The sequence below is a fragment of the Pelophylax lessonae genome (assembly GCF_965119305.1).
Source record: "Pelophylax lessonae genome assembly, chromosome: 6".
In the NCBI taxonomy this organism is placed as follows: Eukaryota; Metazoa; Chordata; class Amphibia; order Anura; family Ranidae; genus Pelophylax; species Pelophylax lessonae.
This window is the reverse complement of record NC_138773.1, coordinates 60,759,472-60,903,650: the sequence shown is the minus strand read 5'-3', so window position 1 is coordinate 60,903,650 and position 144,179 is coordinate 60,759,472. Positions and strand designations below refer to the sequence as shown.

Sequence of the window (144,179 nt, the reverse complement as noted above, 5' to 3'; positions counted from 1 at the left end):
AGTCATCGTTCACACCCAGGTGAGGTGACACTAAAGACAAAAATTCGGGGCATCAGTAAAATAGTACAGAACACAGCCATGTGTACTTATCCTCATGAACATCATCATGAAGTCCAGGGTAGCTATGGTAACACAGGCAAAAAGCTGGAGGGATCCCAGGCCCAAGGAAACGGGCGAGGGTCATCTCGCTGGAGCTGCAGTACTTGCATAGCAATGAGGTAGAGGGTTCCCACATTAACACTAGCCACTCACATGATGATGGAAGTCAGAAAGCTTATATTGGTAACTCCGCTGGGCTGCAAGGTCACTACTGGTGTGAAAAATGGCCCCCAGGAGCCATCCCGGGAATCCGAAGAGGAACTGCTGTGGTGTGTCTGAAAACGCTGAGATGCTCCCAAAGGCGTTGTGCAGTTTCCGGTTCCTGGCCACTTCCTGTCTGACAATTGTGGTCCACGCTGCTCTCCCTCCAGAGCTTCCGGCCCACATCCATCACACGGCGACACCACAGCAGTTCCTCCTTGGACTCCCGGGACAGCTCCTGGTGGCCATTGATCGCACCAGTATTGACCTTGCAGCCCAGTGGACTTACTGATATGAGCTTTCTGACTTCCATCATCATGTAAGTGGCTAGTGTTAGCCTGCTTTTAAAAAAATATGTTTTTTGGTACTGCACTTAGAGGTGCTCTTCTCTTTCTATTTTTCCTCATTGACTACAGAGCCAGCTTCTCACTCTGGGAAACAGCTGCCATTAGTGGAGTATCTCCTCCTGCTCAAAATGGACCTTATTATCATGGACTTTTAACTGCGTACACATTCTGTCTTTTGACACATACTCTATTTTTAATTTCAGGCTTCCAACATTAGCTGGTTCTTTTTTAGAAGCTGTATGCTATTAAGCTTTGGCTTGGCTGCCTGTGTGCAGGTTCTGAATATAAAGAATCTCCCACCTGGCTGCCCAGCTATTAAAGGTTTCCTTTAAAATATATGCAGGGGACACAACCTAGGGGTCCAGCCATGGTCATAGGTCAAGTGGGTATGGGCACAGAATTACTTTTATGCCTTTTTAGAATTTTCTTTGAATAAATCGATTGTCTTCTATTTGAAACATCCGAATCGATAAATTTTGAATTGATTGAATTGAAAAGGTTTTTTTTTATTATTCGAATGTGTCAAAGTGAGCAAACAAATGAAAAATTTTCACCAAATCATTACAATGATTCTTTAAATCACCTTTAGCTTAAAAATAGCATTATTTTGAAATGATACTCTAATAACACACAGGCTTTGATTTCCGAAATATGTTTACAGTTCGAATTCGAATGGAATTCGATGTAAAATTTGATTTGAATTTCAATTCGAACTTCTGAAATTCGGACAAATTGTATTTAGTTATTCGGTGCATTTGGTAAACTTTGTTTAAACTGTAATTCAGGTATTTGAATATATCCGAATCTCTGAATAACGGAAAGTTTGTCCAAATATTTATTCGTAATGAAACAAACTGCACATGTCTACCTAGTACAAAATCATAAAATAGCTTCCTAGAAACCCATGTGAGAGTTTGTTTAATCTGTCTGCAATGGGTTCTGTAAGATTGGATGATAAACTGTCGGGAACTTTAGCACAGCTACAGAGTGTTCTAAATAGCAGAAGCTGTTACCTGATTGGTTTAAAGTGTTGCCAGAAAATGCTCTGTAATTCTGCCTAGCTGGCGATCTCTCTTTCCCCTCCATGCAGATGAAGCTCCTTCCCATGCGACAAAAAAAGGCCCATGTGATGGAGATCCAGGTTAATGGTGGCACAGTGGCGGAGAAGGTGGACTGGGCGCATGAGAAGCTGGAGAAACAGATCCCAGTGAACACCGTCTTCGCTCAGGATGAAATGATTGATGTTATTGGAGTCACCAAGGGAAGAGGAATGAAAGGTGACAGTCTTGTAAACAGTGCAATGCCAGACTTAGCATTCCCCTTGGGGCACTTACTCTACTGTAGCTTTATAATGTTTGCTTTATTTGGAAATAAAATGGTTTTGAGTCAAAACTGATAGGCAGGAGGAACCTGATTTTTGATTTAGAGGATTTGAGGAGTCTAATTCTTTATCATTCAACATACAGGCGGTAAAGATTCTCTATATTATTCTTGTGACAGGTGTAACGTCACGCTGGCGCACTAAGAAGTTACCGCGTAAAACTCACAAGGGGCTTCGCAAGGTGGCTTGTATTGGAGCCTGGCATCCAGCTAGAGTGGCATATACTATAGCCAGGGCTGGGCAAAAGGGCTATCACCACCGTACTGAGATCAACAAGAAGGTAACTGAGATCTCTGTCTCTTTCCTCTCTCTATATTCCTTCCCCTCTATCTTCTCTCTGTCTGTCTGTCTGCCTGTCTTTCTATCTTTTCCTCCATCTCTCTCCCCCTCCCATCACTGTCTTCCTCTCTTCTCATTTTTTTCTTCCCTGTGCTTTCTTTTACTTTTTTGCTTTTGCCTCACATCTCCTTCCCTCTCTTTTCGTCTTCTCCCTTCTCTTATTCTGTCATTTTCTCTTCTCTTTATTATCCTTTTTCCTCTGCACTTCCATCTTCTTCTCTCATTTTTCCTCGCTCTCTCTTTTCTTATCACCTCTCCTCCCCCTCCTCTCCTCCCCTGCCTCTTCTCTCCTCTCCTTCCTCTCCTCTCCTTCCCCTCCTCTCCTCCCCTGCCTCTTCTCTTCGCTCCTTGCCTCCTTGCCTCGCCTCTCCTCCTCTCCTTGCCTCTCCTCTTCTCCTCGCCTCTCCTCCCCCTCCTCTCCCCTTCTCTCCTCTCCTCTCTCTCCTCTCCTCTCCTCCCCCTCCTCTCCTTTCCTCTCCCCTTCTCTCCTCCCTCTCCTCCCCCTCCTCTCCTCTCTTCTCCTCCTTCTCCTCTTTTCTCTTCTCCTCCCTCTCCTCTTTTCTCTTCTCCCCCCTCTCCTCTCCCCTCGTCTCCTCTCCTCTCCTCTCCCCTCCTCTCCATTCCTCTTCATTTACAGTATCTCATCTTCCCTTTTTTATTTTACTCTCTCCTCCTGTATTCTTGTCTCATTCTGTTCTCCTTTCCCCTACTTTCTACTCTCCTTGCTTTTACTCTTCTTCTCTCATCTCTTACATTCTCCTCTCCACCCTTCTCTTTTTCAATATTTTTAGAGAAAGTGTATAAAACATTGCAGGATTGACATATAAGTACAATACATTTTTAATTTCTTCTTCTTTCTCCCCTTCTTTCCACACTTTTTTTTTTTTACTCCTTTCCTTTCTCCTCTCCACACTAAACTTTTTTTCTCTCATCTCTGTTCTCCATTTCTTCCCTTTCATATGCTCATATCTCCTCACTATTCTCTTTTCCTTTTCTCTTTTCTCTCCTCTGCCCAATTTTCCTACCCTCTCCTCCTTTCTCACATCATTTTTCCTTTTCACACTTTTTATTTTTCTTCCCCTCTTTTGCTGTCTTCTCTTATTTTCCCCTCTGTATTTTCTTCACACCTCTAATCTCCCTTCCTTTTCTATTTTCTCTACTCCTCCCTTGTCCCCCTTTCCCTTTTTCTTTTCTTTCCCCCTTCTACTCTTTTCTTTTCCTCCCCACTTATCTTCTCTGTTTTATTCTTTATTATCCTGTATCCTCTTCTCCCCTCATCCCATTTCTTTTCTCACTTCCACTACTTTCTATTCTCTTTCCCTTTACTCTGTTCTTTTCTCATGTCCTCTCATCTCCCCTCCTCTTTTTCTTCTCTCATCTCTCCTCACCACCATTCTTCTTTTCCACTTTTCTTCATTTTATCTCCACACATTTTTTTTTTTTTTTTTTACGTCTTCCCTTTCTCCTCCCTGCCCTATTTTTTTCTTCTCTCATCTTTTTCCTTTCCTTCCTTTTCCAGTTTTCACATCTCCTCTGCTTTCTCCTTTCCTTTCCCCTTCCCTTGTTTCCTCTACTTTTTCCTTTCCCTTCCTCATTTCTCTCCTCTGCTCACCTCTTCTCCTTTCTCCTCTCTTCTTCACACGTTTCTTCTCTCATTTCCATTCTCCTTTTTACACTTTTCTTCCTCTCTCTTTTGCTTTCTTTATTTCGTGTTGAATTGACATGAAAGGCCATAAATCGTTTGCATCTATACTGTCTGTTGCTACTAATGCATTTGTTCTTGCCCATGACATCAGGCTACTGTTTTTTTTTTGCATACCACTAAATAAAGAATTTTAAAAAAAGTCATAAATCAGCTAGATCCTCTCACTGACAAGTAGAATGACTAGAATCAACATTATATAATGTACATGATATTGCCAAAAGTATTGGGACGCCTGCCTTTACACGCACATGAACTTTAATGACATCCCAGTCTTAGTCCGTGGGGTTCAATATTGAGTTGGCCCACACTTTGCAGCTATAACAGCTTCAACTCTTCTGGGAAGGCTGTCCACAAGGTTTAGGAGTGTGTCTATGGGAATGTTTGACCATTCTTCCAGAAGCGCTTTTTTGAGGTCAGACACTGATATTGGACGAGAAGGCCTGGCTTGAAGTCTCCGCTCTAATTCATCCTGAAGGTGTTCTATCGGGTTGAGGTGCAGGCCAGTCAAGTTCATTTACCCCAAATTCGCTCATCAATGCCTTTATGAGCCTTGCTTTGTTCATTGGTCCGAATAATTTGGTGGAGGGGGGCTTATGATGAGGGGGGTTGTTTTTCAGGGGTTGGGCTTGGCCCCTTAGTTCCAGTGAAGGGAACTCTTAAGGCGTCAGCATACCAAGATATTTTGGACAATTTCATGCTCCCAATTTTTTGGGAACAGTTTGGGGATGGCCCCTTCCTGTTCCAAGAAGAAATAACAAAAGTCCTCAAGCGTTGAACCAGATATAGATCAATCAATGGGGCAGGATGGTCAGGCAGTCATGTGGAATATCCAAAACCAGTGCAGCTGTTCAATAACATGTGGGGAATGTGAGATAATAAAAACAAACTGGGAGAACAGCGCTCAATGGATTGGATAATGGGATGGAAAACCACAACAGTCCAAAATGCCACGGGATAGAAAATGTAGATTATTATTAAAAAGACCAGTTAATAGAAATAAAAGAGTTATGTAAAAATAAGCCACAATACCACACTGAATCCTCATGGGCATGGAGGGGTAAACACCAATAGGCCAACTAGATGGAGGGGTATGGAGGGCGCCAAGACCATGCTAAGTGATGAAGACCTGGTGCAAGGGAAGGAGAGAGACTCCTGAAAGTTCGGGGCCGGACCGCACCGCCGTGCCACTGTCGTCCACGTGGAGATGACGTATGGGGGGACTGAGCTAGGAGACCAGGGCTGGAAAACCTGATGTGGCTGTGCAAATGATTGTTAGCCATATTGTGCGATGCGGCCAACTGGAAAGCCGAGCTGGCAGATCAGCGCGCCTGGATGACGTATGGCGCCAACGGTAGGGTGTGGAGAGGGATGGAAGCCCATGATTCAGATGGAACGCAAGCTCCTCTGTTGCCATGATGACACGTTTTGCGCACATGCGCCTTGTCACAGTCACGAAAGGAATGGCAAACAGGAGAATATATACTAATTGGCCAATGTGTGAGGGCAGGGAGTGGGCACATCTATTAAAATCAAAAACTCATATGTTAACCCCTCAATGCCCATATATAATATAAAAAAAACACACATTCAAAAAAACTTAAAATATAAAACCATGATGTTAAATGGGCAGTTGGAAATTAAAAACTAGGGTAGGAACTAATGCTATTCTACTAAAGGGCCAGTAAAACAACTGTATACATAATGAAAATGGACAAAAAAAAAAACAATAATAAACAGGAATTAGTAAGAACATCAAGATGGAAATATTCATAATAAAAATAATAATAAAACTAAATGATTAATTACAGAAGAAAATAATAATAATAATGATAATACTAATAATAATAAACTGAAGAAAAATATGACAAAATAAATTAACCTACAGATCTTTTTTGAGGATTAGACTATACTACGTATTTCTGGTTCTTCATTGAGGCCATGAGGTGATTAAGAACCAAACATGTAGATCCAGAAGATTTCCCTACTACATAGGAGGGAAGACCTTTCATCCTCAGTAAGTGAGCCCTTAGGGATAGATTTGATTGCTGGCACTTCTAGGCACTTAATGTCTTTATTGTTTGTCTGTTTAAAATGAGGCGGGACACAGTGTTCATCACATCCCTTTTTAATGAATCTACGGCGCTCAGCCAGCCGTGCACGTGGCACACTTATGGTGCGACCTACGTACAGTAGGTTACATAGGCACTGCAGAACATAGATGACAAATTCAGTGGAACAAGTAATGAATTGTTTAATTTGAAACACCCTACCACTGATATTAGAAATACTGGAACGACCATGTATTATAAACTAACAGGTTAGGCATCCTCTTTTCTTACACTGGAAGATGCCCATCCTGTTGTCAAAATATGATCTAATAGCCATTATTGGCCTTTTATTTTGAACTTGTAACCTACTCGGAGCCAGGATATTTTTGATTGTTCGCGCCTTCCTTTCTATGTAATCCTGTTTCAACATGACCAGTGCACAAAGCAAGGTCCCTAAAGACATGGATGAGCGAGTTTGGGGTGGAGAAACTTGACTGTCCTGAACTCAATAGAACACCTTTGGTATGAATAAGAGCAGGGACTGCGAGCCAGGCCTTCTTATCCAACATCAGTGCCTGACCTCACAAATGCACTTTGAAGAATGGCCAAACATTCCCATAGACACACTCCTAAACCTTGTGGACAGCCTTCCCAGAAGAGTTGAAGCTGTTATAGCTGCAAAGAGTAGACCAACTCAATATTGAAGCCTACAGACTAAGACTGGGATGCCATTGAAGTTCATGTGCGTGTAAAGGCAGGTGTCCCAATACTTTTGATAATATAGTGTATCTGTACATTGGCAAGTAGAAATATAAAACTGTAAGAAAAAATGACCTAGTATCATTTTCAAATGATCTCCTTATATAAAATTATATTACATAGGGTGGCATCTTTATGTAGGCATTGCCATCATTACTGAGCTACTGTGATTTACAGTATCACATTGCTATAATGCATGCCAAGTACCTCACACACCCACTAGAGGTCAGTCTCTGCTCTCTGGAGACCAGCGCAGACAGCACCACAAGCTGTGCCCAATCTATTGTAACAATGTTTGCTGTTCTCTCCAAAGATTTATCGCATTGGCCGGGGAATACATCTGCAGGATGGAAAAGTCGTGAAGAACAATGCAGCAACGCAGTATGACATCACAGACAAGTCCATTACACCATTGGTATGAATTGTACAACCTGGATTAATCTGTTCCTTTTCGCTTTATTTGCACTTATTTATTTAAATGTTGTTTTACCCACTTTCCCTCCGGAAGATTTACCCCGCTTTATGACCAGGCCTATGAGCTATAAACAAAAAAAGATCGACAATTTCGAGAAAAAAAAAATATATATATATATATATTTTTTACTTTCTGCTATAAAACTTAACCAATAAAAAAAATGTAAAAATTGAATTTCTGCATCAATTTAGGCCAATATATATTCTGCTACATCTTTTTGATAAAAAAAAATCCCAATAAGCATATATTGATTGGTTTGTGCAAAAGGTATAGCGTGTACAAACTGAGATATCTGTATTTATTTTATTTTTTATTTTTACACTAGTAATGGCCGTGATCAGTGACTTAGAGCGGGACTGCGATATTACAGCAGACAAATCAGACATTACTGACACTTTTGACACTTTTAGGGGACCAGTGACACTAATACAGTGATCTGTGCTAAATAATATGCACTCTCACTGTACTAATGACACTGGCTGGGAAGGGGTTAACATCAGAGGCAATCAAAGGGTTAAATGTGTTCCTAGCTAGTGCTTGTGTACTGGGTGGGAGATGCTTTTACTAAGGGAAGGCATAGATCCGTGTCCCTGCTTTGCAGGAACACAGGATGAATGCCTTCCCTACTGACAGAACGGTGATCTGTCTTGTTTACGTATGCAGATTGGCATTCTGCCTGTGTACTGAACAACCAGCGGGTGCTGGCGGGCATTGAGTCAATGGTACCAGCTGCTGGGCTCACAATGTGCATGATCACAGTGGGAGCGAGCCACCCGCGGCGTGCATGCGTGCTCAAAACCCGGTAGTGTTGGATCTCATACTAAGTACGTGATACGGTACAGCCGTGCCACTTTGCTGCCATATATCTAAGTTATACAGTCAGCAAGTGGTTAAATATGCAGAACATTTATCTGTCTCAGTTTATCCAGGGAAATACCCATTCTCCATAGGGATGTGGTCTTGCCCAAGTGCTTGTGGTTTCATTGAAACATGGGTGTGGGTTAAGAATCGCATTTGGAGAAAGGGTTTGATGGACTGGGAGAGGAGTTTTTTGGCGGGGGATGTTCACCCTCTAAAAAAAACTATCCTTTTTGTAGAAGTGGATAGGATTTGTTGACCTAAAGCAGTAGTCACCAAACTGCAGCCCAGGGGCCAGATGCAGCCCTTTGCTTGTCTTTATTTTTCCCTTGGGGCACTATTCCTTCCACTAAAACGAGACACTATTCTGTCAACTGACATCAACAATGGGGCACTATTCCTCCCAATGATGGGGCACTATTCCTCCCAATGATACCAATTATGGGGCACTATTCCTCCCAATGATACCAATGATGGGACACTATTCCTCCCAATTATACAAATGATGGGGCACTATTCCTCACAATGATACCAATGATGGGGCACTATTCCTCCCACTGATACCAATGATGGGACACTATTCCTCCCAATGATGGGGCACTATTCCTCCCAATGATACCAATGATGGGACACCATTTCTCCCAATGATACCAATGATGGGACACTATTCCTCCCAATGATACCAATGCTGGGACACTATTCCTCCCATTGATACCAACAATGGGACACCATTTCTCTCAATGATACCAATGATGGGCACTTTTACTCCCAATGATACCAATGATGGGGCACCATTCCTCCCAATGATACCAATGAATGGACACTATTCCTCCCAATGATACCAACAATAGGGAACTATTCCTCCCAATGATACCAATGATGGGGCACTATTCCTCCCAATGATACCAATGATGGGACACTATTCCTCCCAATGATACCAATGATGGGGCACTATTCCTCCCAATGATACCAATGATGGGGCACTATTCCTCCCAATGATACCAATGATGGGACACTAGTCCTCCCAATGATACCAATGATGGGGCACTATTCCTCCCAATGATACCAACGATGGGGCACTATTCCTCCCAATGATACCAATGATGGGACACTAGTCCTCCCAATGATACCAATGATGGGGCACTATTCCTCCCAATGATACCAATGATGGGACACTATTCCTCCCAATGATACCAATGATGGGGCACTATTCCTCCCAATGATACCAATGATGGGGCACTATTCCTCCCAATGATACCAATGATGGGACACTAGTCCTCCCAATGATACCAATGATGGGGCACTATTCCTCCCAATGATACCAACGATGGGGCACTATTCCTCCCAATGATACCAATTATGGGGCACCATTCCTCCCAATGATACCAATGATGGGACACTATTCCTCCCAATGATACCAACAATGGGGCACTATTCCTCCCAATGATACCAATGATGGGGCACTATTCCTCCCAATGATACCAACAATGGGACACCATTTCTCCCAATGAAACCAATGATGGGACACTATTCCTCCCCCTTACTTTAAATAACAAAAATCATTTATTTTTAAATTGTACCTATTTTAGTTTGGATATAGAGTGGAAGGGTTAGACCCTCTGTCAAATTATTATTGCTGTCTCCCCATTGGGGAGATTCACAGATCTACTTGTACTGACTGTTGTCACCACGAAAGAAAGTGAGTGGAAATCCAAAAATTTGGAGTTCTCCCTGGAACAAAAGGTAAATAGAAATCGTCCAATGGGAACCCCGGTGCAAGGGAAAACTGTCTAAAAGGCAAACTCCGCTCACTTTGGGAGATTTCAACATACTTTCTGTTGTATTTCTGGGACAGGAAATAAGGTAAATTTCCCCAATGGTACACAGGCAGCAAAAACTAACTGGACAAAGGTTTCAACCCTTCTTTTATTTATTGAAAACAAAAAAAGTTTTGGCTGTCCATGCACTTTAAAGATACCCATGTGAATATAAAATGTTTCCATTTGTATTGGTTTATTAAAAATATTAAAATTGAATATGTAACAACTTCTGGACCTGAAGGATTTGCCCCCTTAACCTCCTTAGCGGTAATCCCGAGCGTGACTCGGGGTTGGTTTTTCATATCAGGAGCGGTAACCCCGAGTCACGCTCGGGGTGGATTGCAGAGAGCGCAGCGGTGTTCTCTTACCTTATCCTGGCGATCCAGCGATGATCTCTCATTGCTGTGACCGCCAGCCAAAAGTCCCGCCGCTCCTCCGTCGGTCTCCGTCGCTCTGATCACTTCCTAGTTCCGTTCCCTGCAGCAGCAATGCTGCATGGGAGCGGAACTAGGGAGGGAAATTCAAAAAAAAAAAAAAAAAAAAAACGTTGCACAAAACACATTTTATATTATATATATATATATATATATATATATATATATATATATATATGCATATATATATATATATATATATATATATATATATATATATATATATGCATATATATATATATATATATATATATATATGCATATATATATATATATATATATATATATATGCATATATATATATATATATGCATATATATATATATATATGTATATATGCATATATATATATATATATGTATGTATATATATATATATATATATATATATATGCATGTACATATATATATATATATATATATATAAATATATATATATGCGCATATATATATATATACACCGGTGTATATATATATATACATATATATATATATGCATATATATATATATATATATATATATATATATATATATATATATATGCATATATATGTATATGTATATATATATATATATATATATATATATATATATATGCACACACACATATATATATATATAATATATAATGCATGAATTATAATCTAATCAATAATATAATTTTATTATATATATTATATATTAAATAATAAAATAATATTATTGATTCGATTATAATTCACGTGTTTGTGTTTCAAATTTATCATCTGGGATGTCTACTAGACTCTTGTTTTGGTCAGGTTTAAGTCAGTAATTACTAAGAATTGTAAGCCTATAATACATAACGCCAAATTTCCATGAAAAGAATTGTACCGCTTTTGGAACAGAATTCCTGACATAATCATACCGCCAGGGAGGTTAATGACCAGGCCATTTTTTGTGATTCGGCACTGCGTTACTTTAACTGACAATTGTGCGGTCGTGCAACGCTGTACCTAAAATAAAATTGATGTCTTTTTTTTTCCCCAGAAATAGAACTTTCTTTTGGTGGTATATGATTTTGTGCTATAAACAAAAAAAGAGCGACATTTCTGAAAAAAAAACAAACAAACAATATTTTGCACATTCTGCTATATAACATTCCCAAAAGAAAAAATTAAAAAATCTAAATTTATTGGTAAAAAAAATTGCAATAAGCGTATTTTGATTGGTTTGTGCAAAAGTTATGGCGTCTACAAATTAGGGGAACGATTTATGTCATTTTTATTTATTTTTTACTAGTAATGGCGGCGATCTTCAATTTTTAGCAGGACTGTGACATTGCGGCGGACAGATCGGACCCCTAACTGACATTTTTGACACTTTTGGGGGGACCAGTAGCATTATTACAGTAATCAGTGCTAAAAATACGCACTGTTACTGTAATAATGACAGTGGCACGGAAGGGGTTAACCTAGGGGTGATCAAAGGGTTAAGTGTGAGCCTAGGGGAGTGTTTACTAACTGTATGTAGTATGGGCTGGTGAAATTATCAGAGACCTGTGATCCTATATAGCAGGATAACAGGCGCTCTGTGATCATTTCAGATCACAACAACAGCTGACCGTTCTTCTCTCTTAGCGTGGAGGGATTGCGGGTCCCCGGCCCCGCGCTTCGACCTCCCCGCTGCCTAGTGGGGCAGGAGCGCGCCGCCGGAGGCGTTCCCCCCCCACCCCAGCACCAGGCGTGTGATCGATGTAGGGCTACGTCGGTTCACGCAGGAGAGGCAGCCTGCCTCAGTAAATGTGCAGCGGGCGGGCTTTTTTTTGCTTTTTTATTTTTGTGCAGGTTTCCTTCTAATATTTTCAAATGCTATCACAATGCCACAGAAAATACAACACAGCACAGCTCACTTGAAAGGTAGCGCCGTTTCAACCTTTTGCACTTATTTCACTCTTTTAACCCTCAGGTCCGGTTCACACTGATGCGATGCGGGAAGGCTGCGAATTCGCAGCCTGTTCCCGCATCGCACACGCACCCCCGGCAGTTCACACTGCCATATGCGATACGCTGGGGGTGTCAATGTAATCTTAACGACACCCCCAGTTTGATCGCATATCGCAGTGCGATCGTGCAGTTCGCACAGGATCGGATCGCACAAGTGTGAACCGCTGTGCGATCCGATCCTGATGCGGCAGCAAAAATGCCTCCTGTGCGTGTTTGCTGCGGGTGCGATGCGAATTTAGCCATACAAACTGTATGGCTAAACTCGCACCGCACAGCTGATCGCATGTCATGTCGGAGCAGTGCGCTCCGACATGACATGCGAACCCCGCACACGCAGTAGTGTGAACCGGGGCTTACGGGTTGGTTGTTGGCAGCTTACACCTTTTATAAAAATATAATGTATATTCATCACAATCTCCATAGCGCTGGTCACTTTTGTTTATCTTAAGTCAGCAATGGCAGCTCTCATATTCCTGCCCAACAAGTTCCTTTTAAAACCGGTTTAAAAAAACATATGAACAATCCACTTGAGTGTGTTTAGCAATTGACTTGTCCATTTTAATGGCCGCTAAAATGTTATTTGCGCAGTAAAAAGTTGTCTTAAAAGTGTTTTGTGGTTTTTAAGCTGCATTATCACACTTTCAGAGTCAACCGATAGGATAAAATGGCTGCCTGCACTTTATGTGGCTAATATAGGCACTTCTAACATGTCTCACTTTTTTCCCTAGGGAGGTTTCCCACATTACGGCCAAGTCAATAATGACTTTTTAATGCTGAAAGGTTGTGTGGTGGGGAGCAAGAAGAGAGTGCTCACTCTTAGGAAGGTGAGTTAATCCCAATATGCTTCTGTGATTGTGCACGGTATACTAAATTCATATATATATATACACACACACACCTATATACATTGTATATATACTGTATATATGTATATGTGTATATATATATATATATATATATATATATATATATATATACACTCACCGGGCCACTTTATGAGGTGCACCTGTTCAATTGCTTGGTAACACAAATTGTTAATCAGCCAATCGTATGGCAGCAACTCAATGCATTTAGGCATCTAGACGTGTTGAAGACGACTTGCTGAAGTTCAAACCGAGCATCAGACTAGGGAAGAAAGGGGATGGAAGTGACTTTAATAGTGCCATGGTTTTTGGTGCCGGACGGCCTGGTCTGAGTATTTCAAAAACTGCTGATCTACTGATATTATCACACACAACCATCTCTAGGATTTACAGAGAATGGACTGGAAAAGAGAAAATATGCAGTGAGCGGCAGTTGTGTGGCGGAAAATGCCTTGTTAATGTCAGAGGTCAGAGGAGAAGATAGAAAGGCAACAGTACCTCAAATAACCACTAGTTACAACCAAGGTATGCAGAATCTCTGAATGCACAACACATCAAACCTTAAAGCAGATGAAGACCGGGTGCCACTCTGGTCAGCTAAGAACAGGAAACTGAGGCTAGAAGTCGCACAGGCTCACCAAAATTGGACAATAGAATATTGGAAAAATGTTACTTGGTCTGATGAGTCTCAAATTCAGCTGCAACATTCAGATGTTAGGGACAGAATTTGGCGTAAAAACCAACATTAAAGCGTGGATCCATCCTGCTTTGTATCAACAGTTCAGGCTGGTGGTGGAAGGGTGGGGGGGATATTTTCTTGGCACACTTTGGGTCCCTTAGTACCAACTGAGCATTGTTTAAACGTCATAGCCTACCTGAGTATTGTTGCTGACCATGTCCATCCATTTATGACTACAGTGTCCCCATCTTCTGATGGCTCCTTACAGCAGGATAATGCACCATGTCACAAACTCCAATCATCTCACCACTGGTTTCACTGTACCCCAATGGCCTCCACAGTCACCAGATCTCATCCAATAGAACACCTTTGGGATGTGGTGGAACAGGAGAGTCGCATCATGGATGTGCAGCTGACAAATCTGCAGCAACTGTGTGATGCCATCATGTCAATATGGACCAAAATCTCTGAGGAATGTTTCCAACACCTTGAATCTATGCCACAAAGATTACAGGCAGTTCTTAAGGCAAAAGGGGATCCAACCCGGTACTAGCATGGTGTACCTAATTAGGTGGCTGGTGAGCGTGCGTATATATATATATATATATATATATATATATATATACACACCCACAGTGTCTCACAAAAGTTAGTACATCCCTCACATTTTTGTAAATATTTTATTATATCTTTTCATGTGACAACACTGAAGAAATGTACAGCTTGTATAACAGTGTAAATTTGCTGTCCCCTCAAAATAACTCAACACACAGCCATAAATGTCTAAACCGCTGGCAACAAAAGTGAGTACACCCCTAAGTGAAAATGTCCAAATTTGGCCCAAAGTGTCAACCACCATTATTTTCCAGCACTGCCTTAACCCACTTGGGCACGGAGTTCACCAGAGCTTCACAGGTTGCCACTGGGGTCCTCTTCAACTCCTTCATGATGACATCACAGAGCTGGTGGATGTTAGAGACCTTGCGCTCCTTCATCTTCCATATGAGAATGCCTGACAGAAGCTGATTGGGTTTAGGTCTGGAGACATGCTTGGTCAGTCCATCACCTTTACTCTCAGCTTCTTTAGCAAGCCAGTGGTCCTCTTGTAGGTGTGTTTGGGGTCCTTATCATGTTGGAATACTGCCCTGCAGTCCAGTTTCCGAAGGGAGGGGATTATGCTCTGCTTCAGTATGTCAGTACATGTTGGCATTCAAGGTTCACTTAATGAACTGTAGCTCCTCAGTACTCATGCACTCATGCAGCCCCAGACCATGACGCTCCCACCACCATGCTTGACTGTAGGCAAGACACACTTGTCTTTGTACTCCTCACCTGGTTGCCACCACACACACGTGTCACAATCTGAACCAAATAAATGTATCTTGGTCTCATCAGGCCACAGGACATGGTTCCAGTAATCCATGTCCTTAGTCTGCTTGTCTTCCGCAAACTGTTTGCAGGCTTTTTATTGCATCATCTTTAGAGCCATCTACCATGGCGAGGCCTGTTCTGAGTGGTACCTTTCCTGTTAAACTACTGTATGGTCTTGGCCACCGTGCTGCAGCTCAGTTTCAGGGTCTTGGCAATCTTCTTATAGCCTAGGCCATCTTTATGTAGAGCAACAATTATTTTTTCAGATCCTCAGAGAGTTCTTTGCCATGAGGTGCCATGTTGAACTTCCAGTGACCCAGTATGAGAGAGTGAGAGCGATAAAACCAAATTGAACACACCTTCTCCCCATTCACACCTGAGACCTTGTAACACTAATGAGTCACATGACACCGGGGAGGGGAAATGGCTAATTGGGCCCAATTTAGACATTTCCACTTAGGGGTGTACTTACTTTTGTTGCCAGCGGTTTAGACATTAATGTCTGTGTGCTGAGTTTTTTTGAGGGGACAGCAAATTTACCCTGTTATACAATCTGTACACTCACTACTTTACATTGTAGCAAAGTGTAATTTCTTCAGTGTTGTCACATGAAAAGGTATAATAAAATATTTACAAAAATGTGAGGGGTGTACTCACTTTTGTTGCCAGCGGTTTAGACATTAATGGCTGTGTGCTGAGTTTTTTTGAGGGGACAGCAAATTTACACTGTTATACAAGCTGTACACTCACTACTTTACATTGTAGCAAAGTGTAATTTCTTAAGGCCCTGTTCACATTGGGGCGATCCAACTTCCCCAGGCGACCACACAGGTCGCGGCGCGCTGCTCGCACTGCGACCTCGGAGCGGCCAGCACGGACTTCATAACATTGCAGGTCGCTCCGGGTCGCCCCAAAGAAGCTCCGGACCCTTTTTCTAAGTCGGAGCGACTTGTGTCGCTCCTATTAGAACGGGTCCATAGCTTCTGTATGGCAGGCGACCTACGGCGACCTGTCAGGCGACCAGGTCGCCCCAGTGTGAACGGGGGCTCAGTGTTGTCACATGAAAAGGTATAATAAAATATTTACAAAAATGTGAGGGGTGTACTCACTTTTGTGAGATGCTGTATGTATTAAAAAAGATAAGTTTAGGTGTTTCCAGTGAAGGACATTTGTTAATTCTACAGTATATAAGGACATTTTAAACAATTGTACACTTCCAGCCTTTTGGCAACAGTTTGGGGAAGGCCCTTTTCTGTTCCAACATGACTGTGCCCCTGTGTCTAAAGCCAGCTCTAAAAATACATGGTTTAATGAGTTTGATTTGGAGGAACTCGAGTGGCCTACGCAAAGCCCTGACCTCAACCCCAATGAACCTTTGGGATGAATTGGAACTTCAATTGCCAGCCAAGTGCTTTTTTGGCTGAATGGGTACAAATTCCCACAGACACACTCCAAAATCCAGTATAAAACCTTCCCAGAAGAGTGGAAACTGTTCTAGCTGAAGAGAGGAAGCCAAATGGTCGTGGTTTTGGAATGGGAAGTCCAAGAAACTCAAATTGTTGTGATGGACAGGTATCCACACATTTTTACCCATATGGTACAATCTTATTTCAGTTTAGTTGCAGGCACTGTATATATATATATATATATATATATATATATATATATATATATATATATATATATATATATATATATGTACATGGAGATAGTCATATTTTCTCATTGCAGTTGCTGGCTCTGCCTCCTGATGGTGCCTGGCTGATCTTATTATTGTACTGCATGTAAGGAATCCACAATGCTTCTGGTAGCCAGAGACCATGTGATTTAGTTGCCTCGGCTTACTTGGGCTAACTTAGGAACATTAAATGTTTATTTGTGGGAATAAAGAGGTGCTTTTTGCCTAAAATAATTTGGTTTTGTAATATTGGCATGTGTCTTTATCATTGGAATTTGAATGAATTTAGGGAAAGCTAAAGGAAAGTACTTTTTGTTTAGCAATTAGGAATGCATACAAGCCTTTATGTCTATAACTCTCTCTCTTTCTCTGGGATAGTCTCTATTGGTTCATACCAGTCGTCGTGACCTGGAGCCTATTGAGCTGAAATTCATTGATACTACATCGAAATTTGGCCATGGATGCTTCCAGACAGACCAGGAGAAGAGAGCTTTCATGGTATGTTCAGTGCTGTTGTAACAGATATATAAACACCAGTCCCAAACGTCCCAGGAGTTTATGACTTTTTTCAAGTCCTAAGATCTATTTTAGATCCCTGAACACAGATGGGGTGCCTTCATTTTCATGCTACAGATGCAGTTAGAAGGTCTATGTGTGGTGCTGGGCTTTCTAATAGAAAGCCTAGCTTGCTCTTAAAGGTCTTCTAGGTCGGGTTCACATATGTCCTGCTGTGGTTCCTGACATGAGGTCCGGTGCGCCTCTGTTTACCAGTTCAGGTGAAAATCAGGTTCGATTTTTTTAGACTGTGGCCACCCTGGACCTCTCCATTGAGAGCTTGTCACACTCGCTTGTCATGCAGATTGGATGCAGGGAAACCCGCCTCTAATTTGCAAATGTGTGAACCCTGCCTGAAAAACCCCCTGTCATTAGTTTATTTGTAAAAAATTGATGATAAACATCTAACTGTAAGGTCAGGACCCCACTAGTGTGAGTTGGGAATTGGTGCAAAATCATACACTTACCCAACCCACAGAGAAACACACTAATCTTTAGCAGACGCACAAGGGTGCCATTCATTATTGACACCCCCTTACATTGGCACCAGCACACGTTTGCGATTGCATCCAACTGCATGGTGCATCAGCACCATGTGGATCCATATGGAACAATTTAAAAACAAAAGGATCAGGGACTGCTTTCCCTGCATTTCTCGATGATAGGGCAGCCTATTGAAATGAATTAGCTGCCCTACAGGCTACGTGTGCATGCAAACTTTCACACATAGGCCTGAACTAGGCCTAACGGTTTATTTACTTGCAAACTTAAAGCGTATCTCTACCCAACCTCCCCCCTCCCATTCCTTTTCTCTTACTACCGCTTACCAGGAGGTGGGATATGCACGTTTCAGATACTCACCCATCCAGTGGATCCAGAGTTGTCCTGTTGAGATCCTCTCATGGCTGGCCACAGCTCTGTCCTGCCATGTTGTTTCTGATGTCATCGAGAGGCCTGCCGGCTCTTACGGGTTCAGCGGATGGGCCTCCCGATGCCCAGATGCACAGTACTAGGTGAATGACATGTATTGGAGGCGGGACCAAACCCTTTTTCTAAAGGAAAAAAAAATGGTGCTATACAGGTAGCTGAGCAGTGGTGGGGTGGACAGGAGGCACTTTCAAAATATGGATGGAGATCCGCTTTAAAACAAATGTAAATAATGCTGATAAAAACTTTACTGTTCCATTGAAAAGCAGATAACAGTTATAATATTGCTTATCCTCAGGGAACTGTTTGTAATATGTCGTTTATACTACGCAGAAGAAGATGCCAGAACAGCCACAGTGGTGCTGGTGGGACATTTTCAGTGCTTTTTTTATTGCCCACAAAATGTTAAAAAGAAATAGTCATCATTGGGTTTCTGTAATAATCTTAATTTTCACACTTGAATTCCTAAAACTGTGCAACCATAACTCTTTATCAGCCATAAACTCCCTTAGAAGGCAGGTAATCCTTTGGAAACAGAGAAAATACAAGTGTAAAATAGAACACACAGCAGGCTGGGAGGCACTGCTGTACAATACCACAATCTAAAGCTCATAATTGCACATTGCAACCTAGCCATGCAATCTTTTTCCAATCCACTAAAGATTTTTTTACATTTGACAAACCTATGTACAGTGGGTATAGAAAAGAATCAGCCCCTCTTTAAAACATTCTTCATTTTGTTGCTTTGCAGCCTGAAATGAAGACAGACACTGTTTTTGTTTTTATCCAGCTGTATTTACTCTACCACCAACCATAAGGCCCCGTTCACACTGGGGCGACGCTACTTCCCGAGGCGACCTCACAGGTCGCGGTGCGCTGCTCGCACTGCGACCTCGGAGCGGCCGGCACGGACTTCATAACATTGAAGTCAATGCAGGTCGCTCCAGGTCGCCCCAAAGAAGCTCCGGACCCTTTTTCTAAGTCGGAGCGACTTGTGTCGCTCCTATTAGAACGGGTCCACAGCTTCTCTATGCCAGGCGACCTGTCAGGCGACCAGGTCGCCCCAGTGTGAACGGGGGCTTACACCAACATGTCAGAAAAAAAATCAAAAACAGAATCACTGAGTTAGAAAAAGGATCATCCCCCCCCCCTCCTAAAAATGACTTGTAAACTCAAGCAGGTGTAGCTGATCACCTTCTCAATGGCTCACAGAGCCAATTGCCTTTTAACTGTGATCAGCTGTGGTCAATTTGATTAACTCAGCATGAAAAGAGCTTTCCTGGAGCATTTCATTCCCTGGTAAGGTAACTGAAGCAAACAATCAACTATGAGTGGCAATGCAATTTCAAAAGATCTCCAATATAAAGTTGTGGACAGGCACAAGTCAGGAGATGGATATAAAAAACGGCAAAGGCTCTATCAATGCCTAGAAGCACAGTGGAGTCTATTATTAAGAAGTGGAAGGCATTTGGTACAACACAGACCCTCCCTGGATTAGGACGTCATTCTAAACTGGATGAAAGAGCCAGGAGGAAACTGGTCAGAGAGGCTACCAAGAGGCCTACAGCAACTCTGAAGCAGTTGCAGGAATTTATGACAAAGAGTAGTCAATGTGTGCATGTGACAACAATATCACAAATCCTCCACTAATGCGGCTTGTATGAGATGGTTGCAAGAAAAAAGTCACTCCTCAAGAAAGGCCACATGTAGTCACAACTGAGCTTTGCCGAAACGCACCATGAAGATTCTGTGACCACATGGAAAAAGATGCTCTGGTCAGATGAGACTAAATTTGAATTATTTGGCCTCAACACAAAATTATAGAAATCCTGTACAGCTCGCCATCCACATAACATAATTTCCACAGTAAAGCATGGAGGTGGTAATATCCTGTTATAGGGGTGTTTCTCTGCAGCAGGGACTGGAGCACTTGTCAGGATAGAAGGAAAAACGGATGGGGCAAAATACTGTAAAATTCTTGAGGAAAATCTGCTGCCCTCTGCCAGAAAGTTGTCAAAGGGGAGAAGGTTTACCTTCCAACATGACAACGACCCAAAGCACACAGCAAAAATGACTACACAGTGGTTGGAAGAGAAAAAGGTAAATTTTCTTGCATGGCCAAGTCAGAGCCCAGATTTAAACCCCATTAAAAATCTGTGGAATGACTTAAAGACTGCAGTTCACACACGGTCACCATCGAATTTCACTGAACTTGAGCAGTTCTGCAAAGAAGAGTGGGCAAATATTGCAAAGTCTAGATGTGCAAAGTTAGTAGAGACATATCCCAACAGTCTAAAGGCTGGAATTAAAGCAAATTTTGGGCCAACAAAATACTGACAGAAGGGGGTAATACTTTTTCCAACTCAGTTGATTCTGTGAATTTTTTTACATTTTTTTTTCTGACATGTTGGTGTTATATCTTTCACTTGGATGTTATAAGTTATAAATACAGCTGGATAAAACAAAAAAAAGTTTATCTGTCTTCATTTCAGTCTGCAAAGCAAAAAAATGTGATTATTTTAAAGGGGATGATTCTCTTATTTACCCACTGTAATAGGAGAAGCTAAATAATTTGTCCAATCAGTCAGACCCTTGCATGACATAGTTGATGGTAGATCTAAAGTAAGTTGTGCAGTGAGATTGTGTAATCTGAGTGTATCTGAAGGAGAAATCCTTTTTTAAAGTTTTGAATAGAGTTGGAGAAGAGTTAGACACCCTGTCGAGGTTTTATTGCTGTCTGATTCCCTTTTGGGAAGATGGACCCCTGTATTTGTTCTGGAGACCACTGTCACTGAAACAGAAAGCGGGGGGAATCCAAAATGTTAGAGTTTCCCCCAGAACAAAATGTAAAATAAAGTTTTTAATTGGGGAAACTTTTTAGGGGACAACGATCTAAGAGGAGAAATCCCCCTATTGTGGAAAATTTCCACTAACTTCCTGTTTCATCTCTGGGGCAGGAAGTGAAGGGAAATGGTGCACAGATAGCAAAAAATAACCTGGCAGGAGTTTTAACCTGACCATACTCCATCCAAAGCTAAAAAAGAGTTCTGGCTATTGATAGATAAATATTAAGGATATTTATACACTTTGAGGAATTTTGCCATGTACCTTGTAAGGGGATTTGGTTTTTTAAAAAAGCCCATTTCTGACTGGCCCTCTTTAAGGCTGATCTGTTACTTCAAAAAAACCTTATTCATCAAGGGAGTGGATTCGAGTGTTGAATTTTCTTTATTTTCCAAAAAGGGATTTTCTTTAAAATCCCCTAAACAGTTATTATCTAAGCTTTCTCACAATTTATCTACTTCTTCTATAACATATTTAGGTGTGTTCATGTCCTTGATTTTGGCTTTTGGACTTCAGCCCTAATGTACAAAGGTTCTACACCACACAGCACCCAATGCAGACACCTTCCTCTAATACGGGTCTGTGGGACTAGTGGATAACAAGGAGATCTCCTGATATAGTGACCACCTGGATTTATCTGGGGTTACTATTCCTTAAAGTTTTTGGAAAAACATATAATATATTCTTTATTTCTTACAGGGACCTCAGAAGAAACATCTTATTATAGGCAAACCGGAGGTTACTGAAGATCTTTAAATATTGTGGCTACTCATCTGTTTATGATTTGAGATGGGACAATAAAATGAAAAATGCTTATTAGAATGATGTCTTTATTGCAGTATTATTTTGCCTGATTTTATTAACCTATATGACAAATGTTTAAGTTGCAATGACTGAACTATGTTCTTTAATGGGAGAGATCGTTCCTCGGCAGTATCATTTTCTGTAAATGGCTTTACTGGTGGATAGTTATAAGAGTGGCAGGCTTGGTGCCTTAGTACCCATACTAACTATAGCCACCCATACTAACTATAGCCATGGGCCACCAATTACTGTCACACATGTATTTTCATTTATAACACAGGATGATGGTCTCCAACTGCTATCCACTTTAAGTATTGCATAACCATTTTTTTTTTAGTTTTGGATAGAGAATGGAAGGGATATAATGTGTCAAGTTTTTATTGCTGCACCATGCAGAGGATCCTCCAGGGCTTGTATTTGTCCAGTTTTTGCCTTGCTTTGCTCAGCTCATTATATAAACAATTTGCTGCGCTTGATTTCACCTATATCAATGTCCGACTCCTTACTATAGTATAAAGCAGCCAACACATATTCTCAAATAAAAAAGATCAACATAAAGCAACATACCAGCAACATACCAGATTGCTGTCTGTGATCCTTGTGATGAGGATCATGGATATCTGGTAAGGGTCAGTGTGATCATACCTGGTAATGGCTCTTTATTTTCACCAATAAAAGATTGATCATCTGTGAGCGGACACTTCTTCTGTGGTTTCCTTCTCTGCGGATGTGGACTTGGTGCTCTTAAATTATATCTATTAGCGCTACACCTTTATTTTATTGGTTTTTTTTTGCTCAGCTCATGTTCAGGCCTCTCTAGGCCAATCTATCTGTCCTTAAAGTACCTTTTGGTACAAGTTGTCCTTGAAGGCATGCCCCCCTTCCTGATCCCATACTTCCCTCGGTGCCCATTAATGTGATTTTCACTGTCCATCCCTACCAGGATGCTTTAATCCTTCACATGTGCATCATGGCCCCATTCATTGTTATGAGGAGTCATACCTATGTTGGCCTCCAGTAGTCTTGCAAAGTATTGTTCTCCCTATAGGAATAATTAGGGCCATGGATGGAGAAAACCTGTTGGGGATGCTTTTGGAAAAAAGGCTGTACAGCTCTGGACAAGGCCACACAAGAAGGATTGTTTAAAAAGGGACAGAGGTAAGTACGTTCGGATCAGGCGAGTTGCACTTTGGAGAGGGAGGGAGGGGTTATGACTTAAAAGACAAATTGTATCCAAAGTACCCTTTGACATCACCCAGATTACTAGAGAAGACCCTCCCAGACTTACGTTTCCACAATGTAACAGAAATATCCAGCCTCAACACTTATAGCAGGTGAAATGTAAATTCTCATGGATTCCCAGTGAACATCGTATTCATTCTTGTGCATACCTTAGAAAGTCTGTAGTCTTCTGATTGCCGATTGCCTTCTTCAAAATGGCTGCTGGACACTTTTGCAGACACTTACAGCAGCAGATCCACAGTTTTGGTGCAAACATTGGGGTGGAATTTTTTTACCATTGAGAGCAATTTCTTGTAGTAGAGACAATTTTCAACATTCAAGTTTATGCAATGCTCTGCTAAACTAGGTGTTCTTTTGTGAGACTTTGGTTCTACTTTAAAGCTCATCTCCAGAGAAATGCAAAGAAAAACCCTTCCCACTAGCCCACAACCAAATCTATATTTAAAAGAATTTAAAGCCTCAATTACTTAAAGGTCCAGTCATTTGACACTCTTCTCCATAGTGTAGAAGGGTCTGGTCTGCAGTGCCCACTGCGCTTCCTGGTAACGTGGGCACTGTTCTTCGGCTTCGGTAGGGCTCTAAGTGGCAGCCAGACCATTAAAGAAAATAGAGAGCAGCTTCAGACTACTGATCAACTCAAAGGTCATGTGACAGTGGATTCAAGTAGGTTTTTTATGGGATTTGAGGTCGGAGGAGAAAAAAAGTAGTTGACACAGACTAGAATATAGGGGCCAAAAATGTGAGGACAGCAAAAGAACAGCAGGGTTGACCTTCATCTTTCAGGAGCAGATCTAGTTAAGGGCAGCATTGACTTAAGGCCAACTCCAGACAAAAAAAGTTCCTATCTCCATAGACTTTTACAAGAATACCTTCTTTAATTCAAACAATTATGTCATGGGGTTGGAGGTCTGCAGACACTAAAGAACAGATGGAATTGTAGTGAAGGAAGTCATGGACATATTACACTCCCCTAAGGTGAGAGAAGAAAGACATTTCCTGGAGTCCTTCAAACAGGCATGAGGTTATAATCATAAAAATAGGAACATAGTGTGCAATCATTTGTCAATACATTCCCAGTTGTGCTTTGTGTTGTTGGATTTGACTCTTTGTGATGTTGGATTCGGTATGCAAGTCTAACCAACGGGTATATCTGCTTCTAAGCTCTACTATGCTTATATCTATTGCTTGCTATCCATCTTAACCACTTAAGCCCCGGAAGATTTTACCCCCTTCCTGACCAGGGTTTTTTTTTGCGATTTTTTTACTGCGTGACTTTAACGGACAATTGCGCGGTCGTGCGACGCTGTACCTAAACGAATTTGACGTCCTTTTTTTCCCACAAACAGTGGTATTTGATCACCTGTGCGATTTTTTGATCATGCGCTAGAAACAAAAAAAGAGCGTAAATTTTGCAAAAATAACAATATTTTTCACATTTTTTTATATGAAATTCCCCAAAAAAAAAAAATGTAAAAATCAAAATTTTTAAACATTTTCGGCCAATTTGTTTTATGCTACATATGTTTGGTGTTTTTTTTTTTTTAACGAGTAATGGCGGCGATCTGCGATTTTTTTTTGGGCGGGATTGCGACATTGCGGCGGACAGATCGGACATTAACTGACATTTTTGACACTTTTGGGGTTACCTGCAGTAATCAGTGCTATACATATGCACTGTTATTGTAAAAATGACACTGACAGGGAAGGGGTTAACTGTATTGGAGAGGGAGGGGATAAGTGTGTCCTAGGGGCGTGTTTCTAACTGTGATGGGACATGTCTCCTAGTGTAAAAACAGAGATCAACGGTTCTACATAGTAGAACCATCTGATCTCCATTTTTACACAGGGGAGAATGACAGGCGGCTTGCTTACATTAGCCGCCTGCCTTTCTCCCTCTCTACTGACGATCGCCAAGTGACCGGCGGACATCGGGTCCGCTGGTCACACGCACTGACTCCTTAGTGAACGAGCCGCGGCGGGCGTGCACCTCAGCGGGCGCGCGCTCGCCCGCTATTGGCTCACAAGCTGGTGACAGGCTAGTGACGTATATATACGTCACTTTGCCTGGCCGGGGCTGACCGCCGCAGTATATGTACTTGCGGCGGTCGGCAAGTGGTTAAAGGAAGCCTCATTGAGAAAAATACATACAGTATGCTGCCTTTACTGGCCCCCCTCTTCTGAAAATGCTAGTTGACTGGCTGATGCAGTGGCTCCAGTTCGGAGTAAGAACAAGTATTTGTTTTAGTAATGCTGATTTTACTGTCTGCATATTTGTTCCATGTCAGTGATCCAGAAAATATCAAAGCCATTTGAATTAGCACAGCAGCCAGAGAATTTGCATTTTCAGATGTGGGTTAGCAATGGAAACCTACATACATTTTTTCTGCCCAGACTTTCTTTACTCCTCGTCATATCCTTCTCTTTTGCTCGTTTGTGTTCTTACATTGCAACCAAAGTATTTGAGTTTTACATTTTGAGGGCACATTTATAAAGTATTGAATATGACCTTCATCAAACATTCACTACAGGAGAATTAATCTCTGTAATTTAGGGATCCACCTGCAGAACGTTTCACAAATGTTACAATGACTGCTTTATACTCCTTAAAGTCAGTCCAATGAACAATGAGTCTCACTTTTCATAATTAGCTTCAGTATTGGAGCGATCAGCCTTCCTTTATAAGTCCCAGTCCTGGAACCATGTTATATGAACAAGAGAGTAAATAGTCTATAGCAACCAGTTCTATCCCAGCAGTCAACTGTCCCATGTAGCAAAGCTAACATGTAATTGGTTGATTTACCAGCACCATTACTTTTCTTTTGCTTTAGTGTTGAATTGCTGTAACCTCAGAAATACTCAAGCAGGGAGGACTGGTAACCTTTGGCCTGAGGGGGCCAAACCCAACCTTCTGCTGCATGCTGTGATCCCAGGACTAAACATACAGCAGATATCTGTATAATGCTCGCCACCATGTGTCACTGACTGCGGATCCAAATCCAAACTGAGTGCTGAAGTTTCGCTTAGGGTCCCCAGCTCAATAAATCTTATTAGTACTACCCCAGGAGGCAAATGCCCCAGTTCATTATTTCCATTTAATAAAGTATTCTACCAATGGGGGGGGGGGGGCTCCTAGTATAACACTATAAATAATGTATCATTGTGCTGGAGATGCTATCTACAATGTTTCCCATAGTAATGAATCTGAAACCCTCTTTCCTTTTACATAAGAATATGAAAGAGTTCCTACAGGTCACACAGTGCTTGAGACAGCCATATTCCTAAAAACAAAAGTTATACAGGCAAAGTCACCATGGTAGTACAAAGTTTAAAGGCAATATCAAGTAATCTTACCTTAGTGATCTGACTACAGTAAACTGAGATCTGATCAGTTGCTCTGACCTTTACCTCTTTATTGACTAAGCACAACAGTATGTAGAGTGGTCCTGTGCATCAACTGGTATTGACCAATCACATGGTAGCTTTCCTTAGGTTTGCCACGTTATCTTACTGAAAGCTAAATACTGGTTGGCAGCCATAATCTCTGTTCTTTACACATAAGTGTCTACCTGTATGATGTAGTAAAAAAAAACTGAACTGCTATTTATATAAGAGAAGAGAGACACATAGGGGGAGATTTCCTTAAACTGGAGCACACAGATTCTGGTGCAGCTGTGCATGGTAGCCAATCAGCTTCTAAGCTTATTCAATTTATTCAATTTATTCAAATAAATCAGTGCTTTAAGTGGTATGCACTGGTACTCAGTACCGCCACTTCCAAATATGGCTCTTGAGCATACCACCACCTCTCTGTGCGCCTTAGCATACCAGTACGCTCATTTTGGACATCTGCGCCCTCAATTACCCCCCCCCCCCCCAAGAATATTTCCCACTCCAGAGCCAAACCAGTCACCACCAGTGAGTCCCCCTGCTCCAGAGTCCAAGCCCAGGCCGGGGGGGTGCGAAAAAAATTATAGGCTATAATAGAGTACCGGCACCTCTTTTGGGCCACTTAAAGCACTGCAATAAATTCTGGAAGCTGATTGTTTTATATGCAGAGCTGCACCATATTTTGCACGCACCAGTTTTAGCAAATCTTCCCCATATTGCCATTTTCATACTTACTGTATACCTCAGCTACCATGGTGGAAATATTAACAGAGATTCATTTGTCTGTGTTTTAATAACACTCCAAGGTCTAGAGGAAAAGATTTCTGGGTCTCTCCTAGTGGCTGATGAAATACTTAATTCTTGTCCTGCTCTAGAAATGGGAATCTGATTGACATGGGTAACACATTTACTTCCCCATTCTCTACATATTTGTACATAATTATCCCACAAGGAAAACCATAGCAGATATTTCTCGGTTCTTAGTGCCATGTTGTTGTAGCCTCTTCTGGAATATGGTCCTTTATAATGGTTTGTAATCATTTTCCTGGTCTGAAAGGACAATTTTTTCACCAATGGATCCATGGTTTAGTGCAGTAGGTGTCATTCATCCTTCTAAATTACTCTTAGACAGTTCAGAGTTCTCTGTGCATCTCAACCCTGTGCATTTACTGGATCAGGTGGCTCCTGATACAAGTTCATAGGAGTCCTGGCTTGGAGGGGTCATTTTGCGTTGGCCTGGTATTATCCACTGCAGAATGCATTATGGGAAAGTACAAGTCATCCATGTTTGGCATCACTAAGATTTTCTGCCATTGGGAAAAAAAAGGACAAGTATATTACTTTCCAAAAATACAATACTTATATCAAAAATTGGAATCGGTCATATCATCAATAATGGTTTAAAATTGCCCAAAGAACATTGACATTTTCACTGTATGAATGATAGATAATGGCCACGTGAGCCTGTTCATTTACTAGATGCAAACATACAAGAAATTTTTTTTTAATTAGTCAGGCAAATTTCCCTTAAAACCAGAGAAAATTGCTATCTTTTGCCAGAGCAAGCTAGAAGAAATTACTTCTTGCCTTATTAAAGTGTATTTTGCAAAAAAAAAAAAAAAACAGAGAGATTATATAAAGTCCTAGCATCAGACATATTTTTTCATGTTAAAGCCCATTTAAACATATAGTTTAAATTGGCTAAATATATTCAGTTGTATTAAAGCAATCTTACAGTTGGTTTCCTTTATAAAGTAGCCACAGGTTGCAGAGATCCAACACGCCCTTGCTGAGCCAGAGTTAGAATTCTCCAATCAGCAAAGCTCTTGCTCTCTACTGATTGTAGAGCTCTAGCCCTGACTCAGCAAGTGGCATGTCAGATCTTTGCATGGAGACCACTGCTTCCACACAGATAGCATTTTTTACAGACTGCTGGCAGAGGACAGACATTTCCACTCAAGCTCTCACTGCTTTCTAAAAAAGAACCAACTGTAAGACTTTGGGAAGCATCTGGAATGCAATTAGCTGGCCATACACTGTTTCAAATGGGGTCACGGCGTACTGACGTCATCGGATTGCGACCGGGGAGTGCGGACGAGCGGAGCCGTCCAGCCGGCGGCTACTTTCTTGGCTCTCTTATTCCTGGTCTATTGTAAGTTTTATTTGCATTTTTTAAATAAATTTAAAAAGTGGTTTTACGCTATGGGAGTCTCTCTCTCTTTATGGTGGTGAACACCCTGACTATCTCTGGAGATATCCGGGATATAACACACTGCAGGTCAAGTGTCGGTATCCAAGACGTCTGATTTATCTACAGGCTTGTTTAACAACTCAATGTGGTAAGAGGCGACCCCTACTGGTGTGAGCTGGCACTGGTTCTTAAGTGGTACACTGGATTGTGTTTGGTACACTTTGGCTTGCTCATTTATTTCACACGGTAAGAGACGAATTCAGCTGGTGGAGGTTCAGCACGCATCATCTACACCATTTTTTCCTTTTCACTTTGGCAATTAACCTATATCTGCTTGGTAAGAGGCGACTCCAGCTGGTGTAGGATATATTTTTTGTTATGGTGTCAACTTATTACACATTGGTAAGGGGTATATATCACATGTCTTTTGCATGGAATTTTAATTCATACATCTAACTTTTCAATCATTATTTGTGAGCATTCACATTGGTGGAGGCTATTCACCACTTTACATGCCTATCACTGAATGATCACTGTGGTGTCTTAGTCACTATAAATCGTTTGTGTTGGGTTTTACGCTATTGCGTTTTATATTTTATTTCATGATTCAACAACCATTGAGTTATCACGATTCCACTGGTCCGGATCTTCCATCAAGGTGACAAGATCTAATATAGAGAACCTGCATTTTATCTTACCTCTTTTGGTAAGCACACATCCTTAAGGGGTCTGGTCCGGAAATTGAGTTTATATTTATTGTTGGACTTTTATGGACTTTGCATCTCCATTGCTCATTATTAGCGCAACTTGATTTATAACTATAACCATACACTGTTACCATTCTGCCAACATGTCCCTTTGGCAGAAGTTGATTAAACAATTGACTTCATTCGAGCTGGGGAGCCCACACTGATCAAAATTAACAGTTAAGGTATAACTGAAGGCATAACTTTTTTTAGTTTAGGATAGAGGGTAGATGGATTAGAACACCTGTCACTTTTTATTGCTGTCTGTTCCCCGTTAGGGAGATTTACCCTCTCGATTTGTCCTATTTACCATTATCATTGAAAGTGAAAGTAAAAGAAAAATCTAAAATTTTGGATTATCCCCAGAAATGTAATAGAGGGGAAATCTTCCAATGGAGACACAAGTTCGGGTGACCTGGGAGTCCCCAAGAGATTCCCTTAATTTGCAAGGATTTCCTTTTACTTCCTGTTTGGCTATGGGATAGGAAGTGAAGGTAAATCTCCCCAATGGGACAGAGATGGCAAATATAAACCTTACAGAGGTTATAACCCTTCCTCACTCTATCCAAAATACAAAAAAAGTTTAGCCTATAGTTATACTTTAAAGGGATTGTTAAAGCAGAAGTTTTTTTTTTCTTTTTTTAATGCATTCTATGCATTAAGATATAAAAACCTTCTGTGTGCAGCGGCCCCCGTCAGCCCCCCTAATACTTACCTGAGCCCATCTTTTTCCAGGGATGTTGCAGGAGTTTCTCAGCTGCCTGGGACACCCCTTTTTATTGGCTGAGACAGCAGCTCAGCGCGATTGGCTCCCGCTGCTGTCAATCAAAGTCAGTCAGTCAGTGAATCAGGAGAGAGAGAGGCAGGGCCAGGACACGGCTCTATGTCTGAATGGACACAGGGAGCTGTGACTCGGCTCGGGTGCCCCTACAGCAAGCTGCTTGCTGTGGGGGCACTCAACAGAAGGGAGGGGCCAGGAGCAAAGAAGAGGGACCCGATAAGAAGAGAATCCGGGCTGCTCTCTGCAAAACCAACTACACAGAGGAGGTAAGTAGGTAAGTATAACATGTTTGTTTGTAAAGTTTCTTTAAAAAAAAAAAAAAAAAAACAATTACTTTAAGTTGGGCTTTAAATGCACCAGCAGATCTGCAGCCAAAAGCTTCTGTTATTATTTTACTTTACTTTTCACAAAGTTGCACCTATACTTTTATGCACTATTCATTTTTTAATTGACCATGGCACCATATAGGATTTCACCATGAAGTAAGTGTACATGCAGTTTTGGTAGACATGTTATATTTGAAGAAGAGTACCTGGAATTCATCTTGTAGTTTCTTCTCTATCCATTCAGTGACATGCATAAATGTGACTTCTCGCTCTCCAAGCTTTGGGACAACCTTCATCTCCACTTGTGGCGGTGATCGGAAGCTGTACCTAAAATGTATGCTAATGATTGTTACTTCAAATATGAGCTCTCGTCAACACAGCATGAAAACTTAGAAAGAAAGTCAAGTCTAAACTATTGGAAAAAAGTATGGAAGATAGCTAATTAACAGACAAGTCTGTATCCAGCATAATGCAGAATACTCATTTCTGGAACTTTAACTCTGATGTTAAAAACTTGTCAAAACTGACCAACAGCAAATTTACACATTGAGCTCTTACCATATACGGTCAGTGGGGGGAGGGGGTATATTGATGGCCAAGGTTCCTTCCAGCTCCTGGAGTTCCACAGTCAACAGCAGAGGAGTATTGGACATTTCCTCCATCTTCCTTTTGATGTACTCATTTTCTGTTGCCCTTTGGAAGCATCGTGACTTAGCGATCTTATCTACAAAGCGAAGAATCTTGCGGCTGGTACTGTTCCCACCTGTGAAGCTGCAAAAGGAGAGCCAGCTATGAAGAGAACCCAAATTAAAATGTAAATCTCCTGCACTTGGTCACTATGGTGAATAGTAGTTGTTAATATCCTCTGTTAGTTGGGGATATTTTCTGAAGGACCCTATGTCTGAGCTTAGGAAAAAGTAGGTGGTGTTCTCTGGTTAAAGCAGCAACCTCTTTCTGATCCCACATTACCATACCATAAGAGCAAGGCTTCACAGCAAAGAGTCATGTGACATGATGATACAGTCCCACCTGGAAGCCTTGTGAGTACTTTGCAGTGGAAGTTATGAAGGTCAGATAAAGGAAAATTGACAGGACCTCTGAATTTAGTTGTCATGTTTCCTGGACAAAATTCTCCATCCACTGCTTTATTTTAACCCATGTCTTTTTTTCCTGTGAAATGTTAAACTAATCTATCACAGGTAATGTGACCGCTGCTTTATAAATCTTTTCAGGCCCCCTTGCTTTTTGAAGTCCAGTTGTTGTTCCTTTCTGTTTGATGTAGTAATCAGATCTTGCTTCTGTAAAATATATCTTCCAACATTTAAAAAGCCAATGCAAAGAAGACCACATGTAGCAAGTAAATGAATAAACCTCCCAGTAATGCTATTACTAGGCTGCAGCTAAAGGAAGCTTTAATGATTTGTAATGGGACTTCAGGAGATTGAAAACCAACAATTTCACATTAAAATTGGAAAGCAAGTGAGCAACAGGGTTTTGTGCAGCCTCCCTGAATGCTGTCACTTTACTCTTATAGCCGCTTCCCTTCCCTGTTACCTTTGGTCACACCAATCCCGGACGAGCCCCCAAATGTTACAGGATTATCAGTGATCTAAATGCAAGGTATAACAAAGATGCAGCCTGCAGAATCTGTATCAAAGAGGAGACACAAAACACTGTTGCTCACTATCTTTCCAAGTTCAATGGGAACTTGTTAGTTTTCAGTCTCCTGAGGTCACACTACACATTATTAGAGCTCCCTCTAGCTGCAGCCTAGTAAAAGTATTACTGTGAGGTTTATTCATTTATTTGCTACATACACAACAATATTTTACCCAAACCTTAGCCTATCCTGAATATAATTTGCACAACCATATACATTTCACTAAGCCAAACCTCTTTACATGTCATAGTTAGGACTGATTATCCTGGTGGGATGTATAATAATTAATTATCTAGACCAGGGATCTCCAAACTACGGCCCTCCAGCTGTTGTGGAATTACACGTCCCATGAGGCATTGTAAAACTCTGACATTCACAGACATGACTAGGCATGATGGGAATTGTAGTTCCTTAACAACTGGAGGGCCATAGTTTGGAGACTTCTGATCTAGACAATAAGACCAACTTAACTGAAATAAGAACTATTTCTCCCATAAAGAAAGACCGAATTGTGATTTACTGTACCTGTCAGTATTATTTGGGTTGACTCTGTCTCCCAGAGTTCCCTGTATTTCTGCTGCTGGGATCTCTTCGTCTTCTGATGAGCCAGCGCTTGAGGACTCTTCATCACTATCAGTGAAAATCCTGGCTCTTGGCATCCTGACAATAAAGATGCATTTTTTTAAATTGATTAACTTTATTTCATATTTCTGGCTATGTTGGCTGCTGACCACGTGACCCAAATCCTGCATCAGAAGCCATTTGATTTCTGCTGAAGAGGCTCATGGGACTATGCTTCAGACAGAACCATCCAATCCTCTGATAGTCCACTTAAAAAAAAAATCTTATGACTAGTGCCCTGGGTTCTGGTCACATGACCAGGATGGGAGGGAGATTGGAGTACCCTCTTCAGCTGTGTTCATTTTACCTTCTATATATGTAACCACATAATGACCCTCCATACCTTCAAACTTTTTGAGGTAGGAATGAGGGACACCTATAAGCAAAAGTATGTAGGTATAGGACCTCCCCCACCATGCCCCATTCCTTTATACTGGCTTTTGAAATTTACAAATGCAGCAATTTAGAAATTGGATGAAAGGTTTAGCACTGGGAAACACTTTTTGAAAGAGAAATAGTGCATTTTATATACAATTATATATATAAGACCAAAATGAGAAACAAATGATGAAGAAAAAGGGACTTTGTTCCAAATCAGGGAAAGTCCCTTCGAAATCAGGGACAGTTGGGAGCTATGTCTTCTACAGTCTATAACAGGCTATCTCAACCCAGGTTCCGTGGGACCCTAGGGTTCCTCCAAAGGTTGCTAGGGGTTATTTGAGCAATGAGCAATTTCTGCTACTAAAACAAGTACCCACTAACACCAATTATCTTTTTAGCTATCTGTACGAGGACCATTCTTCCAACTGACCACCAATTTAGTGAGCATTTTTCCCACTGACCACAAATGTAAGGGGCATTCTTCACCCTTACCACCAATGTAAGGGGCATTCCTCCCACTGTCCTCCAATGGAAGGAGCATTCTTCCCACTGACAACAAATGTAATGGGCATTCCTTCCACTCAGGGCCGGCCTTTGGGGTGTGCGAGCTGTGCGGCCGCACAGGGCGCCATGGGCAACAGGGGCGCCGTGCGGCCATCACAGCTCGCAGATGATCAGGCCGCACAGCGGGAGGTAAGCGGCGATCGCGGCCTGGAAGTTCAGTGTGGGGGTCTCTGATGTAAGGGGGGGCTCTGTGTGGGGATTCTCTGATGTAAGGGGGCTCTGTGTGGGGAGTCTCTGATGTAAGGGGGGGGGCTCTGTGTGGGACTCTAATGTAAAGGGGTATTTGATGTAAGGGGGGCTCTGTGTGGGGATTCTCTGATGTAAGGGGGGCTCTGTGTGGGGATTCTCTGATGTAAGGGGGGCTCTGGGTGGGGAGTCTCTGATGTAAGGGGGGGGGGGGCTCTGTGTGGGACTCTAATGTAAGGGAGGTATTTGATGTAAGGGGGGCTCTGTGAGGGGTCTCTAATGTAAGGGGGGCTAAGTTATTAGTGATCATAAAAAAGAAAAGTCAAATAAAGTGTAACAAAGTGCAAGAAAATGTGCGGTGGGGGTCACGTGTGCGGTGGGGGGGGGGGGGGGGGCGCCACAGGATTAGCTCACACAGGGCGCCTGAACACCTAAGGCCGGCCCTGCTTCCACTCATCACCAATGTAAGAAGCTTTCCTCCCATTTATTGACCACCAGTAAAGGAAGCATTCTTCACACTGGCAACCAACATAAGGAGCATTCTACCCACTGACCACAAATGTAATGGGCATTCCTCCCTCTAACCACCTAATTAACCCCTTCCTCCTTGCCCTTATTTTTTTAGCAAGCTTTTTTCCATTTTATTATTACCATAGTTATGTAAACCATTGCAACGCATGTTGCAATATAAGGCGGCCCGATGTGACAGGTATGTCCTCCACCCCCCTCACTCTGTGCTGTGGGATGTACGCCTCCATCCAGCACTAATTATCCCTTTGCAGATGATGCAGGCATTGTTTTAGCCTGTGCATTGTTTCTGCCTGCCTGTTCACAGCCTCTGCTCTATTTCTATGTCAGCTCAGCAGTTTATAGAGAGCAAACAGAGCAGCTGACACTCCGGCCCCCTGAAATAGCAAAGATACACTAGATCATTCCTAAATATTGCACAAAATGCACCCAACAATAACAGTTAAAGTAGATCTAACTCAAATCAGTAAAATCTCATAAAAAGCTTTAAAATGTTAATGTCATAGTAAAAGTAATTTTCAATCTACATATATAAACCTGCAACTTTTAGGCTGGCAATACATTATGCAATTTTCTTGTACCATTTTTCCATTAGATTTACCAAAACCATATAATATGAGTTCACACCTAAACACTTTCAGTTTGTATGCAATCAGGCAGCCCCTTACACTACATAATTGAAGGTAAATCTAAAGGAATTTGAACAAGAAAATTGTATAATGTATGCAGGGGCAGACTGGCAACTTTCAGTCCAGGGGGCAAGTACAAACCAGAAGCCCATGGTTCAGTGACCCGGCCCCCACTCTCCCTCTTCCTGACCCCCATTCCAGGCTGAAGCCCTGCTCCAGGTACTCTCTACTTACTGGCTGAATCCGGGTTCCTGACCTGGCCAGCAGAGGTGTTTGGGGGGAGCTGGGACAGATCAGTTGGGGCTGGCCAGGGGGAGCAGAGTCTCCAGTGGGACATGGAACTGGCCTCTGCTCAGACACAGCTTGCACCATCAATGCTGGGGGGAGGTCTTCGCTCTGTCCTTGTCTTCAACCTGCGCTCAGTAGGTAAGTGAGAGGAACTTTTTCCATCTCTTCACCAGGAATCCTTTAGGCATGTCTGTGGCAGAAGCAGTGCAGCCTTTTTACGGGGCATCAGAGCGGCCCAGGGGGCAACTGCCCCCCTGCCCCCTGGCCCAGTCCTCCCCTGAATGTATGACAGCTTTAAATAATCTTTTAAAAATCTGGCAATCCTGCCATGAAATCCTTGTTCAGATCCATCCTGTTTTAGGGTAACTAACTGTGACCCTGCATTGTCATTCATTCACATATAATCCTGTTTGAGAATATAAACAGCAACACACATTGCGCAGGCATGGTCCACTATTGGGTCTAAAGTAACGATGTTCAGATAACACTGGAGTGTCAGTGCAAATATTAAGATCTGCATGAAAAATATATCTCTAAACCCATTAAATTTAAAATAAAATCATGTTGTTTGATTTTGTTCATGATAGTGTTACTTTAACTGTGCTTGGATCTCCACATCTGTGCATGTCACATGTTCTAATCAAAATGATACAGAGCAGAAGGTCTAATTAAGCCGTCTAGCACCATCTAATTAATTCCAGAAAATTAAATCTTATACAATCCAGTGTTTAATGTGTCTGCACAATCTAAAGACGCACTGCCAGGTCTTATTAAATTGTGCTCTAAAGGAATGCATGTCTACAATAAATAGAGAGAGAGAGAGAGAGAGAGAGAGAAAGAAAGAAAGAAAGAAAGAAAGAAAGAAAGAAAGAAAGAAAGAAAGAAAGAAAGAAAGAAAGAAAGAAAGAAAGAAAGAAAGAAAGAAAGAAAGAAAGAAAGAAAGAAAGAAAAAGAGAGGGGGGAAGAGAGTAGGGGGAGAGAGACAGAGAGGGAAAGAGAGAGGGAGAGAGTGGGGGGGGGGGCGAGAAGGAGAGAGAGGGAGAAAGAGAGAGGGGGGATAGAAAGAGAGAGAGTGGTGGGGGAGAGAGAGATAGAGGGGAGAGGGAGAGAGAGGAGAGAGAGGGAGGTAGAGAGGAAGAGAGAGAGGGAGGTAGAGGGAGGGAGAGAGAGGGGGGGAGGGAGAGAGAGAGACAGAGAGAGAGGGAGAGAGAGAGAGATAGGGGAGAGAGAGAGATAGGGAGGGGGAGACATAGGAAGGGAGGTAGAGAGAGAAGGAGATAGAAAGAGAGAGAGAGGTAGAGAGGAGATAAAAAGAGAAAGAGAGGGGGAGAAAGAGATGGGACAGAGAGAGAGGGGGAGAGATGGGAGCGATAGAAAGGGAGAGAGATGGGAGAGATATAAAGGGAGAGAGAGAAAGAGAGGGAGAGAGAGAAGGAGATAGAGAGAGGGAGAGAGAGAAGGAGATAGAGAGAGGGGGAGAGATGGAGTAGAAAGAGGGGGAGAGATAGATAGATAGATAGATAGATAGATAGATAGATAGATAGATAGATAGATAGATAGATAGATAGATAGATAGATAGATAGATAGATAGATAGAGGGGGGAGAGAGAGCAAGAAATAGAAAGAGAGAGAGGGAGGAAAAGAGAGCGATAGAAAGAGAGAGAGAGTAAGAGAGAGGGAGTGAAGGGAGGGGATGAGAGGGGGGAGAGAGAGAGAGAGGGGGAGAAAGAGAGAGGGGGAGAGAGAGAGGGAGAAAGAGAGAGGGGGAGAGAGAGGGAGAAAGAGAGAGATAGAAAGAGAGAGAGAGAGTAGGGTTGGGGAGAGGGGGAGATAGGAAGAGAAAGGGATAGAGAGAGGGAGGGGGAGAGGGGGGAGAGAGAGAGATAGAGGGAGAGCAAGAGAGAGAAAGAAAGAGGGAGAGGGAGAGAGATTGGGAAAGGGAGAGAGGAGAGAGAGTGGCAGGGGGGAGAGAGAGGGGGGGGGGTATAAAGAGAGGGAGGGAGAGAGAGAGAGAGAAGGGGAGAGGGAGAGACACCTTAAAGGGTAACTCCATTTCTGTGGGGGAAAAAATATAGTGTATACAATTGCAACTCAAGTCATATTGTAATTGAATTTTATTTAAAATGACCTTTTCTTTTCAAGCTACAGTTCTGTTATTTTCTGTAAAATGCAATAGGACTACCCAGAGAGGTTCTGTACAGAGAATGTGTACAGAACGCCCCCCAGAAACATAATTTCCTGCTTGTGTGATTGGCTCACTGATTTTCCCAGAAGTCTGCACTAGGATACAATTCAGATTTTTGGCATCTCCTGCAACAAAAATGTAATTTGTGGTGAGATACTCGGAATAGGAAATCATGTCTAAAGGCATGTGCAGCATCCCACTCAGGACACGTGGGAACTGCAAATGTATTATTTCTTTGTCATCGCTGTATTGCATGTCATTTTGCATTTGACATTTGTTAATCCCTGTTCATAGGCTGGTCAAGTGTGCTTCATACTTCCCACCACAAGATGGGGATAGCACCACTTTGGGATATCTATCCCAGCTCAGGTTTATCTGTGGTCAGTGTTCAGTTCAGGAAGTGAGTGTACAGAGAGAAGCTCCATGTAGAGGTTAGTGAAGGTCAGTCCAGAGAGGGACAAATTGGAACTGCTCAAATCAAAGGGTAAAAGCCACCAAATGGCAGCAAGACCTTTGAGAATAAAGGTGAAGGATTTCCTTAGCCACTGGCAATCTCACCAAATTTCACTGGATTCTAAAGGGACCAGGAACAAGTAAGCATTATACTGAACCACAGCCTGAGACAAGACCTACCAAAACCTATTAACAGTGGATCAGCAGAATTCCTCTATTTACCCAGAGACTGTATTCTATCTGGATGTTTGTACTGCAACCAAAACCAGTTACAGTAAAAGTTGTGAGTTGTATCCTACCACTGTCTACCTCATTCTTCACTATTGCTATTACAACTGGTTGTACCACCATTAACGGTACTGGCGTCACGACAAATACCATCAAGGGACCCAGCCACCACATGCACTCTAAACACCCCTGTCATCACGGGCACCTCAACCACCATCTTGGCTGGCGTTTCCCTATCACAGAGCGTGCCCCGGAGGATTTCGTGCTGTCTTCCTCTTCACTGTGCGACCAGCCCAGGGAGGCTTTCTGCTAACCGTGAGTAAACCGATGAACTGTATTATTGCTGTCTCTCATCGGCCCACCGTGCACCTCACGTGTCGCCCCTGTGGTTCTGGCTCGTCGCATAAAAATTTGGCGTCACGAACAGGATATTAACCCCTGTGCCTTATCTAAAAGACTGTCGCATCAGAATAAGCCCCTTTGCTTTATTGAGAGACTGTTTACTTATTGCACACTGTGTGGGGCCACAGAACTGTTTAAACTGTTTCAAAGTCGCATGAAAGTGTTATCCCAGTTATCAGCATAAAAATCGCAGCATCCAAAGTGAGAAAATCAGACATTTGTGTGTCAACAAAACTGCTTGCTGTATTTGAATTGACTGTTTCTATTCACTTAAAATGGCTGCCGTAGACCTTCTTGTTCAAAAATTTCTGCGCCATCACTGTGGATAAGTTAGTGACACCCCCTGAAGAGCGGGAAAGTTTGGTGCCACCCATTTATGCAAAATTGTCCGGCCAGCCCGCCTTACCTTTCCTGTGTCAATCCTGGGAGGAGAGTGTGACAAGCGCACGCCCCAGAAGTCGCGAGACTTCGCATGCGAGCAAAAGAAGAGAAAATAATCGCATTGCTTGCCATCCGAGCAGTAATCGCAACCTGTCAGCTGCCTCTACTATCTATAAGGAGCACTGATAGCCGGAACTTTGCCAGAAACCCAAAATCAACTTTGCTGCAGCATTGTATTCAGCCGGCATTCTTAAAGGGCCATACACCCGCAAGACAGCAGTTGCCCATAGCAACACCGCACAAAAAGTGTCTAAAAACGCATTTGACTTACCTAACTATAATTCACCTGCTGTCACCATGTCTGTGCAGGAAGATGAGGTGCAGCCTGACCTCAGCGGACCCCCTGCATCAGCCGCAGTAAGTCGCAGTGCAATACCAACCGCTGCAGCACCAAGCTTAATGCCTTTAACCATGCCTTATTATTTTGGGGCCCCCTGGTTCCCACGATATTCTGGAGAAATTCATACTTTAAGGGACTTTAAAGAAAAAATTCTTGCTGTGTTCAGATTGTACCATGTATCCTCAGAGCAACAGATGGAGATTCTTCTTGCGCAATTGGAAGGAGCTGCGCTCAGAGAAGTGAAATCTTGGCCGAGCTCAGAGAGAAAGACCATGGAGCAGATTTTTGAACGTCTCTACACCACCTTTGAACCCAGGACCGTGTCAGAGGTCAAGATGAGGTTCTTCAGCAAGAAACAGCAATCTGGTGAGTCACTCAGAGACTTTGCATTATCTTTGCAGGAATCCCTTAGAGCTGTTGTCCAAGTAGACCCCCGTGAGGCAGAGAATCAGGACAAAACCCTGAAAGAACAATTTATTGAAGGCGTCAATACAGACAATCTAAAGAGCCAACTAAGAATGTTAGCCGCCCAACATCCAAGAGCTACCTTCTTAGATTTCAAAGAATTAGCTATCAGCATACTGGGAAAAAACCCACCAACAGAACCTGTTAGATCTGTTGAAGTGCCTGTATCACAGCTGGTTACCCCTGTAAAGTCTTTACCTATAGTCAGTCAGGCAACCCAAGCTCTAGTTACTGACGCAGTTGCCGCCTTGACTGAGCAAGTCCATTTCCTGACTAAAAGTCTGGAGAAAGTCCACCAAAAGTTGGAACAATGGGAGAAACCATTAATGCTAGAGGATGAGAAACCTGTGTCCAGAAGACTCTTCCCCTCTAATTATGGAGAGACTTATTCCAGAAATTCTGGCGGACGCCCCCCTGACCGCACTAGTACCCCTAAGCGGCCAATCTGCACGTACTGTCACAAACCAGGCCATACAGAAGCAACCTGCTGGCAGTTAAACAGGGAAACCCCCGAGGCCAAGGACCACCCCTCGGGAGGTAAACCAATAGGTCCAGAAGATCCCCACTGGATGCCAAGATACGTTGGATCCCGTCCTGAAGTGGCACTTCAAATAAATGGAGTTCCTTTTGTTGCCCTAGTTGACACCGGATCCCAAGTCACCACTATCCAACAAGCAGCCTTTGAAAAATACTGGGATCAAAATCAGCTTACCCAGCCTCCAGAATCCTGGCTGAGTCTCATAGCCAGTAACGGCAAACCCATACCAGTCCATGGTTATTGGGAACCTACCATTCAAGTAGGAGGAACTACACTTCCTCGACAAGGCCTTATTGTGGTACGAGTCAGAGACAATAACCCTAACCCTCCAATAGTCCTAGGAATGAATGTCCTCAGGAACTGTTATGTTGAGATGCTAGAAGCCTTGCACCAGTTAGTGCCTACTGCCTCTCCTGATTCTAAGAAGGTGATCCAACAAACCATCCGTGTACTAAGTGCGCAACAGAGATTCACCAACGAAAAAGGAGAAATTTGCTGTGCCCGCATCCGGGATAAGCAACCTGTGATCCTCAAACCCAACACCGAAACTCTCTTGTGGTGCCGAGCTGTAGTCGGAATTCAAGGTCAAGACTACCAAGCCCTGGTAGAGCCTGTTGTTTTGGAAGACTATCCTCTAGTTAGAGCTGCAAGAAGCCTAGTAACCGTCTCTGAAGGTAAAGTGCCTATACGACTCCTAAACTTGAGTGATAGCAGTGTAACACTAACCAAACACCGTCCTATTGCACAGCTAATCCAAGTCACTTTTCAAGATATCATCAGTGTGGCTACAGCTACCACAGAGCAAATTACCAAGAGACAGAACCCACAGGACCAAAATGTAAACATATCCTGGTGGAAAGAACTTCATGTGGGAGATGCTTCCACACCAGCAAACCAAATTGAGGGAGTACTAAAAATTGTGAAGGAGCTTCACCATGCCTTCAGTAAGCATTCTACAGACTATGGAGAAGTGGATATCATCAAGCACTCCATCCCTACAGGTTCACACCCACCGATCAAGGAAAGATATCGGCCTATACCACCAACTATGTACCAATCCGTAAAGCAAATGATCCAAGAGATGAAGGACTCCAATGTCATTAGAGACAGCCATAGTCCATGGGCTGCACCTCTAGTCCTTGTCCGTAAAAAGGATGGTAACATCAGATTCTGTGTGGATTACAGAAAAATTAACCAAATCACCCACAAGGATGCTTACCCTTTACCACGAATAGAGGAATCTTTGACAGCTTTAGGATCTTCAGCCTACTTCTCTACCCTTGATTTAACCAGTGGATACTGGCAAGTACCAATGGCACCTGAAGATCGTGAGAAGACTGCATTTACCACCCCTATGGGCCTATTTGAGTTCAACTGCATGCCTTTCGGACTTTGCAATGCGCCCGGAACTTTTCAAAGATTAATGGAGCGTTGCTTAGGACACAAAAATTTTGAAACCGTCCTGTTGTACTTAGACGATGTCATCATCTACTCAAAATCTTATGAAGATCACTTGAAACATTTGGCCGAAGTTTTTCAAATCCTCATTAAACATGGACTCAAAGTCAATCCATCTAAGTGCTATCTACTGAAGTCAGAAGTCAAATACTTAGGGCATATTGTAAGCTCTGAAGGTGTTAAACCGGATCCAGAGAAGATAGCCGCAGTCCGAAATTGGCCTACTCCTACTACAGTGAAAGAAGTGAGGAGTTTTCTCAGTTTCGCAGGATACTACAGACGCTTTATTCCTCATTTTGCCCAAATTGCGGGGCCAATACTAGAACTTCTGAGAGGACATCCTAAGAGGTACCAAAAGTCTCCAATACCAGTTGAATGGAACACAGAAAGAGAAATTGCCTTCCAGCTCCTGAAGAAGAAGTTAACAGAACCACCAATCCTAGGCTATCCAGATTACCAGCAGCCATTTCATCTTTACACAGATGCTAGTAAGAAAGGTCTGGGAGCTGTCCTGTCGCAAGTACAAGAAGGAAAAGAAAGAGTTATTTCCTACGCTAGTAGATCTCTTAGAGGTACTGAAAGAAACGACCAAAATTATAGTTCTTTCAAATTGGAATTCCTCGCACTCGTGTGGGCTGTTACAGAAAAATTTAAAGATTACCTTGCCGCAACACCATTTGTGGCCTTCACAGATAACAACCCGCTAGCACATCTTAATACCGCCAAGTTGGGAGCATTGGAACAAAGATGGGCCTCACGCCTAGCCAACTTCGATTTCACCATAAAATACAGAACAGGAAAAGCAAATGAAAATGCGGATGCATTATCTCGTCTGCCTACCCAAGAAGACCCTACTACACAGGAAGATGTTTGGGAAGAGGTAGAAATGCCAGCTTTTTACAAAAATTTTGCCCAACAGGACATTATCACCATCAAAGGAAGAAAAGTTCTTAACCTTCAACAACAAGTGGATCCAAGATCCCAAGTGGACAAAGAAAGGTGGATCAAGCTGCAAAATGAAAGCAGAGTGTTGGGAGAACTGCAAGATTTCTTCACCAGTGGGAGAACACCTGAAAGAATTCGCAGAAGAAATGCTGATCCAGAATTGTCAAAACTATGGAGACACAGAAAACATCTTTTCCTACAGAAGGGCCTACTATTAAGAAGAACTTTAGACCCAATTACCTGGGATCGTCTATACCAAATCTTAATACCACGCCGAGATGCAAGAATCATTCTTGAAATGTATCACGACCAATCAGGACACTTTGGCGTGCAGAAGACAGAAGCTACCATCCGTAGAAGATTCTACTGGATTGGGATGAGAGGAGACATTGAAAAGTGGTGTCGAGAATGTTCCACCTGTGCTGTTGGAAGAAATGAAAAACATGACCAAAAAGCACCCTTACATCCCATTGTAAGCAGAACACCGCTAGAAATAGTTGCAATTGACCATGTGAAGCTGGAACCAAGTCGCTCAGGTTACACATACGCCATGACCATCATTGATCATTATACCAAATTTGTTGTAGCCGTACCTGTCAAGGACTTGACTGCTAAGACAACTGCAGATGCCTTCTGGAAACATTTCCTATTGCCATATGGATGCCCAGAAAAAATCCTTACAGATCAGGGATCTGCCTTTGAGTCGCAACTCTTCAAAGAACTGTGTACACTTCACAATTGCCAGAAAATCAGGACCACAGCCTACCACCCCCAAGGGAATGGACTTTGCGAGAAAATGAACCAAACTTTAATTGAGATGTTAAGAGCAGTACCACCTGCTACAAGAAGTGATTGGCCTACTCTATTGCCTCAATTGATGTACACCTACAATAACACCATTCACTGTTCTACTGGATATACACCTTACTATCTCATGTTTGGCCGACAAGGTAAACTACCTGCTGACCATACTTTGGGCGTACAAGTGCCTGATGCAATTAACCCTCTACCAAAGACTGATTGGGTGAGTGAGCACCAAAGACGTCTAATTGATGCACAAGAAATTGTTCAACATCGCATGGAACATGCTCATGAAAAGCAACAAAAAGATTATAACCAATCTGCCAAAGCAGAACCTCTCAAAATAGGTGACCATGTGTGGTTAAAAAACGACCATCGCACCAGCAAGTTAGATAGCAAATGGGAGAGAGAACCTTACACCATTACAGCTATTCTCAATCCAGAGACTCATACTTATGAGATCACCAAAGAAAACAAATCACGTGTAGTACATCGCAATCGCCTTAAGTTATGTCTCAAGGAAAGTACTCAAGAAGAAACTCTTCAAGAAGAAACTGTCCAAGAGGAAACTCAATCCATAGAACCAGAGCCTACAAAATCATCTGATTCAGAGAATCCACTACAGTCTTTTGGAAAAGCATTATTAGACTCTGATCCTTTACAATGGTTCCTTACACCATGGCTCAATATCTTAGTGCCTGTCAAGACCAATACAACCGCACTTCAACCAGAAGAGCTATCTCAAGAAGTGTCTACTACAGCTCAAGAGACACCAAGTTCCCTTGAAACAAGACCTGTAGAAACTCAGCCGCTACGAAGATCCGACAGGACTACAAGAGGACAACCACCTGTCCGTTTTAAGGATTTCCTACACCAGCAGCCATGAAGACAACTACCAACCCTGCCATCTCATCGTTGAATGCATCCTTACATCGTCTGAAGTTCCAAAGTGAGAAGAAGACATACTTGTGATGTCATGTTCATTTCCTTTAAAAGACTTTTTAAAAGGACTACTTACCTACTGTTTTGCAACGTTCAAGCCTGCACCCGGAGATAGACTTTCACATACCTGAGCCTCCGTGATATTCGTCTGTTGACATATTTTCCTGTGCCCAGGGAACGGACTCATACCCTGTGAGCCTCCTGAGATGTTATTTTTGTTTTGTTTTTCCTTTTTCCATCTCATCGTGGACTATTCTGGTTTTGCCATATATCACCAGTCTTCAGAGGAAAAACTACACCCCTTTTTGACACATTTCGTGGTTGCCTGAGATATGTTTGCCTAACCCATTTTACTTTCAGATACAAGAAGTACAAGAATGGGGTTATGTTGTTATTTCCTATGCATGCATGCCTTTCCCTTTCTCTTATATCTTACAGGAAGACACAACATCGAGTCAAAAATGTGTCGAGGTCGACACACGTTTTACCATGGGGGTATGCAGCATCCCACTCAGGACACGTGGGAACTGCAAATGTATTATTTCTTTGTCATCGCTGTATTGCATGTCATTTTGCATTTGACATTTGTTAATCCCTGTTCATAGGCTGGTCAAGTGTGCTTCATACTTCCCACCACAAGATGGGGATAGCACCACTTTGGGATATCTATCCCAGCTCAGGTTTATCTGTGGTCAGTGTTCAGTTCAGGAAGTGAGTGTACAGAGAGAAGCTCCATGTAGAGGTTAGTGAAGGTCAGTCCAGAGAGGGACAAATTGGAACTGCTCAAATCAAAGGGTAAAAGCCACCAAATGGCAGCAAGACCTTTGAGAATAAAGGTGAAGGATTTCCTTAGCCACTGGCAATCTCACCAAATTTCACTGGATTCTAAAGGGACCAGGAACAAGTAAGCATTATACTGAACCACAGCCTGAGACAAGACCTACCAAAACCTATTAACAGTGGATCAGCAGAATTCCTCTATTTACCCAGAGACTGTATTCTATCTGGATGTTTGTACTGCAACCAAAACCAGTTACAGTAAAAGTTGTGAGTTGTATCCTACCACTGTCTACCTCATTCTTCACTATTGCTATTACAACTGGTTGTACCACCATTAACGGTACTGGCGTCACGACAAATACCATCAAGGGACCCAGCCACCACATGCACTCTAAACACCCCTGTCATCACGGGCACCTCAACCACCATCTTGGCTGGCGTTTCCCTATCACAGAGCGTGCCCCGGAGGATTTCGTGCTGTCTTCCTCTTCACTGTGCGACCAGCCCAGGGAGGCTTTCTGCTAACCGTGAGTAAACCGATGAACTGTATTATTGCTGTCTCTCATCGGCCCACCGTGCACCTCACGTGTCGCCCCTGTGGTTCTGGCTCGTCGCACATGCATGCCCAGCAGCTTTCCTTATTAGAGCCCTGCAAGTGCAGCAGCTGGTTAATAATTATAAAAACACACAGCACAGAGGCACAGAGTAACAAACAATGATTTCTTCAGAATAACAAAAGGTAGGAATCTGCAATAAAGTTTGATAAGACACTTGCAATGTACAGAGATCACCCAGAGGGGAATGTTTCTTTCTCAACAAAAGTGGAGTTACTCTTTAAATAATTTTTTCTGACCACCTTGGACCAAAATAATTATTGACATACCAAAATGACCTGGCTGCTGCTTAGGCTTGTGCTAAGTACAATATCAGTGTTGTATTCCAGCTGCAGAATCAGTGGCTTCCCTGTGATGACATATGCCAGTCTCTCCACCTCAGCCAATCAGAGGAAGCCTTGTATTTACTGAGAAAATACAAGGCTTTTCCGGAATGGAGGAGATGCAGTACGACTGTCGCTATATCCGATCCGTCAGTAGAAGGAATGTTTCTGGTACTGCTGCTGGAACACAGCTGCTTACTGTATCCAGCACAAGCTACTACATTATATTATCAAAATACTTTCCTTTCCAGGCGCTAAAGCCATACACCCATGTGTATGGTAGAGCCCAGACTTGAACCCGACTGAACATCTCAGAGATCAGAAAATGGCTGTGTACCGATGTTCCCCATCCAACTTGATGGAACTTGACAGGTCCTGCAAAGAAGAATGGGAGAAACTGCCCGAAAATAGGTGTGCCAAGCTTGTAGCATCATACTCAAAAAGAATTGAGGCTGTAATTGGTGCCAAAGGTGCTTCAACAAAGTATCGAGCAAAGGCTGTGAGGACTTATAGTATGAACTTGGGATTTTTTTTTTATAATAAAATTGAAAACATTTCAAACAAACTTCTTTCACATTGTTATTATGGGGCAGTGATGGCGAACCTTGTCAACCCAGATGTTTTGGAACTACATTTCCCATGATGCACAACTACTCTGCAGTGTGCATGAGCATCATGGGAAATGTGGTTCCAAAATATCTGGGGTGCCAAGGTTCGCCATTACTGTTTGTAGAATTTTGAGGAAAATAATTAATTTAATCCATTTTGGAATAAGGCTGTAACATAGCAAAATGTGGAAAAAGTGAAGCGCTGTGAATATTTTCCCAGATGCAGTATACACAGAACTTAGGACCACTAATGGAAATTGTGTTAAACAACCTCTGTGTATGTGCTTTAGGAAACCTGAAATTCTATTTATAGTTCTTTCATCCATGAAGCTCGGCAATATATGTGAGTATTACCCAGGGGCGGTTTGCATGTCCTCCAGACTGATATCCACCCATCACGGCTTTTGAAATCAGCATAACTTCCCCCAAGAGCCAGTCCATTGTTTGCATCAGGGAAGAGGGTCTAACATATAACATATAATATGTATTGAAAATGAAAAGGTTTTAATTAAAAATGTCATTGGCATGTTGATGGGGAGGAAGAAAGGTATAGTTTATTGAAAAATAATCATTTACCCCTTTCTACGACTCTTGGGCTGTCCACCTTCCTCTACGACCGAGTCTTTCCCCAGCTTGGATAAATTCATCTTTGTTTCTAATGTCACTTGTAAAGATCCACTGTACGTAACTTCCATATCCATCCACAAACCTGAGGACACATTGACATAGAGAGAATGGGTACAGTAGTGAATAGCAATGAGAGGTTTGAAAGCTAAGAGACTCAGCAAATCTGCATAGTGCGACTTTTCTTCCATTCTTCTGAATATATGCAGGAAATTTGTCCAGGCTGCAGAGAATCATACAGTTCATGAATTACAAATGGCTTCATTCCGATAAATAGGGGATCTCTTTGGGTACTTAAGGGAAAATATATTGTTTCAAATGTATATAATATGTGTTGAATATTAGCTAAACTGAATTTATTCTCTCTTGAGAAGAGGAGATTAAGGGGGGATATGATCAACATGTATAAATACATAAGTGGTCTATATAGTGAACTTGGTGTAGAGTTATTCACTTTAAGGTCATCACAGATTACAAGGGGGCACTTTTTACATCTGAAGGAAAAGATATTAAATCTCCAAATACGGAAAGGCTTCTTCACAGTAAGAGCTGTGAAAATGTGGAATAGACTCCCTCAAGAGCTGGTTCTGGCCAGCTCAGTAGATTGTTTAAAAAAAGACCTGCATTCATTCCTAAATGCATATAATATAACTGGGTACTAATATTTATAGGTAAAGTTGATTCATGGAATATCCAATTGCCTCTTGGGGATCAGGAAGGAATTTCTTCTCCCCTGCTGGAGCAAATTGGACCATGCTTTATTGGGGATTTTTTTTTACCTTCCTCTGGATCAACTGTGGATACAGGATTTTATATATGGATATTTTTTATTTGTTGTGTGTGTGTATGTGTGTGGTTTTCTTTTTCTATGGTGGTTGAACTGGGCGGACTTGTGCCTTTATTCTACCAGATGTAACTATGTATATTATATACATACTATATACTGTATGTATTATACTGTATGTATATAATGTTTATGTAAATTCAGCTTTCAATAAAAATAAAACCTAGTGATGATCGCCCACGTTCAGGCATTTGCTTTGTCCCTTCTGGCCAATTGTGCTTCTGCATTGTCATATGGGCTTCCAATGGAGACTTAAAGTGGCCATTCCAACACACACTATATAAACACGGTATTCACTATCAGAGAACCCATTCTGAGAAATGCCATGCAGCTATTGCTGGAGTGGCTGTATTAGTTCTTTATTTATTACAGGTATTTATGAAGCCCCAGTAATGTATGCAGCACTTTACATACTGTACTTGCACATCAGTCTATGCCCTCAGGGAACTTACAATCAAAGGTCGCTATCTCACACATACATATATACACACAATAGGGCCAATTACCCTACCATAATGTCATTGGAGTGTGGGAGTAAACCAGACCACCCAGAGAAAACCTATACATGCATAGGGAGAGCATTGAGTCCCGGTTCACACTTATGCGATGTGGGAAACCCTGCAACTCAGTGCCAGTTCTCGCGTCACACCTGAATCGCACACTGGTTCACACTGACATCTGTAAACCGCTGGGGGCGTTATTGTAAAGTTATTGACACCCCCAGATGGGTTTGCAGATCGCAGTGCGAACTGTCAAATGGTACAGGAATAGGATTGCATAGATGTGAACACCCAAGCAATCCGATTCAAGTACGGACCAAAAAAGGGTCCTGCACTATTTCGGTGTAAATGCAATGCGATTTCAGCCATGCAGCTTGTAGGCTGAATTTGCATCGCACAGACATCGCATGTGATCTGCACAGGAATGCGGTACAAATCACATGTGATGTCTGTAATCGCACAAGTGTAAACCCAATATTAAACTCCATGCAGATACTGTCCTAGTTGGGATCCAAACTGAAGACCCCGGTGCTGCAAGGCAAACGTTTCAGGCCACTAAGCCACTGTGCTGCCTTTTATGTAGGCAGGAAGTTTCTGCAAAGAAGCTGCAGGAGTTTTAGCATCACTGGGACTCAATAAAGTGTAAAAATGGTGAGAACAAGTATCTTATTACAAAAAAAAAAACAGTGCAATTGTTTATGATACAAATTACATTAGCAATGTCAGGATTATTGGGGAGATTAAATAAAAGAAAAATGAAATTATATTTAAAAGCCAGGTATATTCAGTCCTATATAGAGATTTTGAATAGTACAGCATCCATTTTGTTAGGGGTGATGGAAAGTTCATATATCTTCTTTTGAACAAAATGTCTCTTACAATAGGGTCTTATAATTTCAGCAGATATTTCTGTTTGTCTTTTGGTAATAAATATAGGACTTTCTGACATTTCACCTGATAAAAGCCTAGCCAGGATGGCACCAGATGTTAAGGGGGGTGATGTCTTTTTGATTGTCTGTATTTTACAATGAACAATAGGTTCATTTAAACTATATTTTTAAAGATACTTTATATCGTGTGTAAGAAAATATTAGCAATAATTCTGTCATTATATTATGTAAAGCATATACATATGTAGGAATGTTTTGTATAACACATTTTTATTTTATATTTCTACACATAATAATCTTACTTAGGTGTAACTAATTACCTAATTTTAAAAATGTTTGTGTAGGTCTAGTTAAGGTTTTATGGTCATCATAAATACTATATCGTGACACAGAGTCTGACAGCATTTGACAGGATTTTGATAATTAATGGATTTTCACTGGCCAGCCAGGTCAAAGGTTATCAGTTAATAGTAGTGTAATTATATACTATATACTGAATCTAATAAGCAATACAATACTGCCCCCTTTGGAGACTATTACTAAATGCAGTCTCTGGGTAAATTAGTAATTTCCAATATAAATATACATATTGTATTAAAAATATATTCTTAATAAATGGCTTTACCAGATCCAATCCCTGCCAAGATACATGATGGAGATATTAGATGGACACGTGTGTATTATGAGAGTATGGACAGGTTTTTATGTTGTATTTATGATTATTCTTAAATATAAAGAAATGATCATTTAATTCTAACATCCAAAATACTGGATAATTAGTAGAGGCGTTGCCAATGACCTCATCAGTTAATGGATAAAATATCCCAACCAATGGGGATAAAGTTCCTCCTTCTGGATTCAGCTTATGGTAATTTTACTGGTCTTTTGTTCCAAACAATATAAAAAGGAAAACCCAGATGTGAGACACACACATTACGACAACATTCATTACACTTACAACACACACGCTACTCACATCCATACATATACTCATCTATACAGGCATACCCCGCTTTAAGTACACTCACTTTACATACACTCGCGAGTAAGGACACAGCTTGTTCAGCTTGGCATGACACTACTCCCGGTTTTTAACATTGGCGTCTATAGGAAATCTTGGTCAGCTTGACATGGCACTGCTCCCAAACCATAAGTGACAGGGATACCAAACTTAGGGAACACCGAGAGGGGACCCAAGGCTACAACATATAGCCAGCTTGCCTAGGTAATCTACCATGTCATAGTCCTGGATCCCCTTAACATGCTCCCCAAGCTTGGTGTCCTTATCACATGGTTTGGGAGCAATGCCATGTCAAGCTGACCAAGATTTCCTATGGAGCTAGTGTATTTACATGCATTGAGAAATTAAAAAAGGTATTGCTTCACTTTAAGTACATTTTCGTTTTACATACATGCTCTGGTCCCATTGTGTACTTAAAAGTGGGGTATGCCTGTACATACTCCATCTTGCTCCATCATTTATCTTGAACTTTGAAGGACGCCAAACAAAACTCCTCCCTAACTAGCCACCATTTTGGGAAGGCAGCCATCTTAAAGACTCTGGTAACGACCATTTTAAGCTAGCAGCCATCTTAAGTGTGGTAAATATACCTTGCTGTTTATTTGATTATTATTTACTATTGTTTATTTCCTTCCTTATATGTTTTATATTGCATATTCAAGGGTAATAAGATTACAATCCCAGCCGTATGAACCATAGAACCATAGTAGATGTTTCTCTAAAAGCTGATTTTTGTTTTTATACATTTTTATTAATATCAGATTTAGTGCATATTAGCGTATTAGTCTCCCGTTTTGCATAGCCTATTCTCACTCCATCTGCAGCGGAGTGACTGTTGACTGCGCAATTCGCAAACAATTGTGGTCTGATTATATAGAACACTTATATATGGTTTCTACTATTCCTGGGGAAAATGTAATCTTGCTTTATTTTTACTTTCATTATTGAGCTAAATATCACATTGCATTTATCGTTTTAAGTTTGTATTTTATGTAAAGTTATCTCTTTGTGTCATCTCAAGTCTAATCATTTATTGTGAATACATGTCTTGTGAATAAATATTCTTATATATTCCCTACTGTAGACTGTTTTCACTAGGATTAGTACATGCTGTTAAAAAGAAATTAATCGATTAAAAACAACTTGTTACAAATTGATTTGTGGAAATAAGTTGAGATTCTCCTACCTTACAGATCTTTGCTTATTTACATAAATAGAGACACTGTTATATTCAGAGCAGTATAAATTTTCTGACAGCAATCTATCTGTAACTCCTTTAGGGTTTACTTTTACCTGAATTGCTGAAGCACCAACTTTAGGGGTTCATTATAGGAGAAGTACTTTTATAAAAATGGATCTCTACCCTGATCTAAACCATGACACCTACAACCTAGATGATTACTTACTTCTGTCTGATAAAGGTGCTGGCCTCTGCCTTTGCTTTGCCCTCCTCTGTCCATATAGTACTTGGGCTCTAGCTGCACCTGCATGGTGAGTCCCCATAGACCTGAACGAGGCCTTACTTTTAGTATTTTGAGTGTACAGGATAGTTGTATTCAGGGGAAATTTACACCGTTGTTATCAGTGCCAATAGTTCCGAGCCACTGTGCTTGGCCTCTGGATACACAGACCTAACCTAATAATACAATATGGACAGGGATGGATTCTACATAAGAGGGAAGAAACTATAAATCTGACCACGTATTTGGCTTTATTAGATGAAGACTGACAAAGCTACAGTTCTGCTTCCTGCCTGCTTTTTGCACTACTGGAGAACATCAAGCCATTGGTATCAATATTGGTATCAACTCAATATGAACCCCCTCCTCCTTAAAAAACACTTGATGACCAGCGACGTACCGATATTGTTTTTTCTTGTAAAAGAAATCCTAGAGGCTAATTAGTTGTTGGATTGCTTTTACAAGGGGATGTCCCCCTGCTGCTTTCCGTGGCTTTCTCTGGGTCTCCCGTCTCAGCGGGCAACCTGAGAGTGCAGCTGGCATTTCCACTGGCTGACCATAGAGCTGATCGGAGACTGGAAAGCTCCGATCATCTTTATGGTCTAAGAAAACAGAAGCGATGGACTATTTAATCACTTTCACCTTTTGTAAACAAACCCTTAGTGGTGTGAAAAAAGCATCAGATCATACCTATCTTGGTTTGATCAAAAGCTTTTAAGGGCAGAGGAGATATCTGGGGTCCAATACCCAGATCTCCCAGTAAAGAGTACCTGTCACTGCCTATTGCTGTATTCCACAATTGGTGGTGTCAGCAGGGGATAGTGATATTTTTAAAAGACTCTTGGACGTGCATCTTAAAGAACACAATATACAGGGATACAGGGATATGGGAAATTATTATTGACACTAACTTACGTAAACCTACACAGGTTGAGCTGGATGGACTATTGTCTTTATTAAACCTTACCTACTATGTAACTACGGGCCTACTTCACTATAAGTTTGGAGTAGAGCTGTTCACTTCTCCAAAACTAACTCCAGCCTAAACTCATTAGCATTTTAATTAGGTGAAGTTGCTGGAGTTAAACCTTCAACTAGGTGCTATAGTAAATTCGGGTTTGGAGTTAACCAATAGTAAATTAGGGTTTATGTAACTATCACAGGGGATACTTATATTCCCTGGGATAACAATGAAAGTGATGAAAAAAAATAATTATAGGGGCAGCGTAAAAAACAAAAAACAAAAGTAAAGCGCCTCCGTGGTCACTCACGCGTAAAGCCGAACACACATGTTTCTTCCGCATGTTTACAAATTATGTAGTAGTAGTAGCAGCAGTTGCACGGGTGTGACATGTTTGGTATCTATTTACTCGCCGTAACATCAGCTTTTTACATTTTTCCAAAGAGTTGAGTATTATAACAATTGAGTATTATATTGTGCTTTTGTGCATTACATTTAAAAAAGTAACATAAAAACACTAAGATTTAGGCTGCAGCTGTCCCAGGAAGGGAATGGAAACCTTAAGATGAGTGGGAAAAAGTCTAAAAACAATTGAAGCCACCTTTCATTTATCTCTGCCTTCAATTGTTCTCAGACTAATTCCCACTCCTCCTTGTACTGTATATAAATAGGAGCTCCAGTCTGATCAAAGAAAATTTTATAGCTGTTAAAGAAAATACTGTAGCTGCTGACTTTTAATATAAGGGAACTTACCTGTCCAGGGATCCAGCAATGTCGAAAACCAGAGTCGATTTTTCAATCGACTTCGGGTTTAGGCGGAAAACCAGCCTTCAGGCTTCATAGCCGGTTCCCTACTGCGCATGCTCGAGTGGCTCTGCACATGCTGAATGGTCCCGCCGTCTTCTGGGAACTGTGTGTGTCCCAGAAGGCAGTGGGCGGAAGGAGGAGGTGCTGAACATACTCGGAGATTGTTGCCGCGAAGTGGGAGCGGATACCTGTCAAAACTAGGTACCCACTCAAAAAGTGTCAAATGTGGCAGTTGAGGGGGGGAGAGTGCGAACAAGCGGAGCTTCCCCTTTTGGGTGGAGCTCCGCTTTATGGCCACCTATGTACCTCCTTCTTCTCCCACCATCTGATTACTGAACACATTTTTCCTTTAAATACTTCAGCACCAAAAGATTTACCCCCCTTCATGTCAAGCCCATTTTTTACGATACGGCACTGCGTTACATTAACTGTCCTTTTTTCCCCACAAATAGAGTTTTCTTTTGGTGGTATTTGATCACCTCTGCGTTTTTTATTTTTTGTGTTATAAACAAAAAAAGAGCGACAATTTTGAAAAAAAAAACATATTTTTTACATTCTGCTATAAAACATTCCCAATAAAAAAATAAAAAAAAAAATCAAAGGTCTTCATCAATTTAGGCCAACATATATTCTGCTCTTACAAAGTCTCAATAAGCATGTATTCATTGGTTTGCGCAAGACTTATAGCATCTACAAACTATGTGATATCTATTTTAATACATTTTTTTTCATTAGCAATTAGCTACTTATAACGGGACTGCAATATTGTGGCGGACAAATTGGACACCTAACTGACACTTTTGACACTTTTTGGGGACCAGTGACACCAATAAAGTGATCACTGCGGGTCGCCAGTGGTGCGCTGTGCACCCCAGACCCGGAAGGGTCAGATCACGTACTAGGTATGCGATCTGGCACAGAGCGGCCGCCCTGCTGCAGTAGATGTTCGGTGGGCAGTTCCCAAACAGTTAAAGGCCTATTCTCAACTTTCAGCTGGCATGTGGCCAGCAAAGACAGATTTCAGGTAGATTCGGGTCAGATCTCAATAGCTGAATTGGAAAATTATTTTTTGGAGAGTGTAAATGTTTATTTTAAAGGGTATGCCCATGTATTACCCAAATTTACTCCCAGGCCTTTTCTCTCTCTAGGGCAGGGTTTCTCAACCAGGGTTCTTGTGGAACACTAGGGTTCCTCCTGAGGTTGCTAGGGGTTGCTAGGGGTTCCTTGAGCAATGGGCAATTTCTGCCTCTCAGATAAGTTTCCAATGACACCATTGTTCCTTTTAGCTATCTGTAAAGGGGTAATTCTTCCCAATGACGACAAGAGTAAGGAGCATTCTTCCCACTGACTGTCACACTAATGTGTCATGAGTTGTAGATTTTTCATTTTTAGCAGGGGTTCCCCGAGACCAGAAATTTATTTTAAGGGTTCCTCTATGTTGACAAAGTTGACAAAAGGCTGCTCTAGGGCATGTACCAGCATTATTTTTGTCTTTAGCCTTGTTTTTGTAGCAAGAAATGTCTTTTATAAACTCCCTGTGGCATCTTTATCAAGCTTGTCATCAGTGGCGGCCCGTGCATAGGGGGCGCCAGAGCGCCGCCCCCCCCCCCCCTATAAAAAAATAAAAAAAAATAGAAAAAAAAAATAACAAATAAAGTTTTGAAAAAAAAAAAAATCGTGTTCGCAGGCCTATGCGCTCGGCCTGGTGGCTATGGGGGGGGGGAGTGGGGTTTCCGACCCAGAAGAGGCGCCGATTGGCTGCCTTCTGGGGGCGTAACCTGGGCGCAGGAAAAAGCGCTGAGCCACCCCCACCTTCGTGATATCCTGGCTGTGATTGGTCCAGTCTCCAGCCTGGACCAATTATCATCCAGGACATCGCTGACTCGCAATGGGGGCGGTGCCGGTGCGTGCATCAGTCACGCACCGTCACCGCCCGATCTCCTTCCCGCCGCCCGGACCGGAAGACAGAAGACTGAAGAGGAGGACGTCCACGGCGCTGCTCGTCTCGGTTCCCGGAAGCCCGCCATCCCACCGCCGTCAGAAGGTAAGTGATTGAAGCCGACCTGTGCCCTCACCTGTACCATCACCTGTGCCATGCCTATGCCATCACCTGTGCCATCACCTGTGCCATGCCTATGCCATCACCTGTGCCATGCCTATGCCATCACCTGTGCCATCACCTGTGCCATGCCTATGTCATCACCTGTGCCATGCCTATGCCATCACCTGTGCCATCACCTATGCCATCACCTGTGCCATGTCTATGCCATCACCTGTGCCATCACCTGTGCCATGCCTATGCCATCACCTGTGCCATGCCTATGCCATCACCTGTGCCATCACCTGTGCCATCACCTGTGCCATGCCTATGCCATCACCTGTGCCATGCCTATGCCATCACCTGTGCCATCACCTGTGCCATGCCTATGCCATCACCTGTGCCATGCCTATGCCATCACTTGTGCCATCACCTGTGCCATGCCTATACCATCACTTGTGCCATGCCTATAACATCACCTGTGCCATGCCTGTACCATGACCTCAAAGTCACGCAATTTTTTTACCGCGTTTTTTGCCGCGAAGCAATACCTATTACATTTTTCTTTTTGCGCCCCCCCCCCCAAAATTTTGAGCACCAGCCGCCACTGCTTGTCATATTCTTGTAGGGTTAGCTGCTAGGAGGAGGCATCTGCAGGATGGATTAGGTCAGTTCCAATTGATGTAGGCATGCCACCCAGAGCTACATCTCCAAAGACTCTTTTACCTACACAATGTGTGGGCATGTCTTTGGGGGTACCAAGGAAGTAGCATTGTTTTTCTGGAAAATAAATGAATGTATGCGTATAAAGAGCAGAGATGCTGTGCTGTCAGCTTAACCAGGATGTCAGGAGATTACTGGATTATTGGCAGAACCATCAGGCATTTTCCTGTGCAGTAAATTTGAAGGGATTAAACATGGGGAAATGGGCATATCCTACAGAGATGTACTTATTTTTTTTTTGTTTATTGTGCCCAAACACAAACTGCTGGTTTCTCAAATTTTACTTTTGAAGGGTGGATATCTTATAGCATGCTTGCTGAGGGTTAAGAGAGATGGGGGGTTAATCTATGGATTAAGGCCTTGAGTGTAATTCGTGGTTTGGCCTGCAAAATAACCTCTTTTCTGGTAATGGTTTTGTTGCTGTTAACATGGAGCACATGGCGCTGCCCTCTGCCAGCAGCAGCAGCTGCTCCTGACTAAGCCCTGAGATAACACAACCATCCTGGAATTGGTGTTATTGCCGGGTGCTGATGCCACATCATACATAGAGGAACTTAAGTCAGCCAAGATACTGGATATCACCCTGGAGCAAGAAACATTTTGTGCTGGTGACATATAGCTGTAGATTAAAGGAGAACACTTTTTGCATATTTTCACACTGAATTTTATCAATTCGGGGGGAAAAAAATGTCAGGTAAATCTGAAATTCATTGCATGATTATTTATGATTTTCAAATTCTCTTCCAATGTTCCATTCCTCCTAAGAAAAACAAGGTTCCTCTGGATTTAGGGGAACAAATGGCTCACACCTCCATCAAATTGCAGTGGTTAATGTCCAAACTGAAATAAGCATTGCCTTGTGAGAGCAGGAAGGGTGTCCTTGGCATTGCATAGGCCCTAACTCTATTATGGACTGTACACAGAAATTATAAGAGCAGCGGAGGGGCCTGCTATATAGCAATAACAAACAAAATGGCCCCTGTCCCCACCTATAACTGGCCTTCACAGCAAGGAGCACATGGAAGGCCAACAGGGGTTTAGTTAGCACACATTTGCAAACGCATGCGTAAGCTGCAGGGCCACTTCCTGGCACCCTGTATTACCTGCAGTCCTAACTCCTGTAAATCTATGAGAGTCTCAACAGTGAGAGCACATGCATTCTAATAGATCGATAGGGGGGCAGGTGGGCCTGGAAGTGGCCCAACCCTCCTTAAAGGCACAGGGGCACAATGGACGCCTAGCACATAGCACAATGGAAACAAAGGCATCCAATATGTCCCCTCACCAATATCCATCAATAAAAAAAAAAATGGCCCCTGCCCCCACCTATAACTGGCCTTCACAGCAAGGAGCACATGGAAGGCCAACGCATGCAAGACAAACCCAGAAAAATTCCTAGCTCAACTCACCAACCAGTTTGCTTACTAACCGATATAACCTGTCTATTCAGTATGTGTTAAAAAGAGGGGTTTAGTTAGCACACATTTGCAAACGCGTGTGTAAGCTGCAGGGCCTCTCCATGGCACCCTCTGTTACCTGCAGTCCTAACTCCTGTAAATCTAAGAGACTCTCCACAGTGAGAGCACATGCATTCTATTGGATAGATAGGGGGCAGGTGGGCCTGGAGGTGGCCCAACCCTCCTATCTATCCATTAGAATGCATGTGCTCTCACTGTGGAGACTCTCTTAGATTTACAGGCGTTAGGACTGTAGGTAATGCAGGGTGCCATGGAGAGGCCCTGCAGCTTTACGCCTGTGTTTGCAAATGTGTGCTAACTAAACCCGTTTTTAACACATACTGTAAGGTTAATTTGGTTTGTAAGCAAATTGGTTGGTGTGTTGAGCTGGGAATTTTTCTAATTTTGTCCTGCTGCTATATAGCAAACCTGTTACTTTGTCCTGCATGAGTAAATGAGTGGCTAGCTTGAATTGTTTTGCTTAAAAAACACCACTTATTTGCAAAGCTCAGCAGCTCACGGAGCAACCCATCCCTCCTCCTGTCCTCCTTTCTTCTCTCTGCTCCCTCCATATCCTCTACAGAGTTTCAGTTGGAGAGAGATCGGCTCAAAGTTAAAATTCTCGTGTTTTTCAGAGGTGAAAACTATTTATAAATTATACACTAGATTTGGAGGACAACGATTTATATTAACATTTAAATATATGGAATAAAATATTGAAGCTGATATTACTTATAGCTTGGGTAATTCTAAACTTAAAGTGATATTAAAGGTTTGTTTTTTTACCACTTCCTGCCCAGGCCAATTTTCAGCTTTTAGCGCTGTCATGCAACACAATAAACATACAGCAAAATAAATATAGATTTATTTTGGAGGTATTTAATCACTGATGGTTTTTACATTTTTTGCAAAACAAATGGAAAAAAAAAAAAAAAAATTAAAAAAAAAAACACCTTTTTCTTTGTTTCTGTTATAAAATGTTGCAAATAAATATTCTTTCTTGAAAAATTTAGGTCAAATGCATACTGCTACATTTCTTTGGTGAAAATACCCCAAAGCAGTGTAGATTATTTAGTCTGTAGGAAAGTTATAGAGTCCACAAACTATGACATACAGTGGGAAAATAATTATTTGATCCCCTGCAGATTTTGTAAGTTTGCCCACTTACAAACAAATAAAGTGTCTATCATCTTTATCATAGGTGCATTTTAAATGATAGAGACAGAATATCAACCAAAAATCCAGAAAAAACACGATACAATTGTTTTAAATTATGTTGCAGTTCAGTGAGTAAAATAAGTATTTGATCCCCAAGCAAAACACAACTTAGTACTTGGTGGAGAAAACCCTTGTTGGCAAGCAGAGGTAAGACATTTCTTGTAGTTAGTGACCAGGTTTGCACACATCTCAGGAGGGATTTTGGTCCACTCTTCTTAACAGATCTAAATCCTTAAGGTTTCTTGGCTGTCGCTTGGAAACTCGAAGTTTCAGCTCCCTCCATACATTTTCTATAGGATTAAGGTCTGGAGACTGGCTATGCCACTCCATGACCGTAATGTGCTTCTTCTTGAGCCTCTCCTTTGTTGCCTTGGCGGTATGTTTTGGTTCAATTTCATGCTGGAAGACCCATCTTCAGTGTTCTGGCTGGGGGAAGAAGGTTCTCATCCAAGATTTTACAATACATGGTCCCATCTATTGGCCCCTCAATGTGGCAAAGTCAGTTTGTACCTTTAGCAGAGAAACAGCCCCAAAGCATAATGTTTCCACCTCCGTGCTTGACTGTAGGGGTGGTGTCCTTAGGGTCATAGTCAGCATTTTTTTTCCTGCAAACACAGAGAGTCTCCCTCCTCAAGAAGGCACATGTACAGTCATGCCAATGAACATCTAAATGATTCAGAGAAGGATTGGGAGAAAGTGCTGTGGTCAGATGATACCAAAATTAAGCTCTTTGACATTAACTCCAATAGCCGTGTTTGGAGGAAGGAAAATGCTGACTGTGACCCTAAGAACACCATCCCTACAGTCAAGTAGGGAGGTGGAAACATGATGCTTTGAGGCTGTTTCTCTGCTAAAGGTACAGGCCAAACTAACCGCATTGAGGGGCCAATGAACGGGGCCATGTATTGTAAAATTTTGGAAGAACCTTCTTTCCTCAACCAGAACACTTAAGATGGGACGTGGATGGGTCTTCAAGCATGACAATGACCCAAAACATACCGCAAGGCCACAAAAGTGTGTCTCAAGAAGAAGCACATTAAGGTCATGGGGTGGCCTAGCTACTAGTCTCCAGACCTTAATCCTATAGAAAATGTATGCAGGGAGCTGAAACTTAGAGTTGCCAAGAGACAGCCAAGAAACCTTAAAGTGGTTGTAAAGGCAGAAGGTTTTTTACCTAATGCATTCTATGCATTAAGAGACCTTCTGTGTGCAGCAGCCCCTCCCCCATCCTCAGCCCCCTAATACTTACCTGAGCCCCATCTCGTCTGCCTCAGGGACTCTCTCTCCTAATTGGCTGAGACACAGCAGCGCCACCATTGACTGCTGTCAACCATACTCAATTAGCCAATGAGGAGAGAGAGGGGGCAGAGCGGAACCACAGCTCCGTGTCTGAATGGACACAGGGAGCTGTGGCTTGGATCAGGTGCCCCCATAGCAAGCTGCTTGCTGTGGTGGCACTAAACAGGAGGGGCCAGGAGCTCCAGCGAGGGACCTGAGAAGAGGAGGATCAGGGCTGCTCTGTGCAAAACCACTTCACAGAGCAGAAAAGTATAACATGTTTGTTTTTTTAATAGAAAAAAAACAAGACTTTACAATAACTTTATGGATTTAGGATAAAGATCTGTAAAGTAGAATGGACCAAAATCCCTACTGAGATGTGTGCAAGCCTGTTTACCAACTACATGAAATGTCTTACCTCTGCGCTTGCCAACAAGTGCTTCTCCACCAAGCACTAAATCATGTTTTGCATGTGGATCAAATACTTATTATAAAACTGAACTGCAACTTAATTTATAGCATTCATTTATGTGTTTTTTTCTGGATTATTGGTTGATATTCTGTCTATCATTGAAAATACACCTATGGTAAAAATTATAAACTCTTCATGTCTTTTTAAGTGGGCAAACTTACAAAATCTGCAGAGGATCAAATAATTATTTACCCCACTGTAAACAGTATATCTGAAAATCGATTAATCCGGATGTGTTGAAAGCCTATCTCATTTCTTAAGGCCCAAAAATGCCAGGACAGTACAAATATCCCCCAAACTACCCTAATTTTTTTTTAAATTTGTGACATAATGTCACCAGTGTGGTACAGCGCGATCATATAGCTGGTGTGGCAGTGATCAGAGCATTGACTAGTGACAATATGTAACAAAAAAAAAAAATATATATATATATATATATATATATATATATCATTTTTTTCCAATTTTTGGATACAACTCAGTGTTACCACAGTAACACTGCACTACTCTGGGTAGGTGATCTGGATTTTTTTTTTTACACACTTTGATTGCTTATTACTTTGATTTGTCATTGGCCGTGTTTCTTTTCTTGTTGGCATTGCATCATTTGGAAAACACTAATAAAAAATGTATTTAAAAAAAAAATAAAAACTACTGTGTTCTCTCTTTGCACTATAAAACCATTCTCATGTATAGCCCTGGCTGGCGGCCCTTTAAAGGGTAACTCCACTTTTGTGGGAAAAAAATTAGCACTTAGCTAATTAGCACTATTAATATTGCGTACACAATTGCGAGACAAGTCATATTGTAATTGAATGTTATTAAAAACTACTTTTTTGTTTTCAGTCTGCATTGCTGTCAATTTCTGTAAAATACAATGCAATATGGCTACCTGGAGGTTTTCTGTATACAGACGGTGTACAGAAGCCCCCCCAGAAATGTCATTTCCTGCTTGTGTGATTGGCTTACTGTTTTCCAAGAAGTCTGCACTAAGATACAAGGCAGATTTTCAGCATCTCCTGCAACAAAAATGTAATTTTTGGTGAGATAATCCCAAAGGGAAATCACATCTAAAAGGGATGCAGATTCTGCAAGTTTCCTCATTAGAGCTCTGCAGGTGCAGCAGCTGGTTGATAATTATAAAACCTCTCACATACAGATAACTCTGCACATGGACACAGAAAAAACAAACAGCTATTAATTCAGAATATCAAAAGGTAGGAATCTGCAACAAAGTTTGTTAAAATTCTTGCAATGTACACAGATTATCAAGAGGGGAATGTTTTTTTCCTCTACATAAGTGGAGTTACCCTTTAACCACTTAAGCCCCGGAAGATTTTACCCCCATTCCGACCAGGGTTTTTTTTGCGATTCGGCACTGCGTGACTTTAACGGACAATTGCGCAGTCTTGCGACGCTGTACCTAAACAAATTTGATGTCCTTTTTTTCCCACAAACAGAGCTTTCTTTTGGTGGTATTTGATCACCTGTGTGATTTTTACTTTTTGCACTATAAACAAAAAAAGAGCATCAATTTTACAAAAATAACAATATTTTTCAAATTTTTTTAGATGAAATTCCCCAAAAAAAATTTAAAAATCAAATTTTTTTAACATTTGTGGCCAATTTGTTTTCTGCTACATATGTTTGGTAAAAAAAATTGCAACGATTGGTTTGCACAAATGTTATCGCGTTTACTAACAAAGGGAAAGATTTTTGTCATTTTTGTTGTTTTTTTTTTTAACGCGTAATGGCGGCGATCTGCGTTTTTTTTTGCAGTACTGCGACATTGCGGCAGACAGATCGGACCCTTGACTGACATTTTTGACACTTTTGGGGTTACCAGTGACATTTCTACAGTAATCAGTGCTATATATATGCACTGTTACTGTAAAATTACACTGGCAGTGAAGGGGTTAACTTTTTTGAGAGGGAGGGGCTGTGTGTGTCCCTAGGGGCGTGATTCTAACTGTGATTGGCTGTGGCTTGATGTGTAGGAACAATAATCCACGGTCCTACATAGTAGAACCGTATGATCACTGTTTCTACACCGGGTAGAATGACAGGCAGCTTGTTTACATTAGCCGCCTGCCTTTCTCCCGCTGTACCGCCAATCGCCAAGTGACCGGCGGACATCGGGTCCGCCGGTCACACGCGCGGGGGGGGGGGGGGGGGGTCCGTGACCCTCACAGGCTAGCAACGTAGACCTACGTCGCTCTGCCTGTGAGGGGCTGACCGCCGCAGTAAATAGTCGTGCGTTGGTCGGCAAGCGGTTAAGCAGCTTAGCAGGATGTTGCACCTTACTGCAGATTGTTGCTCCCTCCCTGTCAGTGACTGACAGTGCAGGGAGAGGAGAGCAGAAGGAGGACACAAATTTCATGCAGCCACAGCCTGGGACCATGTCCATTCACAGCAAGGGGCAGAAGGCTTCTAATTGCCAACCCAGGCTGGGATTGTAGCCCGACTCACAAGACTCAATGGACGGTAGATAATCAGTGGTACCAACCAGTGACCATGGACCACTGATGGTCCATGAGACAATTTTGGTGGTCCCCAAGGGTTCTGACGCAAATCAATATTTTTGCGGATGTATACTGCCCAATGTTGTTTCTAGCATTGTTCTCAATGAGCGCTGACAGTATTGACATTGATACCCAATACCTTCTTTGTAGTTCATGCTCCTGTGAACTCAGAGAGAGGCGTCGGTAGTAGAGCAGAGAGCGGGAGGTGAAGAAGGAGGGAACTTCCAATGGCTGCACTGATCACAGACTGTGGGAAGGAGCACAGAGCTCAAGCACATGGCTGGATAAGGAGGTGAGATGTAATTTCCAATGATGAGGGGAGGAGGGGGGGGGGCAGAGAGCATTGTGTGTATACGGCAGCAGTGTGGTCAAGGGGGATGAAGGCAGAGAGCCAGGGTAGTGTGTCTATAAGGCATATAAAATTCATGTTAGTGGTTGGCGGGATTCAAAATGGTCCATGAGATCTAAAAGGTTGGGGGACACTGAGCTAGAGAGAGCAAAGGGACTGGTTGTGGGAAGCACAGAGCCCTTGCTTTGGGGATAGAGAACCCTGGGACATGTGCCAGGTGCCCAAAGTCAGTGAGCAGGCTGAACTGTACCAGAAGTCCAAAGACTGTTGAGCAGCCTGGAAGTAGAGAGCAGTGAGGAATTTGCTTCTGGGGGTCTGCACATCAGGAAACAGAGGAAGCCACATGGGCTGAAGTACTCCTGGCCGCAGTGCCTATGAAAAGAAAGGACTGGGCTGCTGCTGTGCTGGGAACAGAGCTACTGTGGCAGAGAAATATGGGGCAGAGCCACAAGAAGTGATTTCTACATCCACTCAAGGATGTTGTGGCCTGTCTTCAATCCAATTCCATCCTGACCTGTCCGTAGAAGCAGCCATCAAAGAACAAACTGTGCCCAGAAGGCCATTTGTAGCACATTAGTGTGGTATGAGGCCTATGGGCCACCACCGTGGCAAATGCTTTCATGGACAACAAGCTCCCCACCGAGAGTTATAGAGCCCCAATGCCAGCAGACTGTAGCTAAGCCACCACTGGCTAGTGGCTTAATCAGGGACTGAGACTCATAGATAAGCCATTTGATTTGTTTGACTATTGTACTTCTATTTGACATTGCACATGCCAGTGTTTGATAGTGTGTTCATGCTGTCATATTTATTCTCTTTACCCCAAACTTCCTTTATAGGACTTTTCCAGTTTCAGTAAAGCCCATTCAACTGTTATTGGTGTGTTGGATAGTCAGGTCCAGGTAGAGGACTGGTCATCACTGGAGGTGGTAGCAGGAACCAAATAAATTCAGCGGGTCCTAAGGGGGTAGCGTTACACCTGTATTAATAATTTACTTGTAAAACACAGAATTTACATGTGAACTTGAAAAATGTATAAAGATTAAAATATATATTGATACATTTGATATACACCTAAAAATAGTGTACTCCCCCCAAAACAAACTTTTAACGTTTTTACCTTTAAGGCTCTAATTTACTCACAAAGTGGGTGCAATGACTTGGAGCGACGAATTAGACTTCAGTTTTAAGTTACTTGGACTGACCAGGTCAATGGAAGCTGATTTTTTTGTCTGGCTGCTGTGTATTCTACATGACACTGATTTTGATCTACATTATTAGGTAACCTCATCTTTCTGAAGCTACTCTGACAAGGTTTGGGACTGTCACAAACAGTAGAAGCAACCATGTAAGCTACTCCTACTCAATAAAAGAGTAATGCAGAAGCTGTCTCCCTGTAGTCTTAGTGGCAAACAGGATGGGCACCCTGCCCTACAAGCATATGATGTGGCTCCCTGTCTGAACTGCCCAGTCTGAGGTATGTAGTTGAAGTATGAGTATAATGTGGAGGGTGAGCCGGGGCCATTAGGACCAGTTTTTAGGGCCCTATATTTATCATATGGCCAGTAAAAACATGCATTTGCTGTGTATAAACTGTCACCTATTAGTATTGGGCAGTGTTCAGGGAGGGGGTACCATCACCCATCTGATCCACATCTAGTATAAATGGGCACCTAAGTCCTAGAGGGCCCTTGTGAATGAGTACAGTGGCACAAATGACATGCTCACCATTACCTCCTTGTTGATTTATTCTGCATAGCCAAAGTAGATCTTTATTTTAGAGGTTACAGTAGAAGAACACAAAAAAACGTGACTCTTCAGTTAGTTTAAAAACATATGTATATATGGTGGCAGCCATATTTGCTCATTACATAAACTGTCACTCCTTCCTGTTTAGTAGTACTATACTTTAATTAATCCTTTGATTATTCCCTATGTAGCGCCCTGCCCTAGTTAGGCTACACTCAGTTTTTGGCTTCATTATACTCAGTGGAGTGGAAATCAGTTTTTTTGGTCTGGTCAGGTTTTCCTAAGGTAAGTGGTTACATTTTTCTTTCTGCCTCTGGAAGAAGCTTAGAGAACATAGACTGGGAGGATCAACTACTGATTTATGAGTATTTATCAGAACCCAACCCCAAGGAAGAGGTGCCCAGGAGGTGGGATGCTGTCTGTATACTGGAGTTGAGGTGCTGTCTGTATACTGGAGTTGCTGTTTGGGCCTTAGAAAATGATGGACTGAGAGCCTAGAAAAGAAATGCTAAATAGATTTTTGATGGAGGGCATCCTCTTGGAGTCTGGTCTGGTCTGGGTCTTTGTCTTCCTCACTGAAGAGTGTCCCATGGAAGATGGGTGGCAGACAACTGTCCTAGGACATTGTAAGTAAGACCTGTTGTTGGACTCTCAGGTGTGCATGTACTAGAGGGAATTTAGTGCCAGAGGTTACTGGATGGACGGGGCTTGCTCTTATAGAGACCTAGAATTACTGCCCATTCCCTATTACCTCCAGTGAAGGCTGTCTGAAGATTTTGTAAGAAGTTTGTCCTCCTTTTAATTTCTGCTATCGTTTTGGAGTAAAACCTTAAATTCTCTCCTGTTCAAGTTTCTGCAAATAAAATCCGCAACCGCAAAAGGCCTCCTTCATGGGTGATCATGGCTCTCAAGGTTTTGGTCTGTACTTTTGAGGGCCTTTGGTTGGAGGATACATGTTGACTGCCATTATATGTTATCCCCATTATGATCTGTGTACATTGCATTCTGTATTGTAGTCAAAGGGTCATGACATTGTTTCTACACCAACTGTATTTTGTTAGCATTGACTAGGGGTCTTCAAACTATGGCCCTCCAGTTGTTTAGGAACTACATTTCCCATCATGCCTAGTCATGTCTGTGAGTGTCAGAGTTTAACAATGCCTCATGGGATGTGTAGTCTCGCAACAGCTGGAGGGCCGTAGTTTGAGGATCCATGGGCCATAGACCATGCTACCGGGAGAGGTATTTCCCTATCTTATCTTGTTAATGATTTTTTTATGTATTGCTTCTGTTACAGTTGTGTACTATCTTCTTACAAAAGACAATAAATATATTGAAAGTAAACTCCACAAAAATACATCTCCCAGACTAAGCTTGTGTTGTTGGTGTCCTTTGATCTGTGTCTGTGGCAGGCAGCCTCTGTAGTGTATTAACACAAGCCAGGCTGTACAGGTTGCTTCTTTATTCACTGAACACCACGCATGAACTGAACTTCAGCCACACCCAGCTCCCAGACATATACATAGTATTGTAACATTTTGCAGACAGCAACTTAACCCGTTGCTTACCATACTACATTCCCTCCTCTCTTTGAATAAAACATAACACGCACAACGGATTAATAAGATTAACAAAATGCATGGATGAACAACTAAAATTTAAACTATAAACTCCTGACTATACACATAGTTCTTAAGGTAGGCCGGTGGATTAGTTGCTCGTTTTTCTCGTAGCCATTCCGATGTGGATGGTTGTGGATTGAAGTCTGGATCACTGGCAGTACCATCGCTACTCTTTGCCTGTTCGCCGTCTTCCAATACTTGACCTTCTGGCTCAATAAATTTCTTCACAAATGAGAAATTACGCACTTTTGTGTGTCCATCTAAATCCTCTAAAACCACTTGAGTACCTCTTTTCTCCTTTACAACATAAGGCTCAGGTTCAAAGGACGGAGCCCGTTTGTTAAACCGATCATTTTGAAGCAACACCTTATCACCCTGTTGAAGGCCACTGGGTTGACAATGGCGGCGGTGGTTTGCATACTGTTCAGCCCGGGTCTTCCTATCCTCATCAATGTGCCGAAAAGGTTTCTGACTCATAGGAGGACCCCAATGTCTGGCAATTTTGTCCTAAATTGACGACCACAAAGAAGTTCCGCCGGACTAACTCCCGTGACAGTATGCGGAGTTGTGCGATAAGCTAAAAGAAAACGCCACAGTTCCTTTTTCCAGTCTCTTCTCTCTAAATGAGCAATTCGCAAAGCTTTTAGCAAGGTTCGATTCTGGCGTTCCACTTCCCCGTTAGCCTGTGGCCAGTATGGAGTTGTACGATGATGTTCAATAGCATTTGATTTCAGGTAATCCTGAAATTCCTGAGAAGTAAATTGGGCACCATTATCACTCACCATCCGTTTAGGCAACCCATGAGATGCAAAGATGCTCTCCAACCCCTCAATTACAGTTGATGATGTAGCTTTAGTGAGAACTACCACCTCTTGCCACCTTGAATAATAGTCCACAACAACTAAAAGATGGTGTCCAGATGGAATGTCACACAGATCAATGGCTAAATCTTCCCATGGTCCCTCAGGTAGAACAGTGTGAGTTACTGGTTCTGGTTTAGGTTTGCTGCCCACCAACTGACATGCTCGACATGACGAAACCAAACGTTCCACATCCTTGTCAATTCCTGGCCACCAGACTTTCTCACATAATCTTTGTTTGGTGCGAACAATGCCTTGATGGCCCTCATGGGCTAAATGTAATGTACGTTTCCGTAAGTCTTTAGGCATCACAATACGATTGCCACGTAAAACTAGTTGTCCTGCAATACTCAGCTCTTGTTTGATTCTGTGATAGCTTGGGTCACAATCCACCCAAACCCCCTGTCTTACACATTTTCTCAACCGAGCAATTTCCGGATCCACAGATGACAATTCTTCAACCTCCCGCGGTGTCAATGCCTGAGGCATGGCGTTAGTAGCCACAAAACGAATGTACTCTTCTGCTAGGTTATGAACAGGTGCTGAAGACTGAGGAAATCTGGAAAGTGCATTGGCTGCATTAGTCGGTCCAGGTCTGTACCGCACTGTAAATCGATACGGTAACAATCTGAGAACCCATCGTTCAATTCTGGCGGATGGTTTTGATCGTGGCTAATATATCACTTCCAGAGGCTTGTGGTCAGTGATGATTTCAAAATCAAGTCCGTAGAGATACGTGTGAAACCTTTCACATCCCCAAACAACAGCCAAAGCTTCTTTCTCGGTCTGACAATAACGCCTCTCTACATCAGTAAGGGATCTGCTTGCATATTGAATAGGTCTGTAATCGCCTGTGCACTGTCTCTGGACCAAGATGGCGCCTAACCCCACAGGGCTAGCATCGACAATAACTTGGGTGTGTGCAGTAGGATTGAAATAAGCCAAAGTTGTGGCGCAAGTCAGCCGTCTCTTAAGTTCATTAAATGCACCTTGTTCCAAAAGGCCCCACTTCCAAGGGACTGCTTTGCGAGTCAACAATCTCAAGGGTTCACTGACAGTCGCCATATCTGGAATAAACTTAGCACAGTAATTCACTAGCCCAAGAAAACTGCGTACTTCTGCAGGGTTTTCAGGATTCCTGGCGTCAGACACAGCTTTAATTTTACAGTCCTCCGGACCAATGCCCCTGTCAGACAGCACATGGCCCATAAAAGTCATTTTATTCATTTGAAATGTGCACTTCTTCTCATTTAATGTTAATCCTTTCTCCTTCAAGCGATTTAGCACAGCACGGAGACGTTCATCGTGCTCCTGTGCGTTTGTTCCCCACACAATTATATCATCAGAAATGTTATGTGTGCCTGCACAACCATGTAGCACTTGCTGAATCACATGTTGATAGGCCTCCGGTGCTGACGATACGCCAAACATCACCTCTTGTATCTAAAAAGACCTTTATGGCTTGCAAATGTAGTGATGACTCTAGACGCTGGGGTCAGTTCAATCTGATGATAACCCCATTTCAAATCCAGTTTACTGAAGACACTTGCCCCATTCATTGCATGTAGAACATCTTCAATAGTGGGAATTGGATGTCTCTCTCTCTGCACAGCTTGGTTAGCACATCTCATGTCCACACAAATCCGAATATCTGTGCCCTTTGGCACAACAACTAACGGCGATACCCACGGAGTGGGTCCATCCACAGGTTCGATAATGTCAAGGTCTAGCAGCTCTGCCAGTTTGTGCTCAACAGGTGATCTCAGGCTATAGGGAAGTCTGCGTACTGGCTGTGCAATAGGCTTTACATGTGAATCAATGTGAAGCTCCAACTGAAAATCCTTTAATTTTCCAAACCCAGAGAAGCAATCTTTAAATTCCTCTTTCAATGCAGAAATAGCAGGAGACACCATATTCACTCTTGTGCTGCCTACATCAAGGCCAATCTTTAACACCCCCAGTGCCATAGCGGTTTGACGACCAAGCAGAGGCGACCCTGTGCCATCTACAACATAGAATTCGGTCTGCAATGGAGGACCAGTCTCATGTGTTTGCACAGGGGTATAGAATTTGCCTTTAAGTTGTAGTGGTGTACTGGAGCCATAAGTATAAATCTGTTTAGTGGTGTTACACAATTTAAGGTGATTTTCTCTGCCTTTAAGACTGTACCAAGAAGCTAAGTCCATAACATTGCATGTAGCTCCAGAGTCAATCAGCACTGACACATCTGTATTTCCAATCTTAATGGTTAATGTCCCAGCTTGCAGAGAACACAGGGAGAATATAAATTCACAGTCAGAAGCACTCTCTTTATCCTCAGCTATAACATTTACTTGTGCTGATGGTCCTTTGGGTTTGTTTTCTCTGGTTGTACTTCTACACACAGCTGCAAAATGACCTGTCTTTCCACAAGCATAGCACATTTTATTCTGTACCACAGTGCAGTCCTGACATGTGTGTCCCTCTCTGCCACATTTACTGCAGGTTATATGTAAAGTCCTCTTCGGAAAACTCTCTTTTCTACTCCAGAGGTTCCTATTATTATAGGTAGGTTTGGAGACTGTATTGACAGATGCAGTGTCTTTGGTTTCAATATGCAGAGCCTGGAGCTCAGACAGTTCAATGGCTATTGCAATCTCCTGCAGACTAGTAAGTGTGAGACTAGGTTCTCTCAATAATCTCCTCCTGAGGTGCACAGATGTGCATTTCTCTATGACCTGATCTCTGTTTATCTCCTCAGTTACAGTCCCAAAATCACAAGACTTTGCCAGATATTCCAGCCTAGTCACATAACTGTCTGTGGTTTCTCCCGGTTCTTGCACAGCCTGTCTAAACTTATATCTTTCATAGGGAATATTTTTCTTTGGCTCAAAGTACTCACTCAGTCTATTCATGGCTGTCTCATAGTCTGAATCTTCCCCTGTTGCTCCCAGGGTTTCAAAAATGTCCTGAACTTGTGATCCAGCTAGATGCAGCAGCATGGCTCTCTTCTGAACAGGTGCAGTCACTCCTGTGGCTATAACATAGAGCTGAAATCCCTTCTTCCACTTGTCCCAGCGCTGTGAGAGACTAGTGTGGTCTCCAGACACATCAAACGGTCCGATAGCCGGTAAATCCAGAAAGCTAGCCATCCTCGTCGCCAAAATGTAGTGTATTAACACAAGCCAGGCTGTACAGGTTGCTTCTTTATTCACTGAACACCACGCATGAACTGAACTTCAGCCACACCCAGCTCCCAGACATATACATAGTATTGTAACATTTTGCAGACAGCAACTTAACCCGTTGCTTACCATACTACAGCCTCTATACTAGCAAGGGAGAGCTCGGCATCTTCTGAGCAGGCCCTTTTGGGGACAGCACAACTCCTGCATGGCTACTCGGCAGTTGCTCTGCAGTGATGCTGCATCTACTTATGTACAGACTTGAAGAAGCAGTTACACATTTATATATTACCTAAGATATAAACCCTTACTGAATGAGATTTAGTTTACTAATGTGTATCAAATGGCACTTTTCCACTGCAAGTACCGGCTCAGCTCTACTTGGCACTGCTTGGCCCAGCTCGGCTCAGTTTGCTTTTCCACTGTGTGGTACGAGTCGTCACGTTTCAGCACTGTATAGGCTCTACTCGGCTCGGTTTGCTTTTCCACTAAAGTAGTATGTGGGTGGGATTACAACGATTCTCTGACCAATCAGTGGCTAGTAGTGACAAACAATCAAGGCTACATGCAAAGGATTGTGGGATATGGTATAGGTACGGCCCGCTTCGAACCCCAACCGAGGTGGTACTGTTTAAGCGAGCCGTACCGAGCCGTATCATGTAGTGGAAAAGCGCTGCTGTACCAAACCGTACCGAACCGTTCTAACACGTACCATGCGGTACCATGTAGTGGAAAAGCACCAAACTGAGTCGTACCATGCAGTGGAAAAGCGCCTATAAAGATTTGCCAGTCTGAAAAAAATGACTGTTTCACTTTCTTTAATGTCCATTGTTGAATTTCAGTGCCCAGTCTCAGTCTCCTGCACCCTTTCTGCAGCCATTTCCTGTCTGCATGCACTCCAGCTGGTTGCATGGCATTGCTCAGGGTAGGTTTCCTGATGGTGACATCAGTAAGCCATGTCTGTGTAATATGTGTTGAAACACCCACTTATAATCTCCCTTGGAAACTCCTGTGATAGGGCAACAACATAGGAGCACAATCAAGAGACAGCACCTTCAATTTCTCAGTTGAAGTTTGTTGAGCCAGGTGGTTTCAGTTGGGCCACACACAGTTTGATTTTTGGCCAATGCACAGGAATCACCCAAAATTCAGGCTGTGTATGGGCAGATTTGGAGCCTTGCTACAGAAGAAGGACCAATTTTTGACCGGCGTTCAGCTTTAAATACAATGCACTAACTACAATAATCAAGGGAGGATGCAAGCATATTAAATGACTTTCAAGTAAAAAGTTATCGTTATTATTCAAAGCATGAAAATACCTTCTATTTTCCTTTTAACAGTTCTGCCTTTTCAGGCTCCCGGGCTGAGCAACCCAACTATTTACATTCAGAGCCAACTTCAGGCTAAATGAAGGAGATAATGGTTTGCTCTTCTCCTATTGTTCTGCACTGCCAGCCTCCACAAAAGCTATGCCACGCTAATGAGAACGTAAAGCACTCATTCTGATAGACCATAAATAGACTCACAGCTTCCCCCATCGCCAACCGCTGTGTTAAAGGGAAACTGGGCCTTTTGAACTAAGCAGTATAAAGGTATACAGCCTTACATTTTAAGTAGATCAAAACCCTAGCTGAATGACAATTCGTTTTCCAAAGCTTTAAAATTTACCAAGATTTTTATTCTCCATAAAATATAGTTCACAAAGAACTATTGACCATAAAATTAGAGTTCCCAATGAACCATTTCTCTTTCTCTCTATCCATCTAAGAAGCTTACCTCTCTCATTAATGCTAGGGTTGGAGGTAGACAGCATTTGAGGAAGCGATGTCCCCATATCCAGTTCTGTTAGGGTCAGCTCATTCATAAAATTTGGCAGCTAGGAGACAACAAAAGCAGACAATCTGTCAGACACACTTTTCTTTTTAAGGTCAGACAGCAGCCTCACTAATCTTTATCTAACCAACAAAATACAAGACCTAATGCCTCGTACACACGCATCGATAGTTGGCCGTGAATTTTCGGCAAACGTCCGATCGGCCGATTTTAGGCTTGTTAGTATGATGCTTTCGACAACCGACTCCGACTTTTCGGCCGAACAAAATCTGGTGTGCATGCTATAAAATTTTTGTTGGCTGTCAACAGAACGGCCGATTTTCCGGCAGTCAGTACAGATTTCAGCAGACAAAAATCTGATGAGCAAGACTGGGCATGCTCAGAGAAGAAAAAACACACGGAAAGTAAACCAGCACATGACATCACATCTGAATTTGGTTTTTGTTGGCCGAGAAAATTCGTGTGCAGTCTAGAGCACATTCCAACCAACACAACAACACTGGACAAAAGACGACCGATCGGTCGGCCGATAATCGTTGCGTGTATACGAGGCATAAGAAACAGTCAGCTAGGGCTACATTTAATTATGGGCTGTATTGTATACGGAAAATCCCACCTTGATTTTTGTTAGCTTTTTCTGGATTTTATCGGCCACAATGTCCTCCCAGTATTTCTCTCTGAGGAAATCCCAGAAGATGCGTCCAATGAAGGCGTTTACCCAGCACACATTGGGGCTGCTGGAGAGAGAGCGCTCTACGAATTGCTGTGTGGATGAGCAAAGGCGTTCAGTTAGGTCATAAAAATAGCAAGAGTTGTGCTCACCTGTGTTCAGTCAATGACTCGCCCTTCCCCAATCCAGCAAGATATCACCCACAAAGCCACAGAGTTGTTTGTAAAAATCCTCTTAATACTATAAGATAACCCCAGTACAATTTTAGAGCATGGACCCACAACAGAAACTAAGTTTGTAAATGTATTGCCTACCTTGTTTCTTTATGTTTCCATAGGCTTTCGAAAAAGGCTGCTGGGGTTACTTAAAGCAGTAACAAGAAATGTACAAAGAGCAAACAAACAGTAAACCTTGATATTTATTTGATGCTTCACATTTTACTTAAAAGCAGACTTTTAATTAAAGTACAATGTGCTGAAGTGCATTCTCATGGAATTTCTGGCTTTCTTGGGAGACAGCGGTGAAGCACAGCAATATTATTGGCACCTCCAAGAACTTGAAGGCGCCAGGTTCAAGGTAAGAATTTTTACATTTATTTTTCTAAAATCTTTATTTTTGGCCTCCTTTTTAATGCATATTTATTTAGCTGGGCTGTCAGTTAAACAGGCCTTGTGTTTTTTAAGTCAGGTCTGCCTTAAGGAGGAAACCTAGGATGAAACATATAAGTAGGCTGCCATTTTTAATTTTTCCTAACTGCCATGTTAACCACTTAAGCCCCGGAAGATTTTACCCCCTTCCTGACCAGGGGTTTATTTGCGATTTTTTACTGCGCGACTTTAACGGACAATTGCGCTGTCGTGCGACGCTGTACCTAAACGAATTTGACGTCCTTTTTTTTCCCACAAACAGAGCTTTCTTTTGGTGGTATTTGATCACCTGTGCGATTTTTTGATCATGCGCTATAAACAAAAAAGAGCGTAAATTTTGCAAAAATAACAATATTTTCACATTTTTTTTTATATGAAATTCCCAAAAAAAATGCAAAAATCAAAATGTTTTTAACATTTTCGGCCAATTTGTTTTATGCTACATATGTTTGGTAAAAAAAAAATCGCAAAAAGCGTATTTATTAAGTTATCGCGTTTACTAACAAAGGAACGATTTTTGTCATTTTTGGTGTTTTTTTTTTTTAACGAGTAATGGCGGTGATCTGCGATTTTTTTTGCGGGACTGCGACATTGCGGCGGACAGATCGGACCCTTGACTGACATTTTTGACACTTTTGGGGTTACCAGTGACATTACTGCAGTAATCAGTGCTATACATATGCACTGTTACTGTAAAAATGACACTGGCAGGGAAGGGGTTAACTGTATTGGAGAGGGAGGGGTTAAGTGTGTCCTAGGGGCGTGCTTCTAACTGTGATGGGACAGGTCTCCTAGTGTAAAAACAGAGATCAATGGTCCTACATAGTAGAACTGTCTGATCTCCATTTTTACACAGGGGAGAATGACAGGCGGCTTGTTTACATTAGCCGCCTGCCTTTCTCCCTTCCCGGCGAACGATCGCGAGTGACCGGCGGACATCGGGTCCGCCGGTCACACGCACTGACTTCTTAGGGAACGAGCCGGGGGGAGCGCGCGCCTCAGCGGGCGCTCGCTCGCCCGCTATTGGCTCACAAGCCGGTGACAGGCTAGTGACGTATATATACGTCACTTTGCCTTGCCGGGGCTGACCGCCGCAGTATATCTACTTGCGGCGGTCGACAAGTGGTTAATGCTTCGGTTCTTGCTGGACTATGCAAATATAGACTAGGTTTCAGAACATGGATCCACCCCCTTCATTTAGCTCACTATTAACCCATTGCAATGACCAACAGCCTCACAAACCAATACTGAAGTTGATGGAGTAAGGCTCTCAAACAGGACCACTCAAAATGTACTTAGCATTAGCAGAACCAATGGAGTATGAAGGACCCAGAGTGATCTATAGGAAACCACTGTTATTTAACCCTCCTCTTATGTTAGGGTCAGAACCGACCCGTTTTCAGGTTCTGAATGTCTATAAGTATCACATAAATCTGTTTATTGCATCAAGATTTTTTTACTTTGTCAGGAACAATGTAATAGAAAAATAATCCTTTTCACTAAATTATAAAATACTGTGGTGAAAATTAAGACGTTCATGGTGTTAGGGTCAATTCTGACCCAGTTATAATATAGGATTTTAGGACACTAATAAGTGCCAAAACTGAAATCATAAACACTCTCTCTGCTTAGTAACACTGACAGCCAATCCCCTCTCAACCCTGTGAGCTGTAGTTAGGGAGGGGCCTATTTCTTTTCCTGCTTGTCTGTTTCTCTAAATAAAGTGAAGAAACATAGGACAAATACATTTCAGAGTTGCTGACTTTATTTTACCATTTTTTAAATTTGAAAATGAGAGGTATTCTATCAAAAGAAAGGTCTAAGGGGTCACACCAAAAATATTAAAATCAATCTTTTCAAGGATAAAGAAGCCTAACAAGGTAACCAAGAGGTAAGAAACAAATTTGATGAGAAATAATTATTCAGAGGGTATTTTATGGCTGATTTAAAACACGGGTCAAAACCGACCCTAAATATCATGGATAGTAACGGAATTCTAACATAAGAGGAGGGTTAAATTTCAACTACTGAGTCATATTCTGCACTCCAGATATTTTGTATTTGCATTGTCATTGTGGGATAACTCCATCAACTAATACACAGGTTTTGCATGGTTGATGGCCGACTGAATCACATCCTATTTCTCCCAGGGTCCCAAATGAAGAAATAAAACCCTATCTCTGCCCAGCTTTTTTAGCCATCGCAAATCTAAATGATGGTCACACTTTACTTAATAGATTCTTTATAATGAATAATAAAACAGAGTGCTTGGCTGTAATAGGGTGAAACCTATACTGTGTGATTGAGAGAGAGAAGAAGACATAATTTACTGAAGGAGAATGTTGGCATTGGTGTATCTAAGAGATATAAGCAGGGGTTAAGTGATTCAAATCACTATAACCAATGCCCATCCAATACAAACAGTTTTGAGTGAAAAAAGCAAACCAGATGATTAAAATGCTTTAAAAAAAACCACTAGGGGCTGGATAAAGAAAAATACAAGATCACCTTTCTCCGAGGGGTGGGGCTGCTGGTTGCACTATGATGAGGGCTGGGTATGGGACTTATGATATCTGCAGAGATGAAGCAGGCAATGTAACTGTTATAGTCCAGAAGGATTTTCTGCCTGACGTTCCCTGACAAGTCCCTGGGTTTCAGCAGATAAGGAATGTCTTCTGTACTCTCTGTGCTACTGTTACTGGTTCCCCCGGAGCTGGACAATGGAAGAGGCCCAGACCCTAAAGAAGGAGAAGAAAAAGAAGATGAAACAAAAAAAAAAGAAAATGTAATTTTAGACAAAACATATTTTTTCTGCGTTGGATAGAGTGGGGAATGATTGGAACCCCTGCTGGGTTTATACTACTTTTTGGGGCTCCATTAGAGAGATTTCCCTTCACTTTCTGTCTCAGTCACAACAGGAAGTGAAGAAAATCTCCTAATTTCCAATAGACAGAAATAAAAACTATTTTTTCCTAAAATAAGTGTAGGCAGGTGCAGTCTACTTTCTCCACTGCAGGTGGCGCTCAACCACAGCGGCATAGCAAGGAGGGAGGAAGTCAAGAGGAACATGGTTCATCTATGCTTTCCAGGGTCACTGGGGAAGATATCCGATTGGATGCTGCCGCCCCATGTGACTCTAGCAGCCATCTTTGTTCAGGCAGAAATTATTTATGGCACTGGCTCCCAGGCTTGGCATACATTTCGCATGTGGGTAGTGTAGGGACAGGTCACCTGTCTGACAGGGACACTGATTAGTGGTAGAGAGAGGTCCCAGGCGAGTAGGGAAAGGATAGGGACACGCCATCCTTTTCGAGACCTCCCGGTTTGTGCTCAGAGCGGCCAGGCCGCATTCCACTCCTCAAGACAGATGCTGTCGGCACATCTGAGACCTGCTTTGTTACACCTTGCTGATATTGCTGTAACCGTTCCTTGTCAGTGGGTTTGTTCTGAATGACTGGTTTCTGCTTGAATACAAGTTCTGTTCTCTGCAATCGGAATCTGTTTGTCTACTGCCACCGCACCAGGCTGCATCTCCCCATATATAGGAAGCATATACGCTGAAATAGGTTTTATTGCTGTGTGTGTGTCTTTGTTGCACAAAATAAGACTGATTGCTAAAGGAAGATCATTTGTGATACTTTCATGACAAAGCCCAGCATTTATTCAAGATCATATTTCTACTAGACATAAATGGGAAATTATGGAAAACTACAGAATAAGCATGGAAAAACCTGTTCTGCTGTCGCTTCTAGTGACATCTTGTCTTCCAGCCATGGACCCTTGGGTGGCTTTAAATAAATGTTGGTACCACTCTTCCTTGCTTCTCCCAGTCCTCCCAAACAAATACAAAGTCCCAGCCTTGCAGTCCCCTACAATATTTTCCGAGTCTTCTACTTCCTGCCCTGGAGTCTCTCCACCATCCATTGGTTCTTGGCTATAGAGATCTTCAGAGTTACACAGCTGGATGCATATAGGGTACTTCTTGTTCCATAGTCTCTTCTTGGCCAGCCCATATGGAAACAAAAAAACCTGTAGAAAGTATAGTAATGACATGTTGTATCGCCAAACCTTTACCATTAGAAATATGGGCACAAGCCCTACTTTACTCAAACAGCCTGCCACAATGGTTTTCTACTGATCCAAACAATCTATCGTTATATGATTTTCTTTGTAAGACATTTTTATCTAACAATGTGTGAATGACTGCAACCAGCTAAGCTTGCAGAAGATTAAAAAACTGAATATGATTGGTTGCTGTGAGACATTGCAGGCACTTTGATATATGAGGCTAAATTTTTGAAATTTCTCATTCCCCTGTTTTTGTTATGGCCTACATGAAGTTAGGACAGAACTTGAGCTCATATAACAGACATCTGCATCAATGTCCTGCACCATGCATTTCTAGTTCTAACAAACTTCTGGTCCTAAAGTTTAGCTGATGTGTAGGCGTGATAGTGCTGGATTTATAGAAGTGAGGTTTTGATATTGTTGGATGTATCATAGAATTCAGTCCTCCTTCACAAAGGCTGATGTGCAAATGGACCTTGTTCTGTTTTCAGGCTGCTTCCACTCTGATGGCCTCCGGGAGAACACTCACTGGATAGCCCAACTCCGGGGTGGGTATTGAGAGGTGCCCAGTACAAATGTTTATGACACAAAAAGGTCAAATCAAAATGTTTATTAAACAAAACTATCAGAAAAAGCAAACGCGTTTAAGGCCCCGTTCACATTGCCGCGATCCGACTTGGGGGGGGCGACCTCGGAGCGGCCACCACGGACTTCATAACATTGAAGTCTATGGCGGTCGCCTCCGGGTCGCCCCAAAGAAGCTCCGGACCCTTTTTCTAAGTCGGAGCGACTTGTGTCACTCCTATTAGAACGGGTCCGCAGCTTCCCTATGGAAGGCGACCTACGGCGACCTGTGAGGCGACCAGGTCGCCTTAGTGTGAACGGGGACTTAGAGGAAAGCCTTCTCCTTCCTCAGGGCTCAAAACGTGTATGAATAGACTTATGATGAGATACATTTAGGAGTCCTATGCAAGGGCTTGATCCAAACTGTCAAACCTGGATATATTGCAAAATGTGGGCATAGTTGGGCGACACAGTGGTGTAATGGTTAGCACTTTCGCCTAGCAGTAAAAAAAGGGTTGCTGGTTCGCATCTCAACCACAACACTACCTGCCTGGAGTTTGCATGTTCTCCCTGTGCCTGCGTGGGTTTCCTCCCACACTCCAAAGACATGCTGGTAGGGTAATTGGATCCGGTCTAAATTGGCCCTACTATGTGTATGTATGAATATGAGTTAGGGACCCTAGATTGTAAGCTCCTTGAGGGTAGGGACTGATGTGAATGTACAATGTATATGTAAAGCGCTGTGTAAGTTGACAGCACTATATAAGTACCTGAAATAAAAATATAGTTTAGGTCCTAAAGTTTGGTTTCTAAGCCAGGGGAGTGTGAAGTAAGTAAGTATATACAGATTGTGAGGTGTGAACTTGTAAGAGTCTTTTAATGCAAAAAATACCATTAATATGCATATAAATGGATGATCTTTCACCTCTTACCTGAGCACTGGTCAAATCACTGATCTCATGACTGACAAATGCGACTTCTGGAATCTCCTCTCCAAAGGTGGACCTTCGAGGCAGATTGCTCTTTGGATAGCTGCGTTTTAAAGTTGTCCCTTCCAAGGTTACAAACACGGAGTGTGTGAGAGCTGGGTGATACGTCTCAGGATCGTAGGAAAACATTTCATTCATCCAGCCCTGGTGCCAAAGAATCACAATGATTATTTCCTTGCATGATATTTAATTAGATAATTGGTAGTAAGAGCCAATGCGGCCCAGCCCATATAGGCCGATAACACTGTAACAGGAGATTTATTATGCTTTCTAATGAATGAATGATAGTTTTACCAATCCAGACAATCAGCCAAATACACTGAAAAAAAAAACAGTTTCACCTGTTTAATGGTTTGTAAAGCAATACACATTCTGTTGTGGTTGACATATCACTGCTTTACTGGATGGCTACAGAGTCCACAAGCAACATTCCATTCAACAACTAAAACACAGCTGGTGTAACATATATGGTGGCAATGCCTCCCCCCCACCTCAAATAAATATATCTCCTTCTAATGAACAAAGTGTATCTAAAGTCAGAATTTTTTTTTTTTTTTTTTTTAGGTATATAAAGGGAATGATTAGAATCCCGCTCATATTTTTTGTTGTCTGATCTCCACTGGAGCACTTTCCTTTGCCTTCCTTCTACGAAGACTGTAGTAAAAAGAAACAGGTATAGCCCTGGTTGGCAGCCCCTCTAAGCTGCGCAACCCAGACATTACAGCTACATAAGAGTTAATCTCTCTGTTCTTGTTGTTCATTGTAGCACTACCATCACAGAAACCGCTGGTAGTATTGGGTCCCCTGCTCATTTTCTGACCCCAGCTGAAACCCCACTCTTACTGGCACCACCAGAATACCTCAGTTGGTAACTACCAGTGGTCACACAAGAATGGCACATGCTGGTTATTAGAAGAGAAAGAGTTTGTATTGCCAAACCAAAGTGTACAGTAGAAGAGTAAATCAATAGGTCAACATTAACACATAAAAGACTAGTGCAATAACTGACGAACTCATAACTGACGAACTCAGTGTGTACTGCAGTACCAAAGCCTAAGTGACCAAAAAGGTTAACAATAATTGGGAAGACCAATTAATTTGAGCACTATCAGACAAGCTTAGGCCTAAGAGTTTGACTCACTATAAGCAACACAGTCCTGCCTCCAGGTAGGGTGCAAAATATGAACAGTTCTGGATGTTAGCTTCTGCCGGCTCAGGTGGGGCCCTTTAATGTTGGCGTGCAGAGACTGTGATGTCTTGGGAAACCAAGAGTTCAAAAACATGTAAATAACAGGTTACCTTCAGTTGGTGTGTACCTCTAGGCAGGGCAAAACAAGCACATGCAAGGAGTTGGGAGTATACTGGGAGCAGGGGACTTGAAGGAGTTAGCGTTAGGGTATTAGGCAGAAAATGTAAGTCAATTGTGTACACAGAAGCCGCATTCTGGAAGAATAGCAGCTACGAGGGCTGTCTTTTATCTCAGTGCTTGCTGCTTTCAGTGGGGAATGGCAGCACTGAATTGTTTAGCTCTCTTGAGGGAACAGTGCTGGTGTTCCCTGGGTCTAAGTTGCAAAGGAAAATTAACCTCTAGTCAAAGTTGTTAGCTGGGTCGGAGACCCTCTTACCATATCCTTATGTGGCAGTCTTTAGATGTTGGTGCATTCTCTGCATGGTGGGGGGCATCCTTAAACAGCAATACAGAAGGGGTTTGGAAGAATGAATCTCGGCAGCTGTTCTGGGACTCTATTGGCCACTGGTTGATAGAGCCGCCTGGCGTCTAGCAACCAGAGGAGTCACGGCTGTGACTCTCTGGCCCTGCTCATAATTCAAAGTGAAGGAGGATTTAACTTCCTCCTCCTCTGCGCCTAGAGCTCCCCCCACTCCCTCTCTCTCCCACCCCCTCTCCCTCTCTCCCCCACTCCCTTCTTCCTCTCTCTCCCACCCCCTCTCTCTCCCACCCCCCTCTCCCTTTCTCTCTCCCACCATGCTCTCTCTCTATCTCATGCCCTCTCTCTCTCGTCTCCCCCCCTCTCTCTCTCATCCCCCCATCTCTCTCTCTCATCCCCCCTCTCTCTCTCTCTCCCTCTCCCACCACCCTCTTTCTCTCTCTCTCTCCCACCACCCTCTTTCTCTCTCACCACCTTCCCTCTCTTACCCACCCCCCCTCTCTCTCCCCCCCCTCTCACCCCCCCCCCTCGGGAGATCTCAGGGGTCTTGCTGGGACCTGAAGTCCTTCAATTCTGGGGGGAGTCACATCCATTAAACAGGAAGGGGTGGGCCAATTTACATAGGAGGAGGAGGGGCGTCCAATCTTGTCTTGCCTAGGGCAGCACAAAACCAAAATACACCACTAGTTAGAGTTATGGCAAAGTAAACCAGTGAAAACTGCACTCTTGTGCGAAAATATAGTACTGCAACTTTAGAAACAATGCCCAGTGTTACTTCATGAACAAGACTGTGGAAGGGAGCAGTGAGAACTGGAGGAATATTATTGGCTACATGGACAGCTACAATTGGTCACGACAATGATAGACAGGAAGAGGAAGCAAATAGAGCCCAGGAAAGGAGGCAAGGCAGCAGGGGAGAGACAGAGACTCATAGGGAGACATGAAAGGAAAGTGCAGGGTTGAGAGGAGAGCCCGAGTGTGCTCTGCTTCCTTTCTCCTGGCCTTCAGAAGAAGTGCCAGCAGTGCAGAGGCTTCTAGGGACGCAATGACCCATCATTACCCAGTCTCAGGATTTTGTGGCCTGTTTTGCATCCATTCCCATCTGGTCTACAGAGGCAGCCTTTAGACTACAGACTGCTAAATGGCATATGAGTAGTGAGAGGCCTTTGGCCACCCTTGTGTGTAGTGAGCCAGTTTACATTGCAGGACCTTCCTGCTGCCATTGGAACTCTATTTAAGGGACCTTCCTCATCCCTCCATCTTTATCTTTGTGAGTGTTCTTCCTCTCTTAGATTACAAATACTTTCATTTAAAGGTTGAACATTTTCTACGCCAAATTAAAGGGCCCCACCGCTGGCAGATTTTACATATATTATTCCCCTGGCCTAAAGCGTTATAGATAGAGAATGTCATTACAATTCAGTGACATTCATCTTTGTGACTGCTGTTACTATTGTTGGTAGAGTCGTTTCTCTCTCATTCGCTCACTGCATTCTGGTAGTGGCCTTCAGAGAATGAACACCGCTACCCATTTCATTGTAATATTGAATGACACAGCTGTTAACATTTTATTGCCTTGACTGCCTTTCAGTCTGTTTAACCAATACTTCTCTGCAAGGCTTTTTACTTATGAATCCCATTTCAGTTTCAGGGTCGGTCACCACTGGAGAAGGTAAGAAAAACCGAGCTTCTCCAGGAGCTCCACTGGGGTTACTGCTACAGAGGAAATCTCTTTAAAGTGAAAAAAAATCCCCTCTTAGACAGTTGTCAAAGGAACAATTTCCCCCAATTGGAAGATTTCCCTTCTCCTCCTGTTCTGAGACAAATTGAATATTTTTGATTTCCCACCACTTTCTTTTTAATTGACAGTGGTTACCACTACAAAGAGAGAGAGAGTGAATCTTCCCAACAAGGGCACAGAAATCAATACAAATTGACAGGAGTTCTTACACATTTACACTTTATCCAGAACTAAAATGTTGGTTTTCGATAATCTTAGTAAAGTAAATAGGAAATTCTTTGAAGAGGTGTGTCAGCACTAATAAAACGACTCCACTTTCACTCTGCTCTTTGGACTACCCCATAAAACCTTTCCCTATTATCAGTTTACACATCATACCAGCACCCCCTGTAAGGGTAACTAAAACTTCCATGTAGGGATCTCCTGCCCTCTACTGCCAGCTGCTAGTATCACACTATAATGTAAAATTATGCATGTCACTTCCTGACTTGGGGTTTGTGGAGGAAGTGGAGAGAGAGAAGGTCTCAATCACATCTCCTGACCATGCTAATAATACCAAATCATAAGAGACGATTATTGCCAGATAACTAGGACTGCATTCCATACTGGTTGGGTAACGGCTGGAGGATCCCCTCATCATTGCAGATCTTATTTTCAGGTCTCTGACACAAAGACATTCTCAGGGACCTCTGCAACAGGAGTTAGCTGCAACATTCATCTGGAGATATCTTTATGTAGCACCCTCTAGTGTGCTAGATGTAGATAGGTTTGTTGTTAGTGTAGGTAAAAATTTGTTTTGGCTCAGGGCCAAACCTGAGCTGGGAATCTGGGCTAGGGTTCAGTGGCTCAGGCTGGGTAACTCCTTCTAGCAGCTTTTCTGTTGCCTTTTCTGTTGTCCCAATGTTTTCTGGGACATTGGGGAATGTTCTAGATATAGTGGGTGGAGGTTAGAAGGAGCTCCTTGGAATATTTATGAGGGCCTCAAGCAATCCCCAGCAAAGGGCTGGCAGGGGGCAGGCCACCTCCTAACTAGGCATGAGTCATGCCAGGGAGGGGAAGTCGGGTAGAAGATGGAGATGAAATGCCAAGGAGGCTCTCGGTGGCCGTTGATGGTGCCCCCTAGTCCGGCAGAGGGATGGCGACCTTGGCCCAGGGTTCAGGTGCTGGAAGGATCTTACCAAAACACACAGAGGAAGCCCTTCCTGGAGGCACGGGAGCAAGGAGAAAGGACAGCAGGAGCAGGTCAGTGTGTCTTAGAGATCTCCTGTGAGTCAGCCGGGTGGGCTGGTGAGTGTCAGCCTGGGAGACTGTGGGGGGAGAAGTTGCCTGGAGGGATAGTTACAGGGGCAGCTGCAGCCAGGTAGGTGGGTTGGCAATGGTTGAACAGGTGGTGCTGACTGGGATCAGTAGCCACAGGAGTGATGCAAGCTGGACTCTGAAATTCTGCTACACAACCAAGGGGTCTCAGGTTCCTGCCTGTAATGGGCCATTGCCTTAATCTGACTAAGTCACTGTCAGATATTCACAGTGTTCCAGTTGGTTTCTGCAAGCAAGTGAGTGCTGGAGGAAGAAGTGGAGCTGTATATAGAGACTGTATATAGGAAGAGTTGTCTCTGAAGTTTGTTGTTGAAGTCAAATGGGCATCCCATAACCTCCCATCCTTATCCAAGTTTTTACCCTCAATAAAACAAAAAAACAAAGTCACAGACTGTTCTCTGACTCAAGTGTGCCTGTGATTATTCAATGTGCCTGGCTTTGCAGGGTGGAGACTCCTAGTTTACTTGCGGCTCCTTAGGAGGTGTGCTACACCTATAAATAACTGTATTATATACCCAGGTATATGTGCACAATTCCACCAGACTGCTAGTGGTCACTTTGCTGATAATGTGTTTGTACCTGAACGTATATACTCTTATTAATCATTTTATTATTTGCTTATAACACATACAACACAGCAAGTGCTTTATTAATCGTTTTTTTAAATAGCTTGTATTATTTCTTTACTGGTGTGCATTTATATGCTTATGGTTAATGTTATATGCTGGTTGCAGTAGTTCTTCTGCGTCCTATTACTTTGATTATATAACTGGTTAATTTCCCAGGAAGGGAATCCCCTCTGTTCACAGAGGCCCTGTCCCAGGTGGAGGCACTGCCAACTTAATTACCAAGCCCACTCTTCCACTTCGTAAAGTTTCTGGTTCTCTTATTTACCTACAGGTTTAATACAATATCCTGTTTAGGGAGGACCATATCTCAAACCTCCCCATGCAAAAAAGGGCTACACATATCTCTTTGCAAAAAAAAAAAAAGATTTCAGGTAATTATGTAAAGCATGCAGGACCATTTCAGAATACTGTCAGATACCAGGAGTCATTGACTTTCCCCTTAAGAGACTGGCAGTGTTCTTACAGACCTTAGTGACCATGGTAGGGTATTAAAAGGTTGGTGGGACAGATTCATGGTGAGGCAAAGAGACAGCCTTGGTCCTGACAACAAGCATCAGCAGAAGGCACAAAAAGGTTGGAGTTTGTGGTCACAAATCTTTAGGTTCATGTTTGCCAGAGGCTAGACCCATAACACCGAACCATGCCTTCTTTAACCACTTGCCGTCTGCTCACATTGCTGCTACCGCAGCAAGGTGGCTCGTTATCGTCCAGCGACGTAGACCTACGTCGCTGGACTCCGCCCCTTGTGGGCGGCACTCGCGCGCCGCCGGAGGCTCGCTCCCGCTGTTTTCAGTCACAGCGGGAGTCAGGCCAGGGGAGGAGCGGCAATCTAGTTTGGAGATCCGCCCGCTTGTGTAAACAGAGCGGGCGGATCTCCTCAGTGACAAGGAGTGACAGATTGCAGTGTTCAGCTGAACATGCGATCTGTCCCTGTGTCACTCAGTCACCTCCCCCCCCCCCCCACACGTCAGTAAGCACCAAGCATACATTAACCCCTCCCTCTCCAATAAAATTAACCCCTTCCCTGCCAGTGTCATTTTTACAGTAACAGTGCATATATATAGCACTGATTACTGCAGTAATGTCACTGGTACCCCCAAAAGTGTCAAAAATGTCAGTCAAGGGTCCGATCTGTCCGCTGCAATGTCGCAGTCCCGCAAAAAAAATCGCAGATCGCCGCCATTACGCGTTAAAAAAAAAACACCAAAAATGACAGAAATCTTTCCCTTAGTTAGTAAACGCAATAACTTTTGTGCAAACCAATCAAAATACGCTTATTGTGATTTTTTTTTACCAAACATAGGTAGCAGAAAAAAGTAAAAATCGCACAGGTGATCAAATACCACCAAAAGAAAGCTCTGTTTGTGGGAAAAAAAGGACGTAAATTTCGTTTGGGTACGGCGTCACACGACCGCGTAATTGTCAGTTAAAGTCACACAGCGCCGAATCGTAAAAAGTGGCCCAGATGTAAGACAGCAAAATCCTCCGGTGGTAAAGTGGTTAAATAAAGTCAGGCATGTAGCGCTTAGAGATCCAGGACCGACGAAACTTCACTCCACTTCACTTTGTCTTTAAATGAATAGGAAGACCTAAAATTTCCAGAGAATTAATCATAAAAAAGAAAGCGGCTAGATAGTGTATTACCACCAAAATTATCAATTTAATACTAGTCAAATGCACTTACAACAAAAATCAATAACCGGCACATCTAACCGCCACTGGGAAAAGAAGCTTGAAACATGGCCGCTCCACCAGCCAAACTTTCACTCTACAGACGGGACATTTTGATTGACAGTCACTGAGTTTGATTGTCATGCATTTTTTAAAGACTAAATTGACATATTTGGAATAATTTGTTACTTTGTATTTATTCACATTGAACATTGATATATTGGTTTACACAGCTCTACTTGTAAGCTCTAGCATTCACTAGATTGACGCACTATTGATTGATAACATTTTCAATGGGTCAAACCAATATTGGTGGTCCCCCCTGCTGAAGAAAGGCACCTGTGACAAACAGCATGGTAGAGCTGATTGGCCACAGGCCTGGAATGCTACAAATGTACAACCGCAAACCAGTCTTGTAAAAAGTGTAGGTTATCTGAATTCCGTTATTCTTTGGAGTTGATTTTATCGTTTTACTATGTCTATCCAGGCTGAGTATTAACCATAACTTGTAGAGCAGGGGTGGGGAACCTTTTTTCTGCCGAGGGCCATTTGGGTATTTTTAAAATCATTGGGGGGCCGTACAAAATTATCAACTTAAAAATGTGCCTGTTATATTTGTTCAAACATTTAATTAACTCACCCCTAATGTGATGGCTGCCACTGCTTCTCTTTGGTGAGGTGTGTGATGTTATGTGGTATTGATGATGTTGCTACTGGCAACTGGTTTTCCAGGTTTGCCCCCCTTAATGCAGAGTGATGAGCGCCCCCATCAATGCAGAGGGATGAGCGCCCCCATCAATGCAGAGGGATGAGCGCCCCCCATCAATGCAGAATGATTAGTGCCCCCCATCAATGCAGAGCGCATAGGGATTAGAGCGCCTCCTGATTACACACAGAGCGGGTTCTTCTACTTACCCAGTGCGGGCACTCTCATACGAAGTCATGCCTCCTGGACCGACTCCTATGATAGACGTCACCACAGTGCTGTCTATCATAGGTAGGAGGCGTGACTTTGTATGAGAGCGGCCGCGCCGGGTAAGCAGAGGAACCCGCTCTGTGTGTAATCAGGAGGCGCTCCCCCTCCCCTTCCCCTCCGGAGGCAGCGCAATGGCAGGGCCGGATCAGATGGCTTCGGGGGGGCGCATACGGCCCGCGGGCCGTAGGTTCCCCACCCCTGTTGTAAAACCATTCATTGTCAAAGGTATGAATAGAGTTAAGGAGGACAGTATACACAATATAAAGCTCAGTTCAAGAACACTGAGGCTGAAACTTAAAGTGGAGTTCCACTCATTTTTGTGTTTATTAAAAGTCAGCAGCTAGAAAAAGTGTAGCTGCTGACTTTTAATAAACACACACTCACGTGTCCCACGATCCAGCGATGTGGCCGCCCGAAGCCTTGCAAGTGTGGGCACCCGTCTGGGAAAGCTGGCCGCTTCACATCCTGGTGTGCACTGTGCATGCGTGAGCCGCACAGAGCCTCCCTATTGGTCGGACAATCTTTTGGGACCTTTGACGTGTCCCAGAAGATTGCAAGGGGGAGAGGAGAACTTCCACTTGATCCACCTAGGTGGCTCGAGTGGAAGTGGGAGCAGCTACCTGTCAAAACTAGGTACTTGCCCCCCCCCCCCAAAAAAAAAATGACATGCCAAATGTGGCATATTTGGGGCAAAGGAGTGTTTAAAGAGTAACTTCCCCTTTTGGGTGGAGTTCCGCTTTAAGAGTGATTGGAAAAGACTTCAAACAGAGGTCAATCAATTTAATTTAAACATGCTTGGGATAAAAATAGGTCTTGTACTGGAACCACAACCCACACTGTGTTTGTGTGCTTCCGTCAGAATACCGCTTCCTTCAGTCTTGAATATAGATATCAGATATTCTAGCCACCCTCATATAAAACTAGCCGAGAATAGCTTCTATAAGATTTGGAACATTTATTGAACAAAAATCACACCGAATATATACCCCACCAGGTCAGGTGCCTGATTATATTATCATATGCAGATAAAATTGTGTACAGAAATATAATTAACATATCTAAGGAACAACCAACGCAAACAGTATTCTACTTTCCCACTAGCAACTACCAGATGACAGTGATTTTATTAACTTGAGTTAATAAACTAGCAGACTTGCCGTCATGGAGCTCATGAAGTACAATACACATTAATATAAGTGTAAACACATCACACCTTAATACACAAGCAGCAGGAGACCACCAGTAACAGACTCTGCATCTTCTACATTCAAGAAACGCCCTGACCATTAAGAAGTCACAGACTTCATGGCAACAACAGTCTATGAGGCAAAGCTCATACAATGTTCTATCATTCAGATACAGTGGAATTATTGTATCATAGATTTCTTGAGGGATATTGTGGACAAATATCACGGTCCCATTTAAGGCAATCAAAACCACATTCTCAGTGTCCACCAAGTAGTTGTCCATGGTTTTCTTGGTCACCATGTGCCCCTAATAGACACAGGGTGACTTAAGCTGGATACACACTATCCAACTTTTGTGGTTAGATTTCCTTCAGATTTACCTTTTCTATATAGTGCAAGGGCCTGCCTGATTGCATACAAATTGAAAGTGTTTAGGTTTGACCTCATATTATATGGTTTTGGTAAATCTAAAGGAAAAAGTATTAAGAAAATCTTATAGTGTGTATGGCCCATTACACATAAGATGGGCCTAGGGAGCTGAGAGAGGGATTTCTCAACCTCTCTAAGGTAAGCAGGGTTCCATGGGCCCTACAACCCAATCACATGTCTATACTCCGACAAAAATGTTAAAAAAGCAAACTCATTAGCATTGGTGTTTTGGACAGTTGTCTTCTAAGTTTCTGTTTAGTATTTTCACAATACCATATACATTGATTGATCTTATATTGTATTATATTATCTGTCCAGGGTCAGGAAAACAGAAAACAAATCATAATGAATCAACACCAATCACAAGGCCAACGTCAGTGAGACAAATATAGAATCAGTCAACATTTCAGTACCCACGATTTGTGCTGTTGATTTAATTGATGTTGACACCTGTCTGTAATCAGCTAATTTAATACACTGCTGAGATGCCAAAATAACCTTCCCAGCTACAAATACAGATGTCGCCCAATAGGCGTTTAACAAACAATCCAGCTCATAATGTCACAAGATGAAATAAAAGAAAGTGTAGACCTGCACACTGAGAATCTACTGCAAACATTCTACAGTATACTTCCTTAATGTCTTAGCCAGTAAGAATACGAGATCTGCAATCTGATTGGTTGCTGTGGATGCCCTTCTTCCTCCTCCACAGTATTAATACTACAACACAAGTGCCTAAATATTGCAACCTAGAACTTAAAGGGGAACTAAAGACAAAACAAACTGCAAACAGGCAGGCTTTTTATTGCAGAAAAGATGTCTCTTTTGCACAGGCAGAATCAATAAACACATTCAGCTCTGTATTCCATAATACATCATTATTATGTGTTTTTATATACACTTTATTATTTTTTAAATGTATTGGGATGCCTGCCTTTACACGCACATGAATTTTAATGGCATCCCAGTCTAATGGGCCATACACACTATACAATGGTCTTTCGATTTTTTTCTTTTAGATTTACCAAAACCATATAATATGAGGTCAAATCTAAACACTTTCAATTTGTATGCAATCAGGCAGGCCATTGCACTACGTAGTTGAAGGTATAAATCTAAAGTAAACCTAACAACAAAAGTTGTATAGTGTGTATCCAGCTTAATGGGCCATACACACTATAAGATTTTCTGAAGACTTTTTCCTTTAGATTTACCAAAACCATATAATATGAGGTCAAACCTAAACACTTTCAATTTGTATGCAATCAGGCAGGCCCTTGCACTACATAGAAAAGGTAAATCTGAAGGAAAAAGTCTTCAGAAAATCTTATAGTGTGTATGGCCCCTTAGTCCCTAGGGTTCAATATTGAGTTGGCCCACCCTTTGCAGCTATAACAGCTTCATATCCTCTGGGAAGGCTGTCCACAAGGTTTAGGAGTGTGTCTATGGGAATGTTTGACCGTTTTTCCAGAAGAACATTTGTGAGGTCAGGCACTGATGTTGGAGAGAAGGCCTGGCTTGCAGTCTGCTCTCCAATTCATCCCAAAGATCAGGACTCTGTGCAGGCCAGTCAAGTTCCTTCACCCCAAACTTGCTCATCCATGTCTTCATGGACCTTGCTTTGTGCACGGAAACGCAGTCATGTTGCAACAGGAAACTGTTCCCACAAAGTTGGGAGCATGAAATTGTCCAAAATGTCTTGGTACGCTGAGACGCCTTAAGAGTTCCCATCACTGGAACTAAGGGGCCAAGCCCAACCCCTGATAAACAACCCAATACCATAAACCCCCCTCCACCAAATGATTTGGACCAGTGCACAAAGCAAGATCAATAAAGACATGGATGAGCAAGTTTGGGGTGTAGGAATTTGACTGGCCTGCACAGAGTCCTGACCTCAACCCGATAGAACACCTTTGGGATGAATTAGAGCGGAAACTGCGAGCCAGGCCTTCTCTCCAACATCAGTGGCTGACCTCACAAATGCGCTTCTGGAAGAATGGTCAAACATTCCCATAGACACACTCCTAAACCTTGTGGACAGCCTTCCCAGAAGAGCTGAAGCTGTTATAGCAGCAAAGGGTGGGCCAACCCAATATTGAATCCTACAGACTAAGACTGGGATGGCATAAAAGTTCATGTGTGTGTAAAGGCAGGCGTCCCAATACTTTTGGCAATATAGTGTATAAGTAGCCTTTTGCAATCACTGAATGGCAGAGCTCAGAGCAGGAGAGGGAGAAGCATCACAAGGAGCCAATAGATTGTACAACAATAGTCTTGTGCTAACAAGAAGCATGCTGATAGGAGTAGAGTGACAGAGAGTTGCTTGGCCTTTCACTGTCCACTCATGGAGGGGGAAGAACAAAACCTGTAATTAGTACTTAAGTGCAACATATTACAATCAGATAAGGGCCAGACAGGACTGTGTTGTGCAGCAAAGCTGTGTAAGTCTGAAAACTGGATGGACAGAAATGCAAATCTTTTGGCAGGTAAAACAGCTCCTTTATATGTATTTTATCTGTGTACTTAGCTGTTTGCCTGGGGTTCAGCTTTAAGTCTGAAGTACATCCATCAAGATTATTACTCAGCCATTGTCTTAGCGGCATTGCAAGCCATACAAGCACCAATAAACAATCCATCAATAATTCAATCATTTCAATGTTCTTATGCTTGAAAATAATCTTTTAGTAAGCCACAGGGCTTTTTTTTTTTTTCAGCAGGAACGCGGGGGTAACGCAGTTCCCACACCTCCAGCACTGACTGACTGACTGTATGTAATAGTAATGCTGGAGTGTGCTGCAGGGTCTATTGGTGCTGGCTGCTGGGGAATCTATTCTAGCTGGAGGGGATTTAATTTTGAAAGGGGGTCTATTGTTGCTGGCGGGGGACCTATTGTTGCTGGGGGTGGGTCTTATGGCGCTTTTCTACTGCGAGTACTGGCACGGCTCCACTCGGCACTGCTTGGCCCAGTTCAGCTCGATTTGCTTTTCCACTGCGTGGTACGAGTCGGCACGTTTTAGCACTGTATAGGCTCTACTCGGCTCGGTTTGCTTTTCCCCTAAAGTAGTAAGTGGGTGGGATTACAACGATTCTCTAACCAATCAGTGGCTAGTAATGACAAACAATCAAGGCTGCATGCGAAGGATTGTGGGATATGGTACTGTATAGGTACGGCCCGCTTGGAACCCCAACCGAGATGGTACTGTTTAAGCGAGCCGTTCCATGTAGTGGAAAAGCACCGCTGTACCAAACCGTACCGAACAGTTCAAACACTTACCATGCGGTACCATGCAGTGGAAAAGCGCCAAAGCGAGCCATACCGAGCCGTACCATGCAGTGGAAAAGTGGCATTGCTAGGGGAGATCTACTGTTGAGGGAGTGGTCTATCGTTGCTGGCTGCTGGAGAGTCCATTGATGCTGGCTGTGGGGAGATCTGTTGTTGCTGCTGGGGGTCTATTATTGCTGAAGGGGGCTCTATTGTTACTGGCTACAGGGGATCTAGTTTACTGCTTTTCTTGTTATCATTAACACATTTCATACAAATTACTTATCACAACAGAATGATTCTTGGTTCTGTATTCTCGAAAAGGACAGTACTGGGAGGTGGACAGGGGGTGGAGCCAAGGAAGGTGATCCAAGGGGGGTAGGGGGTGGAACCAAGGAACGGTGATCGGAGGCGGGTAGGTGGTGGAACCAAGGAACGGTGATCAAAGGTGGGTAGGTGGTGGAACCAAGGAACGGTGATCAGAGGTGGGTAGGGGGTGGAACTAAGGAACGGAGATCGGAGGTGGGTAGGGGGTGGAACCAAGGAACGGTGATCGGAGGTGGGTAGGGGGTGGAACCAAGGAACGGTGATCGGAGTGGGTAGGGAGTGGAACCAAGGAATGGTGATCGGAGGTGTGTAGGGAGTGGAACCAAGGAATGGTGATCGGAGGTGTGTAGGGATTGGAACCAAGGAACGGTGATCGGAGGTGGGTAGGGGTTGGAACCAAGGAACGGTGATCAGAGGTGTGTAGGGGTTGGAACCAAGGAACGGTGATCAGAGGTGTGTAGGGGTTGGAACCAAGGAATGGTGATCGGAGGTGGGTAGGGATTGGAACCAAGGAACGGAGATCGGAGGTGGGTAGGGGTTGAAACCAAGGAACGGTGATCGGAGGTGGGTAGGGATTGGAACCAAGGAACGGTGATCAGAGGTGTGTAGGGGTTGGAACCAAGGAACGGTGATCGGAGGTGTGTAGAGGTTGATGAAAGGGTGAGTTTTTGCACCTATTCTCTGAGAAAAAAAAACCCTGGTAAGCCATAGCAAAAGATAAGCTACATCTAATTTGTTCGATTTCTGAAATATACATTTCTTTCATAAACACAATAATTATGTTGAACAACCATATTCTTACATGCAGGACTTTTTTTCTCAGACCATAGGTGCAGGAACACCATGGGTCCGGGAGAGCATTTGTCTCCACCCCCTACCCATCTCCTGCCCCATTCCTTGGTTCCACCCCCTATCCACCTCCCAGTACTGCCCCTTTTAGAGAATACAGATCCAAGTAACAATTGTGGTTCTAGGTATGTATGGAATTTGTTAATAATAACAAGAAAAGCAGTAAAATAGATCCAATGCAGTGAGCAACAATAGATCCCCCCCAGCAACAATGGACCATCCACAACAAAATACCCTCTCCCCCAGCAACAAAAGATCACCAGAAGCAATAACAGATCTCCCTGCAGCTAGGACCAAAAGACACTCCAGCAGCCAGCAACAATAAATCCCCAACAACAATGGATCACCCGCAACAAAATACCCCCTTTCCCAGCAGCAATAACAGATCTTCCTGCAGCCAGCACCAATAGACTCTCCAGCAGCCAGCAACAATAGACCCCCTAAGCAACAATGGATCACCAGCAACAAAATTGCCCCTCCCCCAGCAAAAATAGACCCCCAGCAGCAGCAACAGATTTCCTTACAGCCAGCAGCACTAGATCTCCCCCAGCAGAAACTGACCCCCAGCAATATACCGTGTTTCCCTGAAAATAAGACCGTGTCTTATATACATTTTGGCACCAAGAGACACAGTAGGGCTTATTTTTGGGGTAGGTCTTAACCTGCAATGTGCTGTCTTCTCTCCCCCTCTCCCTCCCTGCCTGTCAGGAATCCCCAGTGTGAACCATTTGTGAAGTGTTTGTAAAATCCTAGAATCCACTCTATTATTAGTATTATATCATGTCCAATGTGTGTGTTCCTGTATTATATTTGTGCCAAATACCTTCCGTTACAGTGCCGCTCGGCGCTTCCCTGACCCGTCAAAGCGCTCTTCTACGCTCCGAGCACTGCAGAGGGGAGGGGCTGAGATCCCCCACTGACAGCTGGGAGAAGAGGAGGAGAGCAGTGGGAGGTCAGCTGAGCGCCGAGCGGCGCTATAACAAAGGTATTTGACACAATTATAATACAGAAACACACACATTGGACATTATATAAAACAGTAATAAAGTGGATTCTGGGATTTTACAAACACTCTAAACTAGGGCTTATTTTCAGGGTAGGGCTTATATTGCAGCCCTCCTCAAAAATCACAGTAGCTCTTATTTTCAGGGTAGGGTTTATATTGCAGCCCTCCCTAAAAATCACAGTAGCTCTTTTTTTCAGGGTAGGGCTTTATTTGCAGCCCTCCCTAAAAATCACAGTAGCTCTTATTTTCAGGGTAGGGCTTATATTGCAGCCCACCCCAAAAATCACAGTAGGTCTTATTTTCAGGGTAGGGCTTACATTGCATCCCTCCTCAAAAATCACAGTAGGTCTTATTTTCAGGGTAGGGCTTATATTGCAGCCCTCCCTAAAAATCACAGTAGCTCTTATTTTCAGGGTAGGGCTTATATTGCAGCCCACCCCAAAAACCACAGTAGGTCTTATTTTCAGGGTAGGGCTTATATTGCAGCCCTCCCTAAAAATCACAGTAGCTCTTATTTTCAGGGTAGGGCTTATATTGCAGCCCTCCCCAAAAACCACAGTAGGTCTTATTTTCAGGGTAGGGCTTATATTGCAGCCCTCCTCAAAAATCACAGTAGGTCTTATTTTCAGGGTAGGGCTTATATTGCAGCCCTCCCTAAAAATCACAGTAGCTCTTATTTTCAGGGTAGGGCTTATATTGCAGCCCACCCCAAAAACCACAGTAGGTCTTATTTTCAGGGTAGGGCTTATATTGCAGCCCTCCTCAAAAATCACAGTAGGTCTTATTTTCAGGGTAGAGCTTATATTGCAGCCCTCCCCAAAAACCACAGTAGGTCTTATTTTCAGGGTAGGGCTTATATTGCAGCCCTCCTCAAAAATCACAGTAGGTCTTATTTTCAGGGTAGGGCTTATATTGCAGCCCTCCCCAAAAACCACAGTAGGTCTTATTTTCAGGGTAGGGCTTATATTGCAGCCCTCCTCAAAAATCACAATAGGTCTTATTTTCAGGGTAGGGCTTATATTGCAGCCCACCCTAAAAATCACAGTAGCTCTTATTTTCAGGGTAGGGCTTATATTGCAGCCCACCCCAAAAATCACAGTAGGTCTTATTTTCAGGGTAGGGCTTGTATTGCAGCCCTCCCCAAAAACCACAGTAGGTCTTATTTTCAGGGTAGGGCTTATATTGCAGCCCTCCCCAAAAATCACAGTAGGTCTTTTTTTCAGGGTAGGTCTTATTTTCTGAGAAACATGGTAATACCCACCCCCCAGCAACAGTAGATTCCCCATTAGCAACAATAGACTGCCTTAGAAACAATATATCTCAGTCCCACAAAAAATATATCCCCTCCAACAACAATAGATTTCCCTGCAGCTAGCATCAATAGACCCTACACCCCTCCCATTACATACATTGCGTTCCCCTGCATTCCTGCTGAAAAAAGCCCTGCTCACATGTGTAGCAAGCATGAGAATGTAACCCCAGCATACGCAGTAACTCATTCTTATTGTACTGTATACATTTTAGACCTGGAATTCCCTCTTTTGCTGTCGTGTTCTTAACGCTTCTGGCAATGAGGTAAAATCTTCTAATATACGTTGGCAGCACACTGCGTACCCTCATAACAACGTCGCCCCTATCTGCAGTGCCAACAATAGCGACACCCACCCACCTCTGCGGCTGTTCCGAAGAATTGTTAAATTGCATTTCACAGAAAAGGCGGTGAAGTGATTGAAAATGTGCAGTCATCCTCGGAATGACTACTCCCAAACTATATTTCATGCTTCAGAGGATGAACTGCTTTGTGGGCATTTTATTATAACAGAATAAGCCCATCTATGACACACACAACACTGACATATACTCACCGTATCTGTGACCTTTAGGGCTCATACAGGGGTTGCTCTACACTCCAACCCAAAGGTTGGAGCATCTGACCATCACACCTACTTATAGTAATAATCACTTGACTTCTGGAAGATTTACCCCCCTTCATAACCAGGCCATTTTTTGCTAAACGGCGCTGCGTTACTTTACCGGACAATTGCACAGCCATGCAACGTTGCACATAAATTTAATTTATGTCATCTTTTCCCACAAATAGAGCTTTCTTTTTGTGGTATTTGATCACCACTGGATTTTTTATTTTTGTGCTATAAACCTAAAAAGACCAACAATTTTGAAAAAAAAAAAACATTTTATTATTTTTTTTTACTTTCTGCTATAAAACTTATCCAATAAAATATTTTTAAGAATAAATTTTCTTCAGAAAATTTAGACCAATGTGTATTCTGCTACAGATTCATTCTTGTAAAAAAAAATCCCAATAAGTGTATATTGATTGGTTTGCGCAAAAGTTATAGCGTCTACAAACAATGGGATACAGTATATACTGGAATTTTTATTTATTTATATTTTTTTATACTAGTAATGGTGGCGATTAGCGACTTATAGCCAGACAGTGATATAGCGGCAGACAATCTGGCACTTTTGAGGCTTTGTAGGAACCAATGACTCTAATACAATGATCAGTGCTAAAAATATGCACTGTCATTGTACTAATGAAACTGGCTGGGAAGGGGTTAACACCAGGGGTGATCAAAGAGTTAAAAGTGTTCCCAGCCAGTGTTTTTGTGTGTACTATGTGGTGCTTTCACTAAGGGTTGTGCTGGATTTCATTCCCTGCTTCGCAGGGAAACAAAATAGAGCACATCTCTGCTGACAGAGCAGAGCCGTGCATTGTTTACATATGACGAGCAAAGAGGTGCTGGCAAACATCCATTGGCTGGCAGCTGCTGATCTGCTTCTGCTGTGACTAATCACAGAAGAAGCGGCGCGCTGGCAGCGTACGCACACCCCCTATGCGGAAGTAGAATCACGTATATGTACTTGATTCTGCACAGAACGGCTGCCCTGTAGTAGTAAGTCTGCTATGGGGCGGTTGGCAAGTGAAGAGTAAAGAGTAACTCAATTTTTCTTGAGAAAAAACATTCCCCTGACTAGGTGATGACATCTGTGCTGTATTTTAGTGTATTCTTTGTGATAAGTGCAGTTAAACTACCACTACTGACCAGGGTCGTCTTTTTTCTTGATTGGACCCTGGGCAAAAATTTTCTTGGGCCCTCTTGAATCCACTTATCAACTATTTGGGGGCTCAAGGGGCAGCTGCTTTGGGCCCCACAACAATGACTAGATCCGGGGCAGCTGCCCCTTTTGCCCTGTGTTAAAGACAGCCCTGCTACTGACCTCTTCTTAAAATTATACACTGCTCAAAAAAATTAAAGGAACAATTTGAAAACACATCAGATCTCAATGGGGAAAAATCTCATGCTGGATATCTATACTGGTATTGACTGGGTAATATGTTGGGAACGAAAGGATGCCACATCGTTTGATGGAAATGAAAATTATCACCCTACAGAGGGCTGAAATCAAAGACACCCCGAAAATCAAAGTGAAAAAAATAACCCAGCAGGCTAGTCTATTTTGCTGAAATTTAATTGCAGCCACTCAAAATGGTACTCAGTAGTTTGTATGGCCCCCATGTGCTTGTATGCATACCTGACAACATCAGGGCATGCTCCTAATGAGATGGAAGATGGTGTCCTGGGGTATTTCCTCCCAGATCTGGACCAGGGCATCACTGAGCTCCTGAACAGACTGAGGTGCAACCTGGCGGCGTCAGATGAACCGAAACATAATGTCCCAGAGGTGTTCTATTGGATTTAGTTCAGGCAGGAGTAGGGACCACTCAATGGTATCAATTCCTTCATGCTCTAGAAACTGGGTGCCCACTCTCGCCACATGAGGCCGGGCAGTGTCGTGCACCAGGAGGAACCCGGGACCCACTGCACCAGTGTAGGGTCTGACAATGGGTCCAAGGATTTCATCTTGATATCTAATGGCAGTCAGGGTGCCATTGTCTAGCCTGTAGAGGTCTGTGCGTCCCTCCATGGATATGCCTCCCCACACCATCACTGACCCGCCACCAAACCATTCATGCTGAACAATGTTACAGGCAGCGTAACGTTCTCCACGGCTTCTCCAGACCCTTTCATGTCTGTCACATGTGCTCAGGGTGAACCTGCTCTCATCTGTGAAAAGCCAGTGGCGGACCTGCCAAATCTGGTGTTCAATGGCAAATGGGAATCGATCTCCACGGTGCCAAGCAGTGAGCACAGGACCCATTAGAGGACGTCAGGCCCTCAGGCCACCCTCATGAAGTTTGTTTCTGATTGTTTGGTCAGAGACATTCGCACCAGTGGCCTGCTGGAGATCATTTTGTAGAGCTCTGGTAGTGCTCATCCTGTTCCTCTTTGCACAAAGGAACAGATACCGGTCATGCTGATGGGTTACGGCCCTGTCCAACTCTCCTAGAGTAACTGCCTGTTTTCTGTAGTCTCCTCCATGCTCTTGAGACTGTGCTTGGAGAAAAACCTTCTGGCAATGGCACGTATTGATGTGTCATCCTGGAGGAGTTGGACTGCCTGTGCAACCTCTATAGGGTCCAGGTATCACCTCATGCTACCAGTAGTGACACTGACCCTAGCCAAATGCAAAATTAGTGAAAAAGAGTCAGAAATGATTAGTAGGGTAAAAACATGTCAGTGGTCTCCACCTGTAAAACCATTCCTGTTTTGGAAGTCGTCTCATTATTGCCCATCTAGTGCACCTGTTGTTAATTTTATTAACACCAAAGCAGCTGAAACTGATTAACAACCCCCTCTGTTACTTAATTGATCAGATCAATATCCAAGAAGTTTAATTGACTGGATGCTATACTCTGATTAAAACGTGTTCCTTTAATTTATTTAAACAGTTGTAGTTGCCTGTCTATCATGCTGATCCAATAGCTTAAAGAGCAACTCTTTAGTTGGGGAAAAACATTCCCCTCTGGGTGATTTATGTACATTGCAGGGATTTTAACAAACATTGTTGCAAATTCCTGTTATGACTAAAGCCATGTGGTCTGAAATGTGTCAACTTACTGTAATGAAAATTTGTGGATTTAGCAATAAACAAAGATTTTTAAGAGCAGTTTGTTGGTGCGGATCACTTTTATGGAAGAGTGTCTACAGCTGTGGGACTGCAGATCGGGCACCCGTAAAGTCTTACAATATTTCTTAATGGATTGGATGGGTAGCAGCACCATTTAAAGATCAAGCCTTTTTTGGCACTTTTTGTTTACATGTCACATGCTATTTGTGCAGTGTTTTTTCAAATGCAATTTTTTTGGAAAACATATAACTGATGAATTTTAATGCAAAACACACAATATATTACCCATTTTTTGGGTAAAATATAAAAGATGATGTTATGCCAAGTAAATAGATACCTAACATGTCATGCTTTAACCACTAAAGCCCCGGAAGATTTTACCCCCTTCCTGACCAGGGGTAATTTTGCGATTCGGCACTGCGTGACTTTAACGGACAATTGCGCGGTCGTGCGACGCTGTACCTAAACAAATTTGACGTTCTTTTTTTCCCACAAACAGAGCTTTCTTTTGGTGGTATTTGATCACCTGTGCGATTTTTTGATCATGCGCTATAAACAAAAAAAGAGCGTCAATTTTGCAAAAATAACAATATTTTTCACATTTTTTTATATGAAATTCCCCAAAAAAAAAATGTAAAAATCAAAATTTTTTAACATTTTCGACCAATTTGTTTTATGCTACCTATGTTTGGTAAAAAAAATTGCAAAAAGCGTATTTTGATTGGTTTGCGCAAAAGTTATCGCGTTTACTAACAAAGGGAAAGATTTTTGTCATTTTTGTTGTTTTTTTTAACGCGTAATGGCGGCGATCTGCGATTTCTTTGCGGTACTGCGACATTGCGGCGGACAGATCGGACCCTTGACTGACATTTTTGACACTTTTGGGGTTACCAGTGAAATTACTGCAGTAATCAGTGCTATACATATGCACTGTTACTGCAAAATTACACTGGTAGTGAAGGGGTTAACTTTATTTGAGTGGGAGGGGCTGTGTGTGTCCCTAGGGGCGTGATTCTAACTGTGATTGGCTGTCTGTTGAGCTGTAGAAACAGTGATCAACGGTTCTATATAGTAGAACCGTGTGATCACAGTTTCTACACAGGGGAGAATGACAGGCAGCTTGTTTACACTAGCCGCCTGACTTTCTTCCTCTGCAGCGGCGATCGCAGAGTGACCGGCGGACATCGGGTCACACGTGCGGGGGGGTCCGTGACCACGCGGGAGCGGGAGCGCGCCTCCGGCGGCGCGCGCTCGCTCCCTAGACCCTCACAGGCTAGCGACGTAGACCTACGTCACTTTGCCTGTGAGGGGCTGACTGCCGACGTAGATAGTTGTTAGGCAGTCGGCAAGTGGTTAAATCTGGAATGGCATCAAACTACAACTACTAAATCTCCATAGGCGCCCCTTTAAATATTTTTACAGGTTACCTGTTTAGAGTTACAGAGGAGGTCTAGCAGTAGAATTATTGCTTTCGCTCTAACGTTCATAGCGATACCTCACGTGTGGAACGCACACTGTTTACATATGCGTACACGACTTACATATGCATTCACTTCTGCGCACGAGCACAGAGGGATGGAGGGACTTTTACATTTTTATTTATTTTATTTTTATACACTGTCACTTCATTTTTTTTTTTAATCTTTTTTGTTCCTATTACAAGGAATGCAAACATCCCTTGTAATAGAAATAAGGGATGACAGGTCCTCTTTATGGAGAGATCTGGGGTCTATAGGACCCCAAATCTCTCCTCTTCCTTTAAAAGCAAAAGATCAAGAAAAAAATGGATCTTTTGCTTTAAAAAATTAAAAATAAAATAGTTTACTTCTGCTCTGGACCAGAAGTTAAATCATGACATTGCTCTGGTCCTCCAAGATCATAGCGCAAACCTTTGGATCGTTTCTCGGGCTTGCTGGTTTGAACAGTAAGCCCAATGAACACTATTGAGCGACAGGAGGGCAACCCCTCCCACTGCTTCTGAAAGCAATCCAGCAGCTAATTAGCCACTCTGACCACTTTATTGAGAAAGCCAATCACAGACTAAAAAAAATGTCTAAAAAAAAAAAATACAAGGGATATGGCTGATAGCTTCAGCCATAGCACTGGTAAACCACTTGCAAACTGTAACGCATATCTACGTATTGTGGTCAGCAAGTGGATATACTTTGCTATAGTTGTTATAGTTGTTGCAAATTCCTACCTTTTGTTATTCTGAAGAAATAGATGTTTTTTTGTCTGTGTCCATGTGTAAAGCGATTGTAAATTACTTTTTAATTATCAAATCAGCTGCTGCACTTGCAGGGTTCTAATGAGAAAAGTTGCATGGTCTGTATCGCTTTAGACATGATTTCTCTTTGGGAGTATATCACCAAAATTTACATTTTGCAGGGGATGCCTAAAATATGACTTGTATCTTATGTTGCTTGTACTGACTTGCTGCCACGAACCATACTGCCACAGCTCCCGAAAACTACGTTCCTAATTCACCTTCAACTTTTATTTTTACATGCTGTATCCTTAGTTGTTCTGTAAGTATCAACAAGGGTTATTTCTGCTTCCCCTCCCTCTCTTCCTCCCCTTTCCTTTCAGCCTACTGGTATACTATATTAATAATTGTGTATCTCATTGCAGATACGTATATATATCCACTTTGCATCTGCTCCTGATCAGTGGACATATCCACAAAACGCGTAGAGCTGTTTTGGATGCCATGTTCCAACAATCATGTGCTTATCATCAGATTACTTTTATGAATTATTATTTTTTAATCATGATTTATCTTGTTGTCATGTTGATGTTAGACTAGAGAGATATTTAGGTCATCATTAATATCACTATGTGCAATCGTACTATGTTATGGTGAAATATGTGGACATACAGTATATGTATTAATCATATGTTATCAACCAGCAATTATTTGTTAATATTACTATGTTATAATGAAATGTGTACATTGATACATTAAATGTAGTGTTATATATTCATATTGTGTTATGATTTTATGTGTACATATATAAATTACCTATGTGAGTTTATTGATTTACCCATTTCTCTTGGATTGCAGCCGTGGGTTTCATTTAAAGTCCCAACCTCCCCTTGTTTTTATTATATGACTTATATCTTAGTGCAGACTTCTGGGAAAATCAGTGAGCCAATCACACAAGCACATAGTTGCCAACATTTGAAAGAAAAATTTCCAGGGAAACTTTGCAGCACAGCTATCAATTACTTACCACACCCACTTCCATGAAGCTCCGCCCACTCCACATAATTAATCCCCGCCTACTTATCCTCAGATTATAGGGTCTACTCAATATAGAGAGAATTACAGGAAATTAAAAAGGGAATTTCAAACTTAAGGCCAAAGTAGCAGAGTTGAAATAATTCTCCCATTCAGCTGCACTACTTCTGCGTAAAATGTACGTGTCATTTGGGTTTGCCTGGAGTAAGTGGTAGGTGAAAGACAGAGACCCCAGTGATTAGGGAAAGTGAATATTGCAGTGATAATTTCCTGGTGAGTAGGGTCAACTCAGGGACATAACCTGTGTAAAGGAAACATTCCAGTATCTGGATCAGTGAAGTGGGGCTCCTCTTAGCAGCACCAGAGGGCAGTGCCAGTGCACCACAAACCACCACCCTTCCAGTGGAAGCCATCCTCCTCTAGAACAGGCTCAATTCTGGTGGCACTGTACTAATACCAACAGCTATATTGCCTGATACCAGTACCTAAATAAACTGCCTTTATTCAATATCACTAATTACAATATGCACAATGCAGACCCCTACCACATACAATGCAGCCCCCTACCACATACAATGCAGCCCCCTACCACATAGAATGCGGACCAATGTCCTACTGACACCAACCTCTACTCTACTGACACCGTCCACTGTCCTACTGACACCAACCTCTGCTCTACTAACACCATCCACTGTCCTACTGACACCAACCTCTACTCTACTAACACCGTCCACTGTCCTACTGACACCAACCTCTGCTCTACTGACACTGTCCACTGTCCTACTGACACCAACCTCTGCTCTACTGACACTGTCCACTGTCCTACTGACACCAACCTCTGCTCCACCTACACCATCCACTGATCTACTGACACCAACCTCTGCTCTACTAACACCATCCACTGTCCTACTGACACCAACCTCTACTCTACTAACACTGTCCACTGTCCTACTGACACTAAAGTCTGCTCTACTGACACCGTCAACTGTCCTACTGATGCCAACCTCTGCTCTACTGACACCATCCACTGTCCTACTGACACCAATCTCTGCTCTACTAACACCATCCACTGTTCTGCTGACACAAACCTCTGCTCTTCTAACACCATCCACTGTCCTACTGACACCAACTCCTGCTCTACTGACACCATCCATGTTTTAATACATTTTAAAATGTTTGTTTACATTTATTTATACAAGTGTGTGTATATACTGCATGTATATCTATCTACACACGCATGTGTGTTTGAGCTTTGGGGTGCACACCCTAATGCAATAGGCTGCGCACACCTATGCAGTGCCGTATCGCAAAAAATGGCCTGGTCACGAAGGGGGGTAAATCTTCCGGGGGTCAAGTGGTTTGTATACATATATGCCCGTGGTTGGTCTTCATATACATACAGTAGATACCTTTAGTCCATGCTTGGTTATAACATGCATCTTTGTATAGTAAAATTATGTTTTTTTTTATTAGTGCTTGTACTAGTATTCTTTGTTACTTTAAATATTACTAGGTATACAGTATATTGATCGGAAATTAGTCATTTCAGGGATGTTGGTACTTAAAACAATATTGACTGACAATATATCCATATACTTTCAAATAACACAGTTTGAAGAGTCCATTTACTGAAATAGAGCACATTCACTATGTTTTGCAAAACCTACTTTGTCAATGCAGAAATTATCCATCAAGTACTAAAGACTGTTGATTAGCTTTAAGGGCCGGTTCACATCTGAATCACACTGGCACATGTTCCACATTCCTGTGCAATTCAGTCCATTCATTTGAAAGGGCTAAAATTGCACCGGATAGCACCAAAAGTAGAGCATGATCTACTTTTCAAAAACACACTGGATCGGATTGCATGGTACTGCATATACTATGTGATCTGGTGCAGGCAAACGCAGCGGGTTTGCAATCTGCATTTGGGGTGTCATTATGAATACATTGACACCTGCAGCAAATTGCGCATCCAGTGCATTTTGAATGTGGTGTAGGAAACGCGCACAGATAGCCAGTTTCCCGCGCGTTGTGGTGTGAACGAGCACTAAAAAGTTACAGTTGTAGTCTAGTCTAACAGCTTTTGCCATGGAAATTCTTACACAGAGGGAGGAGTGTTAAAATTAAATTTAAAAATAAATATGTGTTAGTAACTATATAACCAATTGTGTGATCCCCTAGGGGTGGGACTTTATAGGCAGCTCAAAATTATAAAAAACTTTTTTGACTAGTAAATATAAATTTTATTGATACATACAAAAAAAGAACATACCAAAATAGTAGTACAGTAGATACACAGTAAAAAATGGCAAAACTAATAGATAAAAATATGCAAATACACTCAACCATCTACTCCAGGTTGAATCCAACGTTTCGAGGTAATAAACCTCTTCCTCAGGGATTGTGCTGGAGTTTGTTAATTCTGTAGATATTGAGAGAAGCATATGTGTCACATAAGACAGCCAAAGAATACAATTTTTTAGACATATTCTAAACATGCAAAATGAAGCCATAACACAGTTGTAAATGAAAATAGACTTACATGATTGATTTAGCATATGAACATATATGGTAGTTTTGCCGCTAGGTAAAAGCAGGGAAGTTGTAGAACACCCACAGAGAACGATGGTTTTTGCAAATGAGGTCTATACGCATATAGAGCAGTATAGTGCTGGAGAAAATGGAACAGGAATAATTGTGCGTCCCAGAGACAGATGTCACAACTGGAGTCCAAAATGTGCTTAGCAGGTCGGGTAGAGGCCAATCACATCCGACTGCAAAAAAGATGTATAGTAGATATATATTATCACCCAACTGTTCTATTTCACATGTCCAACAAAAATATGACAGGACAAATGAATATATGGGGAGCAGGGTCCAGTTGCGTGTATTATGATTGCTTGTTGATTAAGTTAAAACAATATTGTGCATTGTTTTCAAACACTCCAAAAGAAAGGGGTATAAAAAGAAAAAGACAGGGGCATACAGATACACCAAACAGGGATCTCATTGGGATCGTCCAAAGCTGAGTCCTGCAAGGTGCATTGACTTTGTTTAGCCAGTAGAAAAGTTATAAACACGCCTTGGATCCTATCTGAGCACCAGATACTGTATAGATCAAAGGTGGTCAGTGAATTTCTCCCAAAAAAAATAAAGATGTGAAAAGAGTAAGTGGGTAAAGTCATATATTTGCACAAACCTTGGATGGTAACGGTTGAGAAACCTTCTCCCAGCAGTGGATGTCACAAATGACCCACGCTGGGAGTAGTATTTAACGATGGGGGATATGACAGGTGAGAGCAATCAGTATGATTGCTCACCACCCGCCGCCAGCTATGGGCTCCCTGGGCGGCGCTCACCAGGCCCGCCCCCTGCATCCCCCGATGCGCCCAGGAAGTGCGTCATCGCAAGGGGCGGGAGCATAGTCGGCAGGGCACTGCCCACCGGCACGGGAAATGACGTCGCCGCTGCGTGATGACGCAAGTGGCGGCATCCGTCGGAAGTGAGGTGGACACCAATTTGGTGTCAGCAGGAGAAGACCTTAATATAATGGTTTTCTTCCTTTTCTTGTATTGTTTTCAGGTTCTTCTGTGCGCCCCGGAGATATTTGTCCAACCCGGCCACGGGGATCGGGACTTCACTATGTGGCCCCGACCATTCCCGGAGGTCAGGTCTTCTCCTGCTGACACCAAATTGGTGTCCACCTCACTTCCGGCAGAAGCCGCCGCTTGCGTCATCACGCAGCGGCGACGTAATTTCCCGTGCCGGTGGGCAGTGCCCTGCCGACTACTCTCTCGCCCCTCGCGATGACGCACTTCCTGGGCGCATCGGGGGATGCAGGGGGCGGGCCTGGTGAGCGCCGCCCAGGGAGCCCATAGCTGGCGGCGGGTGGTGAGCAATCACACTGATTGCTCTCACCTGTCATATCCCCCATCGTTAAATACTACTCCCAGCGTGGGTCATTTGTGACATCCACTGCTGGGAGAAGGTTGCTCAACAGGTACCATCCAAGGTTTGTGCAAATATATGACTTTACCCATTTTACTCTTTTCACATCTTTATTTTTTCTGGGAGAAATTCACTGACCACCTTTGATCTATACAGTATCTGGTGCTCAGATAGGATCCAAGGCGTGTTTATAACTTTTCTACTGGCTAAACAAAGTCAATGCACCTTGCAGGACTCAGCTTTGGACGATCCCAATGAGATCCCTGTTTGGTGTATCTGTATGCCCCTGTCTTTTTCTTTTTATACCCCTTTCTTTTGGAGTGTTTGAAAACAATGCACAATATTGTTTTAACTTAATCAACAAGCAATCATAATACACGCAACTGGACCCTGCTCCCCATATATTCATTTGTCCTGTCATATTTTTGTTGGACATGTGAAATAGAACAGTTGGGTGATAATATATATCTACTATACATCTTTTTTGCAGTCGGATGTGATTGGCCTCTACCCGACTGGCTAAGCACATTTTGGACTCCAGTTGTGACATCTGTCTCTGGGACGCACAATTTTTCCTGTTCCATTTTCTCCAGCACTATACTGCTCTATATGCGTATAGACCTCATTTGCAAAAACCATCGTTCTCTGTGGGTGTTCTACAACTTCCCTGCTTTTACCTAGCGGCAAAACTACCATATATGTTCATATGCTAAATCAATCATGTAAGTCTATTTTCATTTACAACTGTGTTATGGCTTCATTTTGCATGTTTAGAATATATCTAAAAAATTGTATTCTTTGGCTGTCTTATGTGACACATATGCTTCTCTCAATATCTACAGAATTAACAAACTCCAGCACAATCCCTGAGGAAGAGGTTTATTACCTCGAAACGTTGGATTCAACCTGGAGTAGATGGTTGAGTGTATTTGCATATTTTTATCTATTAGTTTTGCCATTTTTACTGTGTATCTACTGTACTACTATTTTGGTATGTTCTTTTTTTGTATGTATCAATAAAATTTATATTTACTAGTCAAAAAAGTTTTTTATAATTTTGAGTTGCCTATAAAGTCCCACCCCTAGGGGATCACACAATTGGTTAAAATTTTCCTGGGATGTGGCACTCACGCTGAGGAATACAGCGGGAACACACCTTTATATTAGTAACTATATAGTACACTTTAGTTTTAACTCATCCTTAAAGTGGAAGTAAAGGCAAAACCTAACCAACCCTAAACCTGCTCTCAACCACATTCTAAGCCTAATCTATCTATCCCTGTAAAGAAAAGATCACTATAATTACCTGTTCTGAAGTCTCCAGCGGCGCTCTCTGTGTGCAGGAGAGAACCGACAACGGCAGGGAAATGCCCGGGAAGTGACATCACCCATAGACTTACTACGGGACTTCCATTGCCGGCTGCCTCTCCTACACAACGAAGCCACCGCTGACAGCTCAACCTGGGACTGGACCCGAGCAGCTGCAGAACAGGTAAGATAGCATTTTTTTCTTTACAGGGCTAGTTAGATTAGGCTTAGAATGTGTCTGAGAGTAGGTTTAGTGTTAGTTAGGTTTTGCCTTTACTTAAGGACCACAAATTATGGGTGTTGTGCAATAAAACACATTTTACTGTGCATGATGCAATAGTGTGAATAGGCCTACACTAAACTTGTGCACTGTGCCATTGTTGTGTTTTATTCTTTTGGGTGAGCATAGCATACCTGAAAGACACAGGGTTCCTGGGCTTTCTGAGCTGTCAATTGGAATTTCGAGCTGTCCCGCAAGCATCGCTTATGTCTGAAGGAGTAAGAAGGCTTTGGAACCAAAAAAAGCACCATAAAAAGTCCCATGAGAAACCCACTAGTAATACCCACGAGGAGTCCAGATATATAGGCTGGCAGGGGCCAAATGAAGAAGTTGTAAGCTAGGATCGCTACGCAGACCAGGGCACTGCATGGCACATCATTGTTATGATGGGTCGTTTGGCAAGAGGTTGCATGCTCCAATAAATTTTGATCTTCTGATTCTACATCGTTGGCTAGTTCTACGACCTGGATCATGTCCCCATAGGAACAGATCTTAAATTTGCAGTAGTCTTTAGGTGTCTCTCTATGAACGCTTCTAGAATTCTCCATAAACTCCAGGCTTTCACTTTCTTCTGACTTTCCATAACTTGGAAAACTGTTCTTTGTATCAAAAAAACCTTGGTCCCTCTGTTGACTTGTTGGGGACTCCTGGCTAGAAAACATTGGGGGCATAGTTCTATATTTAGGGCTCGGTGTTGGCTCCTCACCGATCATTTTGCTAAGCATGCTTAAGGGTTCTTGCATGGCTTCTGACAACCTCCTCTTGGTGTCCTCCAGTCTGGCTTCTACTTCCTGTACGTTGAAAAACATACCTTTGCTTTCTGAAGGTGACATGCTAGGCGAAGATGGAGCTGTCCTAGAGTCTCCATTTTTGCTTTTGGGTTGGGTTATCTGCTTCCACAGATGAACATTCAGCTTAGAGTCTGACTTGGACTGTGATACCTCTGGTTCAAGCCGGGAAATTTCAGTGGAGATAGACTTGACCAGGTTGACAAATGGATGGGATTTGTGAGGAGAAGGATCCTTGGCATCAATTTCAGTAGAGACAGACTTGACCAAGTTGATGAAAGGTTTAGAAGAGGGTGAGCTTGGCATCAATGGAGAATTACATTTCTGGATCTCACTGGACAGGAGAACATCACCTGCACACTCATATGCTGCGAGAGCTAGCTCATCGACCAGAGTACCTTCTTTCCCCACTGGCTGCCCATACACAGGAGCTCTGACTTTGTTAGGTACTGGATTTGCCAGCAAGGCCTCCTCTTCATCTTGATCCAGGGTAAAGATGAGATCACTCTCCTCTAATTCCTCCCAGTTGTCTTCACTGTGTACTTTGGTCAGCTGGATAGTAATTCCTTGATGAATTTGTGGTAAACCCTGCCCTTGGTTTGGACCTTGAAAGGAATTGGGGGATCCAGTGGATGCAGTACTAAGTTTGTCTGAGTTAGACATTCTTCACAGCATGTTTTTTTCACTCTAGGATAGAAAAAAAAAATTATTACCTGTGTACTTTCGACTAAACGGAAAACAAAAATTTGCAGATGTCACCTGAACAAGAGGCAAAGAGAATTCTTCCAGTGAGGACATCTGCTCCATTGACAACTAACTACTAATTTCCCTTTACTTTGCAAAAATATTCTTTCATTTCCTTATGTCTCCTGGCCAGGATTCTAACCCTTTCTTGTTCTATCCAAAATGAAAACATTTTTTTTTGCTTTAGATACTTTATATATTTCTTCTTCTCTGTGCCAAAACACTGTTAAACGAACCTCCAGAACAATAAAGTGGGGGCAAATATCTTAAAGTGACAAAAACTGAGAATGAAAGAAAAAATGCAGAGCACGTTAATCTCTGCCCTCCATCTACTAAAGTTCTGCATATTCTTCAACCCATGACTCAGAGGCGTAACTAGAACCTTCAGGGCCCCGGTGCAAGAAACCATGAAGGGCCCCCTGAACCCCTAGCCGAGGCTCTTCCCTTCAAGCCTGGGGCTCTTCTCACTGATTCTGGGGCCCTTTACTCTCATTGCGGGACCCTTTTAGAAGTTCTGCAGTGGGTCCCCTTCCTGCCATCTTGGGGCCTCCCCATGGTGGTGGAATGCCAGGGCCCGGTTGCAAGTGTGACCTTTGCGATCCTGGAAGTTCACCCACTGGTGTCATTCGTTTTTATTTTTTGGAATTTTAATTTTATTTTTTATCATTTTATTTTATTTTTTTACAATGTCAATGACTATGACTCTGTTCATTCAGAAAAGGAAGGAGCTGGTAAATTACATATTTACCGACCCCTCTATTGTGACACATCTCCTGCAGCAGCCGGCAGGAGAGGGAGCACAGTGATTGGGGGGGGGGGGGCACTGGTTGCAGCACAGTTGGGGGGGGAGGCAGGGGAGCATTCAGGGGCCCAGAGACAGCAGAACACAAGTGAACTGGATAGGAGGAGTGGCAGGGGCAGCATACAGAGCAACCAATCTCCTCCATTTTCCTCCTGCAGCTATAGGACGAAAAAGGAGGACAGTGATTTCTCTACATGCTGCCCCCACCGCCCCTCCTATCCAGGTGTACAGGGGAGCTGCACAGGCCCCCTGGAGCATGGGGCCCGGTTGCAATTGCAACCCCTGTAGTTACGCCCCTGCCATGAGTATACCTGGGCTCAAATCACACCCACCCATTGATCTGAAAGCAGGCTTTTCCTAATTCAAAGTGAATTTTGGGTGTCCTTTGTGTCTAGGCATCAGGCGCATTTTAAATTGAGCTCTGTAACTTGAGATTTTTTTTCTGCCAGTGAAGCATCTTATGCAACCCTCAATCATGCTGACTTCTTCTACTGCCTGACTACATTCCATATTCACTTTTAAGTTGTTGTCCTCTGATCTTCTGATTCAGTGTAGATCCTTTTGTTCCACATTCTGAATTCTGATTGTTATGTCGGCATTAGGTCTAACTACACTACTTCAGAGGTCAATGTTTTCAGTACTAAAGAAAAACTCTTTTGAAAGCCTTTCGCACTTTGAGCATACCAGATCCATCCCTACAAATTACCTAGGCTGCTGCAACTTTGTGGGGAAAAAACCTAACTGAAAAAGTTGTATCAGATACCTGGTTGACGTAATACCAACAGCTGTACAATCTCGATTATTATGAAAAAATGTCTTTGATAAAATCCCTAAATTAGGAACAAAGGAAAATTCTCTACAGAGACAATAAGGGATGGGGGGGGGGGGTGCAGTGTTTTCCACTGTTATACAAAAATGCAGTACACTGTGTGTAGCCACCCTGCCCTAAGCAGAGGTAAGGGGGGGGGGTGTGATTTAGTGTTCTGGGTGGTAAAGAGCCTAAGCTGATAGTGCCATGCTCATTTGGTCTTCCCCTAAGCTCAATGTTGCTGTTGTTTCTACCTGCTGCCAGTAGGTGACACTGGTACATCCAGTGTTAGAAAGAGGCCACAGTACACATAGCCTATTTTGACTGCCGGCCGGGGGAAAAATGCAAAAACTGCAAAATTGCACCACGATTTTGATGCATTTTGAGGCCACTGGTCAAAACGTTCCTTTCCTTATCTTGATTTTTCCATGTTCAGGAGAGGGGGATTGAATCTCCCCTAACATCAGCAGCTCCTAAACATTCCTAAAAGCCTATATGTACATGGACACATAGACTTTTATGGAGTTGAGTTTAGGAGCTGTAGTGTACTACAGGTACAGGAGCTGTAGTGTACATGAAGCCTAAGGTCCTATTCACACTTGAATATTTTGTAGTTTGACACGCAAAGCTCCAAAACTCTCAACAAACAAAATCCCAAGTAATTAAATGGTGGCCATTCACAAACAAGTGCCCAGGCACCTGTAGCTCGATGCCTGCTGCTCTGAAAGCTACATAAGCTAGCCAAGCTGAACCAAGATGGAGAACCAGGAGGAGATATCTTGTTGGAGGAAGGAGATGGGAGGACGTTAGATCCTTAGAAGGGCCTGGTGACTCTCTTGGGAGGACACATGGAAGAGTCTACTAGCTAGCTGGAGTGTGCTATTTACAGTGTTTTGGTGTAGACTTGAAGATACTTAATATTGTTCAGGATGGCAGAGGATCTGGAGTCTGTAAGTGTATCTGTGGCCCTTAACCCTCTTTCCTTGTGTGATTGGAGCAATAAAATTTCTAAAAAGACACTAGCATAACTGACATCCAATATTTTTCAATCCCAAATTACTAGCAATGGACTCAGCCATAGGTGTGCGCAGCCTACTTCATTAGGGTGTGAACTCCAAAGCTCAAACACATATGCCTTTCTCAGAAGCCTCAGCGGCACGGGGCAGTGAATAAATTGGTCTGTGCTGGGTGGCCTCCTGTTCATTCAAAAACTGAAGCATAGTAAACACCGTTTACTATGCTTCAGTTATGAATGGACACAGTTAGCGAGTGTGTTCACTGTGTTCATTTAGAAAAGGTAGGTGCTGGTAAATTGGATATTTAATAGCCCCTTCCCCCGCTCCCCATCCTGGTAGCCCGGGGGGAGAGGATAGGAGGGAAGTTAGCAGCACTGAAGGGCTGGGGGGTGGGGACAAAAAGAGGGGGGCCTGGGCAGTAGGGGGAATCAGCACCGGACATAGTAAAATAGGGTGTGCCCTGGCACACCTCCAATGCGCACGCCTATGGACTCGGTTATGGGTTAAATGTTAGCCCACCCTGCCACTGGGGGTCAAGAGGGTGCTACATGCGCATTCAGATGATTTCAATAAATTTAAATTAGTAAGATCCTTGCTGATTCCAGTACAACTCTCAAAGGGCAGAAAGAAAAGGTTAGATGTGCTTGTCCTGCTGAGGTGGTGTTCCCTGGGAGGTAAGGGTTAACTCTGTTGGCCAGGTTTTCCCGGGCTTTTAGGAGAAGTGCCACCCTCTGCTGGGGTAAACACATAAAAAGGGATGGGACCACCTCACCACCTGTGGTTAGTAAGATGGTCAGAGGTATGGTTCCAGCTCTCCTCATTCAAGGAACAGCATGCTGCTAAGGATGTGATCCACTACTTATTCCCTGTGGGAACCTAGTCGAGGTTCCAGGGGTAGGGACTCTTGCTTGACCAAAGGACTCTAAGGACTTTCTCACCTAATTAAGGTATGACTACCTCATGGGGCAATCAGGGGCACAAATGGATTAACTAAGGGGCCCTTAGAAGATTGTGTACAAGAATGTGTATTGAAGACAACTTGTTGAACTGTTCATTTGTTACATTTAAACAACTTCAGTAAAGGATATTTATTGTTATTTAACTTGATCTGGTCTAAAGTTACTGGGAGGACTATCTTATAGGGGTGTAATGCATGTATGGTGTATCAAAAGAACAGGGCTTAATTAGGGGCAAGACGTGTTAGAGAAGATGTAGTACTAATGTCTAATGGCACTTTTCCACTGCAAGTACCGACTCGGCCCGGTTTGCTTTGACTGCTGGTTCTGCATGGTACGGTGTTGGAACGGTTTGGAACGGTACGGTATGGTTTGCTTTTCCACTAAAGTAGTATTAAAGTTAAGTGGGTGGGATAACAACGGGGTGGGTGGGATTCTCTGACCAATCAGTGGCTAGTAGTGACTGCATGCAAAGGATTGTGGGATATGGTACCGGTATGGTACCTCATGGAACCACAATCGAGGTGGTACTGTTTTTGAGAGCCGTACCATTCGGTTCCATGCAGTGGAAAAGCGCCGCCGTACCGTACCATACCGAACCGTTCCTACACTATACCATGCGGTACCAGCAGTGGAAAAGCACAAAAGCGTGCCGAACCGTTCGGTTCCATGCAGTGGAAAAGCGCCATAACATGTAGTGAAGCTATTCGATGGAGGCTATATTGCCATTGCTATAGATTACAGTACTAGTGCCAAGTAAATAAGCAGCTAGCCGATTGGGAAGCGGTGTGACTTGACAAAAGTAACGGAAGGCCCTGGTAGTGAGGGAGATTGTGTGCTTAGGCTTCTTTCCCAGTGACTGGAATCCCAATACTGGGCCTGATTCACGGCACAGGGCATCCTAGGGACCCAGCCCTGGAGTCACACAAGATGGAGTTAGGCCTCAAGAGAAGAATGAGCATGGGATATATACAAGAGTCAAGCTTCCTAGTATTCAAATGAAGCATACAACACAATATCACTGGGAGGAAGGTGACAGGTAACTGGGCTGGTGGAGTCCGGACCAGTACAGGCTCAGCGGTACCGGCTCAGAAAATGCTGCACAACTAAATTGAGAGAAGAATTATGAAGTGTAATTAGGAACTGATGTCTGTAGTGAACAATGTAAAAAGTACAGAAGTTGGTCCACAGATTACTAGGAGTTAAATTTGTTATTTTGGTCAGGATTGTTCTTCTGGATTCAAGGCATCACTCTTGCCATGCCCTTTATCATGCAATGTATCACATCTGGCTGTATTGCCTTCTTTAATAATAAAAAAGTTTCTGTAAAAATATTTAAAAAAATGTGTTAAAACCACCTTAGACCCACAAGCACTCAGATTTGGACAGAGAGATGCAGCACTAGGAATCAGGGGTATAGCATGAACATTTACTGACAGTGGGAGAGAGCAGAGTTGTATTAGTGTTGCTGCTCCTTCATTGTCTAATCAGCAGGCTGTAGTGACACCACTGTATTCCTTAACTGTAACAGAAAGTGGTGTCATGTAGAAACCAGATTTCTTCCTTAATTTTCAAACCTGCATCCGCAGAATGACAGTACATACAGTATATAGTTGCTATGGATAACATTGCAGATCTTAGATCTCCTTGAATGGGTCTTACTGAGTTTATTGACTGTGTATTGTGTATATATAGTTAGCGGTCCAAGGAGAGCCTGCTCTACCCTATCTTTGTGCTAGTTCTAAATGAACATTTCTACATCGGAAATGTCTGTGTATGTATGTGTTTGATTCCTTCCTGCCCGCTCATGTGCTGAGTGGATATGCAGACATATGAATGACCTAATTTACAGTGACTGGATACAGGGGAGCAGGAGCGATCTTATCATCCAGCCAGGGGGTGCCGGCACAGCAGTAGACTCTGATCATGGCTGGAGACACATCTGGCTCATAACTTAGCCTGCCTTTCAAAGAAGTGATCTATCTATCTATCTATCTATCTATCTATCTATCTATCTATCTATCTATCTATCTATCTATCTATCTATCTATCTATCTATCTATCTATCTATCTATCTATCTATCTATCTATCTATCTATCTATCTATTCTTCTATCTATCTATCTAAGGAAAATTTACACAAAAACTGAGAGAATGTACAAAGTCCATACAGACATCATCTATAACACGGAACCAAACCCAGCAGCCAAGAAACAAAACGACTGTCTCTTAATTTGTCAATTTTTGCCAATCCAATCCAGATCAGCACCAGACATCCTTTAATGAATGTCTATAGGAGACAAATCTTGTCCTGTTGTTTCCATTGATATGCCAATGTTGGGAGTGTTTGTCGGCACTTTATCCCTCTTTTCACTATTGCTGTAGGGCAGGGGTCTCCAAACTTTCTAAACAAAGGGCAAGTTTACTGTCCTTTAGACTTTAGGGGGGGGGGGGGGGCTGGACTGTGGGCATTAGAAGTAAAAAATGCCTTGGCGTCAGTGAGAGGAATTGTGCCCCAACGTTGGTATCACTGGGAGGAACTGTGCCCATCGTTGGTGTCATTGGGAGGAATTGTGCCCCTTCGTTGGTGTTAGTGGGGGGAATTATGGGGTCAGAGGATGAAATATTGCCCCAGGGCTAGGTAAAAGCAGGGAAAATGCCACATTTGGCCCCTGGGCAACAGTTTGGAGACCACTGCTCTAGGGGTAAACACTCATGTGTCCTGAATAGGATATTTAGTGCAGAAGCTGGCCAAATACATTGGGTAATGGTCAAAAGGTGCCCATATTTCTGTCCATTTACCTATACTATGTATCTATCTATGTATGTGTGTCCCTTTCTCCTCCTTTCTCTCCTTTTTCAAACCCTTTTATAATTTTCTTCCTTTCTTTTCCTTTCCTATTCTTCTCTCACCTCCCTTTTTTGCTTTCTCTTTTCCATTCATTTCTCTCCTCGTCTCTTCTTCTCTCCTCTCCTTTTCACTCTCCTGCCCCTAAAGCCGGCCATACATGGATCAAAATGAATCCGGTTCAGCAGGGGCCAGACAAATTTCAAACCATAGATGGGCAGCCTGGTTGTACATAAGTCGATCTATAGATCAACTTGTCTTGTGTACAACCAGCCTGTTGGAAATTTTTCTCTCGATCAGTGCCTCCGGCTATAGCTCCGCTGCCAAAATACAAGATCCCCCCATTCACATCAAGTGTATAGATGGAGGGATTGAGTGATTTTCTTTAATTCAACCAACAGGATGGAAAAATGAGAATGGCTTGTGTATGGCCACCTTAACACTTTCTTCCTCTCTCATCCCCCTATCACTCTCTCTATCTCTTCCCCTTTCACTCCCCTCCCCCTAGCACTCTTCCCTTCTTTCTTTCTTTCTTTCTCCCTCTCCTCCCCTTGCTTCATTTACAATCCTACTTTGTCTCTCTACTCCCCTTTTCTTCCTCTCTCTTCTCTCCTCTTATTTATCTCCTCTCCTCTCTGTTTCTTTTTCTCTTTTCCCCTTTCTCTCTTCCTCCTCTTCTTTTTCCCTCCCTCCTCTCTCATTTTCTTTATCTCCTCTGTCTCTCTCTCTCCTTCCCCTTTTCTCTCTTCCTCCTCTTCTTTTCTCCCTCTCTCCCCATCTCTTTCTTACTCCCTCTCCACCATCCTACTGTGCCCTTTTTTCCCCTCTCCCTTTTCATCCCCCTCCCCTGAACTTTTTTCTCTGTTTTCCCTTTTCATTCTCCCTCCTACCTCTCTGTCTCTTCTTTTCCCTCCACTCACTCTCTTACCTCTGCCCTCTTTTCTTTCTTTCTTCTCTTATTTTTTTCTCCCCTTCCCTTTTCTCTCTCTCTGTTCTTTTTTTATTATCTCTGTTAAGATATATGACATTTTGTTTATATGCCCTTATACAGCTTATCCATTGATCTACAGTGATATGAATATGTTGTCTGTTTGTTAACCAGGAAGTGTTTAAATAAAGTTGCACTCACAAAAAAAAAAAAAAAAAGAGAAAAAAGAGGCAGCAGAGCCTGCAGTGTGTGTTCCTGAGAAAACTAAAGCATGGTGCCTGTGTGAGTTTGTCCTCCATCAAAGATCTGCTATAATCCGGTTATCCTATCTCTTAAGTAAAAAAATGGCAACAGGTTATGGGCCCAGGAGAGAGGGAACAAGCCGATGGAACAGGCTGCTTTTCGATGGAGATGAGAAAAATTATGAGCTGTGGGAGACAAAATTCCTAGGCCATCTGCGCTTGATGAATCTTAAAGAAACAATCCTTCAGGAACCATCAGACGAAACAGACCCTGTGCAAGACAGGAATAAGAATGAGGAAGCTTATGCTGAGTTAATACAATTCCTGGATGATAAAAGTCTATCTCTTATAATGAGAGAAGCAACTGATAATGGAAGAAAAGCGCTGAAAATCCTGAGAGATCATTATGCTGGCCAAGGTAAGCCACGTATCATAAATTTATACACAGAACTAACATCTCTTCAGAAGTCTGAATGTGAAAGTGTCACAGACTATATCATACGCACAGAAACAGCGATTACAGCACTTAGAAATGCAGGAGAGACCCTCAGTGATGGACTATTAGTGGCTATGATTCTTAAAGGCCTGCCTGAATCATTCAAACCATTTGCAATCCACATAACACAAGGTAAAGAAGATATGACGTTTACTGACTTTAAAACTCAGTTAAGGATTTTTGAGGACACTGAAAAATATCACAGCAGCACAAGCACTGATAATGTAATGAAAATCAGCACCCCTGTTGTACCAACAAGGGAGAAAGACATCATTGTCTGCTACAGTTGTCATCAGAAAGGTCACAAAGCTAATACATGTCTATACAGAATGAATAAGAGGAAGACAAAGTGGTGTAATTATTGCAAGAGCTCCACTCACAGTGAGACATTGTGCAGACGAAAGGCACGAGACAATGTAAAGCAGGTAGTGGATGATACAGAACAAACATTTGCTTTTAAAATAAGCGAAGACCAGTTAAACATTCCCAAAACAAAAAGCCTGATGGTAGATACAGGAGCAACATCGCATATTGTCACAGACATCAAGAAATTTAAAAGATTTGACACCTCGTTTAAGCCAGAGAAACATTACATGGAGTTGGCAGATGGGAAAAGAACTTCCGGTGTAGCACTCAAGAGAGGTGACGCTGAGGTGTACCTAATGGACAGTAAGGGAAGACAAAGGAGGACATTGCTACAAAACGCATTGTTTATCCCCACATATCCACAAGACATTTTCTCTGTTGAAGCAGCAACAAGAAATGGGGCGTCTGTTGAATTCAGACAAGATGACAGTATTCTGATCCATAAGAATGGTACAAAATTTGTTATAAAGAAATACAACAGGCTTTACTATTTGAACACCTATAAGGAATGCGATGACAGTTGTTACGGTTGTTATGATATTCAGACATGGCATGAAATCCTAGGTCATTGTAATTACGATGATATCTTGAAACTACAGAATCTAGTAGATGGAATGAAGATCCAAGGTAAGGTTGATAAGTCCAACCTGAATTGTGAGATTTGTATCCAAGGGAAATTTGCTCAGAGTAGAAACAGGGAGCCTGACACCCGTGCAAAATACCCACTTGAACTAGTACACACAGATTTAACAGGTCCTATAGAGCCAGTTGCAAAGGACGGATTCAAATACGTCATAGGATTCACTGATGATTATTCTGGTGCAGTGTTTGTATACTTTCTGAAAAACAAGAGTGACACAGTTCTAGCCACAGAGAAGTTTATCGCTGATACTGCCCCCTATGGGATCATCAAGAGAATGAGGTCAGACAATGGTACCGAATTCACATCGAATGACTTCCAGTCACTACTCATAAAGAAGAGCATAAGACATGAGACTTCAGCACCTTATTCACCACATCAAAATGGAACAGCTGAAAGAAACTGGAGAACACTGATAGAGATGGCAAGATGTATGCTAATAGAGAGCAAAGTACCAAAAGAGTTATGGACATATGCAGTGATGACAGCAGCTATGATTCGAAATAGATGTTTTAACAATCGTTTGAAGCAAACGCCATACAACATACTGACAGGGAAGAAACCAGACTTATCAAAAATGAAGATTTTTGGGTCAGAATGTTTTGCATACAAACACGATAAGAAAAAGCTGGATCCAAAATGCACAAAAGGAATTTTTGTAGGATATGACAAAAATAGTCCTTCTTACCTAGTGTATTACCCTGAAACTGGCAAAGTCTTCAAGCACAGACTAGTAAAATTCGTTGAAAAGGATGTAATCGAGAAACAAACTCAGACTGAGCTGTTGGACAATAATGATGATTTCTATGAGGAAAGGAGTGTAATTCCTGTATCAGGTCCAATGACTAATGAGACCCCAGATTCTTTAGAGAAGATTGTAGAGGACAAAGATGAAGACCATGGTACAAGATACCCTACAAGAAATAGAAAAACTCCTCAGTATTTAAATGACTATGTACTAGAATCTGTTGGTGATGATCAGGTACTGATGAACATAGATTACTGCTATAGAGCACATGATGTACCTCAGACCTTCAGAGAAGCTATGGAAACACCCTAGTCACAAAGTTGGTTAAATGCAATGAAAGATGAGATGGAGTCACTAAAGGAGAATGATACCTTCAAATTGACCACATTACCAGAAGGCAAACATTCAGTGGGGGGTAGATGGGTGTATGCAATAAAAAGCAATGCAGATGGAACTGAAACGTACAAAGCCAGATTTGTGGCAAAAGGCTATAATCAAGTAAGGGGAACCGACTACATGGAAACTTTTTCTCCAACTGCGAATTTTACTTCATTACGCATTTTGATGCAAATGGCAGCACAATATGATTTAATCTTGCATCAAATGGATGTGAAGACAGCTTACTTACATGCCCCAATTGATTGTGATATATATATAGACCAACCAGACGGTTTTGAGATCAAAGATGACACAAATAAAAAGCTAGTTCTCAAACTAAAAAAAGTCACTGTATGGTCTTAAGCAATCGGGAAGAAACTGGAACAAGATGCAAACATATTGACATTAAATTCCATTTCCTTAGGTCTATTCTGAGTGAAGGCAAGATAGATCTTGAGTATTGTTCTACGGATAAAATGGTAGCTGATGTTATGACTAAACCAATAACAAAGTTTAAGCTTGATAGATTTGTGAGTTATATTTTTGGAGTATAGAGAGTAAAATGATGTAACTGTACTAAACTATTTTTCATAAGCAGTATAAGAGCAAGTGGGGGTGTTAAGATATATGACATTTTGTTTATATGCCCTTATACAGCTTATCCATTGATCTACAGTGATATGAATATGTTGTCTGTTTGTTAACCAGGAAGTGTTTAAATAAAGTTGCACTCACAAAAAAAAAAAAAAAAAGAGAAAAAAGAGGCAGCAGAGACTGCAGTGTGTGTTCCTGAGAAAACTAAAGCATGGTGCCTGTGTGAGTCTGTCCTCCATCAAAGATCTGCTATAATCCGGTTATCCTATCTCTTAAGTAAAAAAATGGCAACAATCTCCCTCTTCTACTTTACTCTCTCTCTTTTCTTCCCTTTCTCTCACTCTCTCCCACTCCCTGCCCTTTTCCCTATCTCCTTTCCCTTTCTCTCACTCTCCCCCCACTCCCTGCCCTTTTCTCTCTCTCCTTACCCTTTCTCTCACTCTTCCCCACTCCCTGCCCCTTTCTCTCTCTCCTCTCCCTTTTTCACGCTCTCTTCCCCCTGAACTTTTTTCTCTGTTTTCCCTTTTCATTCTCCCTCTTCCCTCTCTCTCTCTCTCTCTTCTTTTTCCTCCACTCACTCTCTTACCTCTGCCCTCTTTTCTTTCTTTCTTCTCTTATTTTTTTCTCCCCCTTCCCTTTTCTCTCTCTCTTCTTTTTTTTATTCTCTCCCTCTTCTACTTTACTCTCTCTCTTTTCTTCCCCTTCTCTCACTCTCCCCCCACTCCCTGCCCTTTTCTCTCTCTCCTTACCCTTTCTCTCACTCTCCCCCACTCCCTGCCCCTTTCTCTCACTCTCCCCCCCCTCCCTGCCCTTTTCTCTCTCTCATTTGCCTTGCTCTCACTCTCCCCCACTCCCAGCCCTTTCTTCTGTCCATTTACTCTTCATCTCTTCCTTCTATTTTCTCTCTCACTCCCCCCACTATATAAAAGGCCTATGGTTTGCAGAACAGCAAATCGTTCCAGTTTAAATTAGCATGCAGCATGGCTGTTACCCCTTCCACTGAGTGCCAGCAATGTGCATACCTCCCAACTTATTGAGATGGGAATGAGGGACACCAATTAGCAAAAGTATGTAGGCATAGGACACGCACCCCTTGCCACGCCCACTTAAAGGTAAATTATATATAAAAAAAAGGTTACTTAAACCCACAAGTGCTTTTCTTTTTTTACCACTATCATTCCTTTATACTGGCTTTTAACATTTACAAATGCAGCAATTAAGAAATTGGATGAAAGCACTGGGAAACACATTTTGAAAGATAAAAAGTGCATTTTATATACAACTATATAGATCAGTCCAAAATGAGAAACACATGAGTAGGAAAGAGGGGCAGAGGGACTTTGTTTCAAATCAGGGACAGTCCCTTAAAATCAGGGAGAGTTGGGAGCTATGACTGTGCTGCTTCCAATATTTGGCTGGTTTGGATCATACAGACCAGGCCACATACTCATATACTGTAATGTGCTCGTTTTCAGGATAGAAGCCAGCAGATAGGAGGAAAGATAATAAAGTGTGTCATGGTCAGATTTGTTGTGTCACATTGATTGTCAGGATGGTACAGATCTGCATGAGTGACATCTGCTCCCAGTATCCCAGGTCACATTGCTGGGTAACTAGATGATAGTCTTCCTGACAGGTGACCATCTGCCAGCAGGATTTAAACACACAGATCTACCCAGGGCTAGCCCAAGACATTGTGCTGCCTGGGTCCAAGAATGAAATGCCGCCCCTCCCCCACTCCATTATTTTATATAAATATAAAATTTAGAAGATTTTATATATACTGTTATCTTCTTCCATAACTCATCACCGGACCGGTCCACCCAACACCCACTGTCTGTCCTCAGTCCTCCTGTCACTCCTGTGTCTGCCACCGCCCTAGAAGATCCTACTTGCCCTGCGTGAGATGGAGCGCGCTGATATCTGACGTCCACCACAATCACGTAAGGGATTTTCCCCGGAGGAGACACTCTGCCTTCTCGTACTCATCAGTTTGCACTAGGCCGTATGAGATGGGGAAATATCACGCGTAACGTGCTGCAAAGTGATGACACACAAATTTACTGAAAGAAAAAATATTGGAAGTCAAGTGCTGCCTGGGTCCCATTGACCCAGCGGGACCCATGGTAGGGCTGGCCCTGGATCTACCCTATAATAGGGGAAACTGGGGTTGATTTGATTTTGAGGTCTGACAAACAAAAATATACTTTTAGCTTTATTAGATATTCAGATAAGTCAGGGGACTTTCTAGTTTGCAATAATATTAAAAATAATTCTTAGCAACATTTCTCATTAAAGGAAAATAGTGTATTCTGATGAGTGTAAATTGTGGGATTATTACCTTTAATATTTATTTGTGATGATTGCACTCTAATATGCCAGCCGTGGAGTCCAGAATGTGACATTTTACACACTTAGTTTTCCCCTGTGCACAGATTTTCCTGCTCTGGGAGGACAATCTAAGCCCCAGCAGACTGAGAACGATCGACACTGGGGAAGGTTAACTATGCAGTTACCTCTTTACACACCACACAGTAGCTGTCACAATGTGTTTTATAGGAAACATCCTCCGTTCACATTTGCTCTTGCAATTCTGTCCTTTTAAAAGAAATGTTTCCATTACTACCTGCCCTTTTCAGACAGGAATGTAGCAAGTTTACAATATGGTAGCTGCCTACAAAGGCATGGCAGAGTCAGGTCACCCTAAACTACACTACGGTCACCCTGACACTTAAAAGTATCCCTACAAAAACTGGATTATTGAATCTAACTATAGTGGTATATAGTACCCTAACTACACTGCATATCTCTTTCCTCACACTAAAAGAACAGCTCCATACAGCAGAAGATAATTGCAAAATGACACTGGAGCTTTACAAGCAGCAGGAGAAACACAAATGCTTCCACTCTCTTCCACAGCCTCTGTATTACAGTGCTAGAGGTTTGGCGGGGCTATGTTATATACTGGGGGGCGTATTCACTCCTGATTGGCCTCTGGACCCCGTAGTCACTCCAATCACATTCCTAGCAGACTCCTGCCCCCTCAATTAACTTTTACTGACGTTTCTGGGCCAATCACGGGCTTTTAAAGCCGAGTTCCTGTCCCATTGCATGTAGGGCAGTTCTGGTGCCGAATTCCGAACTTTTACCGCAAAAAGTTCGGAATTCGGCCGAATTTCGAACACCCAATGTTCGGGTCGAACCGATGGTCGACCCGAACCGTTCGATCATCCCTACCGACGAGCACTCTAAGTAGTTCATTGATGCTACCTGTCATTGTGTAACTGCCTACCATACGTAGCACAAGCAGACAGATACACTGACAGTCTGCAGGAGCCTTGCTGATCTGCTGATCACGGGTGCAATGCTTTTTTTTAACTTGTTTTTATTGAGTATACGTAGGCAAATTTTTTTTGTTTACAAAAGAAGACATTTTGAAGACGGGAAAAGAAATCCAAAATTTCACATCGGGTGCAATGCTTTGCATTTTTTTTAAGGTAAAGTGTTAAGGTAAAGGTAAGGTGTTTAAGTAAAGTTTGCCTAATCTTTTGTTTCCATGCAGAGCCTGATTCATTTATGAAGTAAGGCTGGGCATAGATGGTTACATTTTTTTGTTCAGCCAATAACCCGAACAAAAAAGAAAGTGCGGCTTCCCCCATCCACACAAATAAGGTGGATGGAGGAAACCCCCCCCCCCCCCTTCCCCGCAAGGACTTGTATTCTGACAGTGAGTTTCTTTGCTATCAGAATAGCCTGATCAGTGGCTGCAACAGATTGGCTGCAGCCGCTGGTCCATGAAAGTTTTCCAGTATGTCCGTTCGACAGAGGTTAATCCAACAATCAACTTCTGTCGAGCAGGGAGAGCCACACACAGATCGAAATCTGGCCTGTCCTTGCTGAATTTGGATCCATCTGTACCCAGTCTAAGACCAATCTGATATAGTAGGGTCACTGGCTCCCATATATAACCCTTAGCATTCCTCCATAGATTGGATGTTAAACAAGAATTTAGTTGGGAATGCACTCTTGCTTCCATGCAATTGCCTAATGGTTTAGCATCCAGAAGCTCCTCCAGCTATGCATTCATGATAGTGGTTGGGAACGTTAGAGGTTTCCTCCGGTGCACATGCATAGTAATTTTAGAGGAAACTCCAACTGAGAACACTCAAGGCTAGAGTGGCCCCTGAAGCTCCTCTCCTTCCCTCTGCTTTACTTTAGCTATCAAGCATCACTTCCAGGAATTGTGTTGAGATTCCATATAATCTCTGACTGCTGCCCACAGAGGGACGTACAGTACTTGGAGGGTTTGCAGTCATGTGACAGCCAATAAACACATTAAGAAACACATTTTTAAGAATGTTTCTAAAGATGGTGTTAGACAGTTGTTGAAGTGCTTTGACAATGCCTGTTGCCTTTCCATCTACTTTAATTCCAACTACTCTAGATACATCTACAGTTTATTTCCATATAAAAAGGTTTTTATAATCCAACAACCAACATATTATTGCGCAGAATGATATAACAGTTTATTAGAGATCAAATATGATATGGATATTATTTACTTCCACTTTAGGAGGTCAAATGTGTTCCATCAGCTTTCTAGACCTTGTAATCTAGGCTTGTTTGCTGTCTAATTGGCATTTCTCGTACATCAGTGTAATCTTATAAAGGTTACTCCATTATAATTACAAGTGGAGTTATGAAATATGAAGCAGAGCTGAGAACTTGAGATGTATGAAAGTTCAGTTTTAGTTCAAGACCAGACTCAATGATGTCAATTTCTCACTAGATGGTTTTTGACACGCTGTATAACATGGCTTCATTGGGAGTCTTTTGAAGACCTGGCTGAGGTTCTTTGACCTCCATTTCATCTTTTTCTGCTTTGTGCCAGTTTTGTCTTAAACTGGACTGTGTCCTGTCAAATGTTGCCTTCTCTGGCTGTCCAATCCAGCCATCAAATTTAAATTTGGCCATTTTTGTCATTGAATTGTGAATTTTGGAGAAATGAGTGCAGAACTATGTTTAATATAACCTTCCCCTTTCTACCAACAAATTTTGGGGCTGTTAGATTTCTTTATGGTTACAATAATATTCAGAGTATATATTCTTTTATTTTTTATTTTAATTTTGAAATGTTTTTAGTTATATTTTCCTTGATGTTTACATGCAGACCAAACTGACCTATCGTGACAATGACAAAAGTTGGGGAAAATTATAGCACTGTAAGGGGGTCCTAACCACAGCCACCTTTTATTGACAAATTATTTTTTCAACTAAGTTTATCATTAGTGGCTTAGCCATTTTAAAAATCCACAAAACTCCAAAAGTAATGTATGCACCAGTAGTCCTTTTGAAAACAATGGGAATCTGAACTATGCTCCAAAAAATGTGTTGTACAGATTAGCAAATTGTGCAGATTGTGCAGAATAGTTTAAGAGGCTCCTGGCAGCTGAGGAGCTGGCATCAAAAAAGTTCTACCAGGGACACTAAGATAAAAAGACTGAACCTGGTGACACTGCCAATGAAGCTAAAGGTACCCAGGCAGTCTTCAGTCTTTATCTCCCAGAAGCCTTTTGGCAATCTGAACTGCCAAAAATATCACTGAATTTCGAATTCCGCTTGGGATAGGACAAGGGCAGACTGGCAACTTTCAGCCCAGGGGGCAAGTACAAACCAGAGCCCCTTGGTGCAGCGACTTGGCCCCCCTCCCACTCTCCCTCTTCTTCTCCTGACCCCCATTCCAGGCTGAATCCCCGCTTCAGGTACTCTGCTCAATGGCTAAATAGGGTTCCCAACCTGTTCAGCAGGGGGCGGTTGGAGGGAGACAACTGGGACAGCTCAGTTGGGGCTGGCCAAGGGGAGGGGAGTCACCAGTGGGGCATGGAACCGGCCTCTGCTCAGGCAGTTTACACCATCTATGCTGTGGAGGGAGGCCTGCACTCTGTCCTTGTCTTCAACCCGCACTTCGTAGGTCAGTGGCGGGGACTTTTTACTTCTCTTTAGCAGGAATCCTTTAGGCATGTCTGTGGCAAAAGCGGTGCAGCCTTTTTAAAGGATATCAGAGCGGCCCAGGGGGCAATTGTCCCCCCTGTCTCCTGGCCCAGTCCTCCCCTGGGATAGGAGTACAACCGCTAAGATTGTGGTGAGGTGGTACAAAAAGAACCAAACAAACCAATCTCTAAAGTACTGTGAGATACAGCATTGCCTCCTTACAACAGATGGTATTTACACATCTTAATTTCCAGTCTCTGCGTCTAGGTTTGTGGGTGGAGTCCTGCAAGTGTAGCACCCTTTCCTACACAATGGTTACTATAAAAATGTAGTCATGCTGAGAGGTAGTCAGCCCAGACTAGTTTACTAGTTCACTTTGTTTTTCCTTAAACTCAATGGGGCTGTGGTTTCTCTCTGCTGCCAGTAGGTGTTTATGGTACCTCTGCCAATAGAGTGAGAAGCTGCAGTGATGCGGAGTTATAAATATTTGTTTCCCTTAGCCAACCAGTAGGAAATTTATTGCCCCTGCTGAAAGAGAGCATACATGGGAAGGGTGTGTGGAAGACTAGGTCAGGAGCCTAGGAGAAGTAGGCAGAAGTAGGCATTAGGCTGTCCACATTCGGGCATACTCCTGTGGCCAAAGATGTGCAATACTCATACCAGCCATGAGTGGGAGCTGGCCTTTCACTGGGTCAGCAGAGCTATGGACTGCCAGCTGGTTTCATGTACTATATGGTGGTAGGGAGGGTCCTGGCACACCAGAAATGCCTGGGTTTATCAATGGGACAAATACGGTAATTAAAAGCACCAGAGTTTCTTCTATGTGGGTGTTGGGATGGGAGGGGTGAGTGATACTAATTGTTGGAAAGCTACTGAGAATAATACTTTTACTTTTAGGATATGTTTTGGATATATGCATGATTTGATATGTGTTTTTTTTTTATTGGATCCATATCCGTGCCCTTATTGGTTATCTCTCGATTTATTTTTGATTACTTTGTCTTATTTTAATGACATATGCTGCATGATTGTCCTTTATCATGCAGCAATAAATAAATCAAATTTTTTTATCATCTCTTTTTGATTGGATTATTTGAGACAGCATTGACCTCAATTAAAGTCCCATCCCCCCCCCCTTTTCTTCTTGCATATAGTTTTAGGGATGGAGGTCTCTGCTGTGATGCTGCAGATCAAACTCCTATGTTACAGAGAATAATACTTTTACTAATCAAGATGTTGGGAACACATGGCTGAGCCCTTCTAGGTTTATTGGAACCAACAGGAATCCAGAAATGTCATTATACCCATATAGTCCTGCTAAGAAGAACCTTATATTATGCAAGCATTAAACACAACACCACCACCTAGTGGCAGAACTAGTAATCACAGTATAATATGTGAGAATGGCTGTTGCACCTATGTCTGTATAAACAGTATGCTAACAATAATAAATCTAAAAGGGCACACATTACAGATCATCTTACCTCCGGCCAAAAATATATTTTTCAGGGCCAATGAGGTAACATTGCCTGAACAGCTGGAAATGAATATACTGAAACTACTGAGAGTCTCTAGATCTACTGATCACATATGCTTTTGTATAAAGTCCCATCAGGCTTCTCTGTGCTATTATGCAAATATTGCTGCATGTATTCTACTCTTTAAATAACCCAAGGCATTTAGTCAGTGGCTGCAGTAAAGCAAATAACCTATGATGATTTACATACTAAATTGCAGAAGTCAATGCTTCATTGTGGTCTGTCTGCAATACTCCAACCAGAGGCGTAACTAGAACCTTCAGGGCCCCGATGCAAGAAACCATGAAGGGCCCCCCCAGACCCCTGGCCGGGGCCCTTCCCTTCAAGCCCGGGGCTCTTCCCACTAATCCTGGTGCTCTTTAATCTCATTGCATGGCCTTTTATTATGGTCCCACATCAGGATCCTTTCACAAGTTCTGCAGTGGGCCCCCTTCCTGCAATCTTGGGGCCTCCCCACAGTGGTGAAATGCCAGGGCCCGGTCGCAAGTGTGACCTTTGAGATCCTAGAAGTTCACCCACTGGTTTGCTACCGGGCCCCCTGGAGCATGGGGCCCGGTAGCGATTGCAACCCCTGTAGTTACGCCCCTGACTCCAACCTGTTTGGGTTGCTGATTATCTGTAGTTCCTTTTTTTCTCTGCCTATGTATACTGTATTTAATTGCTTGTTACTGCTGGGATATGTTTTTTTCTTTTTCTCCGTAAACATACTTACTGTAGGCAATCCCTTGAACCTGCTGGGATTTGTAGTTTTCCTCTTTCTCTCTCCCTCTCTACATGTATATACTGTAGGCAGCGGTCCCTTGTACATTCTGGGATTTGTAGTTCCCCTCTTTCACACTCTACATGTATATACTGTAGGCAGCCCTTTGTACCTGCTGGGACTTGTAGTTCCCCACTCTCTCTCTCTACATGTATATACTGTAGGCAATTCCTTGTAGCTGCTGGGATTTGTAGTTCCCCTCTTTCACACACTCTCTTTCTCTCTACATGTATATACTGTAGGCAGTCCCTTGTACCTGCTGGGATTTGTAGTTCCCCACTTTCACTCTCTCTCGCTACATGTATATACTATAGGCAATTCCTTGTACCTGCTGGGATTTGTAGTTCCCATCTTTCTCTCTCTACATGTATATACTGTAGGCACTTCCTTGTAGCTGCTGGGATTTGCAGTTCCCCTCTTTCACTCTCTCTCTCTCTCTACATGTATATACTGTAGGCAGTCCCTTGTACCTGCTGGGATTTGTAGTTCCCATCTTTCTCTCTCTACACATATATATATATATACTGTAGGCACTCCTTTGTACCTGCTGGGATTTGTAGTTCCCATCTTTCTCTCTCTACATGTATATACTGTAGGCAGTCCCTTGTACCTGCTGGGATTTGTAGTTCCCATCTTTCTCTCTCTACACATATATATATATATATACTGTAGGCACTCCTTTGTACCTGCTGGGATTTGTAGTTCCCCTCTTTCACTCTCTCTCTCTCTACATGTATATACTGTAGGCAGTCCCTTGTACCTGCTGGGATTTGTAGTTCCCATTTTCTCTCTCTACATATATATATATATATACTGTAGGCACTCCTTTGTACCTGCTGGGATTTGTAGTTCCCCTCTTTCACTCTCTCTCTCTCTCTACATGTATATACTGTAGGCAGTCCCTTGTACCTGCTGGGATTTGTAGTTCCCATTTTCTCTCTCTACATATATATATATATACTGTAGGCACTCCTTTGTACCTGCTGGGATTTGTAGTTCCCCTCTTTCACTCTCTCTCTCTCTACATGTATATACTGTAGGCAATTCCTTGTACCTGCTGGGATTTGTAGTTTCTCTCTTTCTCTCTCTACATATATATACAGCTGGGATTTGTAGTTCCCCTCTTTCTCTACACATATATATACTGTATTTAATCCCATGTCACTGCTGGAGTCTATAGTCTCCCTCTCTCCACTGTAGTCAATACCTTTCTACCTGCTCTAAAATAAGATCTAATCAACTTTGTGACATACCGGTCACCTTGTGCAATGCAGACAGAGGGGGCGCCAGAGCTGAGATTCTGATTGTGCCAGTCAGTGCCCAGACCTGGGGGCAGAGCAGGTAGCAGCTGCAGTGAAATGCATGTAAATGTGGGCACCTGCTCACTTGCCAGGCTGCAATGCACACACCGATCAGTGGATATAGATGTAATCAATGCCAGCTGATACAAGATTTATAATAAGGATTGTACCCAGAAAAGGCCAGAAATGATGTCAAATCTTTAAAACGGTTGTCTCTTGCTTGGCAGAGAAAATGAACATGTCCTGACGGCTGACGATTCTTGACGAAAAGTATATCTAAGCCACCAACTGGAAAACGCAATTGGTCATTTGAAGAGAACAGCAGCCCATACCAACCAATCAGAGGTCAACGTTTTTTTCATTCTATATCATTTCTCACAGGGGCCAGGGCTTTATTTTTCAGTGGGAACGTGGGGGAACGCAGGTCCGGCACCTGTTGTACTCGATGGGGTGCTTGGGTATGCTGGAGGGTCTATTGATTCTTGTTGCTGGGGTATCTATAGTCACAAGGGGGTGGGGGGATCATTTGTTGCTAGGGAAATCTATTGTTGCTGATTGGGTTTTATTTTTGCTGGGGGGATCTTATGTTGCTAGGGGGTCAATTGTTGAGGGGAGGGACCTACTGTTGAGGAAATAATCTAATGTTCCTGGTTGCAGGAGGGTCTATTGGTGCTGGCTCCAGGGGGATCTACTATATTGTTACATTGGGGGGTCTATTGTTGTTGGGGTGAGATTTTGTTGTGGGGGGGTTATTGCTGCTGGGGGGGTTCGGTTGTCCCTGGGGGGAAGACATTGTTCCTGTGGGGGAATCTATTGTTGCTGGGGGATCTATTATTGCTGGTTGCAGAGGATCAAGGAATTACTCGGAAGGGGGGGGGGGGGGAGTACCTGCCTGCATCTCTTCTCTGAAAAAAAAAAAAGCCCCTTTCCGTGTTAATCCACCTTAAACTAATATTTCAGCTCTGAGTGGATTAAATCACCCACTCGCTTTTCCTCTCCTGCAGCTGCCACTAGAAGAGGGTCTCACTCCCTCTGTCGTACTTTTCCTTACATAAAATGCAGCAGGAGAATTGGTTACCGGGACAAATAGGGTATGCTGGGAGGTCTATTGTTGCTGGTGGGGGATTTATTTTTGCTGGGGGGATCTTATGTTGCTAGGGGGTCAATTGTTGCTGGGAGAGACCTACTGTTGAGGAAAGGGTCTATTGTTGCTGGCTGCTGGAGGGTCTATTGATGCTGGCTACGGGGTTCTACTGTATTGTTACATTGAGGGTCTATTGCTATTGGGGTGATATTTTGTTGTGGGGGGAGGTCTATTGTTGCTGAGAGGGTCTGTTGCTTCTAGGGGGGATCTATTGTTTCTGTGGGGGAACTATTAATGCTGGCTGCAGGGAATCATGCTCAGATGTGGATAGGGGACAGGGACAAGAGGTGACTCGGAAGGGGGGAGTACCTGCAAAAAAAAAGCCCTTTTCCATGTTAATCCACCTTAAACTAATATTTTGACTCTGGGTGGGTTAGATCACCTGCTTTGTATTTCTCTCCTGTGGCTGCTGCTAGAAGAGGGTCTCACTCCTTCTGTTGTACTTTTCCTTACAGAAAATGCAGCAGAAGAATTGGTCACCGGGACAAATAGGGTATGCTGGGAGGTCTATTGTTTCTGGTGGGGTATTTATTTATTTTTGCTGGGGGGATCTTATGTTGCTAGGGGGTCAGATGTTGCTGGGAGGGACCAACTGTTGAGGAAAGGGTCTATTGTTGCTGGCTGCTGGAGGGTCTATTGATGCATTGCATTATATTGTTACATTGGGGGGTCTATTGTTGTTGGGGTGGTATTTTGTTGTGGGGGGGTATTGTTTCTGAGAGGGTCTGTTGTTGCTGGGGGGGATCTATTTCTCCTGTATTGCTCTATTGCTGGCTGCAAAGAATCGAACATGGAAGCCGATAGGGGACAGAGACAAGGGGTGACTCAGAAGGGGGGAGTACCTGTACATCTTCTCTGAGAAAAAAAGCCCCTTGCTATGTTAATCTATTGTTGCTGGGGGGGATCTATTGCTCCTGTGGGGGATTTTTTAGTTGCTGGGGAATCTATTATTGCTGGCTGCAGGGAATCATGCTTGGAGGTGGATAAGCGACAGAGACAAGGGGTGACTCGGAAGGGGGGAGTGCCTGCACCTCTTCTCTGAGAAAAAAAGCACATATGTTAATCTATTGTTGCTGGGGGATCTATTATTACTGGCTGCAGAGGATTGTGCTCGGAGGTCGACAGGGGACAGAGACAAAGGGTGACTCAGGAGGGGGGAGTACCTGCACCTCTTCTCTGAGAAAAAAAGCCCCTTTATATGTTAATTTATTGTTTCCGGGGGGGTGGGGGGGGATCTATTGCTCTGGTGGGAAATTGTTATTGCTGGGGATTCTATTATTGCTGGCTGCAGGGAATCATGCTTAGGGGTGGATAGGGGACAGAGATAAGGGGGTGACTCGGAAGGGGGGGGGGTACCTGCACCTCTTCTCTGAGAAAAAAAGCACCTTTCTATATTAATCTATTATTGCTGGGGGGATCTATTGCTCTTGTGGGGGATCTATCTATTGTTGCTGGGGGATCTATTATTACTGGCTGCAGAGGATCGTGCTTGGAGGTCGACAGGGGACAGAGACAAAGGGTGACTCAGAAGGGGGGAGTACCTGCACCTCTTCTCTGTGAAAAAAAGCCCCTTTCCATGTTAATTTGTTTATGGGGGGGGGGGGAATCTATTGCTCCTGTGGGGGATTTTTTGTTGCTGGGGAATCTATTAATGCTGGCTTCAGGGAATCATGCTTAGGGGTGGATAGGGGGCAGAGACAAGGGGGTGACCAGAAGGGGGGAGTACCTGCACCTCTTCAATGAGAAAAAAAGCCCCTTTCCATGTAAATTTATTGTTTATGGGGGGGGGGATCTATTGCTCCTGTGGGGGATTTTTTGTTGCTGGGGAATCTATTAATGCTGGCTGCAGGGAATCATGCTTAGGGGTGGATAGGAGACAGAGACAAGGGGGTGACTCAGAAGGGGGGGGGGGTACCTGCACCTCTTCAATGAGAAAAAAAAGCCCCTTTCCATGTTAATCCACCTTAAACTAATATTTCGGCTCTGGGTGGATTAAATCCCCCGCTTCCCTTCCCCTGCGGCTGCCACTAGACGAGGGTCTCACTCCTTCTGTTGTACTTTTCCTTACAGATAATGCAGAATTGGTCACCGGGACAAATAGAGAGGGTTACAGCCATAACCCCTACAGCAACAGAAATGGTTGCAGCAGGAGAAGTAAGACTCCATGGTGTGGGGGGAGGAGGGGGTGGGTGTAGGGAGAATAGTACATCTACTCAGCCCACCTACCCTCACCCACAACTGAAATATCATTTTTGGGTGGAATGATCCTTTAAATACGCCTGCATTGGAATGCGGTGCTATTACTATGGGGGGGGGGGGGGGATGCGCTGCTGCAGAGATATTAATAGATTTAGAACAACGTTTTAAAAAAAAAATATATATATATATATATATATGTGTGTGTGCTGACATACCTGCTGGTAAGGTCCCCTGTTGTGCGCTTTGCACGGCCCCTGGGTACGCTCAGGTGAAGCGAGCGCTGACGGGTCAGGATAAGCTTTGCATCTCTGCGTCGCTGGTCCAGCAGACGGGCAGCCCGAGTCAAGTGCTGTCACTGCAGGCATCCGCTGCGTGCCTGCGTGTGTGTGTGTGTGCGTGTGTGTGTGTGTGCGTGTGTGCGTGTGTGTGTGCGTGTGTGTGTGTTACTGGAGCAGCAACCAGCTCTCATCCGACACACGGAGGGGGCTGCGCGTCGACTGACTCCAACAAAACGCATCCAACTCCTTCAGGGGTGAAAAGCTGCCGGGAGAGAGAGAGAGACAGAATCTCAATCCCATTGGATGGGAGGGAGGATAGAAAACACTCTCTAATTACTCTGCAGATCTATCCTGTGCACTGCCTGCTCTGGGATCCCTGCGTCTGTCCTCTGTGTTGAAGGGATTCCGCACTCCAAAATAAAAGGGATGGGGGGTTGGAGGATGGAAAGGGGGGGGGGGGTTGTGTTCACGTCTTAACGTAATAAAAAAAAAAAAAAAAGAAACCTGCATAATGTATCGGCAACCTGATGTTTTCATTCTGTAGGGATTGCAGGATGGGGAATACAGGAGAACGGTGCAATGAGTTTACTGGACAGAGAGCTCCCTGCTGAGGATGGACGGTCCAGGTCTAGACTGTATTACATAGTTACATAGTAGGTGAGGTTGAATAAAGACAATAGTCCATCCAGTTCAACCTGTGTAGGTGTGTGTGGCTGTAATCATCTCACATACCCCTGAATGTTCTGATCCTTGAGATGTACATCCAAGAGTCTTTTGAAAGCCACCATACTTCCCGCAGAAACCACCTCTTGTGGTAGAGAATTCCACAATCTTGTAGCCCTAACAGTAAAGAACCCCCCACGTTGCCTGAGGTTAAAATGCTTCTCCTCTAATCGCATTGTATGCCCTCGAGTCCTCATGCAATCCCTTCGACTGAATAGCTGTTTTTCTATGCCGAGATCCCCATTGAGATATTTATAAATTGCTATCATGTCCCCCCTCAGGCGTCTCTTCTCCAGGTATTGGTTGGTTTAAAGCTGAACTCCAGGCAAATAGCTAAATAGACAGAAGGACAGAAGAAATACATCTATGGAAGATGCCTTACCTGCCAAAGGATTTGTAGTTTGGTCCTTCCAGTCCTCTGATTTACAAAGCTCTGCCACGCTGCATAGTCCTGTCTGGCAGGGCAGGGGGACCCGATCTTTCTCTGTTGCCTGTAAATGAACAGTGAAAAGAGAAGCAGCAAACTGATCAGTTCATTTCTTTTTTCTCCTGCTGTTTGTTTGTCCTTTTTTTTTTAGAACACAAGCAACTGTTTCTCCAGCCCTGACAGTTACACAGCTCTGCCATGAAGGGCAGGGAACCTGATTGTTCTCTGCAGCCTGTGAATGAATAGTGAAAGGAGAAGCAGCAAACTAACGAGTTCATCTTTCTGCTCTCCTCTGCTTTCTGTTTGTCCTTTTTTCGCACACAAGCAACTATTTATCCAGCCTTGACATTTTATACAGCTCTGCCATGAAGGGCAGGGAACCTGATTGTTCTCTCCAGCCTGTGAATCAACAGTGAAAAGAGAAGCAGCAAACTGATGAGTTCATTTCGTTTTTCTCCTGCTGTTTGTTTGTCCTTTTTTAGAACACAAGCAACTGTTTATCCAGCCCTGACAGTTACACAGCTCTGCCATGAAGGACAGGGAACCTGATTGTTCTCTGCAGCCTGTGAATGAACAGTGAAAGGAGAAGCAGCAAACTAATGAGTTCATCTTTCTGCTCTCCTCTGCTGTCTGTTTGTCCTTTTTTTTTAGCACACAAGCAACTATTTATCCAGCCGTGACATTTTATACAGCTCTGCCATGAAGGGCAGGGAACCTGATTGTTCTCTCCAGCCTGTGAATGAACAGCGAAAAGAGAAGCAGCAAACTGATGAGTTCATTTCTTTTTTCTCCTGCTGTTTGTTTGTCCTTTTTTAGCACACAAGCAACTGTTTATCCAGCCCTGACATTTACACAGCTCTGCCATGAAGGGCATGGAACCTGATTGTTCTCTGCAGCCTGTGAATGAACAGTGAAAGGAGAAGCAGCTAACGAATGAGTTCATCTTTCTGTTCTTTCCTGCTGTCTGTTTGTCCTTTTTTTAGCACACGAGCACTGTTTATCCAGCCCTGACATTTACGCAGCTCTGCCATGAAGGGCGGGGGACCTGATCTTTCTCTGCAGCCTGTGAATGAACAGTGAAAGGAGAAGCAGCAAACTAATGAGTTCATCTTTCTGCTCTTTCCTGCTGTCTGTTTGTTCTTTTTTAGCACACAAGCAACTGTTCATCCAGCCCCTACATATACACAGCTCTGCCATGCAGGGAAGCCCTGTCTGGCAGGGCAGAGGAACTGATCTTTCTCTGCAGCCAGTAAATGAACAGTGAAAGTAGAAGCAGCAGGCTGATGAGTCCATCTCTTTGCTCTTACCTTCTTATCACATGAACAACGGTTTATCCATCCCCTACATGTACACAGCTCTGCCATGCAGGGCAGCCCTGTCTGGCAGGGCAGAGGAACTGATCTTTCTGTGCAGTCTATGAATGAACAGTGATAGGAGAAGCAGCAAACTGACAAGTTAATCTCTTTGCTCCTTCCTCGTGTCTGAATGTCCTTTGTTATCACATGAGCAACTATTCATCCAGCCCTGAGAGATTTACATAGCTCTACCATGCAGGACAGCCCTATCTGGCAGGGCAGAAAAACTGATCTTTCTATGCACCCTGTGAATGAACAGTGAAAGGAGAAGCAGCAGACTGATGAGTGCATCTCTTTTTTGTCCTGCTGTCTGTATGTCCTTTGTTAGCACACAATCAACTGTTCATCCAGCCCCTACATATACACAGCTCTGCCATGCAGGGAAGCCCTGTCTGGCAGGGCAGAGGAACTGATCTTTCTCTGCAGCCATTGAATGAACATTGAAAGGAGAAGCAGCAGGCTGATGAGTCCATCTCTTTGCTCTTTCCTTCTGTCTTTATGTCCTTTGTCATCACATGAGCAACTATTCATCCAGCCCTGAGATATACACAACTATGCCATGCAGGGCAGCCCTGTCTGGCAGGGCAGAGGAACTGATCTTTCTCTGCAGCCAGTGAATGAACAGTGATAGGAGAAGCAGCAGACTGAAGAGTTCATCTCTTTGCTCTTTTCTCCTGTCTGTATGTCCTTTGTTATCTCATGAGCAACTGTTTATCCAGCCCTGACATTTACACAGCTCTGCCATGCAGGGCAGCCCTGTCTGGCAAGGCAGAGGACCTGATCTTTCTCTGCAGTCTATGAATGAACAGTGATATGAGAAGCAGCAGACTGATGAGTTCATGTCTCTGCTCTCTCCTGCTTTCTGAATGTCCTTTGTTATCACATAAGCAACTATTCATCCAGCCCTGAGATATACACAGCTCTGCCATGCAGGACAGCCCTGTCTGGCAGGGCAGAGGAACTGATCTTTCTGTGCAGTCTATGAATGAACAGTGATAGGAGAAGCAGCAGACTGAAGAGTTCATCTCTTTGCTCTTTCCTGCTTTCTGAATGTCCTTTGTTATCACATGAGCAACTATTCATCCCGTCCTGGGATTTACACAGCTCGGCTATACAGGACAGCCCTGTCTGGCAGGGCAGGGGACCTGATCTTTCTCTGCTGCAGTTAAATGACACAGATCGTGTCCCTTCCCCAGTCTGAGACTGGACAGTGAATGGAGAAGCAGCATAATAATGACTTAATTTTTCTGTCATTCTGCTCTCTACTCCTGTCTGCATGTCTCTTGTTAGCACACGAGTCCCTATCCATCCAGTCCAGGGATTTACACTGTCATGCCAAGCAGGGTAACCATTCACAGTGTCGTCCTGAGTCAGCTTGCTTTTCTTAGATTCTTCCAATTAAGTATACAAAGCAAAATGGCTGTTTAAAGCTATCTGGAACTAAAAGTGTTTTTTAATCACCTACCTCCATGGCAGCATCCACCTTTTTTTTTGCTCTCCTTTTTCTCCATCTGGTCACTTTGGGAGAAGTAACATACCCGAAACCTCTGGGAAGGGTGAGCATGTGAATCACTCCCTCTCTACTATGTGACAGCACTGGGTGCCTGGTGATTGACTCAGCACTTGTACATGGGGATAAAGTCAGGGTCCCAGAAAGTATAGAAGCCAGGCCGATAGCATTTTATTAACCACTTGCCGACCAGTCACGTTGACTGTACTGCAGCAAAGTGGCTCGTTCCCGTCCAGCGACGTAGACCTACGTCGCTGGACTCCTCCCCTTGTGGGCGGCGTGCGCGCGCCGCCGGAGGCTCGCTCCTGCTGTATTCAGTTACAGAGGGAGTCGGGCCAGGGGAGGAGCGGCCGTGATCACCGCTGCTCTTCCCCGATCGTCGGGGAATTGAGTCTGGAGATCCACCCGCTTGTGTAAACAAAGCGGGCGGATCTCTGAAGTGACAGGCAGGGTCAGATTGCAGGGTTCAGCATAGCTGAACATGCGATCTGTCCTTGTGTCACTCAGTCACCTCCCCCCACACACGTCAGTAAGCACCAGGCATACATTAACCCCTCCCTCTCCAATAAAAAATTAACCCCTTCCCTGCCAGTGTCATTTTTACAGTAACAGTGCATATGTATAGCACTGATTACTGTAGAAATGTCACTGGTACCCCCAAAAGTGTCAAAAATGTCAGTCAAGGGTCCGATCTGTCCACTGCAATGTTGCAGTCCCGCAAAAAAAAAAAAACGCAGATCGCTGCCATTACTCGTTAAAAAAACACCAAAAATTACAAAAATCTTTCCCTTAGTTAGTAAACGCAATAACTTTTGCGCAAACCAATCAAAATACGCTTATTGTGATTTTTTTTACCAAACATAGGTAGCAGAAAACAAATTGAGCAAAAGTTTAAAAAAATTTTGATTTTTACATTTTTTTGGGGGGGAATTTGATATAAAAAAATGTGAAAAATATTGTTATTTTTTCAAAATTTACTCTTTTTTTTGTTTATAGCTCAAAAAGTAAAAATCGCACAGGTGATCAAATACCACCAAAAGAAAGCTCTGTTTGTGGGAAAAAAGGACGTAAATTTCGTTTGGGTACGGCGTTGCATGACCGCGCAATTGTCAGTTAAAGTCGCATAGTGCCGAATCGCAAAAAGTGGCCTGGACATAAGACAGCAAAATCCTCCGGTGGTAAAGTGGTTAAGATCATCAATGGCAGTCTATCCTACTAGCCAATATATTGCTCTCCCTAAAGTCATTACTGCAACATCCAGTAACTCAAAGAATTGGTTTCCCCATCCTGTCCTTTCTCTGTTCTCTCAGCTTAGTACATTTCATTATGCAAACATGAAATTAGCAAAGGCCAGCACACAATGAATGTGACATATTCCCTATGTTTATGTCTTGGTGTTTGGCTCACATTTGGCACACTTGTAGCAGCGAACGTTCCCAATTTAATTTAGGTTTCACTAGGCCAACATGGATCAATAGGGATATGGGCAATTTCTCAAAAGAGCAAACTGTTACATGGGATTGTATTGCATTCCTAGACATGTTTGCCTTATATCGGTTCTCTTGCTTTGACGGTAAAGTCTCTCTCCTGTATCAGCACTGTGCCTGACATGCTTGGAGCTAGGCCAGGGGATTACCAGTAGTGTGTCCCCCTGATTAATGCTGCATTGCACTGCACGGGGCATAAATCTTATTTGGTCCAGCAATTAAAAAAAGCCAGGGGGGAGCTGTCAGATCAGGAGAAGAGTCTTCCATGCCTGGGGGTGGATGATTGCCTTCATCTCCTGGGATGACGGATGTGACCTGTTAGTGACACCTTCATGAGTGGCTTGACAGATCCTGCATCCTGGTTATAAAAGTCACCCTGTCACTATGGAATGAAACAAAACTAAAGGCAGCCTTTAAAACCGGATATTGTAGGCTTACCCTTCTGGGTGTGACCCAAGACCTGCTCCCCCACTGCGTGCTGTGGTTCCTCCCAACAGCTGTACATCCTGTATTGAAGTAGGAGCTGGTGGGAGGAACCACTGGGGGGAGCAGGTCTTTTACACAACCCATCTAGGAAAGGATGAGGTACCCAGACTCTGAACAGGAACGCCACAGGTCACCCGGCGATACATTGCGAGGTTCCTGTGGATGAGCATGGTCCTGCAAACTTGTAATAGACCAATATTGTTTTTGTCGTAATTTTCGGACATTTAAAAAAAAATGTTTTTTATTTTTTATTTGTCACAGGTACTGTTGTGGAGGGATCTGGGGGTCTAAAAGAACCCAAACCCCTCCTCTGCCATTAAAAACATTCAAAACAGCCAAGTGGTTTTTACATGGAGACCCAATCACAGCCGAATGCAGCTTTGATCGGGTCTTCTCTTCGGTGGCCATGAAGGTAGGCTGCACGGGTCTCCCGGTGGGACGGGAGACCAGGTCGAGCCGTGGAAGGCGGCGGGAGGTCCCCTCCCGCTCCTTGTAATGACAGCTGAGCAGCTTCTCAGCCACATGGGTTGTCATTACAACACAGCCGACCGTCGGCTATGGACGCCGGTACCGGGGTGATGCCTCTAGCTGCAGGCATCACTCCGGTACAGCACTTTCTTGGAATATCGGCAATATCGGTAACCTCAGGGGCCGATTCCGATATATTAGGGAAAGTGCATATCGGCCCCCGATATTTTGGCCTTGCCGATAATCGGTCGATCCCTACTGCAAACTGCTTCCTGGATTTTCTCCATTACTCATCCTTGGAGGAAGCTTGCAGGATTTTGCACATGTGCGCAAACATTGTGGGGTTTCTGCCAGTTTAACTGCACACACAGGTGGTGTGGTGCATGCACAGACACACCGTTGGGATCTTTCAAGTCCCATAGACCTGGTAAAGATCCCCGTAGCATGTCTGCATGTGCAACAGATCTGCATTCAAGATGGCAGTGCTCGAGAGGAGCAGTGTAGGGAGAACATTCCTTACAAACACAACAACGCTGGACTCCATGGACTAGTGAGTATATTTTTTCTTACTTTAATATAGGGACAAGTTTTAGGATTTAAAAATTCTATTTTTAAAGGGTAGGGTAGAGTTAATTTTTAATGAGTAAGCACTGCATCACCATCTCCAGTGGGATAAGAGTCAACCTTACTATCTCTGTAATGGCCCATTGTGCGAGCCTAGCCACCAGCAACAAATTTAATGAGTCATTCAACCCAAAACTGATATTTTAGTGTTTGGTCTGCACTGAAGAGGTAGACCACCTCACACTATTGCTTAGTACTGGGTTCTCAGGTCTGCACACCTGCTGTGTCCATTGTGAGGGGTTCCCACTCTCCCTGATGAAGTTTTTTAAATGTATTTTATATTCTGGAGAATGCAACAATGGGAGCTGGAAGGTGGGTGAGATCAACCCAACCTCCCAGGTAGACAGGAACAGAGATGGGAATTGGCAGGGAGATGTCACTGTTGGAGCATCCAAGACATACAGATATGTGAAAATAAGTACACCCCATGGAAATTGTTCTCTTTTTGAACAGGCAAACATTAGATCTTAATTTCAACAGTGCCCACTGATAAAGGTGATATACTTGAATAAAAACACACAAAAAAATGGGTTTAAAATTATGTGTTCAATAAAAATGGCAGTAGCCGTAATGGTGTGCTGTGGAAAACATAATTACAACCTTGAACTCAGAAGCTAGTATTGCCCCCATAGTTGTAATGACTTTGTAGCACAATTCCCAGCAGTTTTGCTGGATTTGGGTCCCCCTGGGTTGCCGCTAGCAACAACAGCACATTTAAGCATGTTCTCCAAGTGTGAACACTGAGACAATGACCAGCCCAGTATCTTTGGGTTTTTTTGTATTTATTTGGTGATAGTGTAGCGGTCAGAGGAGTAGGGGACTGCAATGCAGAATTCAAGTACAGTACAGCAGACAATGAGGCTGAAGCAGATACCGGCTTTATTAACCAACAGAGTATAATGGCCGGAGAATGATGTTAACAGTAATAACAGATTACATAGGTTTACGGCAAAGTTAACTGCAACGTGATACATAAAATGGCGCTCCCGCCAACGCACACACAGAAATACAGGCTACTCTGCTATATGATCCTATCTGATTCCCGCTAACCGGGACACGTTGCTGCAACACTCTGTCTACAGAAACCTGCTCTATGCCCTGCCACAGGTTAGCACCGGTGCACGCTCACAGTTCTGTAGGTACAGCTGCTTTATCTCAGTCTCTGTGATGGTGGATGCAGTAAGGTCTCTGGATCTGTCCCTTGCTGTCTGTAGCTGCAGTCTCTTATGCACTGGTCTGGGTTTCTTTGCAGGTTGTTTATCTTGTTCTGTCACTTGGAGATCACTGCAGTCTGGCCCCTTGCTCTGTAACTTGCTTGAGGTGCTCTGGGATGTTCTCTCCTCTCTTTCTCTGGTTCTCAGCTGCAGTCCGTAGTACCACAGTTCAGCTCTGTCTCCGCTGGCAAGATCCTGTTGCTCTGTCCCTGGATTATACAGTCTATATCCCCTCTCAAGGCCACAGCATGCAGTCCCTTTCCTCAGCTCAGCACAGCCATAGTGAGACGAACACCACACCGTCCCAGGAACTTCCTGCTCCCCCCTCCTTTCCAGAAAGATCCCTTCACTTAAAGCAACAACAACAACTGTGGCTTATTCTCATTAACAACAACAGTGACATCTTGTGGCTGAAAGATGCATGACTGTGGGAATTTCTCAATAGAAGTACAGTGTAATGGAGTTTAGTCATTCAAGGGGCTGACCCCCTACAATAGGAGAAGGGATGAGTGGGATACTCCTGGAACTAAACTGGGCACATTTGGCGGAGACACTTGAATATCGCTGTTTAACGCTGACTTTACGCTGGCTGAATGCCTATCAACGCTGACTTGACGCTGGTTAACGCTGACCAGATGCCTGTTAACACTGAATTGACTTGGGACTTCTTCCTGACTAAAGAAGTCCTCTTCTAGCTCCCCTAAGCACTCCTGCTGAGGTAGCCACTTGAATACACTGCTGCACTGCTGAACACTTCAGGGTCCGCACCGGCGCCCCCTTTCTCCCTCTCTAATCTTCAGGGCTTAGATACTGGCACCCCCTTTCTAAGCCACCACTACTGGCTAGCTGGCTCCTAGATCCCTTTCACCTTCTGGAGTGGCCCCTCAGGCAGACCCCTGGGCAGTTTTGAGTACTCACAACACTGTTTTTCCAGGAAACTTCTGCCCAGCA

The 144,179-nt window shown here is 43.1% G+C and overlaps 2 protein-coding genes across 2 annotated transcripts in view; one reads left to right on the top strand and one right to left on the bottom strand.

Moving 5' to 3' along the window:
- RPL3L (ribosomal protein L3 like) overlaps window positions 1-22,163 on the top strand; it is a 44,416-nt gene extending 22,253 nt beyond the window's left edge. The window contains exons 4-10 of the mRNA XM_082261839.1: window positions 1-19; window positions 1,738-1,924; window positions 2,148-2,308; window positions 7,193-7,294; window positions 13,159-13,254; window positions 17,400-17,519; window positions 22,047-22,163. The exon at window positions 1-19 is cut by the window's left edge and continues 117 nt beyond it. Coding sequence (XP_082117965.1) covers window positions 1-19; window positions 1,738-1,924; window positions 2,148-2,308; window positions 7,193-7,294; window positions 13,159-13,254; window positions 17,400-17,519; window positions 22,047-22,103 — 742 coding nt within the window. The 3' untranslated portion in view covers window positions 22,104-22,163. The remainder of the gene's footprint in view (window positions 20-1,737; window positions 1,925-2,147; window positions 2,309-7,192; window positions 7,295-13,158; window positions 13,255-17,399; window positions 17,520-22,046) is intronic.
- Window positions 22,164-27,419: 5,256 nt separating this feature from the next.
- LOC309558792 (testis-expressed protein 2-like) lies at window positions 27,420-135,065 on the bottom strand. Its single transcript, XM_082261849.1, has 12 exons — window positions 134,868-135,065; window positions 109,505-110,843; window positions 80,478-80,678; window positions 78,645-78,942; window positions 77,422-77,651; window positions 74,213-74,359; window positions 73,540-73,639; window positions 47,781-47,913; window positions 33,010-33,144; window positions 31,383-31,595; window positions 31,031-31,151; window positions 27,420-28,087 (listed from the first exon to the last, which is right to left on the bottom strand). The coding sequence occupies exons 2-12, from the start codon at window positions 110,819-110,821 to the stop codon at window positions 27,977-27,979; spliced, it is 3,006 nt and encodes a 1,001-aa protein (XP_082117975.1). The 5' UTR covers window positions 110,822-110,843; window positions 134,868-135,065; the 3' UTR covers window positions 27,420-27,976.
- Between the last annotated feature and the right edge of the window lie 9,114 nt (window positions 135,066-144,179).

Excerpts from the sequence above, each read along its gene's own strand:
- LOC309558792 (XM_082261849.1), bottom strand. The coding sequence starts at position 110,821 with ATGTCTAACTCAGACAAACTTAGTACTGCATCCACTGGATCCCCCAAT. Across the intron at positions 74,360-77,421 it reads GCCCCACCCCTCGGAGAAAG|CAATTCGTAGAGCGCTCTCT; the intron begins GTGATCTTGTAT and ends TCATCCACACAG. Across the intron at positions 31,152-31,382 it reads CCCCCCACTGACCGTATATG|GTACAGCTTCCGATCACCGC; the intron begins GTAAGAGCTCAA and ends CATACATTTTAG.